At 47.0% G+C, this 102,231-nt stretch overlaps 2 protein-coding genes and 1 non-coding gene across 4 annotated transcripts; 1 reads left to right on the top strand and 2 right to left on the bottom strand.

Moving 5' to 3' along the window:
- Positions 1–7,604: 7,604 nt before the first annotated feature.
- Positions 7,605–72,728, top strand: LOC137377206 (trichohyalin). Of its 2 annotated transcripts, XM_068046703.1 has the most exons (9): positions 7,605–7,663; positions 35,184–35,324; positions 46,965–47,165; positions 62,007–62,194; positions 64,501–64,714; positions 65,848–65,946; positions 67,933–67,994; positions 68,771–68,934; positions 72,383–72,468. In XM_068046703.1, exons 2-8 carry the CDS (start codon positions 35,235–35,237, stop codon positions 68,931–68,933), a joined length of 1,017 nt encoding a protein of 338 aa, XP_067902804.1. In that variant the 5' UTR covers positions 7,605–7,663; positions 35,184–35,234; the 3' UTR covers position 68,934; positions 72,383–72,468. The 2 variants fall into 2 exon arrangements, with proteins under 2 accessions (XP_067902804.1, XP_067902805.1); XM_068046704.1 differs by lacking the exons at positions 67,933–67,994; positions 68,771–68,934 and having other exon boundaries at positions 72,383–72,728.
- A 6,701-nt stretch (positions 72,729–79,429) lies between these two features.
- On the bottom strand, positions 79,430–91,659 carry LOC137377205 (eukaryotic translation initiation factor 4 gamma 2-like). Its single transcript, XM_068046702.1, has 16 exons — positions 91,599–91,659; positions 91,369–91,520; positions 89,686–89,796; positions 88,908–88,991; positions 88,717–88,815; positions 88,488–88,629; positions 88,201–88,361; positions 86,936–87,049; positions 86,390–86,518; positions 85,247–85,345; positions 84,524–84,739; positions 83,791–84,049; positions 83,095–83,299; positions 82,187–82,392; positions 81,663–81,784; positions 79,430–80,322 (listed from the first exon to the last, which is right to left on the bottom strand). Exons 2-16 carry the CDS (start codon positions 91,450–91,452, stop codon positions 80,254–80,256), a joined length of 2,100 nt encoding a protein of 699 aa, XP_067902803.1. The 5' UTR covers positions 91,453–91,520; positions 91,599–91,659; the 3' UTR covers positions 79,430–80,253.
- LOC137377382 (small nucleolar RNA SNORD97) lies at positions 86,701–86,903 on the bottom strand. The gene has a single exon (XR_010976415.1). It is a non-coding gene; the product is annotated as a small nucleolar RNA SNORD97 (small nucleolar RNA).
- Positions 91,660–102,231: the final 10,572 nt, after the last annotated feature.

Here is a 102,231-nt window from a genome sequence, read left to right as displayed (position 1 = left end):
CCACCCCACTCTCTTCACCCCCCCCACTCTCTTCACCCCCCCACCTCTTCACGCCCCCCACTCTCTTCACCCCCCCCACTCTCTTCACCCCCCCCACTCTCTTCACCCCCCCCCACTCTCTTCACCCCCCCCCACTCTCTTCAACCCCCCCCACTCTCTTCACCCCCCCACTCTCTTCACCCCCCCACTCTCTCACCCCCCCACTCTCTTCACCCCCCTCTCTTCACCCCCCACTCTCTTCACCCCCCCACTCTCTTCACCCCCCCACTCGCTCACCACCCCACTCTCTTCACCCCCCCACTCTCTTCACCCCCCCACTCTCTTCACCCCCCCACTCTCTTCACCCCCCCCACTCTCTTCACCCCCCCCACTCTCTTCACCCCCCCCACTCTCTCACCCCCCCACTCTCTTCACCCCCCCACTCTTCACCCCCCCCACTCTCTTCACCCCCCCCCACTCTTCACCCCCCACTCTTCACCCCCCACTCTCTTCACCCCCCCCACTCTCTCACCCCCCCACTCTCTTCACCCCCCCACTCTCTTCACCCCCCCCACTCTCTTCACCCCCCCCACTCTCTTTCACCCCCCCCACTCTCTTCACCCCCCCTCTCACCCCCCCACCTCTTCACCCCCCACTCTCTTCACCCCCCCACCTCTCACCCCCACTCTCTTCACCCCCCCCTCTCTCTTCAAACCCCCACTCTCTTCACCCCCCCACTCTCTTCAACCCCCCCACTCTCTTCAACCCCCCCCACTCTCTTCAACCCCCCCCACTCTCTTCAACCCCCCCCCACTCTCTTCAACCCCCCCCACTCTCTTCAACCCCCCCCACTCTCTTCAACCCCCCCCACTCTCTTCAACCCCCCCCACTCTCTTCAACCCCCCCCACTCTCTTCAACCCCCCCACTCTCTTCAACCCCCCCCACTCTCTTCAACCCCCCCACTCTCTTCAAACCCCCCCACTCTCTTCAACCCCCCACTCTCTTCAACCCCCCCACTCTCTTCAACCCCCCCACTCTCTTCAACCCCCCCCACTCTCTTCAACCCCCCCACTCTCTCAACCCCCCCACTCTCTTCAACCCCCCCACTCTCTTCAACCCCCCCACCTCTCAAACCCCCCCCTCTCTCACCCCTCTTCACCCCCCCCCCACTCTCTTCACCCCCCCCACTCTCTTCACCCCCCACTCTCTTCACCCCCCCCCCACTGTCGTCGTCCCCACTCTCTTCACTACTCCCACTCTCATTACCACCCCCACTCTCTTCACCACTCCCACTCTCTTCACCACTCCCACTCTCTCACCCCCCCCCCCACTTCACCACTCCCACTCTCTTTACCCCCCCCACTCTCTTTACCACTCCCACTCTCTTCACCCCCCCCCCCACTTCACCACTCCCACACTCTTTCCCCCCCCCACTTTCTTTACCCCCCCCACTTTCTTTCCCCCCCCCCCACTTTCCCCACCACTTTCTTTCCCCCCACTTTCGTTCCCCCCACTCTCTTCCCCCCCCACTCTCTTCCCCCCCCACTCTCTTCCCCCCCACTCTCTTCCCCCCCCACTCTCTTCCCCCCCCACTCTCTTTCCCCCCCCACTCTCTTTCCCCCCCCACTCTCTTTCCCCCCACTCTCTTTCCCCCCACTCTCTTTCCCCCCCACTCTCTTCACCCCCCCCCACTCTCTTCACCCCCCCCACTCTCTTCACCCCCCCCCACTCTCTTCACCCCCCCACTCTCTTTCCCCCCCACTCTCTTTCCCCCCACTCTCTTTCCCCCCCACTCTCTTTCCCCCCCACTCTCTTCACCCCCCCACTCTCTTCACCCCCCCACTCTCTTCACCCCCCCCACTCTCTTCACCCCCCCACTCTCTTCACCCCCCCCACTCTCTTCACCCCCCCACTCTCTTCACCCCCCCACTCTCTTCACCCCCCCCACTCTCTTTCCCCCCACTCTCTTTCCCGCCCACATCTCTTCTCCACCACTCTTTCCCCCCCCCCACTTTCTTTACCCCCCCCCCACTTTCTTTACCCCCCACTTTCCCCACCACTTTCTTTCCCCCCACTTTCGTTCCCCCCACTCTCTTTTCCCCCCCCACTCTCTTTCCCCCCCACTCTCTTCCCCCCCCACTCTCTTCCCCCACTCTCTTCTCCACCACTCTCTCCCCCCCTTTCTTTCCCCCTTTCTTTCTCCCTTTCTTTCCCCACTTTCTTGCCCCCCCCACTTTCTTCCCCCCCCCACTTTCTTCCCCCCCACTTTCTTCCCCCCCCACTTTCTTTCCCCCCCCACTTTCTTTCCCCCCCCACTTTCTTCCCCCCCCACTTTCTTCCACCCCCACTTTCTTCCCCCCCACTTTCTCCCCCCCCACTTTCTCCCCCCCCCACTTTCTCCCCCCCACTCTCTTCACCCCCCCCCACTCTCTTCACCCCCCCCCACTCTCTTCACCCCCCCCACTCCTTCACCCCCCCCACTCTCTTCACCCCCCCCACTCTCTTCACCCCCCCACTCTCTTCACCCCCCCCACTCTCTTCACCCCCCCCACTCTCTTCACCCCCCCCCACTCTCTTCACCCCCACTCTCTTCACCCCCCCACTCTCTTCACCCCCCCCACTCTCTTCACCCCCCCCCCACTCTCTTCACCCCCCCCACTCTCTTCACCCCCCCCACTCTCTTCACCCCCCACTCTCTTCACCCCCCCACTCTCTTCACCCCCACTCTCTTCACCCCCCCACTCTCTTCACCCCCCCACTCTCTTCACCCCCCCCCACTCTCTTCACCCCCCCCACTCTCTTCACCCCCCCCACTCTCTTCACCCCCCCACTCTCTTCACCCCCCCCACTCTCTTCACCCCCCCCCACTCTCTTCACACCCCCCCCACTCTCTTCACCCCCCCCACTCTCTTCATCCCCCCCCACTCTCTTCACCCCCCCCACTCTCTTCAACCCCCCCACTCTCTTCACCCCCCCACTCTCTTCACCCGCCCCACTCTCTTCACCCCCCCCACTCTCTTCACCCCCCCCACTCTCTTCACCCCCCCCACTCTCTTCACCCCCCCACTCTCTTCACCCCCCCCACTCTCTTCACCCCCCCCACTCTCTTCACCCCCCCCACTCTCTTCACCCCCCCCACTCTCTTTCACCCCCCCCCCACTCTCTTCACCCCCCCACTCTCTTCACCCCCCCACTCTCTTCACCCCCCCACTCTCTTCACCCCCCCACTCCCTTCACCCCCCCACTCTCTTCACCCCCCCCCACTCTCTTCACCCCCCCCCACTCTCTTCACCCCCCCACTCTCTTCACCCCCCCCACTCTCTTCACCCCCCCCCACTCTCTTCACCCCCCCCCACTCTCTTCACCCCCCCCCACTCTCTTCACCCCCCCCCCACTCACTTCACCCCCCCCACTCACTTCACCCCCCCCACTCTCTTCACCCCCCCACTCTCTTCACCCCCCCACTCTCTTCACCCCCCACTCTCTTCACCCCCCACTCTCTTCACCCCCCCACTCTCTTCACCCCCCCACTCTCTTCACCCCCCCACTCTCTTCACCCCCCCACTCTCTTCACCCCCCCCACTCTCTTCACCCCCCCCACTCTCTTCACCCCCCCCACTCTCTTTCCCCCCCACTCTTTCCCCCCACTCTCTTTCCCCCCCACTGTCTTTCCCCCGCACTCTCTTCCCCCCCCCCACTCTCTTCCCCCCCCCACTCTCTTCCCCCCCCACTCTCTTCCCCCCCCCACTCTCTTCCCCCCCCCCACTCTCTCCCCCCCCCACTCTCTTCCCCCCCCCACTCTCTTCCCCCCCCCCACTCTCTTCCCCCCCCCACTCTCTTCCCCCCCACTCTCTTCCCCCCCACTCTCTTCCCCCCCACTCTCTTCCCCCCCCACTCTCTTCCCCCCCACTCTCTTTCCCCCCCCACTCTTCCCCCCCACTCTCTTTCCCCCCCCACTCTCTTTCCCCCCCCCACTCTCTTTCCCCCCCCACTCTCCCCCCCACTCTCTTTCCCCCCCCCACTCTCTTTCCCCCCCCCACTCTCTTTCCCCCCCCAACTCTCTTTCCCCCCCCCACTCTCTTTCCCCCCCCCACTCTCTTCCCCCCCCCACTCTTTCCCCCCCCCACTCTTTCCCCCCCCCACTCTTTCCCCCCCACTCTTTCCCCCCCCACTCTTTCCCCCCCCACTCTTTCCCCCCCCACTCTCTTCCCCCCCCCACTCCCTTCCCCCCCACTCTTTCCCCCCCCACTCTCTTCCCCCCCACTCCCTTCCCCCCCCCACTCTTCCGCCCCACTCTCTCCCCCCCATCTCTTCCCCCCCACTCTCTTCCCCCCACTCTTCCCCCCCACTCTCTTCCCCCCCACTCTCTTTCCCCCCCCCCACTCTCTTTCCCCCCCCACTCTCTTTCCCCCCCCACTCTCTTTCCCCCCCCACTCTCTTTCCCCCCCCCACTCTCTTCCCCCCCCACTCTCTTCCCCCTCCACTCTCTCCCCCTCCACTCTCTTTCCCCCCACTCTCTTTCCCCCCTCCACTCTCTTTCCCCCCCACTCTCTTCCCCCCCACTCTCTTTCCCCCCCACTCTCTTTCCCCCCCACTCTCTTCCCCCCCCCACTCTCTTTCCCCCCCACTCTCTTTCCCCCCCACTCTCTTTCCCCCCACTCTCTTTCCCCCCCACTCTCTTTCCCCCCCACTCTCTTTCCCCCCCCACTCTCTTTCCCCCCACTCTCTTTCCCCCCCACTCTCTTTCCCCCCCACACTCTCTTTCCCCCCCACTCTCTTTCCCCCCACTCTCTTTCCCCCCCCACTCTCTTTCCCCCCCCACTCTCTTTCCCCCCCACTCTCTTTCCCCCCCACTCTCTTTCCCCCCCACTCTCTTTCCCCCCACTCTCTTTCCCCCCCACTCTCTTTCCCCCCCACTCTCTTTCCCCCCCACTCTCTTTCCCCCCCACTCTCTTTCCCCCCCACTCTCTTTCCCCCCACTCTCTTTCCCCCCCACTCTCTTTCCCCCCCACTCTCTTTCCCCCCCACTCTCTTTCCCCCCCACTCTCTTTCCCCCCACTCTCTTCCCCCCCCCACTCTCTTTCCCCCCCAACTCTCTTTCCCCCCCACTCTCTTCCCCCCCACTCTCTTTCCCCCCCACTCTCTTCTCCACCACTCTTCCCCCCCACTTTCTTTACCCCCCCACTTTCCCCACCACTTTCTTTCCCCCACTTTCGTTCCCCCCACTCTCTTTCCCCCCCCCACTCTCTTTCCCCCCACTCTCTTTCCCCCCCACTCTCTTTCCCCCCCACTCTCTTTCCCCCCCACTCTCTTTCCCCCCCACTCTCTTTCCCCCCCACTCTCTTTCCCCCACTCTCTTTCCCCCCACTCTCTTTCCCCCCCACTCTCTTTCCCCCCACTCTCTTTCCCCCCCACTCTCTTTCCCCCCACTCTCTTTCCCCCCCACTCTCTTTCCCCCCCACTCTCTTTCCCCCCCACTCTCTTTCCCCCCCACTCTCTTTCCCCCCCACTCTCTTTCCCCCCACTCTCTTTCCCCCCACTCTCTTTCCCCCCCACTCTCTTTCCCCCCCACTCTCTTCCCCCCACTCTCTTTCCCCCCCACTCTCTTTTCCCCCCACTCTCTTTTCCCCCACTCTCTTCCCCCCTTTCTTTCCCCCCTTTCTTTCCCCCCTTTCTTTCCCCCCTTTCTTTCCCCCCTTTCTTTCCCCCCTTTCTTTCCCCCCTTTCTTTCCCCACTTTCTTTCCCCACTTTCTTGCCCCACTTTCTTGCCCCCCCCACTTTCTTCCCCCCCCACTTTCTTTCCCCCCCCCACTTTCTTTCCCCCCCCCACTTTCTTTCCCCCCCCACTTTCTTTCCCCCCCCCCACTTTCTTCCCCCCCCCACTTTCTTCCCCCCCACTTTCTTCCCCCCCACTTTCTTCCCCCCCCACTTTCTTCCCCCCACTTTCTTCCCCCCCCACTTTCTTCCCCCCCCACTTTCTTGCCCCCCACTGTCTTACCCCCCACTTTCTTACCCCCCACTTTCTTACCCCCCACTTTCTTGCCCCCCACTGTCTTACCCCCCACTTTCTTCCCCCCCACTTTCTTCCCCCCACTTTCTTCCCCCCCCCACTTTCTTCCCCCCCCACTCTCTTCCCCCCCACTCTCTTCCCCCCCCACTCTCTTCCCCCCCCACTCTCTTCCCCCCCCACTCTCTTCCCCCCGCACTCTCTTCCCCCCCCACTCTCTTCCCCCCCCACTCTCTTCCCCCCCCACTCTCTTCCCCCCCCACTCTCTTCCCCCCACTCTCTTCCCCCCCACTCTCTTCCCCCCACTCTCTTCCCCCCCACTCTCTTCCCCCCCCACTCTCTTCCCCCCCCACTCTCTTCCCCCCCCACTCTCTTCCCCCCCCACTCTCTTCCCCCCCCCACTCTCTTCCCCCCCCCACTCTCTTCCCCCCCCACTCTCTTCCCCCCCCCACTCTCTTCCCCCCCCCCACTCTCTTACCCCCCCCCACTCTCTTACCCCCCCCCACTCTCTTACCCCCCCCCACTCTCTTCCCCCCCCCCACTCTCTTCCCCCCCCCACTCTCTTCCCCCCCCACTCTCTTCACCCCCCCCCACTCTCTTCACCCCCCCCCACTCTCTTCACCCCCCCCACTCTCTTCACCCCCCCCACTCTCTTCACCCCCCCCACTCTCTTCACCCCCCCCACTCTCTTCACCCCCCCCACTCTCTTCCCCTCGCCCACTCTCTTCACCCCCCCCACTCTCTTCCCCCCCCACTCTCTTTACCCCCCCCCCACTCTCTTCACCACTCCCACTCTCTTCACCACTCCCACTCTCTTCCCCTCGCCCACTCTCTTCACCCCCCCCCACTCTCTTTCCCCCCCCCCCCCCCACTCTCTTCGTCACCACTCTCTTCACCCCCACTCTCCCCCTGTTGCTTTTTCTCTGACCATTGCTGCGAGCAGAAACAGTGCTTCCGAGCTCTGGACGGACTCGGGTTTTCTGCCTGACTTTTTTTTTAAATCGTAACGCTGGAACACCACGAATCTGTCCGAAGTTCGGAAGCGCTTTTCTTTCAGCATCTGTGAGCTGTGAAGCTGACACATTTTTTTTTAACAGCCGCTCTGAAGAAGGCAATGGGAAATATGTCATCCCTGAAGTTACCAGTCACGGACCCCCAAAATTGTTTCCATGGATCTGGTGTGCATGTACGGACACGTTCCCGGCGCCTGTTTTTGAGACAATTCAGAATCAACCACATTACAGAATCACAGAATCGTTACCGCGCAGCAGGAGGCCATTCTGCCCATCATGTCCGCACTGGCTCTCTGAAAGAGCAAATTCCCTCAGTTCCATTCCCCTGCCATCTCCCCGTAACCCTGCACATTCTTCCTTTTCATATAACTGTTTCATTCCCTTTTGAATGCTTCAATTGAACCTGCCCTCCACCACACTCTCAGGCAGTGCATTCCAGACCTTAACCACTCGCTGCATGAAAAAGTTTTTCCTAATGTCACTTTTGCTTCTCTTACCAAATATATCTAATGATACAATATAACAATTAAAATTATAATTATATATTAATAGTAATTATATACCTATCTAATACATCCTCTTTATCAATTTTAAACCCTTCTAGTGTCTGAATTACCTCCTCTTTCAACTGTGGGTCTGCAGTCACATGTAGGCCAGACCAGGTAAGGACGGCAGATTTTCTTCCCTAAAGGACATTAGTGAACAAGATGGGTTTTTACAACAATCGACAATGGTTTCATGGCGCCATTACTGAGACCAGCTTTCAATTCCAGATTTTTGTTAATTAATTGAATTTATGCCGAGTGGGATTTGAACCTGTGCCCCTGGGGCATTAGCCTGGGCCTCTGGATAACTGGCCCATTAACATTACCACTATGCCACCATTTCCCCAAAAACTTCCAATCCATTCAATTGACCCCCAGCCTCAACAGCTTTTTGGAGGTGCGAGTTCCAGATTTCCAGTACTCTTTGTGGGAAGAAGTGGTTCCTCACATCATCCCTGAATGGCCTGGCTCTTAAGTTTTAAGATTTTGCTTGCTTTTGCTGGGCTCCCCACCAGAGGAAATAGTTTCCTATTGAATCCTTTTAATCATCCAGAGAGTCTAGATCAAGGGGTCATAATCTCAGGATAAGGAGCTGGCTGTTTAGGGCTGAGTTGAGAGATTTCTTCACTCAAGGGGTTATGTATCATTGAAATTGTCTATCCCAGAGAGCTGTGGATGCTCAGATGTTGAGAGTATTCAAGACAGATCGATAGATTTTTGGGCACTACGGGACTCGAGGGATATGGGGCTAGGGAAAGTGGAGTTGGTGTAGGTGATATTGAATGGCGGCACAGGCTGGAAGGGTCGTATGGTTTACTCCTGCGATTTTGTTATCTTAAACACCTCAATTAGATCACTGCTTAACCTTCTAAACTTAGGGGAAGAAAGTTTAGTCTGTGCAACCTGCCCTCAGTTTAATAGTTTTAACCCTGGTATCAACTCCATTTACCTACCTTTGATCCGCGTCCCTTGATACCCTTACTCAAAAATAATCTGTCAAAGCTATGGAGGGATTTGGAAATGAGGATTTTTATTCCTGGCGCACTGTGAGCCAGTGAGGACGACGGTTGAGCAGGACTCGAGTATGTGACTGAGCAACAGCAGTCATGTGTTGGACTGGTTGGAGTTTATGGACCAGTGGCAGTGGGAGGACAGTGGAGAACTTGAGCTTAGAGGTGTGAAAGAGTTTCAGGGTCAGTGAGGCAGAGGTGGACGTAAGCAGTCTTGGTGACAGGATTATGGGGTTCCAAAGAAAAAGAGTGACACCAATTTAAATAGTGCCTTTCATGACCTCAGGATGTACCAAAGGACTTTACAGCTAATGTACTTTTGAAGTGCAGTCACTATTATAATGTAGGAAACTCAGTGGCCAATTTTCCACAGCAAGATCCCACAGACAGTAATGTGATAATGGCCAAATAGTCTGTTTCATTGATGTTGGTTTAGGGATCAATGTCAGTCAGGACACCGGAAGAGAACTCCCCTGCTCTTCAAAATAATGCGATGAGATCTTTTGTGTCCACCTGAGAGGGCCTCAGTCTAATTTCTCATCTGAAAGACAGCATTTCCAAATGGCAGCACTCCCTCAGTACTGACCCTCCGACAGGTAGGATTAGATTGGGCGGCTCGATTTTTCAGTCGGCGCAGACACGATGGGCTGAATGGCCTCCTTCTGTGCCGTAATTTTTCTATGGTTCCTATGACAATGCAGCACTCCCTCAGTACTGACGCTCCGACAGTGCAGCACTCCCTCAGGACTGACGCTCCGACAGTGCAGCACTCCCTCAATACTGACCCTCCGACAGTGTGGTGCTCCCTCAGTACTGACCCTCCGACAGTGCAGCACTCCCTCAGTACTAACCCTCCGACAGTGCAGCACTCCCTCAGGACTGAGACTCCGACAGTGCAGCACTCCGTCAATACTGACCCTCCGACAGTGTGGTGCTCCCTCAGTACTGACCCTCCGACAGTGCAGCACTCCCTCAGTACCGCACTGAAGTGTTGACCTGGATTTTATGCCTAAATCTTGGGAGCCACAGCTGACACCTAAAGCTGAAACTCCGATGTGGGTCAGACAGAACCTGATTGGCTGGTAGGGAATCTGTACCGAATTTGAAAATAAAACTGATAAAAATTGATTAAAACACCAATTAACTAATTAATAAGTAGAATAACTAAACCAGAGGGAGGAGATTACTGTATTTAGACAACATTTAATATTTATTGTAGAAATCTAGCACTAGGGACCACATAGTGAAGTGTATCATAATTTAGTAAGGATTTAATAAGAATTTATTTATTTTATATCAATTAACTAATTAGTGATAGAAATGACAGATAGATGGGTGAAGTGCTTCACCTGTGAGATGTGGGAGGTCCGTGATGCTTCCAGCGTTCCGGGCGACTACATCTGCAGGAAGTGTACCCAGTTGCAGCTCCTCACAGACCGCATGGATTGGTTGGAGCGGCAACTGGATGCACTTAGGAGCACGCAGGTGGCGTAAAGTGTCAAAGACAGGAGTTTTAGAGAAGTGGTTACACCCAAGGTGCAGGCAGATAGATGGGTGACCGCTAGAAGGGGCAGACAGTCAGTGCAGGAATCCCCTGTGGCTATCCCCCTCTCTAACAAGTATACCGTTTTGGATACTGTTGGGGGGGGATGGCCTATCAGGGGAAAACAGCAGCAGCCAGAGCAGTGGCACCACGGCTGGCACTGTTGTTCAGCAGGGAGGGGCAAAGCGCAGAAGAGCAATAGTTATAGGGGACTCTATAGTCAGGGGCACAGATCGGCACTTCTGTGGACGTGAAAGAGACTCCAGGAAGGTATGTTGCATCCCTGGTGCCAGGGTCAAGGATGTCTCTGAACGGACAGAGGGCATTCTGAAGGGGGAGGGTGAACAGCCAGAGGTTGTGGTACACATCGGTACCAATGACATAGGCAAGAAGAGTGATGAGGTCCTGCAGGGGGAGTTTAAGGAGTTAGGTAGTAAGTTTAAAAAACAGGACCTCTAGGGTTGTAATCTCTGGATTACTCCCTGTGCCACGTGCCAGTGAGGCTAGAAATAGGAAGATAAACACGTGGCTGAACAGCTGGTGTAGAAGGCAGGGTTTCAGATATCTGGACCATTGGGCTCTCTTGAGGGACAGATGGGACCTGTACAAGAAGGATGGGTTGCATCTAAACTGGAAGGGCACTAATATCCTGGCTGCAAGGTTTGCTAGCGTCACTCGGGAGGGTTTAAACTAGTGTGGCAGGGGGGTGGGAACCAGAGCAGTAGGACAGCAAGTGAAATAAATGTGGAGGACATAGTAAATAAGGCCAGTCGGACTAAGAGGAAGAGCAGGCAGGGAGATGTTGCTGAGCACAGCGGGACTGGTGGTCTGAAGTGCATTTGTTTCAATGCGAGAAGTATAACAGGTAAGGCAGATGAACTTAGAGCTTGGATTAGTACTTGGAAATATGATGTTGTTGCTATTACAGAGACTTGGTTGAGGGAAGGGCAGGATTGGCAGCTAAATGTTCCAGGCTTTAGAAGCTTCAGGCGGGATAGAGGGGGATGTAAAAGGGGTGGGGGAGTTGCATTACTGGTTAAGGAGAATATCACAGCTGTACTGCGGGAGGACACCTCAGAGAGGTCATGCAGCGAGGCAATATGGGTGGAGCTCAGGAATAGGAAGGGTGCAGTCACGATGTTGGGGGTTTACTACAGGCCTCCCAACAGCCAGCGGGAGGTGGAGGAGCAGATATGTAGACAGATTTTGGAAAGATGTAAAGGTAACAGGGTTGTAGTGGTGGGTGATTTTAACTTCCCCTATATTGACTGGGACTCACTTAGTGCTAGGGGCTTGGATGGGGCAGAATTTGTGAGGAGCATCCAGGAGGGCTTCTTGAAACAGTATGTAGATAGTCCAACTAGGGATGGGGCCTTTCTGGACCTGGTATTGGGGAATGAGGCCGGCCAGGTGGTCGAAGTTTCAGTGGGGGAGCATTTCGGGAGCAGTGACCATAATTCCATAAGTTTTAAGGTACTTGTGGATAAGGATAAGAGTAGTCCTCGGGTGAAGGTGCTTAATTGGGGAAGGCTAATTGTAACAATATTAGGCAGGAACTGAAGAATTTAGATTGGGGGCAGCTGTTTGAGCGTAAATCAACATCTGACATGTGGGAGTCTTTCAAACGTCAGCTGATTAGAATCCAGGACCAGCATGTTCCTGTGAGGAAGAAAGACAAGTTTGGCAAGTTTCGGGAAGCTTGGATAACAAGGGATATTGTGAGCCTAGTCAAAAAGAAAAAGGAAGCATTTGTAAGGGCTGGAAGGCTAGGAACAGATGAAGCACTTGAGGAATATAAAGACAGTAGGAAGGAACTTAAGCAAGGAGTTAGGAGGGCTAAAAGGGGTCATGAAAAGTCATTGGCAAACAGGATTAAGGAAAATCCCAAGGCTTTTTATGCATATATAAAGAGCAAGAGGGTAACCTGGGAAAGGGTTGGCCCACTCAAGGACAGAGATGGGAATCTATGTGTGGAGCCAGAGGAAATGGGTGAGGTGCTAAATGAGTACTTTGCATCAGTATTCACCAAGGAGAAGGACTTGGTGGATGATGAGCCTAGGGAAGGGAGTGCAGATAGTCTCAGTCATCTCATTATCAAAAAGGAGGAGGTGTTGGGTGTCTTGCAAAGCATTAAGGTAGATAAGTCCCCAGGGCCTGATGGGATCTACCCTAGAATACTGAGGGAGGCAAGGGAAGAAATTGCTGGGGCCTTGACAGAAATCTTTGCATCCTCATTGGCTACAGGTGAGGTCCCAGAGGACTGGAGAATAGCCAATGTTGTTCCTTTGTTTAAGAAGGGTGGCAAGGATAATCCAGGAAATTATAGGCCGGTGAGCCTTACGTCAGTGGTAGGGAAATTATTAGAGAGGATTCTTCGGGACAGGATTTACTCCCATTTGGAAACAAACGAACTTATTAGCGAGAGACAGCATGATTTTGTGAAGGGGAGGTCGTGTCTTACTAATTTGATTGAGTTTTTTGAGGAAGTGACGAAGATGATTGATGAGGGAAGGGTGGTGGATGTTGTCTATGTGGACTTTAGTAAAGCCTTTGACAAGGTCCCGCAGACTGGTGCAAAAGGTGAAGTCACACGGGATCAGAGGTGAGCTGGCAAGATGGATACAGAACTGGCTCAGTCACAGAAGACAGAGGGTAACAGTGGATGGGTGTTTTTCTGAATGGAGGGATGTGACTAGTGGTGTTCTGCAGGGATCAGTGCTGGGACCTTTGCTGTTTGTAGTATATATAAATGATTTGGAGGAAAATGTAGCTGGTCTGATCAGTAAGTTTGCGGACGACACAAAGGTTGGTGGAGTTGCGGATAATGATGAGGATTGTCAGAGGATACAGCAGGATGTAGATCGGTTGGAGACTTGGGCGGAGAAATGGCAGATGGAGTTTAATCCGGACAAATGTGAGGTAATGCATTTTGGAAGGTCTAATGCAGGTGGGAAGTATACAGTAAATGGCAGAACCCTTAGGAGTATTGACAGGCAGAGAGATCTGGGTGTACAGGTCCACAGGTCACTGAAAGTGGCAATGCAGGTGGATAAGGTAGTCAAGAAGTCATACGGCATGCTTGCCTTCATCAGTCGGGGCATAGAGTATAAAAATTGCCAAGTTATGCTGCAGCTGTACAGAACCTTAGTTAGGCCACACTTCGAATATTGCGTGCAATTCTGGTCGCCACACTACCAGAAGGACGTGGAGGCTTTGGAGAGGGTACAGAGGAGGTTTACCAGGATGTTGCCTGGTCTGGAGGGCATTAGCTATGAGGAGAGGTTGGAAAAACTCGGATTGTTTTCATTGGAACGACGGAGGTGGAGGGGCGACATGATAGAGGTGTACAAAGGTATGAGCGGCATGGACAGAGTGGATAGTCAGAAGCTTTTTGCCAGGGTGGAAGAGTCAGTTACTCGGGGACATAGGTTTAAGGTGCGAGGAGCAAAGTTTAGAGGGGATGTGCAAGGCAGGTTTTTTACACAGAGGGTGGTGAGTGCCTGGAACTTGCTGCCAGGGGAGGTGGTGGAAGCGGATACAATAGCGACGTTTAAGAGACTTCTTGACAAATATATGAATAGGAAGGGAATAGAGGGATATGGGCCCCGGAGGTGCAGAAGGTGTTAGTTTCGGCAGGCATCAAGATCAGCGCAGGCTTGGAGGGCCGAATGGCCTGTTCCTGTGCCTGTGCTGTACTGTTCTTTGTTCTAAAGTTTCACGGCCTGGCTGAGGCTAAGAAAATGATGGTGGGGATAGGGATTAGCGTCATTGTCGGAGGAACAGAATTCGTGGCAGAAGCCAATAATGAAGGGTTCCCTGTTCCTGATCAGTTGGAGGGAATTTTAATTTGTGCAGGATTGAATATGAGTTGAGGAAAGTGGTGGTAGGATAGAGCTGACTGTGATATGGAAGTTGACACTGACGCTGAGTGGCAACATTATTCATTCATGGGATGTAAGCGAATAGCATTAAGAAAAACAGGTGGCCCCAATAAAGTCATCAAACATGCTGCACCAATTTTTTTTTGAAGTGTCAACTTTTCAACTCCTTCATCAGCTATGGCTCAGTGGGTAGCACTCTCTCCTCTGAGTCAGAAGGCTGTGGGTCCACTCCAGAAACTCGAGCCCAGAATCCAACCTGACACTTGCAGTGCAATACTGAGGGCGTGCGACACTGTTACATGTCACCTTTCGAATGAGACATTAAACTGAGCACCGTCTGCCCTCAGGAAAGATCCCATGGCCACTATCCAAAGAACAGCAGGGGAGTTCTCCCTGGTGTTCTGACCAATACTTATCACAGAATCACAGAATAATACAGCGCAGAAGAGGCCCTTCGGCCCATCGACTCTGCACCAATGCATTAAAGACACCTGACCTATCTACCGAATCCCATTTGCCAGCACTTGGCCCATAGCCTTGAACGTTATGATGTGCCAAGTGCTCATCCAGGTACTTTTTAAAGGATGTGAGGCAACCCGCCTCCCTCCGCTGGCTGGAGTCATACCTAGCGCAAAAGATGATGGTTGTGGATGTTGGAGGTCAGTCATCTGAGCTCCAGGACATCACTGCTGGAGTTCCTCAGGGTATTGTCCTAGGCCCAACCATCTTCAGCTGCTTCATCAATGACCTTCCTTTAGCCATAAGGTCAGAAGTGGGGATGTTCGCTGATGATTGCACAATGTTCGGCACCATTCGCGACTCCTCAGATACTGAAGCAGTCCGTGTAGAAATGCAGCAAGACCTGGACAATATCCAGGCTTGGGCTGATAAGTGGCAAGTAACATTCGCGCCACACAAGTGCCAGGCAATGACCATCTCCAACAAGAGAGAATCTAACCATCTCCCCTTGACATTCAACGGCATTACCATTGCTGAATCCCCCACTATCAACATCCTAGGGGCTACCATTGACCAGAAACTGAACTGGAGTAGCCATATAAATACTGTGGCTACAAGAGCAGGTCAGAGGCTAGGAATCCTGAGGCAAGTAACTCACCTCCTGACTCCCCAAAGCCTGTCCACCATCTACAAGGCACAAGTCAGGAGTGTGATGGAATACTCTCCACTTGCCTGGATGGGTGCAGCTCCAACAACACTCAAGAAGCTCGACACCATCCAGGACAAAGCAGCCCGCTTGATTGGCACCCCATCTACAAACATTCACTCCCTCCACCACGCACAGTGGCAGCAGTGTGTACCATCTACAAGATGCACTGCAGCAATGCACCAAGGCTCCTTCCACAGCACCTTCCAAACCCGCGACCTCTACCAACTAGAAGGACAAGGGCAGCAAATACATGGGAACACCACCACCTGGAAGTTCCCCTCCAAGTCACACACCATCCTGACGTGGAACTATATCGCCATTCCTTCACTGTCGCTGGGTCAAAATCCTGGACCTCCCTTCCTAACAGCACTGTGGGTGTACCTATCTCACATGGACTGCAGCGGTTCAAGAAGGCAGCTCACCACCACCTTCTCAAGGGCAATTAGGGATGGGCAATAAATGCTGGCCTGACCAGTGACACCCACATGGCATGAATGAATTAAAAAAAAAACACCCTCCCAGGCAGTGCATTCCAGACCGTCACCACCCTCTGGGTAAAAAAGTTCTTCCTCAAATCCCCCTTAAACCTCCTGCCCTTCACCTTAAACTTGTGTCCCCTCGTAACTGACTCTTCAACTAAGGGGAACAGCTGCTCCCTATCCACCCTGTCAACCCTCAGTCTTCTCTGCTCCAGCGAAAACAACCCAAGCCTATCCAACCTCTCTTCATAGCTGAAATGTTCCATCCTAGGCACCATCCTGGTGAATCGCCTCTGCACCCCCTCCAGTGCAATCACATCCTTCCTATAATATGGCAACCAGAATTGCACACAGTACTCCAACTGTGGCCTTACCAAAGTTCTATACAACTCATGACCTCCCTGCTTTTGTAATCTATGCCTCGATTGATAAAGGCAAGTGTCCCATATGCCTTTTTCACCACCCTATTAACCTGCCCTTCTGCCTTCAGGGATCTGTGGACAAACACGCCAAGGTCCCTTTGTTCCTCGAAACTTCCCAGTGTCAGGCCATTCATTGAATACTTCCATGTCACATTACTCCTTCCAAAGTGTATCACCTCACACTTTTCAGGGTTAAATTCCATCTGTCACTTTTCTGCCCATTTGACCATCCCGTCTATATCTTCCTGTAACCCGAGACACTCAACCTCAATGTTAACCATTCGGCCAATCTTTATGTCATCCGCGAACTTACTGATCCTACCCCCCACATAGTCATCTATGTTGTTTATATAAATGACAAACAATAGGGGACCCAGCACAGATCCCTGTGGTATGCCACTGGACACTGGCTTCCAGTCACTAAATCAGCCGTCTGTCATCACTCCTGTGTCTCCTACAGCTAAGCCAATTTTGAATCCACCTTATCAAGTTACCCTGTATCCCATGTGCATTTGCTTTCTTGATAAGTCTCCCATGTGGGACCTTGTCAAAGGCTTTGCTGAAATCCATGTAAACTGCATCAACTGCACTACCCTCATCTACACACCTGGTCACATGCTCAAAAAATTCAATCAACTTGTCCCTCAGTCAACACTAATAAAACATTATCTGATCATTATCACATTAATGTTTGTGAGATCTTACTGTGTGCATGTTGACTGCTGTTTCCTACATTATAACAGTGACAACACTTCACAAGTGTTTCATTGGCTGTAAAGCAATTTGGGACATCCTCAGATCATGAAAGACACTATAGAAATGTAAATTCTTTCCTCTTTTTCTCCAAGTTCTTTATGGCCCTTACTTGAGTAAGGACCTGTCTCCCTTTGTGACTGCTTGCACAATGTGTTCCACCTTCTCAAATTTTGGGGCGATGACTTTTATACCTTTTTCGAGATTCCCATTGAAGAAGTTTAGCTCCAATTCCCCCTATTACAGACACACTGCGAGAGAGAGGAATCCTCCCTCTTTCCACCCAGTCACCCAGTCATTCCTCTAAACGTTTTGATCAGCTTACCCCTTAACCGCCTCACCTCTGGTGAAGGTAAGTTTACCCTTCAATTCATGCAGGCTACTTCTCATTCCAATCCTCTCTCTTCTAATTCATTAAGTAATGATCTATCAGGATGGAACCTTATCCCAAGGTATCCTGTTCCTAATGAGCAGCTTAATTTTCAAGCTGATTCCTACTTGCATCTCCAGTGACACACGAATCATATATCAGGGTTGCTAGAGACTGCATTGCATTAGGTTAATCATTTGTGGTTACAACTGCCTTAAGGATGTTCATTGTTCAGTCACCTGGATGCCTACAGGAATGTCTGTGAGGCGATCGCCCAGTACTGGCATGGCTGTTTTATCCACAGTGAGAAAACCTGTACCCGATTGTGACTCCATGCAGAAGATGATCTCAGTGAACAGTGCTACTTTAAACAGTAGCATCCTCCCTTACCCTGTCCCTCGACTAGCGCAGGATAAAGCAGCAGCAGGAAACCTCCTGAATAGCTCAGTGTGCTCGCAGTTGAGTCTAGTGCAGGGACAGGGGCTGAGAGGCGTCACACGCCCAGTGAGCGCTCTGTGCCCTGGGGGAGCTCACTCCCACTTCCGGCAACTACAGGGGGATCTCGTACGCAAAAGGAAGGTAAGTCTTCATTCCCCTCTAATCGAAGAATCCACATTGAGGCACTTTTGCTGGAAATGTCAGGGGTTCAAGTCACGCAGAGGCTCTTGGGAAATTGTTTTTTTTTGGTAGAACTTAGAATGTTGCATGAGTGACCTGATAAAAGTCTCCAAGATTTTGGAGGATCCTGATGAGATAAAATTGTTTCCACTGGTCAGTGAGAAATTCTAATGAGAATTAAATTGTTGCTTGAAAACAAATATTAAAGGGTGAGGGGGAGAGTGGGATTAGACTGGGTGGGATACTAAAGGGTGTGGGGAGTGAGGGGGAGAGTGGGATTAGACCAGGTGGGATATTAAAGGGTGTGGGGAGTGAGGGGGAGAATGGGATTAGACTGGGTGGGATATTAAAGGGAGAGGGGGAGAGTGAGATTAGACTGGGCGGGATATTAAAGGGAGTGGGGAGAGAGGGGGAGAGTGGGATTAGACTGGGCGGGATATTAAAGGGAGTGGGGAGAGAGGGGGAGAGTGGGATTAGACTGAGTGGGATATTAAAGGGAGCGGGGAGAGAGGGGGAGAGTGAGATTAGACTGGGCGGGATATTAAAGGGAGTGGGGAGAGAGGGGGAGAGTGAGATTAGACTGGGCGGGATATTAAAGGGAGAGGGGGAGAGTGGGATTAGACTGGGCGGGATATTAAAGGGAGTGGGGAGAGAGGGGGAGAGTGGGATTAGACTGGGCGGGATATTAAAGGGAGTGGGGGAGAGTGGGATTAGACTGGGTGGGATATTAAAGGGTGTGGGGAGTGAGGGGGAGAGTGGGATTAGACTGGGTGGGATACTAAAGGGTACGGGGAGTGAGGGGGAGAGTGGGATTAGACTGGGTGGGATACTAAAGGGTACGGGGAGTGAGGGGGAGAGTGGAATTAGAGGGGGAGAGTGGAATTAGACTGGGTGGGATACTAAAGGGTGTGGGGAGTGAGGGGGAGAGTGGGATTAGACTGGGTGGGATACTAAAGGGTGTGGGGAGTGAGGGGGAAGAGTGGGATTAGACCAGGTGGGATATTAAAGGGTGTGGGGAGTGAGGGGGAGAATGGGATTAGACTGGGTGGGATATTAAAGGGTACGGGGAGCGAGGGGGAAAGTGGGTTTAGGGTGGGTGTCTTGTGGTGATTGGCCTGTTTCTCTGTTGGCGTATTCAATGATTCTAGACTTTTCCAGAACATTTTTCAGCCAATGAAGTACTCTTTGACGTGTACAGTCACTGTTGTAAAGTAGGAAATTCGGCAGCCAATCTGCACAAAGCAAGATCCCACACACAGCAATGTGATAAATAGCCAGTTAATTTGTTTTAGAGATAAATATTGGCCAGGATTCTGGGGACAATCGACATGCTCACTTTCCAGTAGTGGCCATGGGATTTATTTTTTTCCACATGTGCAGGCAAACGGGGCCTCAGTTTAATGTGGAAGATGGCACTACCATAGTGCAGTGCTCCCTCAGTACTGACCCTCTGACAATGCAGCGCTCCTTCAGTACTGACCCTCCGACAGCGCAGCGCTCCCTCAGTACTGACCCTCCGACAGCGCAGCGCTCCCTCAGTACTGACCCTCTGACAGTGCAGCGCTCCCTCAGTACTGACCCTCCAACAGTACAGTGATCCCTCAGTATTGATCCTCCAACAGTACAGTGCTCCCTCAGTACTGACCCTCTGACAGTGCAGCGCTCCCTCAGTACTGACCCTCCGACAGCGCAGCGCTCCCTCAGTACTGACCCTCCAACAGTACAGTGATCCCTCAGTATTGATCCTCCAACAGTACAGTGCTCCCTCAGTACTGACCCTCCGATAGTGCAGTGCTCCCTCAGTACTGACCCTCCAACAGTGCAGTGCTCCCTCAGTACTGACCCTCCGATAGTGCAGCACTCCCTCAGTACTGACCCTCCAACAGTGCAGTGCTCTCTCAGTACTGACCCTCCAACAGTGCAGCATCCCTCAGTACTGACCCTCCCACAGTGCAGCGCTCCCTCAGTACTGACCCTCCGACAGTGCAGCATTCCTCAGTACTGACCCTCCGATAGTGCAGCACTCCCTCAGTACTGACTCTCCGACAGTGCAGCATCCCTCAGTACTGACCCTCCGACAGCGCAGCACTCCCTTAGTACTGACCCTCCGACAGTGCAGCACTCCCTCAATACTGACCCTTTGACAGTGCAGCACTCCCTCAGTACAGCATTGGGTGTCCCTGGAATGGGACTCTAATATGGAGCAGGATTTCATTTCACTCATTGGCAGAATCGGAGGTCCCACTTTCGCTCCCTCCTAGAGGAAGTGTTGTACTTTTAAATCCAACACTAACGTCCAAACTATCAACATCCTGGGGGTTACCATATGACCAGAAACTGACCTGGACCAGCCACATAAATACTTTGGCTACAAGAACAGGACAGAGGCTGGGAATTCTGCAGCGAGTAACTCACCTCCTGTTTCCCCAAAGCCTGTCCACCAGGCACAAGTCAAAGAACAAAGAACAGTACAGCACAGGAACAGGCCATTCGGCCCTCCAAGCCTGCGCTGATCTTGATGCCTGCCTGAACTAAAACCTTCTGCACTTCCGGGGCCCATATCCCTCTATTCCCATCCTATTCATGTATTTGTCAAGATGCCTCTTAAACGTCTCTATCGTACCTGCTTCCACCACCTGCCCCAGCAGCAAGTTCCAGGCACTCACCACCCTCTGTGTAAAGAACTTGCCTCGCACATCCGCTCTAAACTTTGCCCCTCGCACCTTAAACCTATGTCCCCTAGTAACTGACTCTTCCACCCTGGCAAAAAGCTTCTGACTATCCACTCTGTCCATGCCGCTCATAACTTTGTAAACCTCTATCATGTCGCCCCTCCACCTCCGTCGTTCCAGTGAAAACAATCCGAGTTTACCCAACCTCTCCTCATAGCTAATGCCCTCCAGACCAGGCAACATCCTGGTAAACCTCTTCTGTACCCTCTCCAAAGCCTCCACGTCCTTCTGGTAGTGTGGCGACCAGAATTGCACGCAATATTCTAAGTGTGGCCTAACTAAGGTTCTGTACAGCTGCAGCATGACTTGCCAATTTTTATACTCTATGCCCCGACTGATGAAGGCAAGCATGCCGTATGCCTTCTTGACTACCTTATCCACCTGCGTTGCCACTTTCAGTGACCTGTGGACCTGTACGCCCAGATCTCTCTGCCTGTCAATACTCCTAAGTGTTCTGCCATTTACTGTATACTTCCCACCTGCATTAGACCTTCCAAAATGCATTACCTCACATTTGGCTGGATTAAACTCCATCTGCCATTTCTCCGCCCAAGTCTCCAACCGATCTATATCCTGCTGTATCCTCTGACAATCCTCATCACTGTCCGCAACTCCACCAACCTTTGTGTCGCCGCAAACTTACTAATCAGACCAGCTACATTTTCCTCCAAATCATTTATATATACTACAAACAGCAAAGATCCCAGCACTGATCCCTGCGGAACACCACTATTCACAGCCCTCCATTCAGAAAAGCACCCTTACACTGCTACCCTCTGTCTTCTATGACCGAGCCAGTTCTGTATCCATCTTGCCAGCTCACCTCTGATCCCGTGTGACTTCACCTTTTGTACCAGTCTGCAATGAGTGGGAAGTCAGGAATGTGATGGAATACTCTCCACTTCCCTGGATGGGTGCAGCTCCAACAACACTCAAGAAGCTCGACACCATCCAGGACAAAGCAGCCCGCTTGATTAGCACCCCATTTACAGCATTCACTCCCTCCACCATCGATGCACAGTGGCAGCAGTGTGTACCATCTACAAGATGCACTGCAGCATCTCACCAAGGCTCCATAGACAGCACCTTTCAAACCTGCAACCTCTACCACCTAAAAGGACAAGAGCAGCAGATGCATGGGAACACACCACCTGCAAGTTCCCCTCCAAGTCACACACCATCCTGACTTGGAACTATATTGCTGTTCCTTCACTGTCGCTGGGTCAAAATCCTGGAACTCCCTTTCTAACAGCATTGTGGGTGTTCCTACCCCACATGGACTGCAGCAGTTCAAGAAGGCAGCTCACCACCACCTTCTCAAGGGCAATTAGGGATGGGCAATAAATGCTGGCCTGGCCAGCGACGCCCACATCCCATGAATGAATAAAACATTTTAAAAAGAGAGGCCGCAACAAGGCTTTCACAATGTTGATTCCTGGGATGAGAGGGTTGTCCTATGATGACAGGTTGAGTAGAACGGGCCTATACTCTCTGGAGTTTAGAAAAATGAGAGGTGATCTCATTGAAACACATATAATTGAGAGGGCTTGACACTAAGAGGTTGTTTCCCTTGGCTCGAGAGTCTAGAACAGGGTCATAGTTTAAGAATAAGAGCTGGCCAATTTAGGACTGAGTTGAGGATGAATTTCTTCACTCAGAGGATGGTGAATCATTGGAATTCTCTGCCCCAGAGGGCGGTGGAGGTTCAGTCATTGAGCATGTTCAAGACTGAGATCGATAGATTTCTACATATTAAAAACATCAAGGGATACGGGATAGTGCAGGAAAATGGTGAAGTAGAAGATCAGCCATGATCTCACTGAAAGGCAGACGGGGTCGAAGGGCTGAATGGCCTACTCCTATTTTTTATTTTTTATTTTATGCTCTAATGCTATGTGCAATGCCTGAATCAGATGGCTACCATGAGTATTTGAGAAACCATCTGACCCAATATGGGAACAAATCAACTTTGGGTGCCCATGGAGCAGGGGTAAACTGCACCAAGCGGGCAGAGCTGGCCCCTGTTCTGCACGCCAGAAACAAGCGTGATTTGGGGGCCAAATCCAGGGTCGTGGGTCACGATCAATTGCTGATGCAATCTCCCAGAAACCCCCCCCCATCCCGAGTTTTAACTGGAGGCCACCTATACACAAGTGACCAATTCTGTCTCTCACTGAATCCAGCTGCATTTTCCACATTACTGCAATGAATACTCTTCAAACATACCTCATAGGCAGTAAATTGCTTTGGGACAATAACAACATCTTGCATTTTTAGAGTGACTTTAACTCAGTAAAACATCCCAAAGACCCTTACAGGAGCTTTAACACTTGAACACCGAACCATATAAGAAGATACTAGGACAGGTGACCGAAAGCTTGGTCTAAGAATAGATTCTAAGGAGTGTCTTAAAGGAGGTGGAAAGGTTTATGGAGGGAATTCCAGAGCTTAGGGCCCAGGCAGCTGAAGGCACAGCCACCAATGATGGAGCGATTAAAATCGAGGGGGCGCAAGAAGCCAGAATTAGAGGAGTGCAGAGATCTCAGAGAGTTGTAGGGGCTGGAGGAGGTTACAGAGATAGGGAGGGTTGTAGGGCTGGAGGAGGTTACAGAGATAGGGAGTGTTGTAGGACTGGAGGAGGTTACAGAGATAGGGAGGGTTGTAGGGCTGGAGGAGGTTACAGAGATAGGGAGGGTTGTAGGGCTGGAGGAGGTTACAGAGATAGGGAGGGTTGTAGGGGCTGGAGGAGATTACAGAGATAGGGAGGGTTGTAGGGGCTGGAGGAGGTTACAGAGATAGGGAGGGTTGTAGGGCTGGAGGAGGTTACAGAGATAGGGAGGGTTGTAGGGGCTGGAGGAGGTTACGGAGATAGGGAGGGTTGTAGGGGCTGGAGGAGATTACAGAGATAGGGAGGGTTGTAGGGGCTGGAGGAGGTTACAGAGATAGGGAGGGTTGTAGGGCTGGAGGAGGTTACAGAGATAGGGAGTGTTGTAGGACTGGAGGAGGTTACAGAGATAGGGAGGGATGTAGGGCTGGAGGAGGTTACAGAGATAGGGAGGGTTGTAGGGGCTGGAGGAGGTTACGGAGATAGGGAGGGTTGTAGGGGCTGGAGGAGATTACAGAGATAGGGAGGGTTGTAGGGGCTGGAGGAGGTTACAGAGATAGGGAGGGTTGTAGGGCTGGAGGAGGTTACAGAGATAGGGAGTGTTGTAGGACTGGAGGAGGTTACAGAGATAGGGAGGGTTGTAGGGCTGGAGGAGGTTACAGAGATAGGGAGGGTTGTAGGGGCTGGAGGAGGTTACGGAGATAGGGAGGGTTGTAGGGGCTGGAGGAGATTACAGAGATAGGGAGGGTTGTAGGGGCTGGAGGAGGTTACAGAGATAGGGAGGGTTGTAGGGCTGGAGGAGGTTACAGAGATAGGGAGGGTTGTAGGGCTGGAGGAGGTTACAGAGATAGGGAGGGTTGTAGGGACTGGAGGAGGTTACAGAGATAGGGAGGGTTGTAGGGCTGGAGGAGGTTACAGAGATAGGGAGGGTTGTAGGGCTGGAGGAGGTTACAGAGATAGGGAGGGTTGTAGGGGCTGGAGGAGGTTACGGAGATAGGGAGGGTTGTAGGGGCTGGAGGAGATTACAGAGATAGGGAGGGTTGTAGGGGCTGGAGGAGGTTACAGAGATAGGGAGGGTTGTAGGGCTGGAGGAGGTTACAGAGATAGGGAGTGTTGTAGGACTGGAGGAGGTTACAGAGATAGGGAGGGTTGTAGGGCTGGAGGAGGTTACAGAGATAGGGAGGGTTGTAGGGCTGGAGGAGGTTACAGAGATAGGGAGGGTTGTAGGGCTGGAGGAGGTTACAGAGATAGGGAGGGTTGTAGGGACTGGAGGAGGTTACAGAGATAGGGAGGGTTGTAGGGCTGGAGGAGGTTACAGAGATAGGGAGGGTTGTAGGGGCTGGAGGAGGTTACGGAGATAGGGAGGGTTGTAGGGGCTGGAGGAGATTTCAGAGATAGGGGGGGGTTGTAGGGGCTGGAGGAGGTTACAGAGATAGGGAGGGTTGTAGGGGCTGGAGGAGATTACAGAGATAGGGAGGGTTGTAGGGGCTGGAGGAGGTTACAGAGATAGGGAGGGTTGTAGGGGCTGGAGGAGGTTACGGAGATAGGGAGGGTTGTAGGGGCTGGAGGAGGTTATGGAGATAGGGAGGGTTGTAGGGGCTGGAGGAGATTACAGAGATAGGGAGGGTTGTAGGGGCTGGAGGAGATTACAGAGATAGGGAGGGTTGTAGGGGCTGGAGGAGGTTACAGAGATAGGGAGGGTTGTAGGGGCTGGAGGAGATTACAGAGATAGGGAGGGTTGTAGGGGCTGGAGGAGGTTACAGAGATAGGGAGGGTTGTAGGGCTGGAGGAGGTTACAGAGATAGGGAGGGTTGTAGGGCTGGAGGAGGTTACAGAGATAGGGAGGGTTGTAGGGACTGGAGGAGGTTACAGAGATAGGGAGGGTTGTAGGGCTGGAGGAGGTTACAGAGATAGGGAGGGTTGTAGGGCTGGAGGAGGTTACAGAGATAGGGAGGGTTGTAGGGACTGGAGGAGGTTACAGAGATAGGGAGGGTTGTAGGGCTGGAGGAGGTTACAGAGATAGGGAGGGTTGTAGGGCTGGAGGAGGTTACAGAGATAGGGAGCGTTGTAGAGATAGAGGAGGAGGTTACAGAGATAGAGGAGGAGGTTACAGAGATAGGGAGGGGTCAAGTCCATGGATGGATTTGAAAACAAGGATGAGAATTTTAAAATTGATACATTGCTGAACTGGGAGCCAACGTTAATGGGACTTAGTGTGAGTTAAGATCCAGGCAGTAGAGCTGTGGATAAGCACAAGCTAATGGAGGGTGGAAAATGGGTGGCCAGCCAGGAGAGTGTTGGAATAGTGAAGTCTAGAGGCAACGAAGGCACGAATGAGGGTTTCAGCAGCAGATGAGGTGAGGCAGTGTTGGAGCTGGGTGATGTTATGGAGGTGGAAATAGGCCGTCTTAATGATGGTGCAGATTATGTGGTACGACGCTCATCTTGGGTCAAGTACCAAATTAAGGTTGCAAACAGTCTAGATGAGCCTCAGACAGTTGCCAGGGAGAGGGATAGTCAGTGATGAGCGGATGGTGTTTGTGGCAGGGACTGAAGACAATGGCTTTGGTCTTCCCAAAATTTAATTGGAGGAAATTTCTGCTCATCCTATGCTGGATGTTGGATAAGCAGCCTGATAACTTAGCAACAGTGGAGGAATCGAGAGAGGTGGTGAGGTAGAGCTGGGTTTCATCAGTGCACATGTGAAAATTAACACTGTGCTTTTGGATGATGTCACCGAGGAGCAACGTGTAGATGAGAAATAGGAGGGGGCCAAGGATAGACCCTTGGGTTTCTAGGGGTAACTATGTAGGAGTAGGAAGAGAAGCCATAGTAGGAGATTCTCTGGATAGGATTAGATAGATAAGAATGGAACCAGGTGAGAGCAGCCCCACCCAGCTGGACAACAGTGGAGAGGTGTTGGTGGAGGATAGTGTGGTCAACCATGTCAAAGGCTGCAGACAGGTGAAGAAAGATGAGGAGTAAAAGTTTATCTTTATCACAGTCACTTTGGACATTATTTGTGACTTTGATAAGAGTTGTTTCAGTACCGTGGCAAGGGCTGAAATCTGATTGGAGGGATTCAAACATAGAGTTCTGGGAAAGATGGGCATGCATTTGGGAGGTGACAACATGTTCGAGGATTTTGGAGAGGAAAGGGAGGTTGGAGATGGGTCAGCAGTTTGCAAGGATGGTGGGGTCAAGTGTTGATTTTTTGAGGAGCGGGCAGATGATGGCCGAATTGAAGGAGAAAGGGACAACACCTGGGGAGAGAGAGCCGCTAACAATGTCAGCTAACATTGGAACCAGGAAGGAAAGTTGTGTGGTCAACGGTCTACACCTGGGCCGAACTGGAACCAATGTCCTTGGGGGTGCTTTTGCTAACGCTGTTGGGGAGGGTTTAAACTAATGTGGCAGGGGGGTGGGAACCAAATGAGGAGGTCAGTGGACAGTAAGGATGTAGTAACTAAAACCTGTAAGGAACTAGATAATGAAGTCAGCGTGACTAAGGGAAAGAGTAGGCAGGGAGCAGATGATGAACGCAAAGGGACTGGTGGTCTGAGGTGCATTTGTTTTAATGTAAGAAATGTGGTAGGTAAGGCAAATGAATTAGGGCTTGGATTAGTACCTGGGAGTATGATGTTATTGCTATTACTGAGACTTGGTTGAGGGAAGGGCATGATTGGCAACTAAATATCCCAGGATATCGATGCTTCAGGCGGGATAGAGAGGGAGGTAAAAGGGGTGGAGGAGTTGCATTACTGGTCAAAGAGGATATCACAGCTGTGCTGAAGGAGGGCACTATGGAGGACTCGAGCAGTGAGGCAATATGGGCAGAACTCAGAAATAGGAAGGGTGCGGTAACAATGTTGGGGCTGTACTACAGGCCTCCCAACAGCGAGCGTGAGATAGAGGTACAAATATGTAAACAGATTATGGAAAGATGTAGGAGCAACAGGGTGGTGGTGATAGGAGATTTTAATTTTCCCAACATTGACTGGGATTCACTTAGTGTTAGAGGTCTAAATAGAGCAGAATTTGTAAGGAGCATCCAGGAGTGTTTTCTAGAGCAGTATGTAAATAGTCCAACTCGGGAAGGGGCCATACGAGACCTGGTGTTGGGGAATGAGCCCAGCCAGGTGGTTGAAGTTTCAGTAGGGGACTACTTTGGGAATAGTGATCACAATTCCGTAAGTTTTAGAATACTCATGGACAAAGACGAGAGTGGTCCTAAAGGAAGAGTGCTAAATTGGGGGAAGGCCAACTATACCAAAATTCGGTAGGATCTGGGGAATGTAGATTGGGAGCAGCTGTTTGAAGGTAAATCCACATTTGATATGTGGGAGGCTTTTAAAGAGAGGTTGATTAGCGTGCAGGAGAGACATGTTCCTGTGAAAATGAGGGATAGAAATGGCAAGATTAGGGAACCATGGATGACAGGTGAAATTGTGAGATTAGCTAAGAGGAAAAAGGAAGCATACATAAGGTCTAGGAGGCTGAAGAAAGACGAAGCTTTGAAAGAATATCGGGAATGTAGGACCAATCTGAAACGAGGAATTAAGAGGGCTAAAAGGGGTCATGAAATATATTTAGCAAACAGGGTTAAGGAAAATCCCAAAGCCTTTTATTCATATATAAGGAGCAAGAGGGTAACTAGAGAAAGGATTGGCCCACTCAAGGACAAAGGAGGAAAGTTATGCGTGGAGTCAGAGAAAATGGGTGAGATTCTAAACGAGTACTTTGCATCGGTATTCACCGAGGATGTTGAGGTTGGGGACAGATGTTTGATTACTCTAGGTCAAGTCGGCATAAGGAGGGAGGAAGTGTTGGGTATTCTAAAAGGCATTAAGGTGGACAAGTCCCCAGGTCCGGATGGGATCTATCCCAGGTTACTGAGGGAAGCGAGAGAGGAAATAGCTGGGGCCTTAACAGATATCTTTGCAGCATCCTTAAACACGGGTGAGGTCCCGGAGGACTGGAGAATTGCTAATGTTGTCCCCTTGTTTAAGAAGGGTGGCAGGGAAAATCCAGGTAATTATAGACCGGTGAGCCTGACGTCAGTGGTAGGGAAGCTGCTGGAGAAGATACTGAGGGATAGGATCTATTCCCATTTGGAAGAAAATGGGCTTATCAGTGATAGGCAACATGGTTTTGTGCAGGGAAGGTCATGTCTTACCAACTTAATAGAATTCTTTGAGGAAGTGACAAAATTGATTGATGAGGGAAGGGCTGTAGATGTCAGATACATGGACTTCAGTAAGGCGTTTGATAAGGTTCCCCGTGGTAGGCTGATGGAGAAAGTGAAGTCGCATGGGGTCCAGGGTGTACAAGCTAGATGGATAAAGAACTGGCTGGGCAACAGGAGACAGAGAGTAGCAGTGGAAGGGAGTTTCTCAAAATGGAGATGTGTGACCAGTGGTGTTCCACAGGGATCCGTGCTGGGACCACTGTTGTTTGTGATATACATAAATGATTTGGAGGAAAGTATAGGTGGTCTGATTAGCAAGTTTGCAGACGACACTAAGATTGGTGGAGTAGCAGATAGTGAAGGGGACTGTCAGAGAATACAGCAGAATATAGATAGATTGGAGAGTTGGGCAAAGTAATGGCAGATGGAGTTCAATCAGGGCAAATGCGAGGTGATGCATTTTGGAAGATCCAATTCAAGAGTGAACTATACAGTAAATGGAAGAGTCCTGGGGAAAATTGATGTACAGAGAGATTTGGGTGTTCAGGTCCATTGTTCCCTGAAGGTGGCAACGCAGGTCAATAGAGTGGTCAAGAAGGCATACGGCATGCTTTCCTTCATCGGACGGGGTATTGAGTACAAGGGTTGGCAGGTCATGTTACAGTTGTATAAGATTTTGGTTCGGCCACATTTGGAATACTGCGTGCAGTTCTGGTCGCCACATTACCAAAAGGAGGTAGATGCTTTGGAGAGGGTGCAGAGGAGGTTCACCAGGATGTTGCCTGGTATGGAGGACGCTAGCTATGAAGAGAGGTTGAGCAGATTAGGATTATTTTCATTAGAAAGACGGAGGTTGAGGGGGGACCTGATTGAGGTGTACAAAATCATGAGAGGTATAGACAGGGTGGATAGCAAGAAGCTTTTTCCCAGAGTGGGGGATTCAATTACTAGGGATCACGAGTTCAAAGTGAGAGGGGAAAAGTTTAGGGGGGATATGCGTGGAAAGTTCTTTACGCAGAGGGTGGTGGGTGCCTGGAACGCGTTGCCAGCGGAGGTGGTAGACGCGGGCACGATAGCGTCTTTTAAGATGTATCTAGACAGATACATGAATGGGCAGGAAGCAAAGAGATACAGACCCTTAGAAAATAGGCGACATGTTTAGATAGAGGATCTGGATCGGCGCAGGCTTGGAGGGCCGAAGGGCCTGTTCCTGTGCTGTAATTTTCTTTGTTCTTTGTAACAGTTTGGTGGGATTATGGGTGAGAGAGCAGGAGGTGGGTCCACGGAAAAGATGAGGTCAGAGAGGACACAATGGGAGATGGGATAGAACCTCAAAAAAACTGTGGGTTCAGGGCTGGGGCAGTGGGGGACCATTAAGGGAAGATTGGCCCCCTGGATTTAGGTGAAAGGAGGGAGGTGTGAGGGGCAATTGAATGCATGATCTCTATCTTTGTAACCATGAATGCCATGAACTCCTCACACTTAGTCATAGAATAATAGTTATACAGCACAGAAACAGGCCCTTTGGCCCATCGTGTCTGTGCTGGCCATCAAGCACCTATCTATTCTAATCCCATTTTCCAGCACTTGGCCCGTAGCCTTGTATGCTATGGTGTTTCAAGTGCTCATCTAAATAATTTTTAAATGTTGTGAGGGTTCCTGCCTCTACCACCCATTCAGGCAGTGTGTTCCAGATTCCAACCACCCTTTGGGTGAAAACATTTTTCCTCAAATCCCCTCTAAACCTCCTGCCCCTTACCTTAAATCTATGCCCCCTGGTTATTGATCCCTCCGCTAAGGGAGAAAGTTTCTTCCTATCTATCCTATCAATGCCCCTCATAATTTTGTATACCTCAATCAGGTCCCCCCTCAGCCTTCTCTGCTCTAAGGAAAACAACCCTAGCCTATCCAGTCTCTCTTCATAGCTGAAATTCTCCAGCCCAGGCAACATCCTGGTGAATCTCCTCTGCACCCTCTCCAGTGCAATTACATCCTTCCTATAGTGTGGTGACCAGAACTGTACACAGTACTCCAGCTGTGACCAAACTAACTGTTTTATACAGCTCCATCATAACCTCCCTGCTCTTATATTCTGTGCCTCGGCTAATAAAGGCAAGTATCCCATATGCCTTCCTAACCACCTTATCTACCTGTGCTGCTGCCTTCAGTGGACAAGTACACCAAGGTCCCTCTGACCCTCTGTACTTCCAAGGGTCTTACCATTCATTGTATATTCCCTTACCTTGTTAGTCCTCCCAAAATGCACTACCTCCCACTTTTCAGGATTAAATTCCATTTGCCACTGTTCCTCCCATTTTACCAGCCGATCTATATCGTCCTGTAATCTAAGGCTTTCTTCCTCACTATTTGGAACATCACCAATTTTCGTGTCAACTGCGAACTTACTGATCATACCTCCTATATTCACGTCTAAATCATTAATATACACTACAAACAGCAAGGATCCCAGCACCGACACCTGCGGTACACCACTGGTCACAGGCTTCCACTCACAAAAACAATCCTCGACCATTACCATCTGCCTCCTGCCACTAAGCCAATTTTGGATCCAATTTGCCAAATGTCCCTGGATCCCATGGGCTCTTACCTTCTTAACTAATCTCCCATGCGGGACCTTACTGAAGTCCATGCAGACTACATCTGCTGCTTTACCCTCATCTATACATCTAGTCACTTCCTTGAAAAATCCTTGTTTTTGGAGATGACATTAGACATGGAGTCATAGAGTTATTTATGGCATAGAAGGAGACCATTTGTCCCATTGAGTCCATGCCAGTTCTCCACAGAGCTATTCAGTCAGTTCCACTCCCCCACTTGATCCCCATAGCCCTGCAAGCTTATTTCCTTCAACTGCCCGTCCGATTTCCTTTTGAAGTCATTGATCGTCTCCACTTCCACCACCCTCGTGGGCAGTGAGTTCCAGGTCATTACCACTCGCTGTGTAAAAAAGTGCTTCCTCACATTCTCCCTGTATCTCTTCCCCAAAACCTTCGATCTGTGTCCCCTAGTCCTTGTATCATTTGTTAATGGGAACAGTTTTTCCTTGTCTAACTTATCTAAACCTGTCGTAATCTTGTACATCTCTATTAAATCTCCCCTCAATCTCCTTTATTCTAAGGAGAACAAACCCAGCTTTTCCAACCTAACCTTGTAACTAAAATCCTCCATCCCTGGAACCATTCTGGTAAATCTCCTCTGCACCCTCTCAAGGACCCTCACATCCTTCCTGAAGTGTAGTGACCAGCACTGGATGCAATACTCTAGTTGGGGCTAACCAGAGCTTTATAAAGGTTCAGCATAACATCCCTGCTTTTGTACTCAATACCTCCATTTATGAAGCCAAGATCCCATATGCTTTACTAACCACTCTCTCAGTATGTCCTGCCACCTGCAAAAATGCACCCCCAGTTCCCACTGTTACTACACACTCTTGAGAACTGTGCCATTAAGTATATATTGCCTCTCCCTATTCCTTCTGCCAAATTACATCACCTCACACTTGTCTGTGTTAAATTCCATCTTCCACCTGTCTATTCTGCTAGCCTATCTATGTCTTGTTGCAGGCAGTTCATATCATGCTCCCCACTTGCTACACCTCCACGTTTGGTGTCATCGGCAAATTTTGAGACTCTACTCTGTATTCCAAGATCCAAGTCATTTATATATATCCTGAGGTTGTGAAAGGCACTATAGAAATGTAAGTCTGTCTGTCTGTCTTTCCTGCTTATCTATCTCCCCTTTAAACTACTTGTTTGATTATGCACTTACGGGCATTGTGCTTCAACTTCTCTCAGCTCTTCATACGATAACCTTTGTCTTGGTTCCCTTTTTACCAATTTAGCTCCAATTCGAAGATTTCATCTCTATGTTGTGAGTTCCCTGTTAGAGAGAGGAATCCTCCCCCTATATATCCAGTCACTACCCTTCATTCCTCTAAACATTTTGATCAGCTTACCCCTTAACCGCCTCACCTCCAGTGAAGGTACAAAGAACAAAGAACAGTACAGCACAGGAACAGGCCATTCGGCCCTCCAAGCCTGCGCTGATCTTGATGCCTGCCTAAACTAAAACCTTCTGCACTTCCGGGGTCCGTATCCCTCTATTCCCATCCTATTCATGTATTTGTCAAGATGCCTCTTAAACGTCTCTATCATACCTGCTTCCACCACCTCCCCCGGCAGCAAGTTCCAGGCACTCACCACCCTCTGTGTAAAGAACTTGCCTCGCACATCCCCTCTAAACTTTGCCCCTCTCCCCTTAAACCTATGTCCCCTAGTAACTGACTCGTCCACCCTGGGAAAAAGCTTCTGACTATCCACTCTGTCCATGCCGCTCATAACTTTGTAAACCTCTATCATGTCGCCCCTCCACCTCCGTCGTTCTAGTGAAAACAATCCGAGTTTATCCAACCTCTCCTCATAGCTAATGCCCTCCAGACCAGGCAACATCCTGGTAAACCTCCTCTGTACCCTCTCCAAAGCCTCCACGTCCTTCTGGTAGTGTGGCGACCAGAATTGCACGCAATATTCTAAGTGTGGCCTAACTAAGGTTCTGTACAGCTGCAACATTTACCCTTCAATTCACACAGCCTACTGACATTGACCACAAGTCGTGGGAGTCAGTTGCCAGTGATCGCCAGAGCTGGCGGGCAGCCATAAAGGCGGGGCTAAAGAGTGGCGAGTCGAAGAGACTTTGCAGTTGGCAGGAGAAAAGATAGAAGGGCAAGGGGAGAGCCAACTGTGTAACAGCCCCGACAACCAATTTTATCTGCAGCACCTGTGGAAGAGTCTGTCACTCTAGAATTGGCCTTTATAGCCACTCCAGGCGCTGCTCCACAAACCACTGACAACCTCCAGGCGCTTACCCATTGTCTCTCGAGACAAGGAGGCCAAAGAAGAAGAAAATTCTCATTCCAATCCTCTCTCTTCTAATTCATTAAGTAATGATCTGTCAGGATGGAACCTTATCCCAAGGTATCCTGTTTCTAATGAGCAGCTTATGTTTTGAGCTCATTCCTACTCGCATCTCAAGTGACACCTGAATCATGTATCAGGGTTGTTAGAATCTGTGCATTGCATTAGGTTGAATTAGTCATTTGAACAATTGCAAATGTTTGAATAATGGGTGTGTCAGTAGAAACGGATAGTGTGGAGTTTTGTTTGTCTGTGTTTGAGGATCAGAGAGAGTTGCAGATCCCTATCCTTCAGAGAACTCAGGGTCATTGGCAAACCCTGCATTTATTGTCCATCCCTAGTTGCCCTTGAGAAGGTGGTGGTGAGTGGCCTTCCTGAACCGCTGGTAGCAGATTTGATACATCTGAGCGGTTTGCAGCATCTCTTCAGGGGGCCAGTTAAGTGTCAACCACATTGGAACTGGAGTCACACGTAGGCCAGACCCATTAAGGACAGCAGATTTCCTTCCCTAAAGGACATTAGTGAACCAGATGGGATTTTATGACAATCCGTTAGCTTCATGGTCACTTTTACTGATCCCAGGTTGGCAAACTGAACAGAATAGCTCTTCCTGGTGGAGGGAAGATCGATGCGGGTCTTCTGTTTATGGTCTGAGTGTATTTTTGATTTTATTTCTTGTTTTTAAATTTGGTAGTGAGCACGGGGAAGGAAGGAGTCAGCCAATGAGAGTGGAACGGGATGAGTGAGATAATACACAAATAAAGACAAGATAGACAGAATGAAACCGTTGAGGGAAAGGGCTGGAATTTTCTGGAGAAATCACAGCAGGTTTAATGGAACACACTATTAGTAATACATAAATAAACCAGCAACATGTGACGAGGAAGAGATTCCCTGTGAGTTGTGAATCACTGCAGGTTTCTGGATGATTTGTACTGCTCCATTAGCCTCATGATAATGGCAGCTCACCCTCAACCTCCCCGTGTGTTTAATGAAGCAGCTGCATTAATTACCCATTAAAACTGCTGCTGAAAGTAAGAGCTGGTAATTAACAGCGTAAGAACCCTATGAATGAGGAGATTGATGTTCCTGCATTTCCACTCAACCAGAAAGGGAACACTTGAGACTCTGAGTTTCATTCCTGCAGCTGATAAATTGTTCCTGAAGATTTTTAAACATTTTTTTACTTTTCCTTTCTGAATCCTTTTTTCTTTCTCTATTTCTCTTTTGACTCTAATTCACCCGATCTCCTTCTCCATCGTTCCTGTTTATTTCTCAATCCCTAAATGTCATTGGTTAAGGAGATAGACTGCTGCTCCCTTTATTCCTGATGCCCCATTGCTTTTGCTGTGTCCTTTACCAGCTCACACTCCCAGTAAGGTACAGTGTGAATTATATTCAAGCTGAAGGGTGAGGGAAACAGTCTAACAAGATGCACCAGGAGGTGCCTCCCTCCAGCAAAACCTGGGTCATAGCCTATTTCGAAGTGTACATTATGGAAATGATCCACGTTCAATGCTCCAACCTCATCTTTTGCTTTGTGGTGGTGGCTCTTCACCTGGTATCTTGTCGACTGTTCATTCACAGTCTTCCAGACAAACTGGAGGTAAACATAAGTTCAGGACTTGCATTGTGGGGTTAGTCTAAGGTAGAAAATTAATTTCTAATGGTTATGCATTGTGGAAATTCAGAACATATTGTTGTTAAGACAATTCTAATTTGTGCATAAACCCAAGGGACTGTTGAGATTGTAATTAAACTTTCCTAATGTGTTAGTAAGTGACTATTTTCTTTCTAAAGCCATGGTTTGTGCCTGACGTTTCTTGAGGAGAAAGATCCCATTTCATTAAAAATAAAAGTAAACCTTGTGGAGATTAAAAAGGACAATCCCCCCAAAGTGAAATGTAAAATCACTTTGGACCTTTTATTGCCAGGAATGCGAGGAGCTGAAAAAGACCAACATTTGGCTGGCCAAGGAACTGCACATGGAGAAAGCTCTGCTCCGATCCGAGAGTGAACGGACCATGAGAAATCTGAGAGTCTTAAATCAGGAAATGCACACGACCATCAAAGAGGTATGTACCACCCCCCCCCCCAAACAAACCCCCCCAACACCCCCCTCCTTCCTCCCCTCCCACAAACAAACCCCCCACCCCCCCCAACACCCCCCTCCCTCCTCCCCCACCCCCCCAACACCCCCCTCCCTCCTCCCCCCCAAACAAACAAACCACCCCACCCCCCCAACACCCCCCTCCCTCCTCTCCCCCCCCCCCCCAAACAAACCACTCCAACAAACCACCAAACCAATCCCAGCCAGGAAGCTGGGGAAGGAGGTGAAGAAATCCACAGATAGAAAGAAATAATTTCTTTAATTAAAATAAAGAAATACATTCAGACTTGTATTCCCTCTTCAGTATGGATGATTAGAGGGTGATCTAATTGAGGTCTTTAAAATGATTAAGTGATTTGATTGGGTACATCAAGAGAGAAACTATTTCCTCCCGTGGGGAATCCAGAACAAGGGGGCAGAACCTTAAAATTAGAGCCAGGCCGTTCAGGGGTGATGTCAGGAGGAACGTCTTCACACAAAGGGTGCTGGAAATCTGGAACTCTTGCCCCAAAAAGTTACTGAGGCTGGAGGTCAATTGAAAACTTCAACACTGATATTTTTGTTGCGTGAGGGTTACAGGATACAGAACTAAGATACAGATCAGCCATGATCTAATTGAATGGCAGAACAAGCTCGAGGGGCTGAATGGCCTCCTCATGTCCCTATAACAAACTGTTTGTTTGAGTGGAGACTGTGTACCTCACTAACCCTGCACATTTTGTCATCTTTTTAAGTGGGTTCAGGCTTTGCTTTTCTCCCTCTATTTTGCACAAAGATCTCTTGAGATTCCATTCCCTGGAATGAGCCCACGGCCTTTCATCAATCATCAAGAAAGGGTGCAGAGGGGATTTACTCGAATGGTTCTAGGGATGAGGGGCTTCAGTTGTGTGGAGAGACTGGAGAAGCTGGGATTGTTCTCCTTAGAGCAGAGAAGGTTAAGGGGAGATTTATTAGAGGTGTTCAAAATCATAAAGGGTTTTGATAGAGTAAATAAAGAGAAGCTGTTTCCACAGGCAGGAGGATCAGTAACCAGAGGGAGACAGATTTAAGGTGACTGACAAAAAGCCAAAAGGGAAACGAGGAGAACTTTATTTACACTGAGTTTATCTGGAATGTGCTGCCTGAAAGGGTGGTTGGAAGCAGATTCAGTAATAGCTTTCAAGAAGGAATTGTCTAAATACTTGAAAATGAAACAAATTGCAGGGTTTTTGAGGAAATATCAGGGGAGTGGGACCAATTAAAAAAAACTCTTTCAAAGAGCAGGCACGATGGGCCGAATGGTGTTCTGTGTGATTCTATGAAATCTGTTAGTATCAGCAACTTAAGATGTCTGGGTAAGTGTGGACACAAAGGTTGAAACCTTTTACATGACCTCAAGGCTCCAGGCACTTCACATTGTTGTAGTTCATTGGACTGAACTAAGGATCAGTAGCAAAGACTGTGTCTAACCTTCAGAGACAGGGAGGAGATATCCTCATAGAAACATAAGAAATAGGAGCTGGATTAGGCCATTCGGCCCCTCGAACCTGCTCCACCATTCAGTAAGATCATGGCTGATCTTCTACCTCAACTTCACCTTCACACTTTATCCCTTGATTTCCTTGGTACACAAAAATCTATCCAACTCTGTCATGAATATACTCAATGACTGAGCATCCACAACCCTCTGATGTAGAGAATTCCAAAGATTCCCAACCCTATGAGTGAAGAAATTTCTTCTCGTCTCAGTCCTAAATGGCCGACCCCTTTTCCTGAGATGGTGACGCTGTGTTTAAATGCCCCAGCCTGGGGGAAAACAGCCTCTCAGTATCTACACTCACAAGAGAGGGTTAAATTTTCACAGAGTTTCTCCCCTCTGCTGCTGTAATTTTGACAGAATCCCTGTTCTTTATCCCATGTGTTATCACTGGGATGTGTATATTATCAGCTGCAATTATTAATCTTCCTCCAGGCCCTGGTGACAGGGTTTAGCCCCAAGCGGTCTTAACTCTGGGTAAACATGTGGCACACTGTGAGGGGATGTGAGGGCAGTGATTTTGACTAAACGTGTCCAGTGGGAAACTGAGGTGTGAGCAGATTGATGACCCCACCCTGTTTTTACAACCCCCAGTTTTACTTACCCCCACTATTAGATCTCCTGTGGCATTGCTCACAGCACCAGGACAAGAGGGCATTTTTCAATGCTCACCATTACCCCATCGCAGCCTAAAGGCAAAACCATCGCCAGTAATAATGGAACTTTATTGAAACAACAGGACTGTCTTACCCTGCCTAACTCAGAAACACCATGGCTACTTAACAATCCACCAACTTAACAAAACCCAAGACACAGATATTCTGTCTCTCTTCTGTGATTTTTTTGAGAAACAGCACTGAAACTGTGGTTAAAAGGGGATAGAAAAAGTAAAACTCCAATAAAAACAATGCTTCAATGTATCTCTGAGATGTGTCCCGAAGCCTTTCACATCCAATGAGGTGCTATCACTGTTATCATGTAGGCAAACACTTTGTGCATAGCAAGAATCCAAACAGAGCAACTAGAGCAAATATCCAATTAATCTGCTTTTAGTAATGTTGGTTGAGGGAAGAATATTGGCCCAAGATACTGGGGAGAACAGCCCCCTCCCCACACCCCCACCCAGCTCTTCTTCGCAATAGTGTTGCAGGATCCTTTAACATCCACCTGAGAGGGCAGGTAGGGCTCCCGTTCCATGTCTCACTGTTTGAGTATAATATTTAATTTTGCACCGATGAAGATTCAAACGACACGATCCTCAGCAAACCATCCCCGAGAGAATTTATCTGATAGTTTTTCCCAAAACATTTATTTTTCCAGATTGCATCTTCCTATTTTGTTTGAAACTCCCTTGTTTAAATGTAATTTTTTCCCCCTGGTTTAGTTATTTTGCACCTGTTTGCAAAATGCGGAGAAATCATAACTCTCGTGGAGTTAATGGAGCATTTCAAAATGATGAGGTTTTCAGAGGTTGAATAGTGCGAGATTATTCTCACTGGTTGATGAATCAGCAATGGGGGTATAGACTGAGGATTATCACTGGGAGAATGTTGGGGACGACAAAGACTACAAAGGCCATTTCGGAGACATGGGTAGAGCAGGGGCAGGAATGGATGTTGCAGGTTCCGGGATTTAGATGTTTCAGTAAGAACAGAGAAGATGGTAAAAGAGGGGGAGGTGTGGCATTGTTAATCAAGGAGAGTATTACAGCGGCAGAAAGGACGTTTGAGGACTCGTCTACTGAGGTAGTATGGGCCGAGGTTAGAAACAGGAGAGGAGAGGTCCCCCTGTTGGGAGTTTTCTATAGACCTCCGAATAGTTCCAGAGATGTAGAGGAAAGGATAGCGAAGATGATTCTCGACAGGAGCGAGAGTAACAGGGTAGTGGTTATGGGGGACTTTAACTTTCCAAATATTGACTGGAAATACTATAGTTCGAGTACTTTAGATGGGTCAGTTTTTGTCCAGTGTGTGCAGGAGGGTTTTCTGACACAGTATGTAGACAGGCCAACCAGGGGCGATGCCACATTGGATTTGGTACTGGGTAATGAACCCGGCTAGGTGTTAGATTTAGATGTAGGTGAGCACTTTGGTGATAGTGATCACAATTCGGTTAGGTTTACCTTAGCGATGGGCAGGGACAGGTATATACCGCCGGGCAAGAATTATAGCTGGGGGAAAGGAAATTATGATGCGATGAGGCAAGATTTAGGATGCGTAGGATGGGGAAGGAAACTGCAGGGGATGGGCACAAATGAAATGTGGAGCTTATTCAAGGAGCAGCTACTGCGTGTCCTTGATAAGTATGTACCTGTCAGGCAGGGAGGAAGTTGTCGAGCGAGGGAGCCGTGGTTTACTAAAGAAGTTGAAGCGCTTGTCAAGAGGAAGAAGAAGGCTTATGTTAGGATGAGACATGAAGGCTCAGTTAGGGCGCTTGAGAGTTACAAGCTAGCCAGGAAGGATCTAAAGGGAGAGCTAAGAAGAGCAAGGAGAGGACACGAGAAGTCATTGGCGGATAGGATCAAGGAAAACCCTAAGGCTTTCTATAGGTATATCAGGAATAAAAGAATGACTGGAGTTAGATTAGGGCCAATCAAGGATAGTAGTGGGAAGTTGTGTGTGGAATCAGAGGAGATAGGGGAAGTGTTAAATGAATATTTTGCGTCAGTATTTACAGTAGAGAAAGAAAATGTTGTCGACGAGAATACTGAGATTCAGGCTACTAGGCTAGATGGGATTGAGGTTCACAAGGAGGAGGTGTTATCAATTTTGGAAAGTGTGAAAATAGATAAGTCCCTTGGGCCAGATGGGATTTATCCTAGGATTCTCTGGGAAGCCAGGGAGGAGATTGCAGAGCCTTTGTCCTTGATCTTTATGTCGTCATTGTCGACAGGAATAGTGCCGGAAGACTGGAGGATAGCAAATGTTGTCCCCTTGTTCAAGAAGGGGAGTAGAGACAGCCCTGGTAATTATAGACCTGTGAGCCTTACTTCAGTTTTGGGTAAAATGTTGCAAAAGGTTATAAGAGATAGGATTTATAATCATCTTGAAAAGAATAAGTTCATTAGCGATAGTCAGCACAGTTTTGTGACGGGTAGGTCGTGCCTCACAAACCTTATTGAGTTTTTCGAGAAGGTGACCAAACAGGTGGATGAGGGTAAAGCAGTGGATGTGGTGTATATGGATTTCAGTAAGGCGTTTGATAAGGTTCCCCACGGTAGGCTATTGCAGAAAATACAGAAGTATGGGGTTGAAGGTGATTTAGAGCTTTGGATCAGAAATTGGCTAGCTGAAAGAAGACAGAGGGTGGTGGTTGATGGCAAATGTTCATCCTGGAGTTTAGTTACTAGTGGTGTACCGCAAAGATCTGTTTTGGGGCCTCTGCTGTTTGTCATTTTTATAAATGACCTGGAAGAGGGTGTAGAAGGGTGGGTTAGTAAATTTGCGGATGACACGAAGGTCGGTGGAGTTGTGGATAGTGCCGAAGGATGTTGTAGGGTACAGAGGGACATAGATAGGCTGCAGAGCTGGGCTGAGAGATGGCAAATGGAGTTTAATGCGGAAATGTGTGAGGTGATTCACTTTGGAAGGAGTAACAGGAATGCAGAGTACTGGGCTAATGGGAAGATTCTTGGTAGTGTAGATGAGCAGAGAGATCTTGGTGTCCAGGTACATAAATCCCTGAAAGTTGCTACCCAGGTTAATAGGGCTGTTAAGAAGGCATATGGTGTGTTAGCTTTTATTAGTAGGGGGATCGAGTTTCGGAGCCACGAGGTCATGCTGCAGCTGTCCAAAACTCTGGTGAGGCCGCACCTGGAGTATTGCGTGCAGTTCTGGTCACCGCATTATAGGAAGGATGTGGAAGCTTTGGAAAGGGTGCAGAGGAGATTTACTAGGATGTTGCCTGGTATGGAAGGAAGGTCTTACGAGGAAAGGCTGAGGGACTTGAGGTTGTTTTCATTGGAGAGAAGGAGGAGGAGAGGTGACTTAATAGAGACATATAAGATAATCAGAGGGTTAGATAGGGTGGATAGTGAGAGTCTTTTTCCTCGGATGGTGATGGCAAACACGAGGGGAGCTTTAAGTTGAGGGGTGATAGATATAGGACAGATGTTAGAGGTAGTTTCTTTACTCAGAGAGTAGTAGGGGCGTGGAACGCCCTGCCTGCAACAGTAGTAGACTCGTCAACTTTAAGGGCATTTAAGTGGTCATTGGATAGACATATGGATGAAAATGGAATAGTGTAGGTCAGATGGTTTCACAGGTCGGCGCAACATCGAGGGCCGAAGGGCCTGTACTGTGCTGTAATATTCCAATTCTAAAAAATATTTTCACCCAGAGGGTTTTTAGAACAGGGAATATCGAGACAGAGATTAGAACTTCACTGAAAAGGGAATTGGGGTTAAGAAATTTCAAAGATATAGGGAAAGGACAGGAAAATGAGATTAGGACAGGTGGCTCCACTTGAAGGGCTAGCACCGACAGCAGACACGATGATGGGCTGAACAGTCTCCACAGCTGCAGTTTTTAAAGTGGCCACCAAGTGGTGCACACGGGCGGCCACAGTGACTTTCCATTAACAATGCTCCTTATTCCTCCCTTATGGATTAACCTTCACTGCGTGCAGCCCCTGACACAAATTCCATCACTATTCTCTCCCCCGTAACACCCCCGGGAATCACTGTTGTTTAATGTAGTGCGGAGTAAAGTACTGAGGGAGCGCTGCATTGTCAGAGGGTCAGTACTGAGGGAGTGCTGCACTGTCGGAGGGTCAGTACTGAGGGAGTGCTGCACTGTCAGAGGGTCAGTACTGAGGGAGTGCTGCACTGTAGGAGGGTCAGTACTGAGGGAGTGCTGCACTGTCAGAGGGTCAGTACTGAGGGAGTGTTGCACTGTCAGAGGGTCAGTACTGAGGGAGTGCTGCACTGTCGGAGGGTCAGTACTGAGGGAGCGCTGCATTGTCAGAGGGTCAGTACTGAGGGAGTGCTGCACTGTCAGAGGGTCAGTACTGCGGGAGTGCTGCACTGTTTGAGGGTCAGTACTGAGGGAGCGCTGCATTGTCAGAGGGTCAGTACTGCGGGAGTGCTGCACTGTTGGAGGGTCAGTACTGAGGGAGTGCTGCACTGTCAGAGGGTCAGTACTGCGGGAGTGCTGCACTGTTGGAGGGTCAGTACTGAGGGAGTGCTGCACTGTAGGAGGGTCAGTACTGAGGGAGTGCTGCACTGTCAGAGGGTCAGTACTGCGGGAGTGCTGCACTGTTGGAGGGTGAGTACTGACGGAGCGCTGCATTGTCAGAGGGTCAGTACTGAGGGAGTGCTGCACTGTCAGAGGGTCAGTACTGCGGGAGTGCTGCACTGTTGGAGGGTCAGTACTGAGGGAGCGCTGCATTGTCAGAGGGTCAGTACTGAGGGAGTGCTGCACTGTCAGAGGGTCAGTACTGCGGGAGTGCTGCACTGTAGGAGGGTCAGTACTGAGGGAGTGCTGCACTGTAGGAGGGTCAGTACTGAGGGAGAGCTGCACTGTTGGAGGGTCAGTACTGAGGGAGCGCTGCACTGTCGGAGGGTCAGTACTGAGGGAGCACTGCATTGTAGGAGGGTCAGTACTGAGGGAGAGCTGTACTGTTGGAGGGTCAGTAGTGAGGGAGTGTTGCACTGTCGGAGGGTCAGTACTGAGGGAGCACTGCATTGTAGGAGGGTCAGTACTGAGGGGGAGCTGTACTGTTGGAGGGTCAGTACTGAGGGAGCACTGCATTGTAGGAGGGTCAGTACTGAGGGAGCGCTGTACTGTCGGAGGGTCAGTACTGAGGGAGCACTGCATTGTAGGAGGGTCAGTACTGAGGGAGAGCTGTACTGTTGGAGGGTCAGTACTGAGGGAGCACTGCATTGTAGGAGGGTCAGTACTGAGGGAGTGCTGCACTGTCGGAGGGTCAGTACTGAGGTGTGCTGCACTGTCGGAGGGCCAGTACTGAGGGAGTGCTGCACTGTCGGACGGTCAGTACTGAGGTGTGCTGCACTGTCGGAGGGTCAGTACTGAGGGAGTGCTGCACTGTTGGAGGGTCAGTACTGAGGGAGCGCTGCACTGTTGGAGGGTCAGTACTGAGGGAGAGTAGTGAATACTCCAGACGAGTCTCCTCCCATTGCATCTACCTCATCTCAGCCTTTCAGCATCTTTTTATATTCCCTTTTCTCTCATGTAATCGTCTGGTTTCCTTTTGAAAGTATCTCAGCTATTTGTCTCAACCACTTCCTGTAGTGGTGAGTTCCAGATCCTAACCCCTCACCGAGTAAAGACATTTCTCCTTATTTCTCTATTGGATTAATAGTAACTATCTTGTATTTATGGACTTAGTTTTGGATGCTCCCACAAGTGGAAACATTCTCTCCACATTTACCCTGTCCAAACCATTCATATGAATGGCCTCCTTCTGTGCTGTAACTTTTCCATGATTCTATAATTTTAAAGACATCCATCAGATCTCCTCTAAGTCTCCTCTATGCTGAAGAAAAAAGCCCGAACTGTTCAATCTCTCTGGATTGCTGTAATCTCTTAGTTCTCATTGAAACGTATAAGATTCTGGGAGGGTTTGACAGGGTAGACACTGAGAGGCTGTTTCCTCTGGCTGGTGAGTCTAGAACACGGGGGCCACAGGCTCAGGATAAGGGGTTGGCCATTTTGGACTGAGATGAGAAATTTCTCCACTCAGAGGGTTGTGAGTCTTTGGAATTCTCGACCCCAGAGAGCTGTGCATGTTCAGTCGTTGAGTATATTCAAGCCTGAGATTGATAGATGTTTGAACACCAAGGGCTGGATTTTCATTATGGAGGCGGGAAACAGGAACCGGGCCTGGTTTTGGGTCTGACACCTGCCTCCTGTAGGAAGCTGATACAGATTGGAATTTTCAAATAGCTAAGCCCTTAATTGATATGGAGACAGGTTTCCTGTCCTCTTCGAGCCAGTGGAATTGAAAATGGCAGTGGGTCTGATCGAGTGTGGGGCTCATGTAGACTTCCACGGCAGCCATCACTGAGAATGCTGGTTGTCCTGAGGGAGAGATCTGCCTTCTACAGAACCAGAGGGAAGCGAGATGTCACAGGGGAGCTGGAGGCCTGGCTCCAGGGACAGGGCAGAGCCTTGGTTCATTGATGCCCACCTGAATCTAATGCTGCAGGCCGTGAGGGAGAGGAGGGAAGTCCTCTTCCCAGAGGGTGGCAAAAAGAGGCCACTTCATCGTGCAGCAAGAGCACCTCATCCCCCCTCCGCCCCCTCTTCCTCCTCCTCTCTTACCTCCTTCTCCTCCCCTGATGACTCCTTCCAGAGCTTCACTGTCCACACCTCTCTGGAGGGTCATGTTATGGAGAGCGCAGCAGACCAGCATAATGAGCGAGACCCTTGCAGGAGGGTATTGGAGGGTGCCATCCAACTGATCCAGGCATTGGAATTGCATCTTCAGAAACCCGATGGCCTGCTCAATGGTTGGCCTGCTGAGCAGCTGGCATTGGTTGTATCACCTCTGTGCCTCTGTCTGTGGCCATGTTTTCAAGGAATATCCCTGTCCCCTTGGATCCATGAACACACTTTGGGGGTTTGAGTGAAAATCCAAGGCAGCCTGGACTGCCGAAGGATGAAGGAGTTATGGCAGCTACCAGGAAAGCGAGCACAGATATGGAGGAAGCTCTTATTGTGGTCACGGACCAGTTGGATGTTGAGGGAGTGGAAGCCCTTCCTCTTGATGGATCTCATTGGCCAGTCACATGGTGCCTTGATGGTCACACAGGCACAATCAATGATGCCCTGAAGCTGGAGGAATCCAGCAATGGAGGCTGAACCAAATGCCCTTTGTGCCTGCACAGGCCCATCTGTGTTAAAGTGGGTGTAGTCCCTGCCCTCCTGAATAGGGCATCCGTGACCTGCCTGCTACCCTGAAGAGCTGCCGACTGCGAGATGCCACCGAGATCCACAGCTGATCCCTGGAATGACCCAGTTGTATAGAAGTTCAGGGTGACAGAGACCTTGATGACTGTCATGGGGGCCGTGAGACCTCAGGTCATTGTGGATCAGAGCACACAGGACTGAGACTGTCTGCCTGGATAGGCCCAGCCTCCTACAGCACTGGTGCTGTCATTTGCAGGTAGCTGATTCTTGGGCTGTGCATCTGATGTCTTCGGTAGCGCCTCTTCCTTTTGCAGCCACCCCCCCGTGCTCTGCTCCCCTGGCCCCCTGCTGTCCAGGAAGTTGCATCTACTGAAGCTCATCCTGGCTGCGCTGTCCAATGTCAGAGTAGCCTATTCCCATCCTAACTCCCTCAGCTGGGCTTTGTATGTTAAGCAGGCCTTCCCCTGCCAATCCCAGGTGCCTCAGTGATGCCAGCAGCCTGACGTCCCTCTCCAGTATCCTGCCACTCACCACTGAGAAAAGCAAGTCTTACAACTCCAGCAATGACCACTCTGTGGCACTTGCTTTTTTTAGGGGCTTCGAAGTATTCTAATCCGCCCTTCCCATAGCTCTCATGGCCACACACTGTGTTCAGGGCATGTACACTCTGCTGTGTTCCCCACATGACATCCTCCACATTCCCAACCTTTGAAGATTAAAGCCTGCTGCCGACAAGCCGGTTAATGAGTTCTTCAATGAGCTCAACAGGCCATTAATTGGAGATGTACACCCGACCCGTTCCCTGCCTCCCAGCATCCCTTTAAAAATGGCAGTGCATTCTGGAGGCAGTGGGCCCCTGTGCCGACTTCCGCGATTCCGATCGTTAAATTATGCTTGCCTCCATACCCACACTCCCCGGGCTTTAAAATTCCGACCTTAAGAGAATTTAGGGATGGGGGGATATTGCAGGAAAGTGGAGTTGAGGTCAAAGATCAGCCATGATCTAGTTGAATGGCGGAGAAGACTTGAGGGGCCGAATGGCCTCCTCCTGCTCCTAATTCTGATGTTCTGATACCAACCTTGTCAATCTTCTTTTGTATTAAATAATAAAGTAAGTGTTCAATGAAGATGTAAAGAAGATGCAATTTTGTTTTAAAGCCCTGATAATTTTTCCCCGGGGTTTTGCTCGCAGCAGTGTCCTGGGAGATTCCTCATCAATTGCTGGAGATTTCAGGAGGGTCCTGGGACATTAGCAATCGCACCTACGGAGTAACGATTCAATGATCAGACGGGGCCATGGGAGACACAATTATATATCGAAACGGGAGAAGTGTTTGCGTGAGACGATCTGATAGACTTAGAGAATTGGAGCCTTCTCACTCTGGGAAAGCTCAGACTTACAGTAAATTGAGGTCTTTGAAAGAATGAAAAGATTGGATTCAGTTTTGTGAGCATAGAAGTGGGTTACAGGTGTCGAGAGCTCCTGGGGTCACCATCTCGGTGATGAGTTTCTGTCTCGAGCAGTGAGTGTAGATTCATTGCCAACATTCACACTGGAGTAGGGTTAGTGCCTGGGTTTTGTGTCTCATTGAAAACTGTTTTGGGGGAAAAGTCACTGTGGCTTCTGTTCCAGGGGATTCAGCAGAAATTTCCCAGAATTTATTTAGTGAAAGGTCCCAAGGATTTTTTGCCTTTCCCAGGGAATTGGGTGGGGTGGGAAGAAGCAATCGGGGGGATGCAGGGAAGAAGCGGGGTAGATGGGGAGTGTGGGACAGAGTCGATGAAACAGCTGCTCTCTGTTTCTGGGTTTTTGTACAAGAATAATCACTAAATATAATTTGTTCCATTGGTCATGGACTCAACTTCTATCCATCCTTCCCTCCCCCCTTCTCCCCTGTCCCACTCCCCCTCTACCCTCTCCTCCATCACCCTTTACCACTCTCCCCCTCTCCCTTTCTCTCTCCGCCCCATGCCTCTTCTCTTTCCTCCTCTCCCTCTCTCTCTCATCCCTTCTTCCCGTCTCTCTCTCTCCCTCTACCCCCCTCTTGTCTCCCCCTCTCCCTCCCCCTTCTCCCCTACCCTCACTCTATCTCCCTGCTTTCCCCGCCTCTCTTTCCTCCTTCTCCCCACTCCTCCCTGACCCCCTCTCTACCCTCTCCCTTTCCTCTCTTCCCCCCTCCCCCCAACCCACTCTCAATCCTCCTCCAACTCCAAGTAGCTGAGGCTGAGGACTTCAGAGGCACAGGGGAGGGTAGCGCTGTCGGAGAGGCTGGAGAAGGAAGCTGTCACTAGCCATGAGGAGGCAGACTGTGCTCGGAGATTGGCTGAATCCCAAGAAAAGGAGGTGAGAGAAGAGAGAAACAAACTGCAGTCTCTGAACATCAGACTTCAAGAGGAGATCAAACATCTTCAGGATAAGGTAAAGGACGAGCTCCAGCAGATAAATGCCTTTCTGCCATTTTATACCACACGTTCCACCCGCAGGGGTCAGTGGCAGAATCTGCGACCCCCTCCATCCGCCTCCCCACCACCCCCCCCACCATTCCCATCAATCCCCTGATTGACTAATTCCCCAGGTTCAGCCTTTTTAAACCCTCCCAAGGATCACAGTTAATTTTCCAGCAGACGTTGGGAAACAGATCTGTTACATGGCACCAAATGGGTTCATTGTTTATAGAAGTTTCCTTCTTTAGCAAAATAAGAACATTTTGGGTTTTATAAATGAGAAGTAGAGGGCAGGGGTGGAGCTGTGGTGAGAACACAGCTGGAGTGTTGTGTACAATTTGGTCTCCTTCCCGAAGGAAGGGTCTACTTGCCATAGAGGGATTGGGATGAGGGATTGTCCTATGAGGGAACATTAAATAGACTGAGCCTCTATTCTCTGGCATTTAGGAGAATGAGAGGTGATCTCATTCAAGCATATAAAATTCTTACAGGGCTCGACAGGGTTGATGCAGGAAGGATGTTTCCCCAGGCTGGAGAGTCCAGAACCAGGGGACACAGTCTCAGAATAAAGGGCAAGCCATTTAGGACTGAGATGAGGAGGAATTTCTTCACTCAGAAGGTGGTGAATCTTTGGAATTCTGTACTGCAGAGGGCTGTGGAGGCTCAGTCATTATGTTCAAGACTGAGATCGATAGATTTCTACATATTAAAAACATCAAGGGATACGGGGATAGTGCAGGAAACAAAGTGATTCCTGACAACGCAGCCGGCCACTGACGTCATCAGGCTGCGCCAAGCTGTGCACATACGCAGACGGGCTCCTGTTCTCTGCGCATGCTCTGCTTTCCAACTGGCCAGGACTGGTTAGCGTATGCGCCAATGACGTCATCGTGTGACGTGTGCATCTTCAGGCAACGCGCTAGGTCAGCCTCTGCGCATATGCTTTACGCACAGCAATGCAACGCTAACGTATTCACCCATGCGGCAAGCTCTGCTCCCCCCTCACTGTTCTCACTGGCTGCTCCGCTCTTTCTTCCACTCCCCCCCCCCCCCCCAATTCACTGCTCTCGCCGGCCGCTCTGCTCCCCCCCTCGCTGTTCTCACTGGCTGCTCCGCTCTTTCTTCCACTCCCCCCCCCCCCCCCCCCCGCCCCCCAACTCACTGCTCTCACCGGCCGCTCCCCTCCCCCTCTCACTGCTGTCGCTTGCCGCTCTACTCCCCCTCCCCCCCTGCTGTTCTCACTGGCTGCTCCGCTCTTTCTGCCGCTCCACTCTCCCCCCAAGACTCCCCCCCTTCCCACCCGTCCCCAGCTCGCTCGCTTTCCCCCTCCCGCCATTGTGTGCTGCCATGTGTTTAGTTCAGGTTGCCTTTATGTGATTATGTGAGCAGCGCCATCTTTAGTCCTGGCAGCTGCCTGAAGTCGCAGACTGTGACGTTACAGTGGCACATGCTGAATTTGCGCATGATCTCATTGAATGGCGAGGCAGGCTCGAAGGGCTGAATGGCCTACTCCTGCTCCTATTTCTTATGTTCTAAGGAAGGATATACTTGCCATAGAGAGAGTGCAACGAAGGTTCACCAGACTGATTCCAGGGCTGGTGGGACTGTCCTATGAAGAGAGATTGAGGAAACCGGACCTTTATTCTCTCGAGTTTCAAAGAATGAGAGGTGATCTCATTGAAACTTACAAAATTCTTACAGGGTGTGACTCTATGACAGGGAGAATGTAGATCAAATGTTTCCCCTGACTGAGGAGTCTAGAACCAGGGGTCACAGTACCAGAATAAGGGGTCGGCCATTTAAAACTGAGATGAGGAGGAATTTCTTCATTCAGAGGGTGATAAATCTGTGGAATTCTCTACCCCAGAGGGCTGTGGAAGCTCAATCATTGAGCATGTTCAAAACATAAATCGATAGAAATCTGGAGACTAATGACATATAATCACAGGTTCACAGAATTGTTACAGTGCAGAAGGAGGCCATTCGGCCCATCATTTCTGCACTGGTCCCTGAAAGGGCAACTCACTCAGTTCCATTCCCCTGCCTTCTCTCCTTAACCCTGCACATTCTTCCTTTTCATATAACTGTCTAATTCCCTTTTGAATGCTTCAATTGAACCTGCCTCCACCACGTTCTCAGGCAGTGCATTCCAGACCTTAACCACTTGCTGTGTGAAAATGTTTTTCCTCATGTCACTTTTGCTTCTTTTACCGAATACTTTAAATCTGTGTCCTCTCGTTCTCAATCCTTTCACGAGTGGGAACAGTTTCTCTCTATCTACTCTGTCCAGACCCCTCATGATTTTGAATACCTCTATCAAATCACCTCTCAGTCTTCACTTCTCCAAGGAAAACAGTCCTAACTTCTCCAATCTATCTTCATAACTGAAATTCCTCATCCCTGGAACCATTCTCGTGAATCTTTTCTGTACTCTCTCCAATGCCCTCATGTCTTTCCTAAAGTGCGGTGCCCAGAACTGGACGCAATACTCCAACTGAAGCCGAACTAGTGTCATATCGAAGTTCAACATAACCTCCTTGCTCTTGTACTTTATGCCCCTATTAATAAAGCCCAGGAATCTGTATGCTTCATTAACTGCTCTCTCAACCTGTCCTGCCACCTTCAATGACTTATACACATATACACCCAGGTCCCTCTGCTCCTGCACCCCCTTTAGAATTGTACCGTTTATTCTATATTGTCTCTCCATGTACTTCCCACCAAAATGAATCACTTCACATTTCTCTGCAATGAACTTCATCTGCCACCTGTCTGCCCATTCCACCAACTTGTCTATGTCCTTTTGAAGTTCTACACTATCCTCCTCACAGTTCACAATGCTTCCATGTTTCGTATCAACCGGAAACTTTGAAATTGTGCCCTGTACACCAAGGTCTAGGTTATTAATATATATCAGGAAAAGCAAGGGTCCCAAGACTGACCCCTGGGGAACTCTACTACAAACCTTCTTCCAGCCCGCAAAGCATCCATTAACCGTCACTCTTTGTTTCCTGTCATTCAGCCAATTTCATATCCATGTTGCTACTGTCCCTTTTATTCCATGAGCTATAACTTTGCTCACAAGTCTGCTGTGTGACACTGTATCAAACGCCTTTTGAAAGTCCATGTACACCACATCAACAGCATTGCCGTCATCAACCCTCTCTGTTACCTCCTCAAAAAACTCCAGCAAGTTAGTTAAACATGATTTTTCCTTCAGAAATTCATGCTACATGATACAGGGGGAGAGAAATCCATGATACAGGGCGATGGAGAGAGAGCAGGACAGTGGGATTAGTTTGGGATTGATACAGGGATATGGGGAGAGAGCAGGACAGTGGGATTAGTTTGGGATTGATACAGAGCTGTGGGCAGAGAGTGGGGCAGTGGGATTAGTTTGGGATTGATACAGAGCTATGGGGAGAGAGCAGCGCAGTGGGATTAGTTTGGGATTGATACAGAGCTATGAGGAGAGAGTGGGGCAGTGGGATTAGTTTGGGATTGATACAGAGCTATGAGGAGAGAGTGGGGCAGAGGGATTAGTTTGGGATTGATACAGAGCTATGGGGAGACAGTGGGGCAGAGGGATTAGTTTAGGATTGATACAGAGCTATGGGGAGAGAGTGGAGCAGAGGGATTAGTTTGGGATTGATACAGAGCTATGAGGAGAGAGTGGGGCAGAGGGATTAGTTTGGGATTGATACAGAGCTATGAGGAGAGAGTGGGGCAGTGAGATTAGTTAGGGATTGATACAGGGCTATGGGGAGAGAGCGGGGCAGAGGGATTAGTTTGGGATTGATACAGAGCTATGAGGAGAGAGCGGGGCAGAGGGATTAGTTTGGGATTGATACAGGGCTATGGGGAGAGAGCGGGGCAGAGGGATTAGTTTGGGATTGATACAGAGCTATGAGGAGAGAGTGGGGCAGTGGGATTAGTTTAGGATTGATACAGAGCTATGGGGAGAGAGTGGGGCAGTGGGATTAGTTTGGGATTGATACAGAGCTATGAGGAGAGAGTGGGGCAGTGGGATTAGTTTAGGATTGATACAGAGCTATGGGGAGAGAGTGGGGCAGTGGGATTAGTTTGGGATTGATACAGGGCTATGGGGAGAGAGCGGGGCAGAGGGATTTGTTTGGGGATTGATACAGGGCTATGGGGAGAGAGCGGGGCAGAGGGATTAGTTTGGGATTGATACAGAGCTATGAGGAGAGAGTGGGGCAGTGGGATTAGTTTGGGATTGATACAGAGCTATGGGGAGAGAGTGGGGCAGTGGGATTAGTTTGGGATTGATACAGAGCTATAAGGAAAGAGTGGGGCAGTGGGATTAGTTTGGGATTGATACAGAGCTATGGGGAGAGTTTGGGGCAGTGAGATTATTTTGGGATTGATACAGGGCTATGGGGAGAGAGCAGGGCAGTGGGATTAGTTTGGGTTTGATACAGGGCTACGGGGAGAGAGCAGGGCAGTGGGATTAGTTTGGGATTGATACAGGGCTATGGAGAGAGAGGGGGCAGTGGGATTAGTTTGGGATTGATACAGGGCTATGGGGAGAGAGTGGGGCAGTGAGATTAGTTAGGGATTGATACAGGGCTATGGGGAGAGAGCGGGGCAGTGGGATTAGTTTGGGATTGATACAGGGCTATGGAGAGAGAGGGGGGCAGTGGGATTAGTTTGGGTTTGATACAGGGCTATGGGGAGAGAACAGGGCAGTGGGAATAATTTGGGATTAATACAGGGCAAGAGGGGGAGAGCGGCGTGGGATTAGTTTGGGATTGATACAAGGCTATGGGGAGAGAGCGGGGCAGTGGGATTAGTTTGGGATTGATACAGGGCTATGGAGAGAGAGGGGGGCAGTGGGATTAGTTTGGGATTGATACAGGGCTATGGGGAGAGAGTGGGGCAGTGGGGTTAGTTTGGGATTGATACAGGGCAATGGGGAGAGAGTGGGGCAGTGGGATTAGTTTGGGATTGATACAGGGCTACGGGGAGAGAGCGGGGCAGTGGGATTAGTTTGGGATTGATACAGAGCTATGGGGAGAGAGTGGGGCAGTGGGATTAGTTTGGGATTGATACAGGGCAATGGGGAGAGAGTGGGGCAGTGGGATTAGTTTGGGATTGATACAGGGCTATGGGCAGAGAGCGGGGCAGTGGGATTAGTTTGGGATTGATACAGAGCTATGAGGAGAGAGTGGGGCAGTGGGATTAGTTTGGGATTGATACAGGGCGATGGGGAGTGGGGCAGTGGGATTAGTTTGGGATTGATACAGGGCTATGGGGAGAGAGTGGGGCAGTGGGATTAGTTTGGGATTGATACAGGGCGATGGGGAGAGAGCGGGGCAGTGGGATTAGTGTGAGATTGATACAGGGCTATGGGGAGAGAGTGGGGCAGTGGGATTAGTTTGGGATTGATACAGAGCTATGAGGAGAGAGTGGGGCAGTGGGATTAGTTTGGGATTGATACAGGGCGATGGGGAGAGAGCGGGGCAGTGGGATTAGTTTGGGATTGATACAGGGCTATGGGGAGAGAGCGGGGCAGTGGGATTAGTTTGGGATTGATACAGGGCTATGGGGACAGAATGTGGCAGTGGGATTAGTTTGGGATTGATACATGGCTATGGGGAGAGAGTGAGGCAGTGGGATTAGTTTGGGATTGTTCCAGAGCTATGAGGAGAGAGTGGGGCAGGGGATTAGTTTGGGATTGATACCGGACTATGGGGAGAGAGCGGGGCAATGGGATTAGTTTGGGATTGATACAGGGCTACGGGGAGAGAGCGGGGCAGTGGGATTAGTTTGGGGATTGATACAGGGCTATGGGGACAGAGTGGGGCAGTGGGATTAGTTTGGGATTGATACATGGCTATGAGGAGAGAGTGGGGCAGGGGATTAGTTTGGGATTGATACAGGGCTATGGGGAGAGAATGGGGCAGTGGGATTAGTTTGGGATTGATACAGAGTTATGAGGAGAGAGTGGGGCAGTGGGATTAGTTTGGGATTGATACAGGGCTATGGGGACAGAGTGGGGCAGTGGGATTAGTTTGGGATTGATACAGGGCGATGGGGAGAGAGCGGGGCAATGGGATTAGTTTGGGATTGATGCAGAGCTATGGGGAGAGAGTGGGGCAGTGGGATTAGTTTGGGATTGATACATGGCTATGGGGAGAGAGTGAGGCAGTGGGATTAGTTTGGGATTGTTCCAGAGCTATGAGGAGAGAGTGGGGCAGGGGATTAGTTTGGGATTGATACAGGGCTATGGGGAGAGAGTGAGGCAGTGGGATTAGTTTGGGATTGTTCCAGAGCTATGAGGAGAGAGTGGGGCAGTGGGATTAGTTTGTAATTGATACAGGGCTGTGGGAAGGCAGTGGGGCAGTGGGATTAGTTTGTAATTGATACAGGGCTGTGGGAAGGCAGTGGGGCAGTGGGATTAGTTTGCGATTGATACAGGGCTATGGGGAGAGAGTGGGGCAGGGGATTAGTTTGCGATTGATACAGGGCTATGGGGAGAGAGTGGGGCAGGGGATTAGTTTGGGATTAATACAGGGCCATGGGGAGATTGCTGTAGCAAAGTGCTGGCACAGATACAATGGGCCAAATCGCCACCTTCTTTCCTTTTAATCTCTGTGGATCTATCGCTCTAACACGATTAAATAATTTGGTTACCAGGGCAGCTGTATCTCTTTAATCCTAACCCCCTGCCTTTACTTCGTATCCCTTAATACTCTTTGTCACAAGTCAGTATCAATCTGCTTTCAAACACCTCATTTGGCTCCTCGTGTTTGACTCCCTCCAGGTCTCGCCCCTCCCTATCTCTGTAACCTCCTCCAGCCCTACAATCCTCTGGGTTCTTTGTGCTCCTTCAATTCTGATCTCTTGAGTATCCCCTATTTTCATCGCTCCACCATTGGTGGCCATGTCTTTAGCTGCTTCGAAAGCGCTGGAATTTTCTAAATAAATCCCTCCATCTCTCCAATTCCCTCTTCTTCTTTAAGACGCTTCTTAAAACCCAACTCTTTGACCAAGCTATAAACTACACCCCCTAGCATCTCCTTCTTCAGCTCAATGTCAATTTTTGTTTGCAAACACTTCTGTGAAGCTTCATGGGACGCTTGACTCACCTGGGAGTGGGAGTGGGAGTGGGAGTGGCAGATTCACCTGGGAATGGGAGAGGAGGACTCACCTGGGAGTGGGAGAGGCAGACTCACCTGGGAGTGGGAAAGGCGGACTCACCTGGGAGTGGGAGTGGCAGATTCACCTGGGAATGGGAGAGGAGGACTCACCTGGGAGTGGGAAAGGCGGACTCACCTGGGAGTGGGAAAGGCGGACTCACTTGGGAGTGGGAGAGGCGGACTCACCTGGGAGTGGGAGAGGCAGACTCACCTGGGAGTGGGAAAGGCGGACTCACCTGGGAGTGGGAGTGGCAGATTCACCTGGGAATGGGAGAGGAGGACTCACCTGGGAGTGGGAAAGGCGGACTCACCTGGGAGTGGGAAAGGCGGACTCACCTGGGAGTGGGAGAGGCGGACTCACCTGGGAATGGGAGAGGAGGACTCACCTGGGAGTGGGAAAGGCGGACTCACCTGGGAGTGGGAAAGGCGGACTCACCTGGGAGTGGGAGAGGCAGACTCACCTGGGAGTGGGAAAGGCGGACTCAACTGGGAGAGCTCCTTGGAATCAGTGTGTGCTGAGTTTGAAAAAAAACTGTGACGTCACAGCAAAATCATAAGCTGATTGGTTGGTGAGTATCTAGTGTAAGTGTTTGTAAAGAGCTTGATACATGCAATACTTTTAGGCGAGGTGGGTTAATAATTGGATTATAGAGAAAAGGTAGAAGAAAAGTAAAAGTTTTTTTTCTTGAACTCTCAAGAACTGACCTTATACACACAGAAGGAGCTGATTGGTGAGTAATTTTACTTTGTACTTTTTAGTCTCCAGTTTAAGGTAAATAATCTGAAAGTAATTTTAAGGCATGGCAGGTCAGCTCGGCTGCGTGGAACATCCATCCTGTGACATGTGGGGAGTCGTGGACATTTCACCTGGCCTAGATGATCACATGTGCAGGAAGTGTCTCCAGTTGCAAAAACTTGAGCTCTGCGTTTTGGAACTCAAGCGGAGGTTGGAGTCACTGTGGTGCATCCGCGAAGATGAAAACTACGTGGATAGCACGTTTAACAATATGGTCACATCGCAGATAAAGAGCGTGCAGGCAGAGAGGGAATAGATGACTGCTAGGCAGTCTAGAAAGACCAGGCAGTTAGTGCAGGAGTCCTCTTGAGTCTACCTCACTGACTAACCAGTTTTCTGTTTTGAATATTGGTGAGGGCAATGGTTCATCCGAGGAATGTAGCAAGATCCAAGTTTGTGGTACCTCAAATGGCTCAGGTGGGGGGAAGAAGGGCAATAGTGGTAGGCGTGTCAATAGTTAGGGGAACAGACATCCATTTCTGTGGCCGTAGACGTGACTCCAGGATGGTATGTTGCCTCCCTGGCGCCAGGATCAAGGATGTCACGGAACAGCTGCAGGACATTCTTTTGGGGGAGGGTGAACAGCCAGACGTCGTGGTCCACATTGGCACTAATGACACAGGTAGAAAGAGGGATGAGGTCCTGAAAGCAGAATTCAGGGAGCGAGGAAGGAGATTGAAAAGCAGGACATCTAAGGCAGTAATCTCAGGATTACTCCCAGTATCACATGCTAGTGAGTATAGAAATAGGAAGATTGAGTGAATGAACACGTGGCTGGAAAAATGGTGTAGGAGGGAGCGCTTTAGATTCCTGGGGCAATGGGACCGGCTCTGGGGCAGGTGGGACCTGTACAAGATGGACGGGTTACACCTTAACAGGACCGGGACGAATATCCTCGTGGGGAGATTTGCTAGTGCTGTTGAGGGAGGGGTTAAACTAGCTTGTCAGGGGGATGGGAACCTGCAAGGGAATTCAAATAGGAGAAAAACAAAGCTGGTTATTGGAAGTAGAAAAGCTGTGAATGAAAGTAGAAAGCAGCAGAAACAAATGCTAAAACCAACCAGGGTCAAAATATAGAATAGTGTTAAAAAGGCAGAAATAATGGCACTTTATCTGAATGCACACAGCATTCGCAACAAGGTAGATGAGTTGATGGTGCAAGTAAGAAGTAAACAGGTTTGATTCAATTGCCGTTATGGAGACATGACTGCAGGGTAACCAAGACTGGAAACTGAATACTGAAGGATATTCAACATTAAGGAAGGACAGGCAAAAAGGAAAAGGAGGTGGGGTAATTATGATAAAAAGGGATGGGATCAGTGCATTAGTGAGAGAGGACCTTCGATCGGAAGAACAGGATGTAGAATCTGTTTGGGTGGAGCTAAGAAACAGCAAGGGGCAACAATTATTGGTGGGAGTGGTTTACAGGCCACCAGACAGTAGTGGTAATGTAAGGCATGGCATGAATCAGGAAATTAGAAGTGCATGTAGCAAGGGCAATGCAGTAATCATGGGTGACTTCAATCTACATATAGACTGGATAAATCTAATGAGAAGAGATTTACCAGGATGTTGCCTGGTCTGGAGGGCATTAGCTATGAGGAGAGGTTGGATAAACTCGGATTGTTTTCACTAGAACGACGGAGGTGGAGGGGCGACATGATAGAGGTTTACAAAGTTATGAGTGGCATGGACAGAGTGGATGGTCAGAAGCTTTTTCCCAGGGTGGAAGAGTCAGTTACTAGGGGACATAGGTTTAAGGTGCGAGGGGCAAAGTTTAGAGGGGATGTGCGAGGCAAGTTCTTTACACAGAGGGTGGTGAGTGCCTGGAACTTGCTGCCGGGGGAGGTGGTGGAAGCAGGTACGATAGCGACGTTTAAGAGACATCTTGACAAATACATAAATAGGATGGGAATAGAGGGATACGGTCCCCGGAAGTGCAGAAGGTTTTAGTTTAGACAGGCATCAAGATCGGCGCAGGCTTGGAGGGCTGAATGGCCTGTTCCTGTGCTGTACTGTTCTTTGTTCTTTGAGCACCAATGCTGTGGAAGAAGAATTCCTGGAATATGTCCGTGATGGTTTTCTGGAGCAATATGGTGAGGGACCAGCTGGGGAACAGGCTATTTAGGATCTGGTATAATGCAACGAAAAAGGGCTAATTAATAATCTGGTGGTAAAAGAACTTTTAGGGAAAAGTGACCATAGTATGATTAAGTTTGAAAAAGATGTAGTTCAATCCGAAACTAGGGTCTTAAATCTAAACAAGGGCAATCATGAAGGCTTGAGGAGCAAGTTGGCCGTGGTGGATTGGAAAAATACATTAAAAGGTTTGACAATAGATAGGCAATGGCTAGTATTTAAAGAATTAATGCATGGTTTTCAAAAAAAACATACATTCCTTTAAGGCAAAAAAACCCAATAAGAAAGCCAGACAGCCGTGGCTAACAAAGGAAGTTAAAGATAGTATTAGATCAAAGGGGGAGGCTTACAAAGTTGCCAAAAAAGTCATAAGCCGGAGGAATCGGAGAATTTTAGAATCCAGCAAAGGAGGACGAAGAAACTGATAAAGAAAGGGAGAATAGAATATGAATGTAAGCCAGCAAAAAAACATAAAAACGGACTGCAAAAGCATCTTTAGGTACATAAAAAGGAAACGTTTGGCTACGACAATTGTGGGTCCATTACAGGCAGAGACAGGAGAATTTATAATGGAAAATAGAGAAATGGCAGAGAAGCTAAATAATTACTTTGCCATAGAGTTACACAGCACAGAAACAGGCCCTTCGGCCCATCGTGTCAGTGCCGGCCATCAAGCACCCAACTCTTCGAATACCATTTTCCAGCACTTGTGTCTGTTTTCACGAAGGAATATATAAGAAGTCTCCCTGAAATAGAGATCCAAGGTTCTAGTTAGAATGAGGAACTGAAAGAAATTAGGATTAGTAAAAAAAAGTAGCATTGGAGAAATTAATGGGATGAAAGTTGACAAATTCCCGGCACCCAATCTTCACTCTAGAGTGTTGAAAGAGATGGCTACAGAGATAGTGGATGCATTGGTGATCATCTTTCAAAATTCTATAAATTCTGCAATGGTGCCTGCAGATTGTAAGGTTTCAAATGTAACCCTCACTGTTTAAGAAAGGAGGAAGAGAGAAAACGGGGAACTACAGGCCTGTTAGCCTGATATCGGTAGTAAGGAAAATACTAGAATCTCTTATAAAGGATGTGATTACTGGACACTTCGAAAATAATGGTCTGATTGGGCAGAGTCAACGTGGATTTATGAAGGGGAAATCATGTTTGAAAAACTTGTTAGTTTTTTGAGGATGTTACTAGCAGAGTGGATAAGAAGAAACCAGTGGATGTGGTGTATTTGGACTTTCAGAAGGCTTTTGATAAGCTCCCACATAAGAGGTGGTAGAAGTGTTTTGTATTTTTTTGTTGAAAGCTAAGAATTCTGTGTGTTTTTTGAAAGCTGGAAAAAGGGATTTTCTGTGAACACTGAATGCTGACACTTGGTGTTTGAAGTGTGCAGACTGCAAAACCTGTTTCCAAGCAACCAGGAAGATTTATGACTGTCTTGTGACTTGACTTTTGAAAGTTTTTAGTTTCGTTTTGGGATTGAAAGAAACCAGTGAACTCTACAAGGTGCAGGCTTTGAAATCTTTGCTTTGCCCTGCTTGCGATGAGAGGAAAACCCAGAAAAATATTACCACTCCTTGCAAAAGAAGCCTTACATCTCTTAGAAAGAAATTCTACATTTAAGGTTTGGTTTTGACCTGCCTGAAGAGGGAGAAAGACCCAGGAGAAGAGGGGTTGCTATACTCTGTGGAGGAACACTGTTTTGGAGAGGAAGCCTTGTGTTTCAGGTGTTGCAGATTACTCCTGCCTCCAGTCTCTCAAGAATCCCTGCCTCAAGAGTGATTCCTGTTACTCCTGTGTTTTTGGGAGATCCTGAAATCTCAAGAAAGCTTCTACTGTTAGACTGCTACCTCAAAATCCAAGTAGACCTTTTGCTACACCCTTTTGCTGAAAGATCTGTGTGACTCCTGCTGCAGACAAATTGCCTTGAGTGCCCACCCATCACAGATTATTCATTAATCTCACCTGGAGAGATTTCGAGTGGCATCCGACTATTCAACTCTGGAACACCTCACCAATCGGAAATATCCTACCAGACTTGACAACCAATTATTATATTATTCCTAAGAAACCATTGCAGCTCAAAACATCCTTTTCCCCTGGTTAACCGGTTTTTGAATGTATGTGTGTGTGTATGAGGGTTAGGAAGATTTATCCCATTATTGTTTAAGATTTAGTGTATTAATAAATAGTTAATTTTGTTGTTGTTTAAGGAAACCTGGCTTGGTGTGCTTTATTCTGGAGGATAAATAAAGTGTTTGACTACTTTTTGGTAAGTGAGAAACTTTACTAATATGCTGTGACCTGTGGAGTAGTGGGACTGAATTAACAGTGCATTATTCCCACCTTGGTCGTAATGGAGGTTAGTAAGCAAAATTAAAGCACATGGGATTGGGGGTAATATACTAGCATGGATTGACGATTGGATAACAGGCAGAAAAGAGAGAGTAGGAATAAATGGGTCATTCTCGCGTTGGCAGGCTGTGACCAGTGGGATACCGCGAGGATCAGTGCTTAGGCCCCAGCTGTTCACAATCTATATCAATGATTTGGATGTGGGGACCAATTGTAATATTTTCAAGTTTGTGGATGATACAAAACTTGGTGGGAATGTGAGTTGTGAGGAGGATACAAAGAGGCTTCAAGGGGATTTGGACAGGCTGAGTGAGTGGGCAAGAACATGGCAGATGGAATGTAATGTGGATAAGTGTGAGGTTATCCACTTTGGTAGGAGGAATGGAGGTGTAGAGTATTTCTTAAATGGTGAGAGATTGGAAAGTGTTGATGTCCAAACGGACCTAGGTGTCCTTGTTCATAAGTCACTGAAAGCTAGCCTGCAGGTGCAGCAAGCAATTAGGAAGGCAAATGGTATGTTAGCCTTTATCGCAAGAGCTTTTGAGTACAGGAGCAAAGAGGTCTTGCTTCAATTGTATAGAGCATTGGTGAGGCCTCACCTGGAATTTTGCGTGTAGTTCTGGTCCCCTTGCCTGAGGAAGGATATACTTGCCATAGAGGGATTGCAGCGGAGGTTCACCAGACTGATTCCTCGGATGGCAGGATTGTCTTATGAGGAGAGATTGAGGAGACTGGGTCTGTATTCTCTGGAATTTAGGAGAATGAGAGGCGACCTCATAGAAACTTACAAAATTCTTACAGGGACAGACAGGGTAGATGCAGAAAGGATGTTTCCCCTGGCTGTGGGGTCTAGAACCAGGGGACACAATCTCAGAATAAAGGGCAGGTCATTTAGGACTGAGATGAGGAGGAGCTTCTTCGCTCAGAGGGTGGTTAATCATTAGAATTCTCTGCCCCAGAGGGTGGTGGAACCTCAATTACTGAGTAGGTTCAAGACAGAGATCGATAGATTTCTAGTTGCTAATGACATCAAGGGATATGGGGATAGTGCGGGAATATGGCATTGAGGTAAACAATCAGTCATGATCTAGAATGGTGGAGCAGGCTCGAAGGGCCGAATGGCCTGCTCCTGCTGCGATGTTTACTACATTAAAGGCGCTATAGAAATGCAAGCTGTTGTTTCACCTTTGACCTTATGGGACTATACGGTTGCTCTTTGTGCAAAACATTTTTTTCCTGAATTTACTTTAAACCAGCTTGGCTCAAGTTCAAACAGGCCATCATGAGGCAGCTGTGGGTCAGTGGGTCGTACTCTGATCACTGAGTCAGATAGTAGTGGGTTCACAGACCTGCTTTGGTATTTAAGCACAACAATGAAAGCTGTACCTCCTGAGGCAGTGTTGCATTGTTAGAGGATGAGATGTTAAACCAAGGCCCCTGCCTGCCCTCTCAGGTGGATATAAAAGATCCCATGACACAATGTTGCCGATGAGCAGGTGAGGTCTCCCCAGTGTCCTGGCCAATATTTATTAATCAACATCATTAAAAACAGATTATCTGATCATTATCTCATTGCTGTTTATGGGAGCTTGCTGTGCACAAATTGGCTGTATTACAACACTTCAGAAGTATTTCACTGGCTGTGAGGCACTTTGGGACGTCCTGAGGTCATGAAAGGTGCTATAGAAATGCAAGTCTTTATTTTTTGTTCTGGATTTCCCCATTGAAGGGAAATGTTATTTCCTTTCTGCCCTATCAATCTCCCTCACTATTTTAAAAACCTCGATCAGATCTTATATCCAAGCACTACATTGGTGTTTGACCAACACTGCAGTCCCTTCATCCCAGATATCATCCAGAGTTTCATCAGCCTTCTGTCTTTCAGTAATATTGACTCAAAGCAGAAGGTCCCCTTTAAGGATTACATACCTGAGTAGTCATTCACTATTTACCTCCTTAATCAGATCGGGCTACTGGTCAGCTCCTTTAATGATAACTCCTTCCTAATCCCTCAATAACAAATGAAAAACTTGCATTTCTGTAGCACCCTTCACCATCTCCAAACAAAAATGCTTTACAGGTGCTTTTGAAGTATAGTCACTGTTGTAATGTAGGAAACATGGCAGCCAATTTGCACACAGCAAGATCCCAGAGACAGCAATGTGATAATGACCAGGCAATCTAGTTTTTTAATTTAATTCCAGTTTTGTGAAAATTCAAACCTTTGGGTCCCTCCTTTCTCCCCTCCAAGCCTGAGATTGAATTAATTCATATCAGGGTTCCAAATCCCATATTGCTGCCAGATTGCTCAGTAATTTTGATTAACTTCTTGGGACTAAATGGAATATTTGATCTTTAGCTAACAGATGTACAGAATCGATTAACACTGAAAGAGCGGAGTTACTTTGAAAGCAAATCAAAGTTGGACCACAGTACAAGGGAAAACCAGTTGAAGTTGGAAGAGATCAGAAACTTGGAATGTGAGAGAGACAGAGAGAGACTTAGAACCAAGGAGTTGCTGGAAGAAGTTTCTAAACTCAAAGACAGGTGCAGGATTTTCAGTTCCTTCCTATTTGAGTGAGCCATCCCAACATTACCAGTGATTTCAAACTCCCTGCAGCCCCATTCTCCAGCGCCTCTCCACATGCATTCTCTCACATGCATGCACTGCTGCTCAGCTGAGGCCTCGTCAGCTCAGCGCTCCATCATTAATAGGTGCCACTTTCTTATCGGTCCTACCACCACGACCCTCTCAACCACTGTCTGTTCCTCAAGCCAGAATAAAAAATACCTCCAGCTCCCTCACCAACTCCCCCACTCCTCCCAACTCCCCCTCTCCTCCCTTTCCAGAGACTTGAGCACATAATCCAGGCTGACACTCCCTGTGTGCAACTGAGAGAGTGCTGCACTGTCGGAGGGTCAGTACTGAGGGAGCGCTGCACTGTCGGAGGGTCAGTACTGAGGGAGTGCTGCACTCGGAGGGTCAGTGCTGAGGGAGAGCTGCACTGTCGGGGCGTCAGTACTGAGGGAGTGCTGCACTGTTGGAGCGTCAGTACTGAGGGAGCGCTGCACTGTCGGAGGATCAGTACTGAGGGAGTGCTGCACTGTCGGAGGGTCAGTACTGAGGGAGCGCTGCACTGTTGGAGGGTCAGTACTGAGGGAGTGCTGCACTCGGAGGGTCAGTGCTGAGGGAGAGCTGCACTGTCGGGACGTCAGTACTGAGGGAGTGCTGCACTGTCGGAGGGTCAGTACTGAGGGAGCGCTGCACTGTCGGAGGGTCAGTACTGAGGGAGCGCTGCACTGTCGGAGGGTCAGTACTGAGGGAGTGCTGCACTCGGAGGGTCAGTGCTGAGGGAGAGCTGCACTGTCGGGACGTCAGTACTGAGGGAGTGCTGCACTGTCGGAGGGTCAGTACTGAGGGAGCGCTGCACTGTCAGAGGGTCAGTACTGAGGGAGTGCTGCACTGTCGGAGGGTCAGTGCTGAGGGAGAGCTGCACTGTCGGGGCGTCAGTACTGAGGGAGAGCTGCACTGTCGGAGGGTCAGTGCTGAGGGAGAGCTGCACTGTCGGAGGATCAGTACTGAGGGAGTGCTGCACTGTCGGAGGGTCAGTACTGAGGGAGCGCTGCACTGTTGGAGGGTCAGTACTGAGGGAGTGCTGCACTGTCGGAGGGTCAGTACTGAGGGAGCGCTGCACTGTCGGAGGGTCAGTACTGAGGGAGCGCTGTACTGTCAGAGGGTCAGTACTGAGGGAGCGCTGCACTGTCGGAGGGTCAGTACTGAGGGAGCGCTGCACTGTCGGAGGGTCAGTACTGAGGGAGCGCTGCACTGTCGGAGGGTCAGTACTGAGGGAGCGCTGCACTGTCGGAGGGTCAGTATTGAGGGGGTGCTGCACTGTTGGAGGGTCAGTACTGAGGGATCGCTGCACTGTCGGAGGGTCAGTACTGAGGGAGTCCAGCACTGTTGGAGGGTCGGTACTGAGGGAGCGCTGCACTGTTGGAGGGTCAGTACCGAGGAAATGCTGCACCGTCAGAAGGTCAGTACTGAGGGAGTGCTGCACTGTCAGAGGGTCAGTACTGAGGGAGTGCAGCACAGTCGGAGGGTCAGTACTGAGGGAGCGCAGCACTGTCAGAGGGTCAGTACTGAGGGAGTGCTGCACTGTTGGAGGGTCAGTACTGAGGGAGCGCAGCACTGTTGGAGGGTCAGTACTGAGGGATCGCTGCACTGTCGGAGGGTCAGTACTGAGGGAGTCCAGCACTGTTGGAGGGTCGGTACTGAGGGAGCGCTGCACTGTTGGAGGGTCAGTACCGAGGAAATGCTGCACCGTCAGAAGGTCAGTACTGAGGGAGTGCTGCACTGTCAGAGGGTCAGTACTGAGGGAGTGCAGCACAGTCGGAGGGTCAGTACTGAGGGAGCGCAGCACTGTCAGAGGGTCAGTACTGAGGGAGTGCTGCACTGTTGGAGGGTCAGTACTGAGGGAGCGCAGCACTGTTGGAGGGTCAGTACTGAGGGAGTGCTGCACTGTCGGAGGGTCAGTACTGAGGGAGTGCTGCACTGTTGGAGGGTCAGTACTGAGGGAGCGCAGCACTGTTGGAGGGTCAGTACTGAGGGAGTGCTGCACTGTCGGAGGGTCAGTACTGAGGGAGTGCTGCACTGTTGGAGGTGCCGTCTTTCAATGAGATGTTAAACTGAGGCCTTGTCTGCCCTAAACAATCACATGACACTATTTTAAAGAGTAGTGGTATTCAATTAGTGTGAAGCAATTTGGAATGTCCTGAAGTTATGAATGGTGCTGTATAAATACAAACTCTTCCTTTCTTTCTTTAACTCCTCTGAACTGTTGTTGTCCCGGCAGAGAAGCTGTTTTGAGACAAGCAGCTGTTGCAGCTGAAGAGGCCTCTGATGAAGCCTCTCGGTTACAGTATGAGACAGAGAGGTACAGGAAGCTGGCGGAGCACGAGAGGGAGGAGAAGCGACAAGAGTGTGAGCTGTGGCAGCAGAAGCACGATTTCCTGAGCAACATCCTGAGGAGTCAAGAAGAACAGAAGGCAAAAAGAAAAAATAAAGGCGTAGGTTTTATCCTTCCCTCCATTCTAGGTAGAACTTCTTAGAACTTCCAACAGGGAATTCGACCCATCAGTCCATGCTGGCCTTTACCCTGCACATGAGCAGCATAGTTCTAATCACGTTTACCTGCCTTGTTCCCATTTCTTTCCAACCCATTCTCCTTCATCCTCCTTTCCAATCTAATCCTGAATATTGACAACAGTTTCTGCCTCAACCATTAACCATGGGAGTGAATCCCAGATCCTCACAACTCTCTGTGTGAAGGTATTTTTCCTGTCCTCTCTTCTAAATCTCTTACATTTAATCATTTACAGCCCCTCGTTCTTCACCCAGTAATTACTGGAAACAGTCTACTTCAATCTACCCTCTTCCATGGAATCATAGAATCATTCAGCACAGAAGGAGGCCATTCGGCCCATCGTGCCTGTGCAGGCTCTTTGAAAGAGCTATCCAATTAGCCCCACTCCCCTGCTCTCTCCCCCATAGCCCTCCAAATTTCTCCTTTTCAAGTATTTATCCAATTTCTTTCTGAAAGTTACTATTGAATCTGCTTCCACTGCCCTTTCAGGCAGCGCATTCCAGATCACAACATCTCACTGTGTGAAAAATGTTTCCTCATCTCCCCTCTACTTATTTTGCCAATGAGTTTAAATCTGTGTCCTCTGGTTACTGACCCTCCTGGGTTCCATAGTTTGAGTATCCCACATTTCTTTTCAAGCTGCAAATTCTTTAAGCACATGAGGCAGTGATGCAGAGTGGAACAGTTCTTCAACATATCTCTGTCTCTATCTTTCCCTCCTTTCCTGGTCTCAGTAATAGTGACCATGAAACCAATTGTCGTTAAAACCCAACGATTTCACTAATGTCCCTTTAGGGAAGAAAACCTGCCGTCCTTACCCGGTTTGGGACTATGTGTGACTCCAGACCCGCATCAATGTGGTTGATGCTTAACTTCACTCTGAAGTGCTCTAGCCAGTCAATCAGTTGTATCAAACTATTACTAGTGGTTCAAGAATGCGGTCCACTGCCACTCTCCCAGGGTAACTAGGGATGGTCAATAAATGCTGGCCTTGCCAGTGATGCCCACACCCCAAAGAACGAATGTTAAAATATGATTGCTTTTTCCTGTCCCTAGTGCCAAGCCAAATTCCAGACTTATTTCCTGTGCAGGACAGAATGTGACCAACGAGTCAGTGTTGCAAAAGCACATGATGGGAACCCGAAGAGTTTCATGGTAAGTAGAATATTAAATAATTTAAGATCCATTTTGGTAGGAGGCACAGAGGTGCAGAGTATTTCTTAAATGGTAAGAGATTAGAAAGTGTAGATGTACAAAGGGACCTGGGTGTCCTTGTCAATAAGTCACTGAAAGCTAACATGTAGGTGCAGCAAGCAATTAAGAAGGCTAATGGTATGTTAGCCTTTATCACAAGAGGAGTTGAGTACAGGAGTAATGAAGCCTTGCTTCAATTGTATAGAACCTTGGTTAGACCACACCCAGAGTACTGTGTGCAGTTTTGATTCCCTTACCTTAGGAAGGATAATGAGGGAGTACAACGAAGGTTCACCAGACTTGTTCCCGGGATGGCGGGACTGTCCTATGAAGAGAGATTGGGGAAACTGGGCCTGTATTCTCTAGAGTTTCGAAGAATGAGAGGTGATCTCATTGAAACCTACAAAATTCTTGTGGGAATAGACAGGGTAGATGCAGGTAAGATGTTTCCCCTGGTTGGGGAGTCCAGAACCAGGAGACACAATTTCAAAATAAGGGGGAAGCCACTTAAGACAGAGATGAGGAGAAATTTCTTTACTCAGAGGGTTGTGAATCTTTGGAATTCTCTACCCCAGAGGGCTGTGGAAACTCAGTCATTGAGTATGTTTAAAGCAGAGATTGACAGATTTCTAAATACAAATGACTTAAAGGGATATGGGTATAGTGTGGGAAAAAGGCATTGAAGTGGATGATCAGTCATGATCGTATTGAATGGCGGAGCAGGCTCGATGGGCTGAATGGCCTGCTCCTGCTCCGATGCTCCTATCTGTGTGCATCAAAATGATGTTTCTTCGGCTCCCAACTCCTATAAATGAATCTGTGACCAGGTCGGATGTGCGTCTGTGTTCATAGAATCACAGAATACAACACAGAAGGAGGCCCTTCGGCCCATCGAGTCTGCACTGCCTCTTCCGAAGTGCAATCCAGTTTGTCCCATTCCCCAACTTTGTCCCCACAGCCCTATGATTTTTTCCCCCTTTCAAGTATTTATCCAATTCCCTTTTGAAAGTTACTATTGAATCTGCTTCCACCGCCCTTTCAGGCAGCGGATTCCAGATCACTGTGTAAAAAAATTCTCCTCATGCCACCTCTGATTCTTTTGCCAATCAACTTAAATCAGTACCCTCTGATTATTGACACTGGGAACTGTTCCTCTTTATTTAGTTTTATCTAAACGCTTCATGACTTTAAGCACCTCTATCAAATCTCCGCCTAGCCTTCTCTGCTCTTAAGGAGAACAATCCCAGCTTCCCCACTGGGAAGGTGTATTGCAATCACCCCACATCTCAACTTGTTGCTGAATGGATGAGGAAGGTGGGGAAGAGTCATGTGGAGGAAACCTATATCATTGATTCAATTTACTAACTGTATTCATACCTCCGTAGAATGTTAAACATCTTGAGAAACTAGTAGGGTAACGATACTTGGTGATGCAATTCTCTGCCTGAAAGCACCTTCCTCATACATGTATCTTTGGAATCAAGAGCCACTGTTCAGAGTCACAGTCAACACGTTCAATGAACCAGGTTATTTCTTATTTTTAAACATACATTTAAACTGAAAAGGCACTGACTGTCACCAACCGGCTCAACAGATTAGAGTTCAGGGACTTGAGCTCCATAATCCAGGCCTGAGTACTGAGTGTACTGAGGGAGCGCTGCGCTGAGGGGCAGTACTGAGGGAGTGCTGCACTGTCAGTGGGGCAGTACTGAGGGAGTGCTGCACTGAGGGGCAGTACTGAGGGAGTTCTGCACTGCGGGGCAGTACTGAGGGAGTGCTGCACTGTTGGAGGTGCCGCCTTTTGCATGTGATGTTAAACCAATGCCCCATCTGCTCTCCTTTCTCACTTATTCAAATTCAAATATATTATGTGTATGTGTGCTGGAGAGTCAGTAAATGACATGGAGCAATGCTACACATGTAAGCTCTATCTGTGGACTATTTCAGGAAGGAGAGGCAATACATTTTACTGAAACTGATGACCATCAGCATATAATGATTCCTGAAAGGTAGGCTTCAGATGTTTGAACTTTGAAACAATGAGCCATTCCTCTTTTGCAATGGACACCCATAACAGACATAAATGGTGGAAAGGAGGAGGCTTTCATGGGTCCTGTTTATCTGTCCCTAGCTTCAAACCCTATGTCTGGCACATTACATCCACCACCATGATATTGCCCCTCGTTGATGCCAGTGATTCTCAAACCATTATCTGTGCTTTTTGTCACCTGCAATATTTGACGCCTCAAACACTTTCCTGTTGGTCTCTCAGCCTCCACGATTTATTCAGAGCTCTGTGTCTCACAACCTGCCCTACACCAAGTCACTGTTAACCTGTCTCATTCCTCAGTGCATCGATTTCAACATGATGGTCCTTGTCTAAAAATCCCTCCAAGGCCAGGTGTGTAGCTGGAGATCTGGGACAGATCATCCATGATCTGAGTGAATGGCGGAAAAATCCCAAGGGGCTGAATGACCTCCTGTCCTTAGGGATTCCCCCCCACCTACTCTCACCCTACAACTGCCTCCCTCGCTCTGGCACACACATTGTGGCACCAGTACCTGCCAAGCATCGTGATAATTAGGGAGTCTTTGCCTGAACCCTAGAAACGCTGGTGATGGATGTTAGTGATGGGCGGAACTCCAGGACCTCTGAACCTCTAGTCCTATTAACTATGCTTTAAGCCAAAGCCTTTTTTATTGTCAACTCCTTTCCACCAGATGTTTCATGTCTCTTACAGAGGGGTGCAGTTTCCCTAACGTTTAAAAAGGTTTCCTTTGGCAGGTTGATGCACTGTACGACATCACCCGGCAGTGTGACCAAAGAGGGTTGGACCCAGGGTTACTTCAGCAATCTCGCACCTGTCAAACACAAAGAAATATCATCTCCCAGTAAAGGCAGGAAGGTTGTCGACTATTTCTGGCTTCCTGCTGACGATGGATATTAAGGTAAAAAAAAAAGACAGCAAGCAGAGTGGAGTCTGAATGATCAATTCTCGAGTCGAGACACCATCATCGAACATCCCCAGTGCTTTATTTTTATAATCACAGTAAAATGATCACCCGTCAGCCAACATCACTAAAAAAGACTGCTTACTATATTACTGTTTGTGGGACCTTGCTGTGCAAATTGGCTGCCATTGGCTAGAATCATTCAATCATAGAGTAATACAGTGCAGAAGGGGGCCATTCAGCCCATTGTGCTTGCGCTGGTTCTTTGAAAGAGCTATCCAATTAGTCCCGCTCCTCTGCTCTTTCATCATAATCCTGCAAACCTTTTCCCTCAAGTATTTTTGAAAGTAACTATTAAATCTGCATCCACTGCCCTTACAGGCAGCGCATTCCGGGAGGACACAGACAGGCTGGTGAAATGGGCAGACAAGAGGCAGATACAATTTAATGCAGAAAAGTGTGAAGTGATACATTTTGGAGGGAAAATGAGGGGAGCGAATATAAAGTAAATAATACAATTTTAAAGTGGGTGCAGTAACAAAAATGTTTCCTCATGTCACCTCTGGTTCTTTTGCTAATTACCTTAAATCTGTGTCCCCTGGTCACCGACCCTCCTGCCACTGGAAAGTTTCTCTTTATTTACTCTATCAAAAGCCTTCATAATTTTGAACACCTCTATTAAATCTCCCCTTAACCTTCTCTGATCGAAGGATCCCAGCTTCTCCAGATCTCCACATTAACTGTAGTCCCTTATCCCCGGTATGATTCCAGTAAATCTCCTCTGCACCCTCTCCAAGGCTTTAAATGTGATGCCCAGAAATGGACACAATACCCCAGCTGGGGATTGACCAGTGATTTATAAAGGTTTAATATAACTTTCATACTTTTGTACTGTGTGCCTCTAATAAAGCCCAGGATCACATATACTTTTTAAAATAACCTTCTCAGCATTGGAGGTGGTTCAGAGGAGGTTTACTGGATTGATACCTGGAATGAGCAGGTTGTCTTATGAGGAAAGGTTGGACAGACTGGCCTTGTTTTCACTGGAGTTTAGAAGAGTGAGGGGAGATTTGATTGAAGTTTATAAGATCCTGAACGGTCTTGACAAGGTGGATGTGGAAAGGATGTTTCCTCTTGTGGGTGAGTCCAGAATGAGGGGGCACTGTTTTAAAATTAGGGGTCGCCATTTTAGGACAGAGATGAGGAGAAATTTTTTCTCTGAGGGTTGTGCGACTTTGGAACACTCTGCCTCAGAAGGTGGTGGAGGCGGGGTCATTGAATATTTTTAAGGCGGAGGTAGATAGATTCTTGTTAGGCAAAGGAATCAAAGGTTATCAGGGATAGATGGTAGTGTGGAATTCGAGACACAAACAGATCAGCCATGATCTTATTGAATGGCGGAGCAGGCTTGACGGGCTGAATGGCCTACTTCTCCTAATTTGTATAGTCAACTTGTCCTGTCACGTTCAATGATTTGTGTATATACACCCCTAGGTCTCTCTGTTCCTGCACCCTCTTTAAAATGCATCACTTCACACTTCACTGCATTAAATTACATCTGCCATTTGTCTGCCCATTTCACCAGCTTGTCTTTATCCTCCTGAAATCTGTTACTATTCTCCTCACTGTTTACTACATTTCCATGTTTCATGCCATCTACAAGCTTTGCAATGAAGATTCACCAGATTTGTTCCGGGATGGCAGGACTGACCTATGAAGAGAGATTGGGGAAACTAGGCCTGTATTCGCTAGAGTTTCAAAGAATGAGAGGTGGTCTCATTGAAACCTACAAAATACTTAAAGGGCTAGACAGGGTAGATGCAGGTAAGATGTTTCCTCTGGTTGGGGAGTCTAGAACCAGGAGACACAATTTCCAAATAAGGGGGAAGCCACTTAGGACAGAGATGAGGAGAAATTTCTTTACTCAGAGGGTTGTGAATCTTTGGAATTCTCTACCCCAGAGAGCTGTGGAAGCTCAGTCATTGAGTATGTTTAAAACAGAGATTGACAGATTTCTAAATACCAATGACATAAAGGAATGTGAAAATAGTGTGGGGAAAAAAGGCATTGAAGTGGATGATCAGCCACGATCGTATTGAATGGCAGAGCAGGCTTGAAGGGCTGAATGGCCTCCTCCTGCTCCTATGTTTCTTTGTTCTTCCAATTCTGGCATCTTGCACATCCCTGATTTTAATCACTCCACCATTGGTGACTGTGCTTTCTGCTGCCTGGGCCCGAAGCTCTGGAATTCCCTCCCTAAACCTCTCCACCTCTCTCTCTCCTCCTTTAAGACACTCCTTAAAATGCAGCTCTTTGACCGAGTTTTTGGTCACCTTGCCCTAATATCTCTTTATACAATTAGGTTTCAAACTTGGTATGATAAATCGTTCCTGTGAAGGATCGTTACTATGTTAAAGGTGCTATATAAATGCAAGTTGTTATTGACAGTGTAGCCCCTCCAACCCCCATTGCTGAACAGATCTTAGAGGTTTGTGGAAGAGATGACAGAAATGAGGAGGGAGGGATGAGGTCATCGAGGGATTCGAAAACAAGGATAAGAATTTTAAAATCGAGGCATTGTTGGACCAGGAATTAATGTAGGTCAGCAAGCACAGGGGTGATGGGTGAACGGAATGGGGCTGGTGTAAGTTAGGAAATGGACATGCCTCTGCATTTGTGTCTCACTCTTCGAAGACAGTTCCTCGCCAGGTTCATGGGCTTGCCAATTAGATGCAACAACCCCCTGCATAACTGGCCGGTAGCATTTTGGTAACATGGGAAGATAGGAAATAGGAGCAGGAATAGGCCATTCGGCCCCTCGAGCCTGCTCCACCATTCAACTAGATCATGGTTGATCTTTACCTCAGCACCATTTTCCCGCACTATCACCATATCCCTTGATATCTTTAATATCTAGAAATCCATCGATCTCTGTCTTGAATATACTCAATGACTGAGCCTCCACAGCCCTCTGGGGTAGAGAATTCCACAGATTCACCACCTTCTGAATAGTAACCAGAGTCCCAGGCTAATGCACTGGGGACATGGGTTCAAATCCCACCATGGCAGATGGTGAAATTTGAATTCAATTAATTAAAAAAAAAAAATCTGGAATTAAAAAAGCTAGTCTAATGGTGGCCATGAAACCATTGTCGATTGTTGTAAAAACCCATCTTGTTCACTAATGTCCTTTCGGGAAGGAAATCTGCTGTCCTGACCTGGTCTGGCCTACATGTGACTCCAGACCCAGAGCAATGTGGTTGACTCTTAATTGCCCTCTGAAATGGCCACTCAGTCCAAGGGCAATTATGGATGGGCAATAAGTGCCGGCCTAGCCAGCGATGCCCACATCCCATGAATTAATTTTTAAAAATCATGAGCTATTCCTGTTCCTGTCCACCAAATTATTGTGACATACACCCTTAATTCAGTCTGTGCTTTCTAGCTTCCAGGTGAAGATAAGCACCAACATGTAAAAGGAAAGATGAGATCTGAACTATTTCAGTGCAAAATACTGTAATGCCAGGGACACTGGAGAAATGAAGATTTGCTATACTCCATTGGAAATGAAAACCCTCAGTTTAGAAAGGCCATCTTGTCAATGTGGAACTGAAGAGGATTCCAAGATTGTAACTCAATGTTAAAAGTGCATTGCCTCTACAGCACAGAAACAAGCCATTCAGTTCAACAGGTCAATGCTGCTGTTTATACTCCACACAAGCCCCCTCCCACCCCTCTTCATCTTGTAGTTTACCAGCCAACATTAAATATTTTATACACAATCAGCTCCTGCGTCATACTCACTTTTATACGAACAGGAGTGTTGCACCAGGTAATGGGGCTGTGTACTCTGATGCTAAAAGTGCCTATGTCCCTTTATGTTTACAAAATCTACTCACTGTAAACCAACACAGTGGACAGTTGGAAACATAAGAAAATAGGAGCAGCGTAGGCCATTCGGCCCTTCGGGCCTGCTCCGCCTTTCAAAAAAGATCATGGCTGATCGTCTAATTCAGTACCCTGTTCCTGTTTTCGCCCATATCCCTTTGGCATTAAGAAATACATCTATAGAAACACATTGGGAGACTAGGTTGGAGATTGTAGCATAGTGGTAATATCACTGAACTAGTAATCCAGAGATCTAGGCTAATGTCCTGGAGACATGGGTTCAAATCACACCACAGCAGCTGGTAGAATTTAAATCCCAGATTTTAATCAATTAATTGAATTGAAAGCGAGTCTCAGTAATGGTGCCATGAAACTATCATTGATTGTCGTAAAAACCCATCTGGTTCACTAATGTCCTTTAGGAAAGAAAATCTGCTATCTTTACCTGGTTTGGCCTACATTTGACTCCAGACCCACAGCAATGTGATTGACTCTTAATTGCCCTCTGAAATGGTCTAGCAAGCCACTCAGTTGTCAAGGGCAATTAGGGATCGGCAACAAATGGGCAGGGCATACCTCAAAATGAGGTGTCAACCTGGTGAAGCTACAACCCAGGAATACTTGCATGCCAAATTGCATAAGCAGCATGCGATAGACAGAGCTAGGCAATCCCATAGCCAACGGATCAGATCGAAGCTCTGCAGTCCTGCCACATCCAGCTGTGAATGGTGGTGGACAATTAAACAACTAACTGGAGAAGGTGGCTCCACAAATATCCCCATCCTCAATGATGGGGGAGCCCAGCACATCAGTGCGAAAGATAAGGCAGAAGCATTTGCGACAATCTTCAGCCAGAAGTGCCAAGTTGATGATCCATCTTGGCCCCCTCCTGAAGTCCCCAGCATCACAGATGCCAGTCTTCAGCCAATTCGATTCACTCCACGTGATATCAAGAAACGACTGAAGGCACTGGATACTGCAAAGGCTATGGGTCCTGACAATATTCCGGCAATAGCCCTGAAGACCTGTGCTCCAGAACTTGCCGCACCCCTAGCCAAACTGTTCCAGTACAGCTACAACACTGGCATCTACCCGGCAATGTGAAAAATTGCCCAGGTCTGTCCTGTACACAAAAGGCAGGACAAGTCCAACCCGGCCAATTACCGCCCCATCAGTCTACTCTCAATCATCAGCAAAGTGATGGAAGGTGTCATCAACAGTGCCATCAAGCAGCACTTGCTTAGCAATAACCTGCTCAGTGATACCCAGTTTGGGTTCCGACAGGGCCACTCAGCACCTGACCTCATTACAGCCTTGGTTCAAACATGGACAAAAGAGCTGAACTCAAGAGGTGAGGTGAGAGTGACTGCCCTTGACATCAAGGCAGCATTTGACCAAGTATGGCATCAAGGAGCCCTAGCAAAACTGCAGTCAATGGGAATCAGGGAGAAAACTCTCTGCTGGTTAGAGTCATATCTAGCGCAAAGGAAGATGGCTGTGGCTGTTGGAGGACAATCATCTGAGCTCCTGGACATCACTGCAGGAGTTCCTCAGGGTAGCGTCCTAGGCCCAACCATCTTCAGCTGCTTCATCAGTGACCTTCCTTCAATCATAAGGTCAGAAGTGGGGATGTTTGCTGATGATTGCACAATGTTCAGCACCATTCGCAACTCCTCAAATACTGAAGCAGTCCGTGTAGAAATGCAGCAAGACCTGGACAATATCCAGGCTTGGTCTGATAAGTGGCAAGTAACATATGCGCCACACAAGTGCCAGGCAATGACCATCTCTAACAAGAGAGAATCTAACCATCTTCCCTTGACATTCAATAGCATTACCATCGCTGAATCCCCCACTATCAACATCCTAGGGGCTATCATTGACCAGAAACTGAACTGGAGTAGCCATATAAATACCTTGGCTAAAAGAGCAGGTCAGAGGCTAGGAATCCTGCGGTGAGTAACTCAACTCCTGCCTCCACAAAGACTGTCCACAATCTACAAGGCACAAGTCAGGAGTGTGATGGAATACTCTCCACTTGCCTGGATGGGTGCAGCTCCAACAACACTCAAGAAGCTCAACACCATCCAGGACAAAGCAGCCCGCTTGATTGGCACACCATCCACAAACATTCACTCCCTCCACCACCGACGCACAGTGGCAGCAGTATGTACCATCTACAAGATGCACTGCAGCAACTCACCAAGGCTCCTTAGACAGCACCTTCCAAACCCGCGACCTCTACCACCGCGAAGGACGAGCAGCAGATGCATGGGAACATCACCACCTGCAAATTCCCATCCAAGTCACACACCACACAGAACTTGTTCTCACATTGAACAACTTTTCCTTCAACTCCACTCACTTCCTTCAAGTAAAAGCTGTTGCTATGGTTACCTGCATGGGTCCTAGTTATGCCTGTCTTTTTGTGGGATATGTCGAGCATTCTTTGTTCCAGTCCTACTAAGGCCCCCTTCCCCAACTCTTTTTCCAGTACATTGATGACTGTATCGGTGCTGTTTTCTGCTCCTGCCCCGAACTGGAAAACTTTATCAACTTTGCTTCCAATTTCCACCCTTCTCTCACCTTTACATGGTCCTGACACTTCCCTTCCCTTCCTCGACTTCTCTGGGGATAGGCTGTCTACTAATATCCATTATAAGCCCACCGACTCCCACAGCTACCTTGACTACACTTCTTCACACCCTGCCTCCTGCAAGGACTCCATTCCACTTTTCCAGTTTCTCCATCTCCGACGCATCTGCTCTGATGATGCTATCTTCCATGACAGCGCTTCTGATATGTCTTCCTTTTTCCTCAACCAAGGATTCCCCCCCCACTGTTGTTGACAGGGCCCTCAACCATGTCCAGCCCATTTCTCACACCTCTACCTTCACCCCTTCCCCTCCCAGAACCGTGACAGCGTTCTCCTTATCCTCACTTTCCACTCCACCAGCCTCCATATCCAAAGGATCATCCTCCACCATTTCCACCACCTCCAGTGTGATGCCACTACCAAATGCATCTTCCCCTCCCTTGAAAGGTCACTGTCCTGAAACATTAACTTTGCTTCTCTCTCCACGGATACTGCCATACATGCTGAGTATTTCCAGCACTTTTTGGTTTTATTTCAGATTTCCAGTAACTGCAGTATTTTGCTTTTATTTTCAGCATAACTAGGATCTATGCAGGTACCCATAGCAACAGGTTTTATTTGGAGGAAGTGGAAATCAGGTCAAAACCTTGCAAGTCACTGGCTAAGCCTCAACTGGAGTACTGTGGACAACTCTGGGCACCACACTTCAGGAAAGGTGTAAAGGCCTGAGAAAGGGTGCAGAAGATGTTTACCAGAGATGAGGAATTTCAATTGAGGGGATGGAAACATTAGGACTTTAATGCCAATTTTCAAGATGAGATTTTGATTCAATAGGTAAAAGCTGTTCCCTCTGGTGAGAGTCAATTACCAGAGCTCAGAGTTAAAAGATCTGAAGCAAGAGGAGAAATTCTTCCCAATTTGTCTGAATGTGGAACGCTCTACCCGGAAAGGTGGTTGAAGTGGATTCCATAAATTATTTTAAAAGGGTATTGGACAGGCATTGAGGATGAGAAACTTACAGGGTTACAGTGACACGAGGAAAAACTTTTTCACACAGCAAGTGGTTAAGGTCTAGAATGTGCTGCCTGAGAGATAGGTGGAGGCAGGTTCAACTGAAGCATTCAAAAGGGAATTAGACAGTTATATGAAAAAGAATGTGCAGGGTTATGCAGAGGTGGTCAGGGGAATGGGACTAAGGGAATTTCTCTTCCAGAGAGCCAATGCAGACACAATGGGCCGAATGGCCTCCTTCTGCACTAACAATTCTGAGATTCTGTGACACAGACAAATGGAGATGTGGGACAAAGCATAACTGGGCTTTCAAGAGGCAGCAGGCATGACAGGCCAAATGGCCACGTCCTATGCTGTTGTTTCTAATCCCCTCTGGCTCTTTTGCCAATTATCTTAAGTCGGTGCTCTGGTCACCAATAAATTGTATTTATGGCACATTACACTAGTGAAAAAATTAACATTCAGAAATTATTGTACTCAGCTTGCAAGTGAAACCACTATATTTCAGATGAATTGCTCCAATCCAAAAAAGGGTCAGTCAGCCAGAGGCTGCAAGTTTTTCTCCAACTTATGCTCTAACCTACCGTCTCTAACTATCATACACGTTTCAAACCGCAAGCAAATATGCTCAGGTTTACAGATCACTGGAGTCCAATGTGAATCACAGCACAGCCAGTTTTATTGTGTTGATAAATGCCCAAATACTCTGTTTAAAAAAAGTGTTTCTGCTACAAAAATGTGTTTTTAAACTGAAAGATGACTTTCTAGGAGCCAAACTGAAATTACAAAGAAGCTATTCAACATAGGAGCTGGAGTAACCCATTCATCCTTAAGGCTGTTCTGCCAATTCAGAGATCAAGGCTGATCTGTATCTGAATTCATCCACCTGCCAAGGCTCCATATCCTTTTATACTCCTATCTAGAAAAATCTGTTCTACGTAAAGCTGATGTACCAGGGATCCACAACAGTAGCACTTCAATTGGATTGTTTTAACATTTTGACTGCTTGAAAGCTCTAATCCAGGGGCACTCAAGGTCCATGGGTCACAACAGCACAGCAAGCTATATAAACTTTATTAAAGTGCACTATTCTTAACTTTCTATCCTACTACTTTGCACATTTAGGTTAAACAGGTCTGTTTTGACTGATGGATAAATCTTCTACCCAAAGTTATATGAAAACAAGACAGATTAACTATGATGTAAAGTGAACGGCAGAACAGACTAGATGAGCTGAGTGGCTGACTCCAATACAATGTACTAATGATCTGTAAAAAGAGCACCTTTTTTTTTTTAAGAATAAACATGGTTAATCTTCTGAAATGGGGACAAGATTCCTCTTGCCTCATGATTATGTCTCCAAAATGGTATCAATGAGCTCTCTTCACCCATCATTAGATAATAGTTTACCTCATGTTTACAGGGAGGAAAGATTACAAATATAGCATGCATCTCGTCACAAGGACAAGTGAGAATGACTAGGAGTTTGGTGATACGAAGAAATATCACGAGAAAACCAGCCTGCACCCAGGACACTTCCATACAGATGTCTGCTGTTCCACTATAGGGGAACAGTCATGAACAGTCATGAACAGTCATGCACTTCAAAAATTAAACCTGTGAGAGTCTGCAATGAAATCAGCCTGGCTAATTAATGGACAAATCACAGGAGTGCCCCTTTAAAGATCAAGCCAGTCATACAAATCCTTATGATATTCCACACCCAGCTCCCTACCATTTTCAGTTATTTACCGTCAACCTCAAATATTCTTGCTACCAGATTACAGGATAGCTGCATTCACGATGTCAGGACTACAGTGCAGTCCAATATTGCTTGGCTACAATCCTTAAGATTTACCCAAGGATCCAGGGCTTTTTACATAACTAATTCTAAACAAAAGAAAAAAGGCTTCTTTAAAAAAAAAGATGGCTTTAGACTACTAGAGTTTTATTAATATAAAAACAAGAAATGCTGGAACCACTCAGCAGGTCTGGCAGCATCTGTGAAAAGAGAAGCAGAGTTAACGTTTCGGGTCAGTGACCCTTCATCGGAACTTTTCACAGATGCTGCCAGACCTGCTGAGTGGTTCCAGCATTTCTTGTTTTTATTTCAGATTTCCAGCATCCGCAGTATTTTGCTTTTATTTTAGAGTTTTATTGAACCTTGTCAAGGCAACTCCAACCCCACGATTAGCTGTTGCAGTGTAGTATATTTTCCCTACAAGATTTCTGTTCAATTCTGCCATTTCCTCCCCCTCCATGACAAAATCGGAGATCTTGGTAGGCTTTTACCTTTTACTAAATGATCCCACTGTCCAGATGTTTAAGACCATTAAGTGATCAGCTTACAGACTTCTGCTCAGAGTTCATCCTTGACTCACACTGGACACTGATGTCTGGGTTTCCCAACTCAGAGGCTTTACAATATTCTTAAAGGCATCTAATGCCAACTGAATATTCCAATTTTAAAATTTGAACTTTAATTAGACAAAAACGAGTTTAAAACTGATAATTGACCTGACCCAAGTTGGTGCAGGGTGTTACCCTGCCCCATTATGGCCTTGGCAGAAATACTAATCTGACAAATGTATACACTGTGCATTCAGGAATGTTGCAATTGTCCCATGTACCAATCCAGTTAGTGTACCAGAAAAGGGGGGTGGGAGAATAATTCATTAGCTATAAAGCACCAAAGGTATATACATTAACCCTATGGAAATGCAGTTTATTCAGCACATTACGAGTCTTGTCTACTGCTATCAGTGCATCCACCTCCTAAGAAGCACCTGAAACCATAATGGACTAAATAAAAGCATAAATTTGTGACTGAATGAAAATCTGATTATTGTAGGTGCCCCACACAAATGCCACAGCATTGGGAAGCCAAGAACAAAAAAAAGATCTCAAGGCAAGCAGACAAGCTGGCTCTTTGATGCCAAGAGTTGGTGTCCCAATAAAGTCTCCAACTTCAAATAAAGCCAACAGGAAAATAAGGCATCAAGTATCACAATGTTTATTATAGATACAAGTTACTTGTATACAAAATCAGGGCATGTGAACAAGTAGTGAACACAAATTGATAAATTAAGTAGGCTTCATTTTGTTACTATCACATACAAGGGGTCCAAAGAAAGGTTAGTTTCATTAATCTCACCATTGAAGTTTTTTTTCTAACTTAAACAAGCACTTTAAGATCATTTTACCATGTCACAATTTAGCATTGTGCAGGTAAACTAGAGATTAAAGACTTGTGCATATGCCCAGGATGTAGGATTTAAGCATAGTTAACCCTGGCGCACATCTTAAAACAAAGCCCAATAGTGGAGGTAGAAATTCAGGCAAATTAATGTTACAGCTGCAACCCACTGATTACAGTTTCCAATTTATTTAGGTTTTTCTTTTAACAATCCATGGGAAAAAAAAAATCAAATATTGCAACGACTCAAGTATTTTGCTGAGCAAAGTGCATTTCTACAGTGTCTTGGTGTTGCTATTCAGTTTGTAAAAATCAACCAATGTAGAACAGCAGCCAACAGCATAGTCTTCATTATAACTACTGCTTGCACTGAGTAAATTTAGGGTTCAGTTATTGCATGCTATTCATGGTCATGAAGTTGCCTAAAAAGGTACTGTAATCTTAAGATTCAATGGTACACTACGCTTAAGACATACACTAAAGGTTATGCAGAAGAAAACGAGCCATGAACATGCTCCTGCGCTAATACTGCAAACAGTGGAATGAATCTCTGCAGTGGTTGGGATGAACGCAGTTACATCACAGCAACAGTATATTTGCACTATTTTAAGGCTTTGGCCGGTTTTCAGTCACCTTCCTCCTCCTCAGATTCCTCCTCCTCTGCAGTTTCCAGCCAGGTTAGCCACTGATTCACCTACAAAGATCAGATCAGGTTGGTTAATCAAAAAGCAACTCGCCCAACAAACTAAAATCTCGAGACTCTACAGATTTCTGCAATCAGATTTGACACGGTTGTGTTGTTTCAGTATCAGCTCCAGGTCAGTCGGCAAAATTCGAAGAAGGTCACAGGTTTGAGCCTCACCCCCCAGTTGGGGCACTAATATTCCTTGGATAAATTGGTTGCAACCCAGATCTTGCCTAGCCCATCGTGTGGCAGTATGTGGGTGAAAATAAAGCTGATCGAAGGCCTGGCCACTATTCAGACATCACATCAGAACAGACGAATTGGTCAGTTATTATGGCCATTTATGGTATTAAATCAGTGCCCACCTGCAGTACAGCTGCTGTACTTTAAAGCAATCCACTGCATGCAAAGTGTTGTGGGGTATCCCAAACAGATATAAGGCAAAGAAAAATGGTTCACTTATAAATGCCACACGAACACCCAAGCCTTTGCTTTAGTTTAACTTATTACATGGTTTATAGTCTCACTACAGTAAGATTTCAAAGACCCTTTACTTGCAATCTAAAAATAAGCAGACATTTCTCCCCTTATATGCTCTACAAAGGTTCCACTGTAATTTCCTCACTTCCGCAAGGTCATTCAAAAGAATTGACCTTCACAGCGAGAGGATGCGAGTACAGGAGCAGGGATGTCTTGCTGCAATTATACAGAGCCTTGGTGAGGCCACACCTGGAATACTGTGTGCAGTTTTGGTCTCCTTATCTGAGGAAGGATGTTCTTGCTATAGAGGGAGTGCAGCGAAGGTTTACCAGACTGATTCCTGGGATGGCGGGACTGACGTATGAGGAGAGATTGAGTCGGTTAGGATTATATTTGCTGGAGTTCAGAAGAGTGAACGGGGGGGGGGGGGGGGGGGGGGGGGTGGGGGGGGAAAGTGAAAGATATCTCATAGAAACCTATAAAATTCTAACAGGACTTGACAGGGTAGATGCAGGAAGGATGTTCCTGATGGCGAGTGTTCAGAACCAGGGGTCATAGTCTAAGGATATGGGGTAAACCTTTCAGGACTGAGATGAGGAGAAATTTCTTCACCCAGAGTGGTGAGCCTGTGGAATTCACTACCACAGAAAGCAGTTGAGGCCAAAACATGGTATGTTTTAAAGAAGGAGTTAGATATAGCTCTTGGGTTTAATGGGATCAAAGGATATGGGGCGAAAGTGCAAACAGCTAACTGAGTTGGATGATCAGCCATGATCGTAATGAATGGCGGAGCAGGCTCGAAGGGCTGAATGGCCTACTCCTGCCCCTATTTTCTAAGTTTCTACATACACAGACCTTCCCCCAGTTACCTGGAATAAAGCTTTGCCTTTTCCTGGGAATTCCTGGCTGATATCCTCTTTCCACGCTAAGAAGGCTTCCTCTTCTATTATCTCCATGTCATAAAAGTTCACGAAAAAGCGCAGTAACATACCTGGAAGAACCAGTTCAAATGTAAACATCTCAAACGCAATTCCGAACACAATTGCAACTTTAAAACAAGCAACTTAAACCGCACGATAAAAGCAAAATACTGCAGATGCTGGAAAGCTGAAATAAAAACAAAGTGCTGGAAATACTCAACAGGTCTGGCAACATCTGTTGAGAGAGAAGCAGAGTTTTCGTTTCAGGTCAGTGATGCTGCCAGACCTGCGCCGTATTTCCAGCACTTTCTTTTATTTGACATAAATCGTAGATTCAAACTAGATAGCCAAAACAAACCGTGCGCTATCATAATTAGATGAACGAGCTTCTGCATCATGCAGCAAAAAAACTTATCTTTATAAAAATTAATCACTGCATAATAGAAAAAAAGTCTGAATTCAGAGAATCATACCTTTAGGGAAGTTGTGATTGTAGCAGTGCACCTGCAATGCATATAGGGCGCTAACCTGCAGCTCAGTATGGTCGTGCAGGAACTTCTGCATTACTGGCTTAAAGGACAGGAGCAGCTGCTTCTCCGGTTCCAACATTTCTTTGGAAGGAACGCTTGTTGGGTCACCACTTTCAGCAGGGGCCATCTTTGAAATGTGCTGCAGGAAGCTGAAAGAGCAGGTTAGGTACATTAATGGAACCTCTATCCAGCCCAGGTCAACTGCAACCCAACTTCCACAGAATCTTACAGCACAGCAAGGGGTCATTTATCCCATCGTGACTGTGAAAGCTGTTCAATTTAGTCCCACATCCAGCTTTCTCCCCATTACCCTGCAAGTCAATTTCTAGTCACTGCCCAATGCATTCAGCCAGATACTCTGAAGTGCCCTTAACTTTCAGATACCAGAAGGAATGAATGTTTAAATTGGTTTTCTAAGGGATAAAAACTGTATTTAGCTGAATACAACGTTCATTTAAACGAAGAATATGGCTGTAGAAAGCTCATTTGGTAGCCTCCACCTTAAAAAGTGTGTTCAAGGTCATTTCCAGGACCAGAGTACACAGGCTAGGCTGACATTTCAATGCAGTATAAAAAGGAGTGCTGCACTGCCAGAGATACCTTTTCTTCAGCAGAGTGTAAAAAAGATACCATGATACTGAGGGGCAAGAAATTCTGGTATCGTGGGACTTTACAGAGCAGAAATTGGCTAATAGCTTAGCATTTTGCCATTTTCTCCCCTCTTCCCAAACAATATCAGGAAGTCAAGGCGCAGGCGAACTTTAAATATTATCTTTTCTGAAAGAAAATGTGTTAACTACACAAATTTCAGGATAGGCAGACCCAGAAAGTAATAACTGCTGTTTATATACCTGGTTAAGAGAATGTTGACAAATCCTTTGTCTGTATGTAATTTGGGAGAAATGTTATCCTTGATCCACTTATAAATGGCTTGAGGGGATGGGTCATTCTTTATCTGTTCTGCTAACTCTTTCTCCAATTTTAGTAGTGGGAATAAGAAACTGAGTCCTTTCCCTTCTAGAATCTCCAACATACGATCCTTATTTTGGTCAATCTCTGTTTGAGAAAGGAAAAATGTAAGTGGATCATACTTGACCACTACACAAGTACACTGTAACTGAACAACTATTTGGAAAGCCTAAATTTTCAGATAATACACAACCAACATTTTCATTTAACATCCATGCCCACAGAATTCATGATACAAGCACTTCTAATACTTCTCTCTCCATTAACAGAACAGCCAAAAATAAAACACAAAATTTAATGCTAGAGATGTTTTAGAGTGCTTAACTGATGAGTAACAAGGAGTTCACCAACACAAATGCATTTCAGTAACCCAGTCCTGTTAAGTCTTAATGAAAACTCAAATTTTCATCTGAATTGGGAAATCAGTGGTACAAATCAAGTCTCATTGCTTTGCCTGCAACAGAGTCACAGCTTTTAAAAAAATACCCTCCCTCAATTACAAGACCGGGTTGAATTCTTTTCCCAATGACCTCCATACCATCCCTTGTGCAAGACAATTGGCCTTATGAAGCACACACCTGGCAGCATCTTCTGCATGTTGACCTTGCTCTGTTGAAAGAGGTCAGTCAGCCACTCTCGATCCTTCAATTTGGCAAGTTGCTGTAGACAAAGCAGGAATAAGGGGAAATGGGTTCCATTCTCAAAGGGCTGGGCAAGTTCCAAGAGGGTCACAAGCTCTGAGATGACAGCACGTGCTGCATACTGGGCCAAGTATGATTTCACCAGAGGGATATCCCCCTCTAGCTTGGGGCACTGCTCCAATACATTCAGGAAAGCCTGCAACCAAAAAAGTAAAAGTAAATTTATGGCTATAATATATCCCAACTGCACAAAGAACAGAATACTAAATAGTATCCTACAAGGGCAAGCATTACAGATTAGCAATCACTCCTGAGATAACCAGCTTCATTAAAATACACATCATAAAAGGATAGATTATGGTCAACTTAAGTTTTAAGAAACAAATGGCTCAGAGCAAAGGGTCAATCCTTCCAAAATGTTAAACGGGCACAGCAAGACAATATAGCTACAATAGAAAGAGGCCATGCTTCAAGATGCTACAGCTTTAGTTCACAGCTGCTAAACAAGTAAATACAATCTGATGTGATGTTGGTGGAATGAGTTGGAGAAGGAAGAGTAGGACATAAAGCAAACTCAAATAAAAGACCTTCAGTTACCAATTTGGATACTTCAAAAAAAAAAAAATACACTCCAACCATTTTCAGATTAAGACTTCAAATATTCACTTACTTGCATGAAGTTTTCACCTGTAACAAGCCCCTCCTGTCTGAGTGCATTTATGAGTGTGCTGGCTTGTTCTTTGTCCTCATCAGAGCGATCTAGAGTGTGTACAATCATCTTGCTCAACATTTCTGGCAGAAAAGGCTTTGGTGCCCTCATCTCCTTCACTCCATTGACAGCATCTTTAATGTTAACATTAGTCAGGTACTCAGTTAGGATAGTTTCCTGCAAAAAGGATTTGACCCAGAAACACCAATTAGATGAATAGCAACAGATGCAAAAGATATATTTTAACTTCAGCTTGGGGGCTGGGGAATGGCATAGTTGGCAAACCCCATTAAATGGACACAAACAGTCTGACATCTCATAGTAACTTTCCCTTTTAATAAAGAAGCTGCAGTCACAGATGGAGGCCTAATAGTACTTTTACTCCTTATTGGAAATGTATAGCACCATTAGTCACGCAGGCATTGCGGTGACTTTACACAAGCATTTGGTTGAGCACAAGTCAACTGTTCAATGAAGGGAAGTAAAGTTACAGCAGCATTGGAGACCATCATTCAGAATCCAGCAACATGGTCACCACAACCCAGTATTCAAAAACCAGACTTGGTCTATCACACCCAGTGTACAGGACCAGCACATTGTGTCTACTAGATGAGGAGTGAGGGGAAAAAGTTAAGACACATATCCTGCCCATCCAAGAACTGAAGTCACCCTGTAGTCACTCACAGTCAGTTTTATCAGTTCTTCTTTGGAAGGTGCTTTCTTGTTCTTCACAGGCTTCTCCTGAATTACAGGTGGATTTGTTTTGAGACCTAGTTGAGGGGGCTAACAGGAAACACACATTACTACTCAAAACACTAATAGGCATGTGTTTAGAGAAAACAACTTACAGCAAGAATTATGGCTACTCAAAAATGACAAGGCGTTATAACAGGCATTAAAAGTAGAACATTAAAGTTAATTATTTAACCCAGACCTCCCCAGTGGAACTAAAACCATGCAAGACTTTCCAATATTTATAAGATCATAGAACTAGCAGCAGGAATAGGCAATTCAGCCCCTCGAGCCTGCTCCGCCATTCAATACGATCATGGCTGATCTAATCTCGGCCTCAACTCCACTTTCCTGCCCGTTCTCCATGACCCTTCACTAATTAAAAATTTGTCTATCTCCTCAAATTTACTCAATGTCCCAGCATCCACTGCACTCTGGGGTAGTGAATTCCACAGACTCAACTCTTTGAAGGAAGTAATTTCTCATCGATTTTAAATCTGCTACCCCTTATCCTAAAACTATGACCTCTCGTTCTAGATTTCCCCACAAAAGGAAACATCCTCTCAACGTCTACTTAACCATCTTATATACCTCAATTAGATCTCCTCTCATTCTTCTAAATTCCTGACAGTAAAGGCCTAAAGTGCTCAGTCTCTCAAGACAAACCCCTCATCCCCTTGAGCCTGCTTGTCCATTTAGTAAAATCATTGCTGATCATGAACTTCACTTTTCCACCCTATCTCCATAACCCTTGGATCCCCCTAGAGTCCAAAACATCTGTCACGAATATACTCAATGACAGAACATTCACAACCTCTGTGGTAGAGGATTCCAAAGATTCAGTCAAGAAATTTCAGTTCTAAATGGCCAATTCCTTATCCAGACTGTTACCCCTAGTTCTAGGATCTCCAACCAGAAGCCACTGTCTCTGCATCTACTTTCAAGCCCCCTCAAAACTTGTGTTTCAATTCAGTATAGCAAGACAGGCTACTTATCAATCCACTATTCAAGTCTCAGAGGGCAGAGTAACCAAGTGAATTTGACTGAAAACATGTTACTGCCATACAGAAGACCCCACAACAAAACAAACCGTACCTGCCCCAGGGGTGGTGTTTGAGTACGAGGTGGCTGTGCACTTGGTGGGATCATAGTTGGTGTTTGTGGTTGAAGCTTGTGCACCAGATTTTTATTCAGCAAAAATGACTGGGCAGGCCTCAAACTGATCTGTAAAGAAATAGGCAAACATTAATGTCAATAGCTACCTATAATACACACAACAGTTAGTACTGCATGCAAAGACTTATCACTTCAAAAAAGGCTTTTTTAAAAATATGGCTTAAATGTAGGTCCAAATATCTAATATCTGAAGAACAGCTGGTTATTTTGTCAGGTTCAAACTCGAGTGGCTGCCCTCATCTCTCAGTCACGCTCACAGGACACTGGCCAGCTATCCATAACAGATGGGGGAAAAGGGGGAGGAATTGGGGTGGGGGAGGCAGGGGCGAGAAAGAGAAATGGGAAGAGGTGGCAGTCAAGGTAAGTCAAATTGTAAGAATAGCCTGCCAGATTAGTCCTCGCAATAACGCGTCATTCCTTAATCATTGGGCACCGAACCATTGAATATGTCCAGATTCAGATTACCTCATCTGCATTGATCTGTCCTTTCTTTATGAACCGAGGAGGCATGCCCTTGGATTGTGTTGGTTGCTGGGATGAGTGTCCCTGGTTTTGTCCATGGTAATGCTGGTTCTGTCCCTGTAATAGAACACTGTCACTTCCTCGTGCCAACACTACCTGCTGCCAGGCTCAGCCTTAACAGGACAAACACACTCAACTAGTAGCTGAGCAAGTCCTGGACTCCACTCCTTCCAACATCAGTGCTTTCGTGCTCATCAGCAGCCAGGGCCCAGAAGTTGGCTTCCAGAGAGACAGGCACATCCCAAATGGCAGGAACTCACTCGCTCTCATGGCATGATTGAAACTGAATATATAAAAACAGCACAGAAGCAAGGACAGCCTCGAACATGCACTCCACAAGACTACAGCTGCCCTGCAACCACAATGTGAAGTCAGTGGCTTACTGTTGATCACCAAGCTTGTTTGCAGATGTGCATCTCGGTTAAATTAAGTCTCCACTTTGAAATTGGATTACTCCTCTTCCAAATGACCCCATCATTTCAATGCAAGTGCCAATCTTGTACCAGCCTCTTCAGAAACATTAACCCTACCTTTATTTCAATATACTGAGTGTTTCCAGGATGTTTTTATTTCACTGCATCCTTGGCATGTACCCCTTAATGCCTCATAGCAAGAAAGGTGGAACAGCAAGTAACACTATCAGTTCATTTCTAGATTCGAGGATGCCTTGTAAGTTTCAAGTGTCACAACTGCTTTGAGGTATTTCAGCCTAATATCTACCTTAAAAATCTCACTTAAAGCAGAAATTTTGTACACCAAGAGTGAACAGCAAACTCACACAGCCATCATTAGTGAGCCTCAAGTCACTAAATTCCAGCCTGGTCTTTAACAAATCTTCAACTGCACAATTGCCCAGATCACCAAACAACTTACCTCCTCAGGCTGGGGTGGTAGGTGGGGAATGGGAGACTAGCAACACAAACGGCTTTCCCCAACTTTAATCTACATTCATCACATCCACCCTCATACTAAAGCAAGTCTAATGATTTACAATATCCATTAACTCAAGTTAATACTAGGAGGCTGTATCAGATTCAGTAAGACAGTTTTCTATTCCAAATTGCTGGGATAGGCCATGCCCAAAACAAAATGGTTTACAGGGTAATCAAAGCAATCCACAAAATAGGAGAAGTGTAAAATACAGAATGGTTTTTTGAACACAACTTGTTAACCACCTGCTCAGACAGACAATCCTCTCATTTCCTCACCTGATTAGATTTAAGGAAAGACTTGCTTCCCATTTCCCCAAACTGCGACTGAGGAGGTACATGCCCACCATGCCCATTAAAAAGTTGGTTGGAACGATGTCGCCCCATGGTAGGAGAGAATCGGTCTTGAATTACTCCTGGACCAGTACCAATTCCGCTACCTATGAGACAAAACAAAAAAAAAAAAGTGGCAACTTTAGGCTTTTCGGAAACGAACCAACACAATCACATCTGACCAAAAAATAACCCATCAAGACAGTGATGCTAAAATCAGAAACCATACTTACCTGGCATTTGCCCAAACATATCAGCAAGCCCTCCAAGTGGGTCTCTGTCAAATTTCCTTCCTGGTGGTATAAAAGGTCCCTCCAGAAAGAAGTCATTCCTCATTCCTTGAGCCATAGCTGGCGGAATAAAAACTCCCAAATCCTGCATGCAACACAAGAGGAGTTACAATTGCACAAAACGTGGCATCGAATGTGCAAAAACTCAATTTAAAGGAACTTGGTTACCCACCTTTACTGCATCTTGACGAATCTGGTTTATCGTCTTTGGTCCATTGTCAATAAAAGCCTTGCGAGGAACCCAGCGGTGCTCACGCAACTCCACAGTATCCTACTCAGGAAGAGGGGAGGAAAGTTCAGCTTCTGTTCAAGTTAGCTTTAAATGCAAATTCAAAAAGCAGAGAACGAAAAAAAAAAAGTTACCTGCAGCAGGAAACGAATCCTAGCTGGCAATTCCTTATTTTGCATCAAGGAACGCATCCGGGCAAAGTACTGATCCATTAGAGACTAGGAAGAGCAGAAAGTTTGAAGTATTGAAACAACTGAGTGCAAAGTTGAACTAAACAGTTACACATGAACATTCTACAACTAACACTGAACACTTCAGCATTAAACTGAAGCTGTTTACTCAACTTATCCTTTCAATCAAGTGGACCAGCATTAGGACATCAAGCGAAGGTTAGTTCATGACCATAACTATTCAGCTGCATTTCAGAGCTCGTCTCCAATTAGTGCCAGCTTTAGATGTATACAAAATTAAGGCAGAGCAACATTAGAATTTAACACTCATTAGTAAGCTCACTTCCAGTTTTTATGTTTCACTTTTTGGAGAGGGAAGACTTGAGTTGAATCAGCTGGAGCATGACCTAAATCAGCCTATACCGTTATATAATATTTAAGAATGCCAAGTGTCACAACACTCAATCCTTTCCTAAAAAGGAATTTGATGAATTTGGTTAATTCACATGCAAGTCTGAAACAGGACTGCAAATCTGCTTATTCACCATACTCCACCTCAAAAAGATCCAAATTCTCAGATCCCCACCCCCAAGGGCTTTCACAGAACTGCACAACTTGAGGATGGTAGAGGGTTACAGTGCACTGACCCGGTAACAAAGCTGGTTGGCAACAAATTCGCAATCACAAAACATCATTCCCATACAAAAAAGATGGGCACACAAACCACAGCAGACAACTTTACCTTGGCCTTTTCATGGTCTAGTCTAGGTCCTACTGTCCTCATTATCTGACAGAGGCACTCCAAATCCTCCCCCATATCTTTAAGTTGGATTCTCTTCTTCTTTTCCAAAAGCTAACAGGAAATAAAATGCAAAATTATTTCAGATATTTAAGCTGACCACAATGTGAATCATTTAGATCAGCAGAATTTACATAGCAACCTTAACACCTTTAGAGGAAAAGAAAAACTTGCATTTATCTATATAGCAAAAAACACCTGCATAAGATCACTAGAAATAGTTGTAGACCATTCAGTCCCTCACACCTGCTCCGCCATTCAATAAAATGAATGATTGTGGCCCTATCTCCACTTTCCTGCCTGCCCCCATAACTCAACTCCCTGCAGTACATCTTAATGCTTCAAAACCAATGAATTGAGACAGATAGTTGAATGTGTAGTTGCTAATTGGGAACACAGGAACTGGAGGATGTTACAGGGTGAGGAGGTAGTTAATCTTTGAGGCAGAGGGCCCAAGAGCCTTGCTTGTAAGGAACAAGATGTGATGCATGACGAGACAATATATTTGGATGAGCTGATGTTCATGGGGGGAGGTTGGCAAGGAGAGTACTAAGGCTTGGAGACAAGATAGGCATACAAGGGCTTCTGGCAACAGCAGGTAGGTGGCATTACAGAATTAACAGGCAGCTCCAAATCAGAATTCAGCTGAAGGTCAAACAGGGCAACGGTCAGTCTGGTTCATTTTCAGTATTTGGGGAAGAGGAAAGTTGATAGCAAGAGCTAAAAATGACAATTTTAGTCCTTACATTAAGCTGGAGGAAGTTAACGCTCAAACACTGGATGTCAGACAAGTTGTTTAAAGGTATAGAGGATGATGGAGTCTAGATGGGCATCAGTATACACGCAGAAGCAGCAAGTGTCACCCAGGGGCATCATGTGGATGAGGGGCACAAATTGATAATTTAATAGTTATTGCACAACTATTAACCAGACCCTGATAATGTGCCAATGGGCAAGAATAATTTCAGAGTGCAGGGTATGTTTTGGCAAAGTTGGAGTTTGTAAAGGGCAGCTAATAGGAAGGCACTGGAATAAAATTCTTGGTGAAAGCACGGATCTGATTTTAGCAACAGATGCAGGCAATGTTATGCAGGTAGAAATAGGCTATGTTGGTGAACAACAGGATGTGGGGTTTGATGTTCAGTTAAGGGTCAAAGAGGATGTCGATTTCAAAAGGTTCTGAACCATGAAAACAAGTGTGATGACAAAATTCTAGCTGGCAGTCACTCAAAACTCATTACTGGACCTAACCACTCATTCCACGCATCAGTTTGTACTCTTACAATACAAATCATGCAAAACCCATTATCTCCATTCTTCGCTAGCATCAACACCATCGCCATAGGGTAACCATTTCAGACCTTCAGATTTTGAATCTCTGAAGACATGTCTCACTATTCACTTTCTATTCCATCTCTAACATTGTGCCCTATCTCAAACCCCTTCAGCACTTTTCAAAATGCCCTTAAACCCCTCAATTACTAACTTCTCCAATTAAGCACAAAATGTTCCAACTAAAAAGGCTTTAAAGTTTTTGTATCAACAATGTACGCTGACCTCCAAATGAGTTGCTAACTACATCTGTTGTTGCTGGCCAACTGTTCTAATAAAAGTCTAGTCACTTACTGTTTTGATGCACTTATGAAGGATAGATTCATGGATAAGATCAAGTTTGCCAAGCTCTCCAATGAATTTGATGTTGCCCAGCATTTTGATCTTGGCAATAGCCCGCTGCTCTTCCTCTTCATTTGAGAGAGGGCCATCATGCTTGTCATAGACTAAAATAAAAGAAAACATTTTAATAAAATACTGCACCAACCTACAGTCAATTAATCAGCGTTTTAAAGCATACTTACTATCGACATTCCTGGTACGGTTTTCAAATTCATCTTGAAGTTTTGAAATTAAAAGGCGTCTGAATGTCTGGAAAAAATATAGACCAGAATCAGTACACAAAAGTTTGCATTTCAATATCAATCTCCATTTCATATCAACAGCATGCAAGCACTGAATCCAACTGGTTCCCAAACAGTTACATGCAAGGTTCTAAATGAATGCTGCTTACCGTACTTTGCTTGTGGTGTTGCAGCAAACCCTCTGGAGTTGGGCCATCAAAGTTAGGAGCATCCTCTGCTAGACGCAGACATAACTGAGCATATAGTGAGCTATACTTGGGCTCTTCAAGGGCTTTGTCTACTATCTGTGGTAGAGAAAGATCCCAAAATCAAGGTTACAAGCATTTCTCAGTGCTGATCACAATGTAATCAAACCAAATTTCCTCTTCACCGATTACCCCATTAAGACCAACAAATCTCAATGGCAACTTATCAATATTTACAGGACAGATGGAGTTAGAAGCATTTCTAGACAGGAAGAACTCTGCAGCAGTTGGAAGACACAAATGGAGGCATTCCAAAGATGGGGAAGACACTTATTAGAAGTTTCTACCCACTAAATTTACATCATTGCGTGCATTACATTGTGTGAATGCGACCAATGACTCCATACTAACAAGAGACTTCCATTTCAGAATGGGCAGGGGGTGGAATGTAGAACTCGACCACCAGGAGTGGTTGAGGTAAACAGCACAGATGCAGTTTAAGGGTAGCTGGATAACTGAGGAAAGGAATAGGAGAGAGGGAAACAAGGATAAGTTGATGGGCGAGAGAGGGGGGGGGGGGGGTGGTGGAGGAACATAAACACCAGGTGAATTAGTTGGGCCAGCTGCCCTGCTGTGCTATAACTGTTAATGCAATTAGTTTGAGATTGCTATTCCTGTCCCAAATGTTTTTAAAAATGAAATTAGTACTTGTTCTTAAAACAAACTCACCAGTAAAATGATCCCTTTTAGGACCAGTTTAGAGTCTACGCCCACATTGAGGAGCTCAAGGCATAGCTTGTCAAACTTCTCTGGAGTAAGCTTGTTCAAAATGCTGCAAGTTAAAACAGAAGATTAACACTTGCAACTTTAAATTCCACTTTCAATATTGATATTTGATGGAATGTTCAGAGGAAACTTCCATTAGTCTACCACATTTATAAATCAACCTCTTCTAAAGATATCAAAAACAATCAGAACACTGCTTTTCCAAACAGTACTGCTTCCATGATTAAAAAAGGTGAATGCTGGAAAAACAGCAGGACTGGAAACATGTACTGTTTCAGATGTAGATCCTTCTCCAAAATACCAAGAGATTCATACTCAAATTACATGGTCTTCATTTCAGGCACTGAAAGAACTGCAAATCCAGCATTTATAACAGACAAATGTTTAACAATTACAAAATTATGTTAAGATATGGGAATTGTGCAATATTAAAGCACTAACAGACCAATTGGTATCAATGTCTTCAAATTTTCCCAAAACTCCAACTCAGGAAGGTCGAGTAAAACGATCTGAAAATATTTAGCTGATTTCATAGAGGCTCTGTCAGGGTTAAACCAGAGCCACAAACCGAAGTTCAAAGTCAATCTACTCCCACTGTTCTGCTAAATCTACTTTAGTTGGCTCTAGGCTATTCTCTTACCATCAAGTGCTCAAGATTTCTTAATATCGAGGTTAGCTTAGTAATGGACCAGAATGGTTTGAAAATTCAAGGCAAGAATGAAGTTATTAAAAAGCAATTCCAAAAAAAACATTAGCATTTTAAACTATAAGCACAAAACAGAACAAAAGCCATTTACAACAGCACACATTGGCACCTACACAGCTTACACTGACCTGTGTGCAAGAGGAAAAGAATGTCAGGTACTTTTAACTGAATCTTTGAATTTACTGCCAAGGAAACGAAGACTACCAAAAAAGGTGCTGTACAATGGAACTCAGTACATGCCGACAGTGCACTCCTTAAACATTAAGACTGGATTCCCCCAAACGGATCCCTCTGAACTAAAGTTCATGTCTTCCATAAAAAGTTTCCAAGTTCCACACCAACAACAAACAATAGGGACAGTTTCAAAGATCAGCCAGTCACTGTTAAGTGATGCAATGCACAAACTATGCACTGCTTTTCTTAATTTTCCTCAAAGCCAAGGCTACCCTGCAGTTGATGCAGCACTGTGCCCCAACCTGTCTGAAAACAGATTAAACAAAGGATGTTGAAACTCGAGTCCACAGTACAGACATACCACTGCAATTACAACAGGATTCATTTGAACAAGTCTTGACCAGGTTTATTTGGCAATTCACAATCATGGGAGAGATAGCTAGTAGTAATTAACTGCTCAGGAGGGGATGTATCAATAAAGACTGGGGAACTGTAACCCACTCTTGGGTCTCAATAGCAAAACAAAAAATTCAGCTACAGGGCTGGGAACAGACTATCCATCCCTCTCGGTTAGTGCAGAGAAACAGAACAACATTTAGAGGCAACTGCAAATCACAACCATCTGAACCAAATCCTCATATGTCTAAACATTTATCTCATGCCACAAGGTGTGGTTGTTGAAGCATGCAAGCCAAGAATCAGGAAATTGCCTCAGAGTACTTCACCTTAACAGGATTTCCCAATTTTAACCCCGTTCATTGATCTGCGGTTTGCGGGATTTGCAGTGTTTCCTACAACGGGGACCACACAAAGTACTTCACTGGTTGAAAGTGCTTGGCTATAAATGAACATTTTATTGTAAAACGATCCCGTAACTAACAAAAACATTGCATTTGCCTAAACATTGATTGGCAATACACTGACAGAGATGTCTGGAAGACATGCAAAAATCAAACCTGCCAAAGCAACTATTCAATGTCCTCTGCTGGAAGTATGCCTGACTGTAGTTCTTCCACAAGGAAATAACCCATTAACTCACATGAATAACTGGAATAGTTAACACCCCCTGCAGAGAAAACTGGCAATAAAAGGAAAGAATTCCTACTCTCAAACCAGAGACAAGAGTTTTTTAAAAAACAGATCAAGCACATTGTAACTATGGCAATGCTGCTCACTAGAATAACCAAATTTAAAGAACAGAGGAGTTTCTTCAATGTTAACAAACATCAGCTCAGTGCCATCACCATGCATTTACAGGTAAAACCACATTGAAAGGTAAGCTGGCTGCATGGAAGAGGTTTTGTTGAGCTCCCTACAAAACAAGTTGGAAAGTACAAGACTCGACAGAGCTAGCACAAGTAACTGGGAAGTTGATCCATTCTTCAGCCAACAATAAGCACTGGCTTTAGTTGCATGGAACATGCCAAACTAGGAAAAGCAAAATACTGCAGATGCTGGAAACCTAAAATAAAAACAAAGCACTAGAAATACACAGGTCAGGCAGCAGCTGTGGAGAGAGAAGCGGAGTTAACCAAATGGTCACAGACCTGAAATGTTAACTCTGCCTCTCTCTCCAGATGTATTTCCACCACTTTGTTTTTATTTCAAACCAAGAAAAGGACATGTACAACAATTAGAAATTTTTCATGAGAAACAGATTTGTAAAAACAGATTTCCGCCCAAAAATGTGGGGGGGGGGGGGGGGGGGGGGAAAACTTGCATTTGTACAGCGCCATTTACTCCAGGACCCCCTTCCTAGCAGTGCTTTCTTTGTAAAGTAAAACTTAACTGGCTATAAAGTATAACCAATACTATAATGTAGGTAGTCAATTTGTGCACGTGAAGGCCACACAAACAAAATAGGTGAGCAGATAGTCAGTTGGTTGCGCTGGTTGAAGGATAAATGTTGGCTGTATCAGTCAGCATGATTACATATATACCAAATGCACGCAACAACGTGACCAGATTCTGAATGGCAAATTCTTACAAGATGCTGGGACTTGAGACAAGTAACATGTTCAATGTGCAGGGATATGCAAGAAAATCGGATTGCATTGCAAAACTTAGTAAGTCATCTGCACAAATGTCGAAGTGGAAAGGTTTATGCTGCTGAAAATAATCTTACTAGATAAAAGAATGCTCATTAGCCACCAGGGAGGGATAAAATGGCCACTACACATCAATTTTTACCATTAACTACAGACTCAGGCCAGTAATACACAGCATAAAATAAACTGAACATAAAGTAATGGCTAGATGGAAGCCTCATGAATCCTAGAAGTCAACAGCTTTTAAGCCATTCAGATCCTGCTGCTCAGGAAGTGTTGAATGGCCAAATCGCAAGGCTAATGTTATTCTACGTAACCCAAAGCAAGCAATGTCAGGACTAAGAGCTCCGACAAGGACATCTCAATTCTTTTGTCCTTCAAAGTTAAATGAGCCAGAAGGAAGCTTTTCCTGCTCTTACACTCCAATTTACTCCATGACAAGTTAACACTGCTGAGCAAAGGCCTCAAGGGTTCTCGCCAGAAAGCTGATTGCACTTGAAGACAACACACTGCTGGTACACTGTGCCCATCTAGCACTTAGCAGGAAGAGGACAATCAGCTACAAAGTCTGATCACTGCAGGTTTACTTTGCCAATTGTGCTAGTTGTGGGGATCAGATTGAACTGAATTTGCAGTACAAATAAAAGCTGCCAGACAAATTAAATTGGACACTAAGAAAAATATTTTTCTTTTTAAAAGCAAACCTATACCAAGAGCATGTTCCACATTCATAAAACAATGCAAGAATTCTGGTTAAAAAAAAGGGGCACAAAATTTCATGGGAGTCAATTTTGGAATCTGACAGCGGTTGTCTTGCAGCGGGGACAGCAAAGAAAGCCTCTCAATCCAAAATCTAACTCTGGCTATACATTATTTTTATGAACCAGCAAGAACTGACAGATGATTCCAGACTTCAAACTTCCATGAAGCTCATGGGCAATTCTAAACTGCACCTGCACAAGCCACGGCAGATGTGCATACTTGATGTACAAATGCAAAACAAAATCAAAACTCTCCAGCATCCAACTATTGTCACCCAGAACAGATCATGAACATACAACTACACAATGCCCAAAATACAAATACAAGAGGCAGCGATTAAGACTCGGCTACTCCTGACAGTTATCTGGCTTAACTACCTGAATGTAAAATTACAGCTGTTGCTCAACAACCATAAGATAGACAAAAATGACCATATAGGAGAAGGTTCCAGCTGATCTATATTTATCTGGAGGTGCCCATGGGAAAAGCCAAGCAATTCAAATAATATTTGTTCAAATAGGTTCTTGATCAGCAACTCAATTTATAAACTATTAGCATTTATATTTAAGTTCAATTATTCCTGGTCATTTAAAAAAAGGTATTGCTCAACCTTCCTTTCAGACCTCTAACCTTCAAGGAGACAGATTATGGAATCTATGTAAAGTAATAACAATTTGTAAACTATTCCTTGCTGCAAAATAAAAGAGCCAAGTATGTTTAATTATCAAACACAAATTTCTTGATGCCAATGCCCAAGTCAAACTCCAGCAGCAAGACTATTCTGACACCTTCTGAAGACAATGAGGATGCGATAGAACCCAGAGGTGAAGTAGGCTCCCTGGACACACTATGAATTTACATAGTTGACAAGAAACCACATACAAAAGCCAAAGTAACTGAAGTAAATAACCTCTATCCCCCTCCAAAAAAAAAAAAATGGGACCTCAATTCCAATGACAGCAAGATAATTTCCCATATGGTTTATGCTATTTATTTGATCCCTTGTCTAAGGCTGGGGTAGCTATTCATTGGTGGTACAACTGGCTTGTGTTCTAGATGAGAAAAGGTGGTGAAGGCTCACAAATCAAATAAGCTACCATGCTTTTGGAAGCAATTGTGGTCAGGTGGCATGATAGCACGAGTCTGCACTTAGGAAGGGAGGATGGTGAAAAAACATGGGAAATAGGAGTGGCTATTTGGTCCCTCAAGCTGTTCAACCATTCAATATCATAGCGGATCTGATCGTGGCAAGTTCACTTTCCTTCCTGCCTGCCCCCGCACCCCCCCCCCCCCCCCCACAAATACCTCCGACTCCCCTGCAGTTCAAAAATCTATCCAAGCCATAAACATATTCAATGACCCAGCCTCAAAAGCTCTCTGAGGCAGAGAATCCCAAACACCATGAACCCCCAAGAAATTCCTCATCTCCATTTTAAATGAGACTCCTTAATCTGAAACTGTGCCCAGAGTTCTAGATTCAAAATGGGGGACACATCCTCTCAGCATCTAGCCTGGAAAGCCCACTTAATTTCTTAAATGGTAGAAGATTAGAAAGTGTAGATGTACAAAGGGACCTGGTGCCCTTGTCAATAAGTCACTGAAAGCCAACATGCAGGTGCAACCAGCAATTAGGAAGGCTAATGTATGTCAGCCTTTATTGCAATAGGATTTCAGTACAGGAGTAGCGAAGTCTTGCTTCAATTGTATAGAACCATGGTTAGACCGCACCTGGAGTACTGGGTGCAGTTTTGGTCCCCTAACCTTATGAAGGATATTATTCCCATAGAGGGAGTGAAACGAAGGTTCGCCAGACTTGTTCCCAGAATGGCAGGACTGTCCTATGAAGAAAGATTGGGAAAACTGGGCCTGTATTTGCTAAAGTTCCAAAGAATTAGTGGTGATCTCATTGAAACCTACAAAACACTGAAATGGATAGACAGGGTAGATGCAAGTAAGATGTTTCCCCTGATTGAGTCTAAAACCAGGGGACACAATTTCAAAAGAATGAAGCCACTTAGGACAGAGATAAGGAGATATTTCTTTACTCAGAGGGTTGTGAATTTGGAATTTTCTTCCCCAGAGGGCTGTGGAAGCTCAATCATGAGTATGTTTAAAGTAGAGATTGAAAGATTTCTAAATACCAATGAGAAAGGGATATGGGAATAGTGTGGGAAAAAGACATTGAAGTGGATGATCAGTATTGAATGACAAAGCAAGCTCAATGGCTGAATAGCCTACTCCTGCTATGACTCTTGGATGCTTAATAAGATCACCTCTCATTCTAAACTCCAATGAGTATAGAGCCAACTTATGAGGAAAGGTTGAGGAAGACCACCCCTTCATCCCAGGAATCTACCTGGTGAACTTTCTCTGAACTGCTTCCAAGTATATCCCTTTTTAAATAAGGAGACCAAAATAGTACACCGTACTCTAGGTGTGGTACCAACACCCTGTACAGTAGTAGCAAGACTTCACTACTTTATACTCCATTCCCCCCCGCTTGCAGTAATGGCCAACATTCCATTTGCCTTCTTAATTACTTGCTGTACCTATATGCTAATTTTGTATTTCACATCCCAATGCAGCTTCATTTGCAAAGGAATGTCTCAATTCTAAATTGATGCAAGGATCAAAAAGTGTTCAGTTCCCAGGGCACCACATTGAGTTGGCAAGCCCTGCAGATATCGCCTCCCACATGGGGTCAGTTCCAACATAGCAAGAATGACAAATTTTGCTTCAGATTTCTTGCACAAATCAGAAATACATCTTTGCATAGTTTTGCTCACATTCAAGGGCAAATGTATTAACAATGAGCTAAAGCTGTAACTGGACTGGAGTAGCTCATCTTCATTTGGGCTTTAACAAATCCAGTTTGTTTCGAGTTCATTTAGTTTAACAGACCAGACATGCCAAATGTGTAGTAGACAGGATCATACATGGGCATGAAAAGTCAGTAGAATTTTCTCAACATGCAGATAGTTATTATTTACCACAATAAGACATTGAGAGCATTCTACTAAAAATTGTTTTCAACCATTCTAGAGTTAGGATTACTTACATGTAGTTGTCAGTAACAGAAGGCAGCCATTCAGCCCCTACAGCCTGTTCTACCATTCAATTAGATCAGGGCTGATCTGAATTTCAGCTCCATTCACCCACTTTGGTTCTGTAACCCTTAACACCCTTGCCTAACAAAAATTTATCAATCTCAGTTTTGAAATCTTCAACTGAACTCCAGCCAAAGTTCCAGATCCCCATTACCCTTTGTCAGGGAGCAATTCTTCACAGATCATCCCAGAATTGCCTAGCTCTAATTTGAAGTTTTGTTCCCTTGTTCTGGACTCTGAGGAAATAGTGTAGATAGAAAGAAACAAAATCAATTTTATCAAACATCTCGATTAGATCATCCCTTTACCTCTATACCTAAGGGAATAGAAGCCTAATCTATGCAACCCGTGCTCAATCTAATCTTTTTGCCTGGCATCATTCTGGCCCAAAGCAAGAGTCATAACCCCACACTGAAGTTTGATTCTGGATTAGAATGCCATAAAACTCCCTTCTACACCATACACAATTTGGAAGTTAGCGTATTGATAAACTTACCCTCTGACTTTCCTGAAGATTCCATCTTGTCTTTCTTTCTCATTCAAGGAGTTGGCATCTCGTTTAGTGCTTTATGAAGGAACCCATCTCTGAACGCTAGGTCCTGGGGTTTCCCCCAGGATCCGGCTGTAGAGAGATAGGAACAAAGTCTATAGCAACAGCTCAACAAAATTGATTGTTATCTGATCTATGTGCTGCTTGGAAATCAACAGCTTAATTAGGAAAGGCAGCTTCCAATGGCCATATAAAGTAGAATACCACAGACTCAATTCAAGTTTATGCCAAGTCAGCTGATCACAGTCAAGATGGCAACAAGTAAGCACCCCTAATTGTCACCAATGGCTTTCCAGCAATTTACTTGTCAGAAAATTGACAAGAGCGGCACAGTGGCGCAGTGGTTAGCACCGCAGCCTCACAGCTCCAGGGACCCGGGTTCATTCTGGGTACTGCCTGTGTGGAGTTTGCAAGTTCTCCTTGTGTCTGCGTGGGTTTTCCCCGGGTGCTCCGGTTTCCTCCCACAGCCAAAGACTTGCAGGTGATAGGTAAATTGGCCATTGTAAATTGCCCTAGTGTAGGTAGGTGATAGGGAATAAGGATTACAGTAGGGTTAGTATAAATGGGTGGTTGTTGGTCGGCACAGACTCGGTGGGCCGAAGGGCCTGTTTCAGTGCTGTACCTCTAAATAAAAACATGCAAGTATTGGAACGCACTGCCTAAAAGATTCAGAAGTAACTTGAGATTTGGATTATATTCTGGAAGAGAACACATTTGCAGACCTATGGAGAAAGTGTAGCAAAGTAGGCCCAATTGGATTGCTCTTTCAAAGAGCCAGCAGAGCATAATCGGCCAAATGGCCTCCTTCCATGCAACAGGATATGATTTCACGTGCAGGTATCGAAAGGATGGGATGAGAACAGCTATCACAACTGAGTCTGTGGAACCAGAATTGTACTGTTCTATCCAGCACTTCAACAAAAGGCAAAAATGCAAAGGAGAGAAACACCCCATAACAAAAAGGGATTAACTTTAGTGATGACCTGATGTCTTAACATTAGCTATCACAGATAGATATTTGTACACAAACCCCATTATTGAAGTTAACATTTTAGCTTGGTATCAATGAGATAACTTGTATTTATATAGCAACTTTAGCCTAATAACCATCCCAAGGTGCTTCACAAGAGCATTAAAAATATTTGAGTCACATAAGGACATATTAGGGCAGATGACCAAAACTTCAAAGAGATAGGTTGTGGAAGCATTTTAAAGGATGAATGAGAGGAAGAGGCAGGAGAGGTTAAACAGACATCCGGAGCTTAGGCAACTGAAGAAATGGCCACCAATGGTGCTACGATTAGAACTGGGAATGCTTAAGAGGCAAAATTGGAGGTGCGCAGCTATCTTGAGTATTATAAGGCTGGAAGAAATAAGAGCTGAGAGGCTATGTCATGGAGGGATTTAAAAATGATAATTCAAAATTCAGCTTAACTTAACCTGGGGCCAATGTAGGGCAGCGAGCAGGAGAGGGGCTGTGGCGAGACTTAGAATTAAGAGCACCTGCAGAGTTTTGGATGACATCAAGTTTAAAGGTAGAGCGTGGAGGCCAGCCAGGAGTGTCTTCGAATAGTCCAGTCTAGTTGTAACAAAGGCATGGATGAAGGTTTCAGGCAGAGTTGGGCGACGTTGAGATGAAACACAGCCTCAGTGATGGCACAGATGTGGTTCATCACTTCCAGAAGGGCATTTCAGGATAAGCAATTAATGCTGGCCTTCCCAGCAGCACCAACATTCCTCTGGCAATCGCTTTGTGACTGATAAGAGCTGGTTCGGTATTGTGGCATGGGAAAAGCCTGATTGGAGGAATTTAAACATAGTTCCAGGAAAGATGGACATAGTTTGGGAGGCAACAAGATGAAGGACTTTGAGAGAAAAAGGAAGTTGAAGATGGGGCAGTAGTTTGCAAGGCAGAAGGGTCAAGGATTTGTTCTTGAGGAGAGGCGCGATGCCAACTGATCTGAAGGAGAAGACAACAGTGCCTGTGGAGAAAGAACAGTTAATGTCAGCTAATAAGAGCCAGGAAGGGAAGGTGGACGATCAGCAGTTTAGTGGGAATAGGGCTAAGAGAACAAGAGGTGGGTTTCATGGATAAGTCCAGCTCAGAGAGGGCATAAGGGGAGATATGAATGAAACTTCAATCTACAAGTTCAGGGAAAGGGCAGGGGAAGCCTTCCAGAAAGTTTGGCTCAGTGGGCTAGGGGAAGGGAGGGAAGCAGTTGATGAGATGTTTTCAATCTTAGTTAAGAAAACTA

Source organism: Heterodontus francisci, chromosome 14 (genome assembly GCF_036365525.1).
Source record: "Heterodontus francisci isolate sHetFra1 chromosome 14, sHetFra1.hap1, whole genome shotgun sequence".
NCBI lineage: Eukaryota > Metazoa > Chordata > Chondrichthyes > Heterodontiformes > Heterodontidae > Heterodontus > Heterodontus francisci.
This window is presented reverse-complemented; position numbering and strand designations above follow the sequence as displayed.

Bases quoted from the DNA above. Each gene is read 5' to 3' on its own strand.
- LOC137377205 (XM_068046702.1), bottom strand. From the start codon at position 91,452: ATGCTGGGCAACATCAAATTCATTGGAGAGCTTGGCAAACTTGATCTT. The intron at 88,630-88,716 runs GTGGGTAACCAA...TGTTGCATGCAG, and splicing joins TTCGTCAAGATGCAGTAAAG to GATTTGGGAGTTTTTATTCC. The intron at 85,346-86,389 runs GTACGGTTTGTT...GTTTCCTGTTAG, and splicing joins AAACACCACCCCTGGGGCAG to CCCCCTCAACTAGGTCTCAA.
- LOC137377206 (XM_068046703.1), top strand. From the start codon at position 35,235: ATGGAGAAAGCTCTGCTCCGATCCGAGAGTGAACGGACCATGAGAAAT. The intron at 35,325-46,964 runs GTATGTACCACC...AACTCCAAGTAG, and splicing joins TGCACACGACCATCAAAGAG to CTGAGGCTGAGGACTTCAGA. The intron at 67,995-68,770 runs GTAGGCTTCAGA...TTCCTTTGGCAG, and splicing joins CATATAATGATTCCTGAAAG to GTTGATGCACTGTACGACAT.